This window comes from Acipenser ruthenus, chromosome 9 (genome assembly GCF_902713425.1).
Source record: "Acipenser ruthenus chromosome 9, fAciRut3.2 maternal haplotype, whole genome shotgun sequence".
Classification (NCBI taxonomy): Eukaryota; Metazoa; Chordata; class Actinopteri; order Acipenseriformes; family Acipenseridae; genus Acipenser; species Acipenser ruthenus.
This window is the reverse complement of record NC_081197.1, coordinates 44,516,949-44,661,127: the sequence shown is the minus strand read 5'-3', so window position 1 is coordinate 44,661,127 and position 144,179 is coordinate 44,516,949. Positions and strand designations below refer to the sequence as shown.

The following is a 144,179-nucleotide window of genomic DNA, read 5'->3' as shown; positions in this document are numbered from 1 at the left end:
TATGGAATAAACAATGGTGGATGCCAATTACTTTTGTCAGTTTCAAGTTATTTCAGAGAAAATTGTGCATTCTTCGTTTTTTGTGGAGGGGTACCAACAAATTTGACCACGTCTGTATATATATATATTTTAGCTCAAAGAGCCAGCTGCCCATATATATAATTATATATATATATAATTTTCCTGGCTGTAAAATAAGTAAAATTCACCTGTATTTTAAAGTGTTAGCTTTAATTTTTACATTAATCAATCAATGCTAGGAGAAATATATACTTTGATATGTTGTTCACATTAATACCTAAAGTGTAGGCTACATTACGTGAAAAGACCTCTAACCACAGACAGAAAGAGAACGTTCTCACAAACAAAATTAGCACCTACTGAAACACAATCGTGAAATGCCGTTGGTCTCAAGGTAAATCAATGTATGTTCTGCAGTATGTATACTGAACTCTATCAACCCTTAAGTCGGCGGTCTTGAAGTTGAACCAAAGAAACTCGCGTCTTTGAACTTGCGTACATACTTATTGACCGTGTTAACAATGTATATATTTCCAATCGATAGTTGCCAGTAAATGTGACCGATTATAGATCGGCATCGTACTGCTGACAGTTTCAAAGCCCTACCTCTGCGCACCCAGTATTTTGAGACCAGTTGTAAACAAGTTACCGTAACATATCTCAAGGTAGCTTTGTGCTCCCTCCTGTGTTGAGTGCGTTTTTTTTCTCTCTGCTCTGCTGCTCGCTCTCTCTCTCTCTCTCTCTCTCTCTCTCTCTCTCTCTCTCTCTCTCTCTCTCTCTCTCTCTCTTTCTCTTTTTCTTGTTTTAGTCTTGGACGGGCAGGGGGACTGTGGTTTTCCTGACATTCCTGGGAACACATCCAAACAGAGAAAAAGGGACGGAAAATACTTCACTTTCCCGAGTTTTACTTCAGCTTTGGAGACATATATAAAACCTGCAGCTCTCTCATCCGGAAACAGAAGAAAGGCAGAATTGAAGGCGATACATAGGGGCAGTATATTATTAGCAGCTCTGAATTAATTGCACAAAACAGTCACCCAGCAGAGGACAACATATTTTCATGAGGTGGATTTTTTTGTGGCCATGGATACAGAAAAAGACTGCACCTTGAATTCTGTCACTGGAATATAACTGAGTTTTGAAACAAACTTTTGGAAGCGCTGTGTTATTGGAGACAATGCAATTTTGTTTCATATTTAGAAGTTTTGCAGTATATGGAGTTTAATTCAATGCAAATTACTGTATTGAAAATGTGACACACCGTTTGGCATATAAAATAGACAAGTCTGGAATAGCTGTCTTTATTTTCTAACTGGAAGAATGATTTATTACTTTGGAGGACAGGTAACATACTGTTGCAGTTTTTGTTTGTTTAATACATAATTTAATTACTAATATTACTGGTGTTTGCATTTTATTCATACAATCTAATCACACGCATTTGCGAGATTGCTTAAAATAATTATGATTTGAACATCAAAAGAAAGGAAAGAAATGGAGATCATTTGCACTAAATATTAGACTTGTAAAATAAAAATAATATATAAAAAAAAAAAACACCTATGTCCGTTTATTGCAATCTTTTGAATATTACTTTAATCGGTTTGTGAAATGATGCGGACATTTATGCTTGGTGTAGCCGTCCTGCTAGCGCTGTGGGCAGTGTGTTGTTCTCAGAACAATTCCTCAGGCAGTCGAGGGAACCCCAGACTCAGGAAGCAGACTCTGTTGCGAGCCAGGCTCAACAAGGAAGGCCCTACCCTGCACACACAATCAGACGCTGAGATGTTGCAGCAAGATGAGAGCGCCACCCCACTAAAGAGAGGGCAGTCCAGAGGAGTGCTGCAAAATAGAAAAGTAACACAGGTGAGGAGCCCTGGCCAGCTGGCCATGGTGCAAGATGAGAGCACCTCCGGATCCCGTTCTAGATTGGCACGTGTGCCCTCAGGTTCCGGTTCACCCAATCTTTTAGCGAGTTTCGCAGGCAAGAACAGAGTCATTGTCATCTCAGCTCCCCACGCCTCTGAAGGCTACTACCGCCTGATGACCAGTCTCTTGAAGCCGGATGTCTACTGCGAGCTGGCTGACAGACACATGCAGCAGATAGTGATGTTCCACGAAGATGGAGAGGTGGGTGGGAAAGTGAGAAGAATTACCAACGAAGGTAAGATCAATGAGGAGCCTCTGGACCCAGCCCTCGTTCCCAAACTGATGAACTTTTTAAAGCTAGAGAAAGGCAAATTTGGGATGGTGCTTCTGCGTAAAACCTTGCAGGTGGAGGAGAGGTACCCATACCCGGTCAGGCTGGAGGCTATATATGAAGTTGTTGACAAGTCACCCATGCGGAAAATTGAGAAAATGAGGCAGAAGGGCTTTGTGCAGAAATGCAAAGCAGCCGGGGTGGAGGGGCAAGTGGTGGAAAGCAGTGAGTCAGGGGGGGACAGGAAAGCTAGTGAGGGAGGCCCTGAACTCCCAACCAGAACAGACACCAAGGAGGAAAGGGACCCAGTGAAAAAGGAGATTAGGAAGAATGTGATCATAAGAAGGCCAGTCCAGACCACAGCTGCCCCAACTACCACCACTACAAGAGCCACCACAACAACTACAACCAGAACTACAACCACAACTAGGCCTACTACAACCACCACAACAACCACAACGACTCCTCCCACCACTACCAGGCCCACCACCACTACCACCAAAGCCACCACCACTACCACAACTTCCCCTGCAACAACTCAGAGGCCCACAAAAGCACCCACAACTCCCCACTGGACACATGAGGTGCATCGGCCTTCAACCGAGGGAGGCTCCACTGAGCCCATCCATTACCCACCCACCAAATATGACCACCGCAAGGATAAGCAACAGCAGACCATCACCACTGCTGGCAAGCCCCCCAAAACGCCTTCGTACCCTACTACCGCCCCAGTGTACTACACCAAGGCCTACACAGGACACAATGGGGCCAACCGCATGGATAGGAAGGAGTACGGGCAAAAAGAGTTCAGTGTCACTCCGTCTCAACACAAGCCAACCAAAGCCAAGCCCCCCAAGAAGAAGACCACCACCAAGGTCCTGACCAATGAGTATGATGACAAGTACGAAGGAGGGAAGCCCACTGCCGGCCGCACGGAGGGGGTGGCAGTGGAGAACAAACCCCAGAAGAAAGGGAAAGGCAAGCATGACAAAGCCGCCAAAGCTGAAAAGAAGAAAAAGAAGACTGAGAAAGCAGAAAAGCTGTCCAAAAAGGATAAATCTGAAAAGAAGGCCAAAGACAAAAGCAACAGGAAGAACAAGAAAAAAGCACTCAAAAACCACGAGAAAGATGACTACCAGAAACCCTCCAAAAAACAACCAGAACCCAGAGGGACTTTAGCCACGTTCCTGGATTATTTTGAAAACCGTAGGCGGCTAATTGTAAGTAGAACCTTTTTTTTTGTATTACATATCATTACCCTGGGCTGCAGTAATGAATATTTAATTGCTTGTGATATGGGTCATGCCAATTTGTTATCAAATGTAAGTTGTTATCATTGTAGTTCTAGTGCTGCAAAATTGGAATTAAACTGCAGTCAATACTGTGGTAAATGTTTGTCCCTTTTTACTTCATTTCCACTGGTTTTCCATCCGTGTATACTGTTTTCTGATGAGGGAGGAGGTTAGAAAAGAAAAATGTCCTATGATCAAACAGATTAATTATCCAATCATTAGCTGCTATGTTCATTTCAATCTCTAGGTCTAAGTACTGTACTAGACACCCACATGGTTTTGTTTCTTGCTTCTGTTTAAATCCCATTTTGATGACTTCACTTCAGGGTTAGTAAGTGGCTTGGCATCTAGGATTCAGACTGTATATGAAATGGCAGTATATGACCACCAGCTAGAAAGCTCATAGCATTTGCTCCAAATATACAGTATCAGAAGTTCTTGAAATGCACATAAACATTGTTCCTGTAAGTAATAAGTACAACACAGCCACAGAGTTTTTAATCTCAGTAACAGTTTGTATATGTGCTGCTATCTGCACAAAGGGCTCTATTCATAAACTTATAGGACTGTTTTAAGAAATGTTTTGTTTTTTATACATCATTTTGATGAATTAAGTGTGCAGTTTCTGGAAATCTTTTCTTGTTTGAGAGAGGGTTGGAAGTTAATTTTCACTTTTCAAAGCAGTGTTTAATCTAAGGGATGTCTAAAGTAAGTCATTTTGTTCCTAGGGGCGGCTGTGTACCAGTGCAGTGTATTTGGATCCCCCTGTATGTGCAAAATCATCAGAAAAGAAATTATTATTTTCAAATGAAGTCTCTCTCTCTCTCTTCAGCTGATCACAGTGCCCCATGAAGAAAATGACATGTATGTACAGCAGCGAGATGAGTACCTGGAACACGTATGTGAAATGGCCATTAGGAAAATCTCCATCATTACCATCTTTGGGAGTCTGACCAATAGCACCATGAAAATCGACCATTACCAATTGGGTGAGAGATTATTTCAGCTAAAACTGAGGGTTAGGGAGATTAAAAATGTTAGATAATAAAATCATATTTGGTATTCATGAAACATTTCTACTTATCTATTACAGAACCCAACAGTGGTTTAGAACAGTTTCATGAATATCAAATAAAAAGTTGTTTTATTTTTTGTTGTTTTTTTTAATAGTGCAGCTAAATTGCATTAGCAGCCATTCATGAGCCCAAAGTAAAAACATTTTCAAATGAAAACAGTTCCTCAAGATGCAGTAACTACCAGCCCGTAATCATAAAATATGATGGACGTTTTCCCCCCTGGTTACTGTTTACCCATTAAACCTGTCAGTGGTCTTGGTCTCCTCTTCAGCTTTGTATACACAATGATTGGATTTTTGACCATGTGTTTCGAACACTGTTAATGCTGTCAAAGCAATGGCAAAAGCCTAGACTAATGGTGCCTGGTGACATCATAACCATGCCCACTCACTCTGTGGTGTTGTTGGTGATGGGGGAAGGACTCTCAAACAAGCCAACTGAAGTTTATAACCCTTTTACCAGCGGCATCCAAGACTTGATGATAGCCAGATGTTTACAGACAGAATGACTGTTTTCAATGCCAGACAGGGGTTGCTGCTTTTGTGTCCTTAAACTTGAATATTTGTTACATTTCCAAAGTAAACTGGGATAACTTCCTAGAAGGGCTTGGTCTTTTATCTGTGTTGTACATTGTTTAGTAAAGGCTGAAGAAGTATAGGGAGGCCTGGTAAAGCATTTGTGAAAAATTGTGCAATGACCACATTAAAGCATGTACATTCAATACAGTTATTCATCTATATTTATAAAACTTGGTTTTCAATGTCCATATTAAACCATGTCCATTTAATATACAATATAGTATAGTCAAAGAAGTAATGCAGATTTCCTACAAAGTTTATATAGAGTGTAAGCCAGGGTAGTTTTCTCCTAAAGACATTTATTTGACCTTGGCTGTAAATGCATTACCTCTAGATAAGAGTGCACTAAAAACATTTGTAATCTCTGGTGGAATTTTCCCCACTTTTTTACCCAATAAAACTGTCAGCGATCACATATGTTAACATATACCCAGTCTCAATCACAACCCCCCCCCCCCCCCCCACACACACACATGTTCACACAAACATACTGATGATAGCTTGAGGAATGCAGATGAGAAATGTTCTAATAAAAACATTTTCTTCTCTCAGTTTGGAGTCTCTAATGAGGTGGCTCAATGCCATGGGCTTTTAGGGAAAAATATTTATACAACAGGCATGGGCTTATTACAGTTGAGCTATCGGAAGATTCCCGTCCACTATGGTGTCAGAATTATTTTTTCAGTGATGTTCCTCGCAGATTTTATATTCCAATGTAGCATCCACTGTAGTGTCTGGCCATATAGATTGTTAAATGCAACTTAAACCAAGAGATGCGCGGAACTTTGGGCAACTCCATTCAAACTTAAAATGATAAAAACAGTCACTCTTGCTTGATTGTGTAATGTCTTTCTTGTTCCAACTTTTGAATAAGCAAATACACATAATTTATTATTGATGAAGGGCACTAGCCAAAATGTGTCTACTTGACTTATTTTTTTTTCAGTTACTGGTATGGAAAAATATGTTTTTTGCATTTCACTCCCAGCTCACCTTAAAGTGTGGGTTAAGTTGTGTTTTACAGCCAATACTGGACCTGTTTTCCAGGTTTACACAGCTTTCAGAATTTATGTGTAGAACTTCCACCAGGATTAAGTTGAAGCATGGTTCTGCTATCCTTATAGTAGCTAGTATATGATAAAAAAAATAAGCTAGGATAACTGCTTCGGTTATCTGTATCCCAGTTTTTATTTGTTTTGCTGTTTGGAACAGTTTTTAAAAGCTGCTATAAGGATAGTGGTGCCATAATTAAATCCTGGGGTTAGAATCACATTTCCAATCTCACTTATGGCTCTGCTGTGTAGTGTAGAGGAGTGAGGGAAGACCACTGAGAGATAAAGTCCACTTACTGTGGACTTTGTGGGTCAAAGTGAATCAAGTCATGTTTAACAGCATAGAATAAATAGACCTGGAATTTGAGGGAAACATTACATTAGTTTATTTATGGATTTGCTTTTTTAATTAGAAAATGAGAAGGCCATGAGGGGTTTGAAGGAGGATGACCTTCTGGATCAGGACCTCATCATTGAGCTGAGGAAGGAGTACGGCATGACCTACAATGAATTCTTCATGGTGATGACTGACTTCGACATGAAGGTCAAGGTTAGTGCTGGCTTCCCTCCATGTGTATTCAACAGACTGTACGATTAAGTGGAATAGCAAGTGTCTTCTCTTTAACAGACACATTTGATGTGTGCATGTATGTGTGTCATATATTCCAGGTTTCAGAAAGAGGAACATGATGCTGAACTGTAGCTGCATATCTTTGTTTCTGTTATTGTTTCTGTTATTTTTGCAAATCTATATCTCTAAAGTTGTTTGTCATTCTTCATTCTTTTTGGAGTAGACATCCATAGGTAGTTCATCCATAACTTTCCGAGCAAGCCTGTGCAAGACGGAATTAGTGTAATAATGCTAGAATAAAAATTACCTTTAGGGGTGCACTTGGGTATACCTGACTATTACACAAATGCCGCTTTGCTCAGGCTTGCTCAGAGACTACACCAAAGGTCAAATATGCTGGTGACTTTAATAAAACATGCTCAATATTGAGAAGTGCTGAAACAGTAATACATGATGGTTAAGAGGAACACTTACAATAGGATAACAAACAGATTCATATATATATATATGTATATATATATATATATATATATATATATATATATATAATGCAAGAAAAGTATTGCATAATGTAAAAAAGTATTGGAAAGCAATAACATGACTTCCAAATAGATGGAAACCGGAGCAGTTAGAGTTTCTTTTTTTTTTTTTGTTAATCATTCCAAGGTTCTCGTCATCAGCTAAGTAGAGGAGAACATTTGGTTTATAGCCAGATAACCCTACTGCTCTGATTCATTGACGTGAAGGGAAGCGAGAATCCCCTTGTAGTATAATATAAAAATACTTGTACCATTGTTAATAATCAGTTTGATTAAAAACCTACTATGAGTGCATTTATGTTTTTTCACTGTTAGAGGCTAAAAGGAACCATTTGACATGATGCAGATTACTAAGTTTAGAAACTATTGAGTATAAAGCCACTACTGTAATCAGATTCCTGTCTCTTGCAGTTCTATGTAAAACCTTTGAGTCAAATTGGAGTTTCACTGGCAAGATACAGTAGTAGACTATCACCTTCACTACCACCTGGCTTTTGAGACAGGTGGTCTTTGTGTACAGACTGGGCTTTATTGAAGCATTTGATACTTGGCAAATGTAGCCACTGTAGATATGTAGCTTATATGTTAACAGATGGTCTGAAACAAAGAGCTCACTGTATGGTACAGTGCGGTAGAATGATGAAAAACAGATTAAATAAATGATCTGATGGAGGTCCCTATGTAGTTTTGCCATGAGAATAGACATGCATATAGGTTTATATATAAACTCATTACTGGGTTTAAGATTATTTTTTTCTTTGCTACAAATCAAGCGGATTTTAAATGATGGACTTGCTACTCCGTGCTGGGTATTTTATGCTGAAAAGAAAATCTGTCTGGTCAACTCTGTTAAACGAGTGAAAATAACAAAAGCACAGTGATAAAGTAAGCAGCTGTAAGAATGAAATGCAATTAGAATCAGTGATGAGCAATTCGTGTAAGTTTGTCACATCTGTTTGAAATATAAATTAAGCGAAACAGAATCCAGCTCAGTTTAAATATGAAGGTAAAAACAAGTGACATTGTTTTGTAATTAACATCTTTTTCTGAGTTGAATTAGGAAAAATAATCGGCTAAAAATAAGTTTAAAGGGATGTCATATGATCAAAAATAAAACCCCAAAACGTCAAACCCTAAGTATATTTATAACCCCAAAACATGAAACCGTCAACATAAAACAACTGAAAATAGATTTGAAAAGACATCTGGCATCTGGCTAAATACTACTTTCTAGTGTTTTATGAAAGACTTCGCAGCCTGGTGGCAGTTTTCCAAGGCTTCTGCTATCTTCTGACCTATTATCTAGGGGTGTCAACCTCACTTCCTGGAGGGCCGCAGTGTCTTCTGGCTTTCGTTCCACCCGAGCTCTCAATTACTTCATTGGTCTAATTATTTGATTAACTGGACACATTTAACACTTCTCTTCAGGCCTCAAAATGTTTCATAGGTAGTGTACCTTGAATCAAGTGCATTTTTAAAACCATCACTGTAAATTTTAAAATATTAAATATGTCAAATTCAACAAATAATTAGATCAATTATGTTAATTGAGAGCTTGAATGAAAACCAGAAGACCCTGCGGCGCTCGAGGACTGGAGTTTGACACCCATGATTTCTAGGCAGATAATTGTTTAGTTTTTTTAACATACCAGGAAAATGGTGCTCAATCCCCTTTTCAAAGGCCTCAGATAGTCATTCTCCCACAACCGGCCTTTGGTCATACTCAGGGTCAATATAAAAGTGGATTTTAGGGTGTATTAATAAGTATGTTGTGGTTTCCCAGTAAGTTTTCTGGGTATAGTACTGTATTAATAGGTCTACACAAACTGTCTTTCACAAGATTAAAAATAAAACAGCACATTACATTGCAGTTTGTTTAGCTAGTTGAGCAGAGTTTGTTGGAGTGAATTCAAACAGGTGGAAGCCTACACTTTAAAAATAAATAAATAAATAAATAAATACCACAAAGTGCAAAAGAAATGTTACAGTTTTTATTTAGTTATGATAAAATTCAGCTGTACGGGGCTACACAAAATTCCCCTAGGACACATTCCTGAGAAGTGTTATTACGTCTTTATCATCTTACAATTATTTATAAATATATTGTTTTTCTTGCCTGTAGAGACGAGCCAGTCTTTTCTGAAGTTATGTATTGAAGTTACTTGACCTTCTTGGTTGATTATGAATACAATTTCAACCTTTGCCATGCTGTTCTTCGAAACTACACAGAACCTCTTGCAACATTCAGTATTTCAATTTCAGTCCCTGATGAATTTCTTAAGATATTGAAGTGTTCAGCTGAGGATGTAAAAATAAACACAGAGAAAGTCCAGGACCAGGAGAAATAAACTTTTTTGTATTATTATTTTAGTATGGCCTTTATTAAAGGAAGAGCAGGAACTTCACAGTCCTTCTTTCCTGTTTGTCCCAAACCATGCTGCCCTGTCTCTTATAGTGGCACCAGTCTTCCTTTATGAAAAAAAGTGTAGTAAATATAATTGTGAAAGCACAGTGAAGGGCTGAGAGCACTGTAGGCCCAGAGAAATATGATGTCACATGTAAAAAACATGTTGAATCATTATAAACTGTAGAAAATGCAGTGTATAAGCATGAGAAAAGTATGGAAAAAAACTAAAACATTACTGCGCACATTTTTTAAGGGTTCTCTAACCTATATTTAGGTAGAGAATCCCAACCAGGTCCTATACGGCGCCATGCTGTCAATCCCACAAGCTCAGCCTTGCCCTGGGCAGCAGTGTGGAGAAGTGGTTAGGGCTCTGGACTCTTGACTGGAGGGTTGTGGGTTCAATCCCCAGTGGGGGGACACTGCTGCTGTACCCTTGAGCAAGGTACTTTACCTAGATTGCTCCAGTAAAAACCCAACTGTATAAATGGGTAATTGTATGATAAAAATAATGTAATTGTATGTAAAAATAATGTGATATCTTGTAACAATTGTAAGTCGCCCTGGATAAGGGCGTCTGCTAAGAAATAAATAATAATAATAATAAATTTGTGGTTTGTAATGTAGTAGTAGTGTTTAGTCCTGATTCCTCTCACTACCCATGCACTGAGCATCAGCTTAAAGTAAGTGTGAGGTTAATCAGACTAAATTGAGTTTCATCAGATGTACATTAAGGAGTGGGCAGGAAACATAGGAAGTTATTTTATTTTAAGCAAGACTGATCAACTTCCTTAGAAAATACCGTTACGGCATTACGCAGGTGCCTGTATACGCAAACTGCCTTAGCAACGTTAATTCTTTTGCAGTTAATGCTATAATGGCTTTGAATGTAAATATTGGTACTGGATTTTAATGTAAAATATTTTTTACAGACAGAAATGTGCTATTACCCTGCTTTTCCATGCTTATACTAGGCATTTACTGTGGCTGTTCCATTGCTTTAACGTATATATTTGTTATTTACTTTCACTATTATTTCACTCTGCTTTACTACACTTTGCTTTGCTTTCACTGTGGAATACCACAGTCAACTTTTATAAGGGGAGATTTGCATGATGCTAAGATGATTTATTTTCATCACACAAGGAAATAGTGCCCTTTGTAAACCAAGTAAATGAAAATCAACTTCTCTAAACGTGTATATTTAGGTCCTCTGTCATTCAGATTTTCACAATAGGGCCCTGACTATTCTGTTAATACATTTCAGTGCTGTAAAACACCAGAGACATTTAACACAGTACAGTAGAGGGGAATCAACTGCTTTAGTTGCGTGTGGTACTGCAATCTGCTAGTTCAATACAGAGATTTTTTTTTCTATATTGGCTCACACATGTTTTAAGTAGGTAATGTTATATATCACAAGTCTCACAAGTCAGGCACGCAATACACCATTCATTTTCATTCATTACGTTCTGCTGACATCTAGTGGTATAAAATAGAAAATAATGGTCCCAATTTTACAACTTTTTTTATTTCTTTATATATTTGTTTCCTTCATTAGTTAAAGCTGCTCCCCCAAAAGATTACATGTTTATGACATCAAAATGTATTATACCAGGTTCTCATTCTTAAGACATGAAGAGTATAAAGCGCCAACAACTACGTCAGAAGCATTTGCCACAGGTGCTGATGGACAAGCATGTGAGGAGGTGCTTGTGTGTGAGGTCTCTGCATAGCTAAATAAAATACAGCACTCTCTTCTATTACAGTACTGCCATTTATTTCATATGTATAGGGCAGTGCACTTATGTGGAGGCCTAGACTGTATTATGGCCCACTTTTAAAGTTCTGTGTCTGTCTTCACAGCAATACTACGAAGTGCCCATTGCAATGAAGGCAGTGTTTGATTACATTGATATTTTTCAATCGCGCATCAAGGAAATGGAAAGACAGAAGAAAGAGGGGATATCGTGTAAGAAGGAAGACCGACCCCGCTCCCTGGAAAACTTTTTGTCAAGGTAGAATTGATCACGTCTTTCCATGACCAGCTTTTCCTGTTTTCAGCTGAAGGAGAGAAGAAATACAATTGTGACTAACAACATGGAAAAAGTTTCATGAATATAATCTGTATTTCATTTATAAAACAAAGATCAAATTCTTAAAAAGCTCTGTTCCATTTTTGTTTTTTGCCAGTTGAACACCTTTTCACACCATTGTCCCAATGAGAAAATGCCTTCTCTGAATTCCAGATGTCATAATAATTCTAGGCTCGGTATTCATTCTAATGGAAATGTTGTCATTTTCATTTATACATCATACCCAGTAGTTGTGCTAATTATCATTGTATGGTTAGGGCTTTGTTTATTGTTTCACATTTTCTGTGTTTTTGTTTTGGAGGTTTTCTGGCTTTTGGTAGATTCATTCTGTGTTTGTCAACAATTTTACAGTTTTTTTTTTACCCATTATTACGGCTATTGCCCAAAAGTACCGTTTTAGAGTTTTGATGCGTAGAGGAAACTTCTCACATCAAATAATAGCACAGAAAGGAACCACAGTGTGCACCAAAAACTGAACTGTGAACAAGACTAAGTGAACACAATATAAGTAGTATTCTCCACACCAGTTTCATGTGTGTTTATTTGTTAAAACCTAAAATCAGAAACCCTATTTATAATAAAAATCCCAACAACCATTTAAATGGATGCTGTGAGGTGGATAACATAACATAGTGTCTCATTGGCTGAAAATTTTGACTAAACATTGCAGGAGACTTTTAAAACACTTTAATAGTCATGTGTGTTATTGCAGACTACAGACTAGAAAATTGTTCATATGACTCATATAGGGAAAAAACACTGGTTACATCCGCTGGCCCTTGTGTTAGTCTAGATCCAGGCACTCTTTCTTAGTCTTTGCAATTCACTCCCTTCCTGGTGTCAAAACCACCCATTGCTCACCAATAGCAGATGTTCAATATTCATTCATGTAGGCTGTACAGTATAGTTAGCATTCCTATTGGAAATATGACTGTCTGGCCTCGCGGGGCCCCTGACCATTAGGGGTTGCTGTGGGAGGTTGTCAAACTCCAGTGTTGCGCTCCCTATTGGTCCCCATTCAAGACCGGCAACTCATCGCAGCTGGGATTTGAACCAGTAAGAACTCGATCACATGACTCAGCCTTTGTGTATGTGCAGCAGTCTTCTAGGCTAGCCACAGGGGACCAAATATTCCACAAACTCCTCTGAAGAATGTGTAGGACAATGTAGCAATATGTTTGTGGAAAGCCAGAGCCAGTTCAAGTATGTAGTTGAGTTAACAAGTTACGGAAATTGCAAGCCTTTGCTTACTGGTATTGCTGCATATACTGTAGTTATAACAAAATGTACTGTTGAAGGACCTTTCTATCTGTGGTCTTCTTGTGCTGTGGAGTGTAGTTGCTAATGCTGATCCCCAAGGTGATGCTGCAACCTTCATGGATGTACTTGGGAAACTATTTTTTTTATTTATTTATCTTTTGCTATAGCTACACTTTATACACCTTTACTACAGTTTATAGCTGTAAACTTTTATAAGGGCAAACCCAGCAGCCTTTTCCCTCATTCCCACATACTTACATACATCACATACCGCAGGTCCAAATTAGACATACCATACTTTTTTTATATTTGACTGGTGCCACATAATGTTTGCGGCGCCAAGTTTTGCTTGGTATACGGCACCACATCCGAACAATCGTTCACTCAGAACACAAGGAACAGTTCCACTAAGAAAGATTAGCCGATAATCTCTTGACACCTAATTGGACTTGGTCCATTGCCTGCAGGTTCCGCTGGAGACGGAGGCTGTTTCTTATATCTGCACCAAATGATGAAGAATGGGCCTACCAGCAGCAGCTTTACGCCTTGACTAGCCAGGCCTGCAACCTGGGTGAGTTCTGGGTACATATTTTGATCAATTCAGAAAAGTTAAATAAACATCCCACTGTTGTGTCTGAATAAATACAATAGGCACTCCTTTGTACATTTCAACACAAAATCTTTTACTTTTATTGTAATTTGGATTGGGTTTTCTAAGGTTTGGCTTCAGTGCAAAGCATCCACCACTCGAAAAAGGGAAAAAAAACTTGTTGGAAAAAACTCAAAAAACAATATTTTTAAGTAAAAGCAAAGAGAATACAATTATTAAAGGGCTGAAATTTAGCAGGAACAATAACTGAACGTCTCTTTCCTGTAACTAAGTTGTTTCCTGATAGTTGTATTCTGTTCCACGTGTTTTATTCCTTACTGAAAATGTTCCTTTGCACTTTTTCTTTTTGCAATTGCTCCAACATCTTATGTATCAACAACTACATTCTACATTTACAATACCTCAGTGGTTTCTTACTAGTTTTGTAGAATTAAAGGTTTTTCTTATCCATATATTTGTGTTCCTACCTTTTTCCAGAAGTAAGTCATTATAAATAGCAAGCCTGGAACAGTTCAGTGAATGGAAATTTAGCACACTATAATTCCTTCTGGCATCTATAATTACATTCAGGAGTAGCTGGCTAAAATGTAAAGAACATCATTCTCAAACCAGCCATCTTTTGTAATTTTTAGTGAACTAAACACGTTTATTAAAGCTGTACTTTTTTAGTGCTTTAGGTATTTACGAGAAACTTAAACTGTCAGAAAACAATTCCGCTTTTAACCTTAACTTATATTTTTTGACTAATATTTTTCTGGTAAACTTAACAGAGATAGGGAAAAAAAATAGATTCAGGGCTCCTTGACTAAATGACTAGTCATCTAAAATCTTTAGCACACAACCTCCACATATCCATGAGTCAGCCCTGGTTTATCATGATTATCCATTTACAGACATATGGCACCACAACCAAACCATGTTCCACCCAGAACATAGCCGTACATCACAACAAGTAATTGTTATACAATGAGTGGCCATGTAAAAATCTTACACAACAATGGTACCTTGTGTTACAGAATGTCTGGGAAATACACCCTAGATCACAATATTATAGGGTAATTGAAAGTTTGTGGAGGAACTGCAATATGGAGCATATGATTATGCATGGAAATAATGTATTAGTAAGAGCATGTTTCAGCCTCCGTTTCCCAAGTCGCTGGGGGGTTGCAGCGGTGAACTGGGATAAAAAATAATAAAAGCGATTCAGGCTTTAAGCTTGTGAGATCGAAGGACGCTCACATGCCCTCAGAACGTCCGTGCTGTCTGGCGATTTGCTGCGGTGAGGAGAAAAAAACATAATTTGACATTTCAAATTGGGGGGAAAAAAATATATAAATAATTGGTCTCTCTAAATTAAAAAAAAATAATAATAAATGAACTACAATTCCATCTGCCATATTAGATTGACTACATCTGAAAGACCAAAACAAGGAAAACCCTTATGTGAAAAAATTATCAAGAACAAATTCCGGGGTTAAACACTGGGCCCCCTCAGCTCCAGATTTCCACTTTAACCACTGCATCCAGCCATCATTATGCAGAGAGCCGAGGGGCATAATTAAAATACATTAGAAATCAGTTAATAAATGTTTCCATTAACCAGACCTGGACCTTGTTTTACTTTAATGAAAAGCATGTTTGTGAACTGAGAGCAGGCATTAAGGGGGCCCATAATTAGATATCTTGATTTGTAAGAGCGCCAATAAAACTGGGTGTATGTATGAGGTAACACAGAACTGTTTATGAGGAACACTCAGTACTGGAGGGGCAGCTTTTAGTGTGGGTAAAGAGCATTCCTCAGGGCATGGTTTTCATAGATACTGTAAACCCAGTTTTATATATTTGGACCATGAGAGTGAATACTGTAGTCTTAACGTTTGCGTCTTTTCCCTCTGTAATGGTACAGTAAGAAATATAAAATGTTACTTTTTAGGTTAACTTATATATGATTTGTTAATGACTTGGTAATAAATGCCAATCAGCACATTCATTTCTTTATTTCTAAATGTAATGTCACATCTTGTTCAAAAGAGTGGACACACAGACAGAAGGTCCTCATAATCTTGCACTATGAGCTCACGTTCTGAAGCTTCTATTGATTTTAATTGTGCAAGGGGTTAGATAACTACACTATCTCTCACTATATATCTATAGCTATATCTTTAGAACACCAAAAACAACAACATTGCATTCCAAAATATCCCTTACATTTTCACATGTGCATACAGTGGATATAGGCCTTAGTGATCTTACTTTTTCATGTTTCTGATGGCCCTTGTACTTACAGCTGTGGCGGGGGATGTATATCACTGACATACACGTGTTAAGTTTTACTACTGAATCTACTGTACATACCATACATATCATCAATGTTACATTTAAATGTTTGTTAAAACCTCCCTGTCTGTCTGAATCAACACCGTGTAAGCTGCTGCCCTGGCTGTATGACAGAATTCTGTCTGGACCTTACTATTTCCAAGGGACCAAAGCAACTGGAAGCGTCAATTGTTTTTTAGTTTATACTTCTAATTAATAATAGCCTCATTGTTAATATGAATAGTAACCTTTTTTTCCATTTTCCCAGGTCTGCGACACATAGCTGTTCTGAAGTTGGTTGGTGTGGACCTTGAGGCTGGGGGAGTTTTGGAATTATTTCCTATTAACGGTAATGTTACTGGTGCACTTCAATCAATGACCCCTCTGGAAACAAGTATTGTTAACCTGCTGCTAACAACAATTTTGGTGCACATCAATCAATGACCCCTCTGGAAACAAGTATTGTTAACCTGCTGCTAACAACAATTTTGGTGCACTTCAATCAATGACCCCTCTGGAAACAAGTATTGTTAACCTGCTGCTAACAACAATTTCACATTGTGTTGTAGATCACAGAACAACACTAGACCTGTTTAGTTTGTTACTACCAACCAAAAACCTATGTTTATAAGCTCCATTCAACATTGTTGTTGAAGACCAGACAAGCATGAGTTAAATATTGCAAGGAGGTTATTATACAGTACTATGCTGTATTTACAGTAGTTATTATAGTTCACTACAGAGTTTAACAATTTAGCACAACTTAGCATTTCTGTCATTTGTGCTGATTGTTTTAGTAAAGTAGTCACCTATCTGATTTTAACTGTGCTGATAACAACAGCATGAATGCTCATACTGTCAGCTGCTTGAAGTGACAGAATCTAAGCCTCCAAGCTCTATGGTTTTCATGAGTCACATTAGGTCAAATCATTTTTATATAAAAAAAGAAAGCTTTGGAAAAATATTTTTGTCCATGTCTAAAGAAGTAACTATTTACCCAGCTGCTGTGGAAAATAGCAAAACTCTCTTTTTTTGTATTGACACAGCTGGACTAAGGTTAACCCAACAAAACAGTCTGTAATGTAAATGTAAATGTGGTCAAACTGACATTAAAAGTTCAAGGACATTTTGTGTTATTTCTACAGAAATAAACACCAGCGGTCAATTGCAGCGTACCAGTGATTTAGTCAACAGCAAGCGTACTAATAAATCCTGCAAATCTGTACTAACTTAATCCTGATTGCAGCGTATCAAGCAGATGATCCCGGTAATTGGTTTAACTGAACGGAACAAGTGGAACAAGTTTATAGCCAGAAGCTTATTCTTTTTCATATATATATATATTTTTTTATGGTAAATTACCGTGCTTATTTATGCACTCTACGATTTGACTCGGGAATGATAACGTAGGTTTATTGGAGTTCACAAAAAAAAAAAAAAAAAAACGGTAACCTTTGCACTTCCTTTTTAGTTTAATTACTGAGCTTATTGCTTCATTTAAATTGTTTTATTTGTTAAGTATTCAGGGCATTTTGTTAATACATGTCTATTTTTGTTTTTCGCTGTTCTACATTTTTTGAATGCAGCTGTTCATTTTAACCATTTTTTAACACAACACTACTCACACATGTTTGTTCACCATCATAACTGTTGCATGAAACCATAATAATCCAGCACCTCTGCACTTAAGCATTTGTATGTCAGCTGACAACAGCTGATATCCCATCACGCCTTTCTTCTTAAAGGCGTACAGCCTCTATAAATGAACCCCCAATCTCTCACAAGCACCTGGATACATATTGTTACGATATCACAACAAAAGGAATACGCTTTTTTTTTTTGGTGCATATGTATAGCTTATGTACTATATATCACCTTGCAGTACAATAATAGACAAAAAATTGACTTAATGATAATACCCCAAAATAATATTTTTTTAATAAAGTAGCTGGCGCAAATATAGTATTAGGTGGTGGATTGCGCCGAAGTGCTTAACACAGAAAACCCGCCCCTTAAACTCTCTGACTGGTTAAATGTTGTGTCAAGACATAACACAGCTGTCATGTGGTTCCAAGATTTTTTTTTTTCACCCAGCAACATGCAAGTGATCTAGTCTGCTAGAAGCGCAATCAGTCCTTCTTCTTAAAGGCACAGTAGCATCTGCAAGACGGGCGGATCGGGTTTTTTCAGCTGGGCGGCCTGGCCACTTTGCCAGACAGCCTGCCCAGCTGAAAAGGCCTGGGGTGAACCCTGCAGATCACACTTGCATTTAAGCTGCCAACTGCTGCATAGGCACAGAAAAGTTTAATTGCGTGATAATGGACCATTAGTTGTTTATAGTTAAAGCATATCAACTGAAATTGTATTGCGTTAAATTGAAAACAGTTTTAAAGTACATGATTAAAAAGTGTTTTTTAAATGTAGATGCTATATATATATATTGTGCAAGACTTTATTCTCACGGATCTGACTGCCCGAACGTGATGGACATAAGAAATGTATGGAATAAAGTTTTCAGATGTACTAGTCATTTCAGAGGAAAAATGTCTCTGCAAAAAATGTACGCAGTAAATGCTTAGGACGAGCAAGCGTACTAAGTTAGTCATCCTTCACAGTACTAAATTAATCCACTTGAACAGGATAATCTCAAATCAGACTTGTTTAGTCTGATTTAGTGGATGATCCACCTGTGATGATTAACTTCTGGTACGCTGCAGTCAGGATTAGACGGTGTACTAACTTTAGTCCAACCAAGTTGACTAAACCTGTTTAATCCACAAGTTAGACACATCAAGTGGACTAAATTTGGTACGCTGCAATTGACCCTGGGAGTCTGTGAAATCACAAGAGCAGAGACACACAGAAAAAGTGAGATTGAGAGGGTATTCATCTACTGCAGGGCAAAGCCACTGGAATATCAGAAGACATTTTCGTTTGTACTCACACATCGGTTGGCAGGGGGTGGGATTTGGTTTCCGGCTGATGGAAATGGTATTTGCATTGATATTGTGCAATGTAGTGCATTACCATGTGTTTGAAGTTAAACCAGCCAAATAAAACATGGAATGGTATTTTTTAGAAGAAAGAAAAACCAGTTCATCCGCAGTATTGGGCTGCTCTGCAGTGTCCAAACATCACACAGGATCTTTGTTGGAATCAATATGTATGATGGACAGGGAAAAAGACGAATAAAAAGGATCATGATTTCAAGAAATATTAACGACTGAATGGATTAACATTCCTTAAGACACGTTCCAGCACCTTGTGGAGTCTATACCATGTTGTATCAAGACTGGAATCAGGGAACAGTCCAACCCCAAATTAGGTGCAAGCCGTAATACAGTTTCTAGGGAAGGAATGCGTGGTATGCATGTTAGATTTGTTTTCTGTCACTGATCTGTGTAAAACCTTGCAGGACATTGCTACTCTGCTGTACATTTTTCTGGTCAGACTGCTTTTAGGGATATTGCAGTTAAACATAACAGCATTTAAAGGGGTTTCAGTTCAGTATAGCTTTCTGTGCAATACCTGGGGTCAATTGTAATTATAATTAAAATTACAGCAGCACTGTTTGCTGAAATTTCAATTACACTATTTTGTTCTGTTAGAATTGCAGTGGCAATTATGCTGCAGTAATCACAATTATAATAAAAAATAACATAAACAGCTACACAGATTAACATGTTTAATTTATTTATTCTAGATAACCAATCAATATTCACAGGTACAAATATAGAAACATACTACAGTCATTTCTCGTGAATTTCAAGGCACCAGTAAAAAATGTGTCATCAGTAATTTGTATTATCAGGAAGCCAGATGTACTGTCAGTTTTATTTGAAGTTACATTAACACTGAAATACATTTTCAATTACAGAACAATGAAAAGTATTATACATTTAAAAGCACTGTGCATTTTATTGAAAATACGGCTTATGAACAGTTTGCTGTTCATGAGCCTGTATTATTGTATCCTGTTTGTTTTTTATAATGGTTGCCAAATTGGTCGTGGGAATATTGAAATCTACAGCATCTTTCTTTTTCTTGTACGCATGGGTAGTGCAAGTTTTTGCAGGAGCACTATGGCAACTCGAGATGCATCATAGGATAAGTAGTCCCCATACAGCACTTAAATACTGTACAGAGGCGCTAATGTGGATGCAAGTTAATACATTCCCCAATATCCTTTACACTCAGCTGTTCGAAAAAGGGTGTTTCATTTTATTCACATTTTTCTTTCCTGGAAGGGCAGCAAAATAATTTGCACTAACAGGAAATTTCTGTTAAATTATTTAGTGTTTTAAGAAGTAATTTACAATAAGCGACTGATAAATTTAGCCTGAATTCGTACTATCAGGAAATTAGTCTAATCCAAGTTTGTTTTAACGAGACTTCACTGTATATAACTTTTATTTTTTAAACAAATGGAGTTACTAAAAGTGGTTGTAAATCCGAGGATGATTGCTCTGTAAAACACAACATGGAACTGTGAATGATTAAGCTTGAAAAGGTGTGTAAATGAACTGTAATTCACGGGGTGTCCGCTGGGTTGTAAGGATAGAGCAGAGGAAACAGAAATGAGCTGTTAGTAAGACGGGCCGAGCGAGTGATGCTCGGCCAAGGATAGAGGCTTGATCCCAAGCTTAGATGGGCCAGATAGGGCCCCGGTTAAATTAGGATAGAAAGAGATCCAGACCAATGAGCTCTCCTTTTTGCTGAGGATTGAGCTTGGTCGAAGGTATTGTTCCTGAGGATCTGAAAACATATAAAAGTTGCTCTGCTCGACAGAGGCGCCTCTCGGGGTGATAGGCATAGCCCGATCGTAGGGTTGAAAGGAGAATAGAAAATGATTCCTTGACTGGTCTGGTGCTGCATGAGGTGAGGTGAGGTCCTCCAAAGCCGGGAAAAAGCTCCTGCAACAGAAAGATGGGTTAGTCTGGGACTGGGCACTGAGAGTGTAAAGCGGGCCACGTCCCTAGCGCAGGAAGGACAGCGCCTCACATGGTGAGGTAGAAAAAGCGCATGAGCTGTGAAAGAATAGTGTGGCCGGGGGTCCCCTCTGACTCACTCAGTGAGAACCCCCCTAGAGTGAGGTCAAGGTATCATAGCAACCTGAGGTCGGGGGAGTGAATCCGCATTTACCCCCCCAAAAGATGGACCCTGGCTCCCCGCAGAGACCCTCACCGTGAAATAAACAATAGTCGGACCAGTGCATAACATAAAAGAAACAGCTGGAAAAGATGGGAAAGGAAGGGACATATGAGACAAACTAGAGAGCTTAAAATAGTGTTAGTGTGGTATGGTTATATGATTACCTGCCGCTCAGTGGAGAGGAAAAAAAAACCTTCCTAGAAGGGGAAAACCTCTGGTGGCCCTGGCAGTCAGGTAGCCCCCACTCTGGGCATGCTAGCTAGTCTTTGGTGACTATTGCTAAGTTGGTAGGGGATGAACGGATGTATGAATCAACTGCTGCAGAGGACCAGCGCCCCTTGCTTCTCGATCGGACGGAGATCGATGTTGGCTCTGGCTGAGGAAGTACCTGCTTGATCTGAAATGATTGGGGAGAAAGCCGGTTTGGGGGTGAGAGTGGTGAGACCATCCTATGTGTTAGTTAATACGGGATTGATCAGCGGTTTGCTACATGGAATGGAAAAGGTGAACTCACATTCAGAGATTTGGGTTTCATTCTACTAATAGTGGAACTCTAATCAAGACAGATTTCCAGTCTCGTACCACATCTCTCACCATGTATTAATGTTTGCAGTATTTGAAAGGATGAGCGGACATATAACTAGATTGCTGAGGAAGTCAAGCAGAAATGGCTGCCACAATCTGAGTATTGGAGGCAAGCTGGAGCGTTGGAAGCTCAGGAGGAGGACAGCTGTAGATTTAAGCGGTAAACTAAAGCAACTTTTACCTGCTGCAACAGTGAGCAGATCTGAAGAGGGAGCCGAGATCTGTTGTAGTAAGGAGCGATTAAGAGTAGAGGGCAGGATCTGCAGAGCAGTGCAGAGTTCTGAGGAAGTAGATGGAGTGCTTGCTGTCAGTAGCGTGCAGTGGCCCAGCTGTAGAAAGTAGAGCTCTGCTGAAGCAGTTATATGTACTAGCGAATGGTGAACTGCCATCTGTAGTGGCCTGCTGCAGAACGCAGAGATCTGCTGAATGTGGATATTGGTCTTTGAGTGTTAAGGCATTTAGATGTCGCCGAAGATGGGGCTGGCTTCGGGCAGAGATGAAGAATGCGAAGATCTGAGGTCACTGCATAACCTGAGGATGAAGATTGCGTTGCTTTGAGGCTGCTGTGAAACCTATTGATTTGGTCAGGAGCAGACTATGAGTGTATTGTCGATTGCAGGGTAGGAGGGCGCCATAACTGAAACGTTGATAATAATATGACATGGTTTCCATATCCGACATGTGTCTCACATCAAATGAAATATTAATTTCTGAAGTAAAATTGATCCTGATTTGAAAATACATGACTTTCGCAATGAAAGAGGACCTGCTAAAATTGAGTTTCCATCGGAGAAATGAATTAGATATTGTTGAGAATCCAGCAGAGAGGTTTCCTGATCTGAACTGGAGTTGGTTCATGCTGCAAATTAAGAGTTTTAAATTTTATGCAGAGAACAGGTTGCAGCGTATGCAAGAAAGCAAAACACTAGACAGAGAAGGAGTGTGAGATTAGGGTTTAAATAGGAGGTTAACGATGATAGACGTTAATTAATTAAGCTGCCCAGCTACAACCCCCTGAATTTCACCCTAAGGCTAACATTTCATGAATTATAAGGTATAATTACATCTACAATTGTGCAGCAGTGCCACCATTCAACTACAATTATATTGTAATTGCAATTAATTACAAATGACATAATGACAACTGTAATTGACCCCAGGTCTAAATACCACCACGAGTATCATTCTGAAATCTGTTGTCCTGTCTGTGTTTATAGGTAGTGCTACTGTGGATCGAGAAGGACTTTCACTCTCCCTGGTGAAGGACATCAGGAACTACTTCCAGATAAGTCCTGAATATTTCTCAATGCTGCTAGTGGGGAAAGATGGAAATGTTAAATCCTGGTACCCGTCTCCAATGGGGTCTATGGCCATCATCTACGACCTTCTAGACTCGATGCAGCTCCGCCGTCAAGAAATGGCCATTCAGCAGTCACTGGGCATGAGGTGCCCTGAAGACGAATATGGGGGGTATGGTTACCACCACGGATACGAAGAGGGCTATCAGGATGACCACCACCACCATTACCGTTGATACTATTACTAAGTGAAAAAAATGAAACTGTTGACTCAAGTAGTCTTTTGTTTTGAATATTTACTTACTTGCAAAGTTTCATTCCAATAGTACCAGAGCTCCCCCCCCCCCCCCTATTTTAATGCCTATTTGAAGCCTAAAACAAATAAACATTTTCTTTCTTTTTTTTCTTTTTTTTTTTTTTTTTTATAAATTCCAGTACTAAAGTGAGTAAGAGTGGATAAAATGATCAGGCAACTGTGAAATTGGGGGAAAAGGGTTATTTCTAAGCCATGGACATTGTATTGTAGATCATTAAAAAGACACTTGTAGAGACATTTTAATTTTTTATGTTACATTTGTATTTATTGGATATTGACTCCTTGTTTCATATATTAAAATCAGCTACAGATCACAGCTGTATCACTGGTCAGCTACTGTACTGCTGATACAACATGAAAAAGCAAGTTCAATTTCTTTCCCCTGAAAAAGATCAGTCATTACATATTTTCTTATTTATATGCAGATGTGTGTACCATATGACAAATAAAACCCTTTATACTATCACCCATTCAAAGACCTGAGTCAATATTTGAAAACATGGAATGCGTGAGCATCTTTTTTTATGCATGGATGTGTTCTAATAAAGTTACAAGCTGACACATATGGGGTAAATTTCATATTAGGAGGGCATTGCAACAGTAAAAAGGCCTGTTTCTCCTCAGGATTTTTATAATTATGTATTTATTTATTTATATATTACAACATTGTGCCAAGAAACATTAAAGTAGTTAAAAATAAGCCACAAACTGGTTTTCAAACAATGAAATGTGACCTATTTTCACCACTTATTTCAAAATTACAAATCTGTCAGATATAAAAACTGGAGAATGCCACAAGCTGTACAACACAAAGAATACTTAGCATGTTTACACTCTTCCCACAGTTTAAATGCACATTTAATTATATAAATAAAAGCCACTCAAAATGGAAATGAAGCAATGATAGCCTTATTGCGAACACGTTTAGGCAACTTTTACCAATAATGATTCGGAAAGTCTTGTTGGAAATTGCGGCTGTGTTGTATGAAATGGGTGCATGAATCAGTATTGTTACAATGTCCATTGCCTAAGCAATGTGCAGGAATGTCCTTGCCCTCTCACATCAATTCCTTTTATAACCTCTATCTTTTTATATTTCCAGCTGTATTGCTCTCATCACAGACAAGCAAAGTTCATTTGACAACATGTCTTCACAGCACCAGCACAGGTCACTGATGCTCTTAAATAGTATCTAAAAAGAATCGTCAGTGTCAGTGTCAGTGTCAGTGTTGGGCTTGGTTAGCCGCTCCAGTTCCTCTCCATCCTAAAATGAAAAGGAAAAAAAAAATGTGTATGAAAAACATAGCGTAGGTAGCCTCACATGTGATTTTAAATTGTTTAACACTTCCCTTACTGTTTTATGGCATTTACAATCCTTCTGAATGGTTCTGTTGCTCCATTTTCTCTAGATCTGCCTTTGCCTGGCTTTGAGATGTTTGACTTCTAGAGAACCCTGCCAAGACCCCACCCCACAATTTTATACAATGTACATTCCCCACAATACTTTATTCTTGACTGTCCACCCCTTGTGCTTTAATTATGTGCCATTATTTTGGGCTAGTTCTCAGTTTAATTTGCAGCTTAACTATGGAAGTTTTGTAAACATAAAACTTAATGTTAATCTAACCCCAAACCATACAAGGGTTAGAAGTGTGGAATGTTTCTTGACCTAATGTTTTCTTTCAGCCAGTAAGTAATTAGAATACTTTAATTCCAAGGTGGTAGACTAGTAGGCACAACACTTCCCTCCATACAAAGGAGACAGATCAAATGCTGCTAATGCAAAACCTTAACCTCCTTTTCATCTTGTATAGCTGTCTGCTAAACATCCACCAGCATTTGACTTTCTGTAATGCAGCTTGCATAGATACAGAAAGAAACAATAACATACAGCTATCCGACTGAAGCCGGATCTCGAAGTGAGTTTGTGAACTCGTTATATGTGAAGCACACATATTCTAGTACATTTTCATCCTTTTGGATTTCAAAATATGTTTTTGTTAGTTGTCGGACACCCTCGCATCCAAATCGTGCCAGATTAAGTTGACGATCGAACCAGACTTTACACACCAATCCGACTGCAGTGTCAGGGGACAGTACCTCTGTTTCCCGCAGACTCGATAATTCAGGGGGTGGTGTCTGGTCTGGTCATTACCTGCTTTTCTAAGAGTTTTCCTGACTGACATGAATACATTATTGCTGTTTTTTTCGCTGTCAGCAGAGATGTTAAAATTCAATTTGTTAATGTAACATTATTCAGCAGGTTTCATTCGACTTTATGGAGCAAAATTAGTTATTCTATAGGGTGATGCAAAACTTTTGGTCATAGCTGTATACTGTATATTAAAATGAAAAAATATGGGTATGGTTTATCTAAGCAATAAAAATCTTAAGTAATCCAATATGACTAAATTGTTATTGTAGCAGGATGTCTGGTAAGATCAGTGAGAACGCATAATCTGTTTCCCTAGGAAATCTGAAATGCAGCTTTGTCAACTAAAAGAAATACAGCTGCTTTGACTGGCCTAGAAGAATCAACTGAAGTGACATACTGCCCTCTGCAGCTCTCCATAATATTTTTTACTGGTGAACATGAAACCACCTAGTTTTAGCATGACATAACGCCATTAAAGTTTTAGACAATGCTTCAACAGAAACCCACAGAAGGTAATACAACTGTATCAATTTTATGGTCATAGTTTAAACTTGATCATGTTCACTCAATTATGGTGATTTAGCCTAACTGAACACAATTTTCTTTCAATGAGAAGAACTACCCGTACAACATTCATGACTCCGAACCATGTTACATCAGCGGGGTTATAAGTGAGGCAGTATGAAGTAATACATAAGCTTCAAATAATAATCACTGCATTTCCACAAATACAGCACACAAAGCTCAAAGTGGAAATGTGACACTTTCCTACTAAGTAATTGTAGAGATAGAAATACAACTGCTATTGCATAGCAGTTTCACCCATTCCAGGTTTTAGTACAATCTTGATTAGCCACAGTGTATAGGTAACAAGCTCAGGTGTGTCTTATAAAACTGGATCAAATTGCTATGAAATCAGAGTCTTATTCCCATGTTTAAACATGCTAGTTGTTAAATAATGTCTGTGGGTCCAGAAATGCTGGATCAGAATGGTCCAGAATTGCTTTTACATGAGTTTATTTTTCTATTATGATACAGTCAGCACTCACATATCCGACCCTATAAAATGTTGACTTCAGTGACAGTTAAAATCGTGTGACGTATATCTTATTATTTCATTTTGGCCCGTTCCAACCCTTGTCCATTTTTCATGGAACACAAAAAAAATACAATATCAAAAATATATATCAGTATTCAAAACTGCAGAATATAGTACTCGATAAGGCCCTAATGTCACAGTTCACTTGCAAATGAAAATACACAAAAGCAACAAAAGATCACCGATAAAAATAAGTAAATAAATAATTACATCACAGTATCCAAAACTGTTTAATGATTAACCATTACATTACCCTAGCTTGTCTTGTTCACGTTTTGGCTGCATTTTCATCAGGTGAAACTGGAGGAAGCACTGCGTAACTGCACAATAAAAGACGGACTGATTTGGCATTAGAGAGAATTATAAAAATAAAAAAAAACACGCAGGCTGTGACTGATATTCAGATAAATTGTAACATTGAAGCGATGGGCTTTGTATGGTGACGGAGTTGGAAATCGCGTGTGACGGGTACATGCATTAATTTGTTACATATATAATGGGGATTTATTTAATTCTTAATACAAGGGTGGTAAAACGTGACTGACGCGTGTATCTGGGTAACGGATATCCGAGCACTGACTGTATTATCACAGAAGATTTTATGCATTGTTTGAGCTGGGAGCACTTTGTTAATTTAACTGTAAATACTACTATTTCAAAATATAATGCAAAGTGGACATCAATGCCGCACTTTTATCTTTACACCACAATCCAGACCAGAGGGATTTATAAAAATAACCCGATTCAGTCCACAGCAGTTCTCTAAGCAATTTGTTTATAATGTAGACAATGGTCAAAGACCCTAGTGGCCCTGTGGTGAACTTGCGTCGACCTGCACACTTACCCCTCTGGACCATTCATAGATTTCACCATTGATGACCCTCAGCTTCTCTTGCTGCAGATTATACTCAGGGTCCCGAGGCTTGCTGCCGTTGTAAATTAATATAGCCATCAGCACAACAGGGGCTTGAACAAAAAAATCCAGGGGGGGCTTGAAGTCAAATATAAAGATTGAAGCTGTGGTGATGAGGTGCTGGGCTTGGGACCGGTAGTCAGAGTTTAAAACCAATGTGAAGCCATTAAAAGCCACCCCGAAGATGTATAGCTTGCTGTTCTGTATGAAGATGCTCTCCATCAGCTGGTCAACCTCTTTCAGGATCTTCTCGTTGTAGATGCTGGCCATGGAGGACACGAAGCACTGTACTATTAGGAGGACATGCTCCAGGCCCAAGCTACTGAGCTTTTTGAAGGCCTCCCTGTTCCAAGGGAAGCTTGAGAATGTCTCCCCCGCTGTGGAGTTGCTGTTCAGGGGCTTGTCTCCCAGCTGGGTGAAATGGAGGCAGTTATTGGAGGGAAGGACAAAGGGGTTTGGGGTGGAATCCATGTGCAACGACGGTGTTCTGACTCTCTCCAGTCTTGGTCGTCAGGGCCACAATGGAGAGAAAAAGGATCACAAGAGAAGCCCACTGCACCCAAGGTAAACGTCTCCTGCACAGTGGAAGTTCAGTGAAAAGGGTGGAATCTGCGTCAACACTTTGGTCATTTCATTTATTTCTATTTTCAGAACAGTATGCTTCCCTTTAAATATGCTATTTTATAATTTTTTGGGGCAACAAAGATTTTACTGCTGCAAGACAAACCAACAATCACACCTGTTTTTGATATCTTTGCCAATTCTACCAAATTATTTTATGGCTTTGTGAATTGAATTCTGTTCAGCTGGAAGACCCTGCATATGTTCTAGGGCCAACAAGGACAGCTAAGACAGCACTGAAGTTTGTAAGGTGTTTCAAAATTTCTGGAGGAATTTGTGACCTTTCCTCAAGGATTACAACCTTATTTTTATGATGGGTCTAAATCTAGAGTTTGGCAGGCAACAGGCAAGGAGAAGTAAATGGGCAGGGAGATGCAGATTTGATATATTAGAGAAGACAAATCAAAGATGAATTAATATTGCTATATTCGTTCCTCCCCTCCCCCGCAAATTACTGTCAAACCCCCCTACATCACAAATGATCGAGTTTGCTGTACTCACTTTAGCACGATCCTAAAGAGAAGGGCTGTTTGTAATGATGACAAAATTGGAAAAACAACACTGCCATAGCCTGTATTAAGAAGAGAAAATAAAGAAACAGAAACTTCGTAATTATTATACAGTGTATAACATATATGTTGCAGGCTGCTCTAACTGAGCTCTGTTGAGACCACACCCTTAAAGATTAACTTGGTATGAGTTTTAAATATTACAGTTATCTAAACCACTGGTTTACAACCTTTTCATTTCAAGTACCAGTGTTTCCAGCAGGGACCACCTGGTGTACCAGTAACTATGTGCAATCTTAAACTGCTGTTGTAAAACTGAGACCTACCCCATTACAAACAGGTTTGTGTCTGTACTCGCTTGTTTGTTGCCTCGTTCTGCTGAATGGTTAATCTATTCATGAACTCTGTATGTTTATATTTCTAATATTTTGCAAGTGTTGTGTATGGAATTGGTGACCGCACCTTGTGTACAGTTGTACAGTAATATGGAGACAACATGCTGCAGCTGCCATGCTCAGTGTTAGTGACATCCTGATCTGACAGCATGTAACACAGACAGCTCTTATGATTTACTTACTGTTTATTCTTCAGTAAAAACAAGTTTAAATTGCAGTGTTTGTTCTGCTATATTTACAATATTATATACACCACAGCAAGCACATTGTCATATATTTTCATTAGCACAATCGTAATCATCATCACTATACAAAAGATTAGTTTCAAACCCTCCGCACAGACATTGACAGAGGCAGGTAGGTAGTCATATTTATTTTCTGTATAATAAAGAGAAACACACAAGCTGCTAAAATACCAACATGTTCATATTAAGCCTAAAGGTGATAGTAATTTATAGAGCATGTAAACGGCTATTTATTCTTACAATGCTTTAAAGCTTAGTAAGGAGCAACCTTTTCTGGCAGTTGCTTAAGCAACTAGCTTATTTTGATAGGCTCTATTTCTTAGCAAGTTAAACGTAATTGATCAAATGAAGACTCTACAAATACAGTAATTGCTTGAAAAGTTGCCTGGTGTTTGATGGGCTTTAGGCCCAAAGGGTCCCAGCTAATCAGCTGCTCGAATAGTGGAGCATTACAGTAGTTTGTCAACACAGTGCTCTAATGAAAACCCTTTTAGCAATTAGTTGCTAACTATACAAGTAAGTGCCACTAGCAATGTTTCAAGTAGTACCTAGATTCAGGCTCACCACAGGTCTTTCAACAAATACTGTAAACAAAAACGTAACAAAATGTAAGTTACTCTCTTGAAGAACTAGTCAGGCAACCTTTATATTTGCATTGTGTTGCTGCGAGACCAGTAAAATATCGGCTAACAACCAAAAACAAAAAAAAAGCTTGTGCATTATTTTATTTGCAATATTTTACTATGAGATGCCCCTGCCCCAGAAATGAGGAAGGATTTTAAGTAGGACTGCAAGAAAAGTTGTTTACCTGCATTAGCAGAAAACTTGACCAGGAGAATGCAGCTGGTGCCCAGTCACAAACCCAGCCACTAAGAGTAACGTGTATACAGAGGAGTGCAAGCAAAGCCTGCAGCGCTGGCAACACCGACAGGCCATGGCACATCACGAAGGTGACACCCTGAAGCTGACACCCTGGGATCCTTCAAGAAGCTGCTTGATGAGATTCTGGGATCAATAAGCTACTAAAAACCAAACGAGCAAGATGGGCTGAATGGCCTCCTCTCGTTTGTAAACTTTCTTATGTTCTTACGTTCTTAATTCATAAGCTAGTTCACTAGATACTCATCGATGCAAAAACATTTTAATTCATTTACAAAACTAAATGTACCTGTCCATCTGTTTTTTTTATCGTCTAACAACACATCACAACTCCAGTCACTTCTGTACCCCGTGCATCACTAAAGCGCATGTGCAGAATCAATCGATTTAATAAAAAGAGCCGCCCTCTTAAAGAGAACGTTACCATTTAAAAAAAAAAAAAAAAAAAATCTATACTCTGAAGTCGAGTATAAACTTTAAAAAAAAAAAAAAAAAAAAATGAAATTTAGAATTTTACCGTATTTTGGATTTATTAAGTATATGACTGGCCTGAACACAGCGAGAAAGTAGCTTATTTCAGTTTTCTTTAACATTGTTTTCTTTGGACTTACTTTTTATTTTGTTTGAAATGTAACACTACATTAAATAATAATAATAATAATAATAATAATAATAATAATAATAATAATAATAATAATAATAATAAATAAATAAATAAATAAATCTGTGCCGTCCAAAACAAAACCATTTCTTTTAGAACTGACTTAAAATATATCGTATAGGAAACTGTCGGTTTTGGACGGCACAGTGCACGGGATTTTGGATTGATACAGACGGAATCTGAAGACAGCTGAACGCATGTCAAGAATGGAACGACATGTTGAGTGGACAGATATGAACGTACACAAGGAAGACATTCTAGCAACTACAATTCTTATTGCAATAGCCTAGATTCCCAATTCTGACTCTTTGTAGTAATACGCACATTAGGTTTTGCAACATTCCAGTAATTTCTAACCCTGCAAAATATTCCAACCCGATCTACTGTGCATCCCGAGTTGCTTTTGCAGCTTCTGGTGCGCCTGCTCTAAATTGAGGAAGTGCATATCAGGTGACGGGGTCATGTGATCCAGTGGTGCTGTAAGCAGTAAACAGCTTTAGTTTGTAGGAAAGTAATACATTATACAGAAATTTGAGCTCGTCTCGAAGAAACGTGTGTGTGCGCGAGTGTTCGCTGGGAAAGGCACCGAGAAGAAGTCAACATGCAAAACGTCATCAATTCGGTCAAAGGGACAGCGCTAGGCGTGGCTGAGTTCCTGACGCCAGTACTGAAGGTAAATGGCAGTAGTCGGAGTGCAGGCAAAGAAGGATGTGGTGCAAACGGGCTGCTACTGACACTGTGTCCGCTTTACACAATCTGAAACACGTTTGTGATTCATAAAACGTAGTGTGTTTTGTTTTGTTTTTGTATTGTTGTGTTAAATGTTTTGCTACAGCGTGACGGTAGAATTCTCAGTAGTGAAATACATTCAACTTGAGTAGGGCTTTATTTGTTGTAAGTCCTGTACATCAGCATTTTGAGTTCTGATACGGTACTGTGTTTCTCTAATGACAAAAGCATGCTATTAATGTAACAACGTAACATTTAAAGGTGTCAGCACAACAATACATTATAAAGTAAATAAATAAATAAATACACAAACTACTTGTTATAGTATTTCCTAATCATTAAAAAAACACCTTTTTTTTCAATAGAAATAACTCGCTAACACTGGCATAAGAATACTAGACAGATAACCTCATAAAGACGATGGCTAATTTACTGTAGCATAGACTGACAGGATTTATTACACCAATAATATGGGGCACATGTTTATCTATGAAGTTGTTTCCATTACCAGTTTGAGATTAACTCGAAGAGAAAATAATGTGCTACATCGGCGTTACTTTTTGTTCAACAAACAAACCTATATTATTAAAATACTGCTGCTAAATTAAGTTTTCAGAGAAGCCTGGATTAACTTGTCACCCAAGGGGAAGTTTAATTCATGGTAGATAAAAGGAGGTTGAGGTGACCGTTAATAAAGGTTTAAACTTTGGTGTTAATAGTGTTTTTTTTAAGTTTTAATCTAATACCAATACACCAAATATAAATGTATTATGCTTTTTTTCCATTTCAATTCAGAGAATCCAATGTGTTAGGGAATGGGTATGTTTTGAAACTGATAGTGCACAACCACTGTATAAGTGGAGTGTACTGGGTATATGTTTGTACCTGGAACATCCCTACTTACACATGGTAAATGTTTGTTAAGTGCTTTGAACAAATTCAAACATGCTCCATTTGAAATGGGAGGTATTGTGGAAACTTTCAAAACATTGGGGCCACACCAGCGCTGGCAGGTGTCTTCCAAGCACTTGTGTTGTTGCAGAATTAGTTACATTTGCAATCAGGTTCCAACCTGCATTACCCTATCATAGCCTACTGCAAGCTGTTAAAATGATTGTTTTTACAGTGAAAGAAAATGACACCTGAATGTCTTGTGTTTAGTCACTTAATGCAAACAATAGGCATATTTGCCAAGGATCAGGTTTCAGAGCAGACAGCGTTGTACTTACAGAACCTAGTCTGAGCAAGGATTAAAGGCTTAAAACAATATTTTCTCTGCATCAAAAAACAGGGACTTGCAGAGTCGTTTCACTCATGATCTGACCTGATTTAAAATTGTAGTTTGTTATGTTTGTGTCAGCCTGATAACTTCACTTTTTTTTTTAAATCGCAAAATATTCTGACAATTTTATCATTTTTTCCCCCTTAGGAATCAAAATTCAAAGAAACTGGAGTGATCACCCCAGAAGAGGTAAGTCCATGCCAGCTACAATGATAACGTGTTTACTTCTTTTTAATCTTCACCTGCTTCTGGAAATATCTTAAACAGTCATAATTGACAACATTTAAGGAATCCTTACAATTTCTAAAAGCTATTGTACTAGGCAGGATCGAATGATATTCAGTGACTATTAAAAGCTGGTTATCTATTGAATTCTGCTGTATTATTGCTGAAAATGCTGTTAAGGGTAAAATAAGCTATGAATTTTATCTGAAACACCTGATCCTGTAGACTTGTACATGGTAGGTATACTAAACGCCTTGTCTCATGAGAGTTAAGCGTATTTTATAATTTCCTTCCTTTCAGTTTGTGGCTGCCGGAGATCATCTGGTCCATCACTGTCCAACTTGGCAATGGTGAGTCTCTAAACTCAAAGAAAAGGGAAGCGAAACAAAGAAAGGGGAATCAAATAGTTTTGAAATCTGAATGGCCGTAAGTTCATTCATGAGAGACTGTTGCAGTCTGTGACTAGACACCCTGTCAAATAACTGGAACTGAACAAACTGAGCAAAATATATATTTTTTAAAGAAACAGAATGATAGCCATCAGGATAGGAGAGGAAAAGACTAAAAAGTCTCATCACTATTACATCTTTGTTCTGTGTACACATGAAGGTTTAGATTGGGTATTATTCCCAGAAATCGTTCAGTAGTTAATTAATTTGTGATGTATTTTTATTTTAGGGCCTCTGGGGAAGAGGCAAAGGTAAAGCCGTATTTACCAAAGGACAAGCAATTCTTGTTGACCCGCCATGGTAAGAATAATATCATCTGCAGTAATAGGATTGCTCTGTAACTTGTGTTCTTTCAGGAAGTAATATAGCTTTCTGCAACAAGCTTCTTCTTTTTCATTTTTCCCATGCATTCCTAATTCAGTATGCATATTTCAGTAAGTAATGAACTAATACAAATGAGAGTGACTTCGCCATGGCATTGCTTCTTTCCATCAACACTCGCATGGGGAAAGCAACACAGGTCTTTTGATCAGCAGTTTCACTTGTGCTGCTGCTGCTGCTCCTCCAGGGCTCATGCTAACTCTGACTGCTTTGGCAGGGCAACTTCTCGAACTATGTAGAGTTCACACAAACTGTTTTCAAATTTCTAAAACGTTTAAAGGGTACAGCAGCACTACATGAAAGATGAACATCTGCATAATGCCACACTGCTATGTCCAAAATCACTGTTCTCGAGCCTCTCTTCTGAGCCAAAAAACATGCCTTCCGCATGTACCCTCACATGTACTCTGAAGCGTACCTCCATGTGGAAACACACTAGTCAGTGTGAGAAACATGGTCCGCCTGATTCTCCATAAGGAAGGAACTTGTACGTGCTTTCGTTTTGTGTAGTAGACATCTTTCACACTGCACATGTTTCCTTCGCATGTTGTATTTTGATTTATTTATTATGATTAATGTTGCTGAGGAAAATTAACTGTTATTGACACAACTTTGATGTTTAACAACGAAAGCGCACATGCTGCATAATTTACTCCACAGCGTACGGTTCCATTATAATCACGTTTGTGGTTCCAGTTCAGCCTATATATCCCCGCAGCTTGTGGCAGTGGAGCGGTATGTTTTTCTTTCTGTTTGTAGATTTTTGCTTGCCATCGTAACTGTGTCTGTTTGGCTGTTTTTGTTATTTCTTTGTACCCCAAGGTGTCTGATAACAAAAGCACCCAAACAGACACAGTTACAATGCCAAGCAGTGTTGCCAAGTCTCATGAGAAAAAAAAAAAAGCGGCACTGCCTTTCAAAACAAGCCCAACCCATTTCAGAGGGAGGGGAGTGGGGGTCTTTATAACATTTCTTTAATTAGTAGTTCTAGGTTTTTTTTTTTTTTTTAGTAGTAGTTTTAGTTTTTCTTAGTTGAACTGGCGGTGATAGGATGATTCTAAAATTCTGATGACGTGCATATACTTTGACACCAGTCAATCACGCAACCCGCAACTCTCAAAAAATGAAAGCGACGTTTTAATGATTTATTATAAGCGGACTTGGCAACTGTGATGGCAAGCAAAAATCTACAAACGGAAAGAAAAACATACCGTTCCACTGCCATATCAGATTGTTCAGAAATTGATAGGGAGATGGAATTTGTGGCCGAATTTGACTTTCCCACTCAACGGTGTGTAGGTGATTGTGCATGTTGTGTCAGGAAATGCAAATGAAAACCAAATACGAAGGATGAAAAAATGCAATATTTATTTTTTAGGTTGGATCATCCTCAAAGACCTCATTTTCGAAAGGAAATACATCGTTTCCGAATCTCATTTGCTAGTTTATTTGATACGTGTCCATTCTACAAACATTCTGAATCAGCTGGAGCTATATCTAAGACTTTGGGGAAGTATGTTGAAATAACACAGTGCTGCTATAATTGTGGGTGGGTCCCTTCATTAGTTGGAAATGAGAACAACTTCGTCTTGGTATTCTGTTACACAGCACAGACTTTTTAAATTTTTTTTATTGAATGCAACATTAATCATAATAATACATCAAAATACAACATTCAGAACGTTCAGAGTACATGTGAGGGTACATGCGGAAGTCATGTTTTTTGGCAGAGAAGAGATGCTTGAGAACAGTGATTTTGGACATAGCAGATAAGTGTGGCATTATGCAGATGTTTGGGCGCATACAGATTATTATACAATAACCAAATACATTCGGAACATCAAGGTGGGATAGTTTATGTTTTATCTTTCATGTAGTGCTGATGTACCCTTTAATAAAAAAATTGTAATCGAAGGGGATATTAAAAGTATGTTTAAACTTTAATTTTCATGGAATTAGTGAGTGACGAATACACTGTTTGAAAGCTCTCGTTTATACTCGGTATACTTGTTTTATTTTGCAGTATACATGAGAGTTCACCAGCAGTGTTGTGAAGCACCCTTCCATGATCCCTTCCTTTAGTCTTAAATTAAAAGCTCTTTGTTGTTCAGTCACTAATAAGATGAAAATTAAAGTTTAAAACATCTTTTGTGTGAAACTGACAATACTATAGCAGTCACTGTATATTACACACCAATGCAATGGGTTCAGATACGATAGTAAGTCAAATTAAAATGGTTTATTATAACAATCCAGGTCACAGATGAAGCCACACAATAACATGTGGTGCCTCTGACAGTGCTGCTATTAAAACTCATTGCGCTCTCTCTCTCTCTCTCTCTCTCTCTCTCTCTCTCTCTCTCTCTCTCTCTCTCTCTCTCGCAGTGCCATGCTACAAACGGTGTAAACAGATGGAGTATTCGGATGAGCAAGAGGCCATCATAGAAGAAGATGATGGAGACGGAGGTTGGGTGGACACATATCACAATTCAGGTGAGATGCTTAGCTTTTCATATTATTATTATTATTATTATTATTATTATTATTATTATTATTATTATTATTATTATTATTATTGATTTAGGACTGAGTATACTGCTTTCTAAACTATTGTTTAAAAGTTATGTTTAAGAAGTAAATATCAAAATGATTTGTAAAAACCTGGTTAACCTGATTACAGCTGTTATTTTTTCGTGATGAGGTGTTTTTCTACTAAATAAAGTTATAGATCTTATTTTTTCTTTAAACCCCCTCCCCAGGGGTAACAGGGGTGATGGAAGCAGTTCAAGAGCTCACATTGGACAGTAAGGTAAGTGGCTAGCTAGATTTGTAAATGCTTAAATATCGAGAGAAAGTGAAGTGAAATGCTTTTCCTGTAACAACTTGAATGTGTGGATCTGTGGTTCATTAAAGCAAAGATTAAACCTGTTTTCAATTTGAAAGCCTGCCTGTTTGTCGACCGTCTCATTTAGTGAAGTTGTTTATTTTAAAAGGACAATATGAATCTCAACACTCGCTCGGTAGCATGTGCAGAGGAGGATGAGGATGATGAAGAGGGAGAAGCTGCTGACATGGAAGGTGTGTGTGAGTGCGAGACAGGCACTGAGTGCTTGTATCTTTGTTTGTGTATACATGGGATTATTTATTATGTTTTGTTGTACAGTGATTGTTAGCTTACTCCCATGAATTTTCTTACAGTAGCTAAGTGCCACAGCGTGTTAACCTCTCACAGTGTAAAGTGCAGACCATACACTTTAACAAGTGTCTTTACAGGTCTTCACAACTGTTTTCTACGATTCTTTCCAACAATTTCCAGTGCCAAAGTGGTCCAGTGAAAATTAAAAGTTTCACTGCCACATTGTTATGCCCCAGGGATACTTAGTTCGTGTTCAGTTATTTCTCTTATGTATTAAATCATATGCTTGAGTCTGTTCCTTTTTTTCAGTTCCACATATTGCTTCAAGCAGTTCCTTGTTTGTTTGTGACTCAATATCAGGAGCTTATTTAACAGTTTCTTGGTCCCCCTTTGTTGCTTTTGCCCACTAGGTATCCATACTTGTTAAATGTATACCCTAGGCTTTGATGGCCACATGTTCATGAGTAGCAAGTCTTTCTTGCCTTTCATAACCAATTGTTTATGGCCATGGTACCAAATAATCATGCACAGAACATACATCCAGTCAATGCAACTGTTGTAACTTCTGCCCCCTGGTGGCTAAGGACCAATGTGCATGGTAAGTGCCCATGTTGACCAATCACCGAGACTGGTAAGCTGGTCATTATTAAAGGCTATCGTTTGCCTTAAAATGTAAATTATAAGTTTAGATTGTATTGAGTGATGGAATTGATATTTAATAAATAACTTCATGATAATAAGATTATATTATTCTTTTGCAGAATATGAAGAAAGTGGGCTGTTGGAAACAGACGAGGTAAGCGGAATGATGTTGCCTGTGTTGATCAGGTGGAAATACTGTTTGAGTCAGTAGCACAATAAAAGCTTGATTACTCTCACTCACTTTCTGCGTGAATAGTGCTCACGTGGGTTCTTTTAGACAGCATACAAAACAATTCTAAGGGTTAGGTGGTGTCCCTTTACCTGCAGGATAAACGGACCACATAAATGAAAGTAAAAACAAAGTCTGTAAAACATAAAGAACATGAAAACAGTAAGGGGCTTTAAAACTGTTGTTGAGACAAGTATCTTTAGCGTTTCTGTTCTTAAAATACCAACACATTACTGTTGTTGAGGACTGATTGTTCGTGGTTTTCTCAATAGGCAACGCTGGACACCAGTAAAGTGGTAGAAGCTAGCAAACCCAGAGCCGACGCTGGAGGGGAAGATGCCATTCTGCAGACTCGAACCTATGACCTTTATATCAACTATGACAAGTATTACCAGACTCCACGACTCTGGCTCTTTGGATATGACGAGGTAACTATTCTAGTGTGTTTAAAGTAATGGTATTAGATGCTGAATAATAGTGTTCCTAAATAACTGTATGTGGTGGGGTGCCGTGCCCCTGTGCATATTTTGTATTTTATGTTGTATGTGGGATGTTTTATATGTATGTGTGTAGTGGTGCACGAAGTGTGGGTTATGTAGCACAAGTGAATTAAAATGTATATTTGTATTTAGGCACAGGGCTTGCACAGTCACTTCACATGCAGATTAAAGTGGGTATTTGTATGTGGGCACGGGGAGTCAAAGTAGTTCACGTGCAGACTGTGCCGAGATTCAATTGAATGATTGATTAGCAATCGAGTCTTGTTCAGAGTGGAGAGAGAGTCAGGAGGTAAAAACAATAAATGTAATAACAATTGCTACTCATGCTGAAACAGCTCAGCACGGTACTTGTTTGTGTCATTGTTTTGGGTATGTCTGTTTGTTTTGGACAAAGTGCCATTTTATTTTGCAAAGTGTTTTGTTCAATCTTTTTATTTATTAATAAAACTGCTTCAACCGCATTCATTACCACAGTCCTGAGTTACTTCTTCCTGATCTAACGTCAGCACAAGCCATCGTGTCACACTGAGAGAGAGATTGAGAGACTGTTTTCTTAGTTATCATGGATGCACAGGAATTATTGATCTTCAATCATTGTATTAAGTTGTAAAAAAGTATAATATTAACTATCTCTATAACACGTCATAGCGCAAAACATCTGTATGTTTACATCGTATATAAAGGTGAACCAAAGTGCTCTTACAATACTGGAATGCAGATTTAGATTTACGGTGAAAAAAGTGAAGGGATCCCAGTAACAGACCTGAGTTTATGTAGTCAGGGCCGCTTTATCGAGACGCCTCGGGAGATGTAAAAGTATCCTCAATAAGTGCTGTCTCAATTAAACGAGAGGCATTTGAAAGGCCCTTACTCACACTTGTGTTCATAATTTGTGACATGCACAAGAGAGAAGTATTGTTTACTGTTTTTTTTATTTCTAAATGAAAAGAAAAACTAATGTAATCACATCATATTATGAATATTTTTTTTTATTCCTAAACAAAATGAATCACTGTTTTTTTATTTCTAAATTAAATGAAAAAGAATGAAATCACATCTTATCACAAGGAGAGACACAGCTTTCTTTGCCAGAGCAGCCTGAGAAACCAAAGGAGACCACCTCCTTCAAGAGTTCAACCTAGTTTACGCAAGTCACAGCGTAATCACTTATTCGCTGCGCTACGCAAACCTGTCTTGCTCTGAAAAGCAATCTCCATTCATCATTTGAAAATACTGTTTCCCAATTAAACTAAGTGACATCACAATTAAACTACATAAAGAGCACTGGGAAGAACCGTTTTCCAAAGTCCTGTCCAATTTAAGCAGATATCCTGATTAAGTGGCGCCGACTGTATATGACAAAAGATAACTAGTCATTCATAACTTTGAACACTCAAAGGCGAATCTTAAGGTAAAAGTAGACAAATGTTTCTTTCACCAGGGAATAGCTACATTTTCTTCCCCTTGGAAAAACAAATCCCCCTCTTTCCTAGCTGTTTTTGTTTGGAAACAATCATCCGTGAAAGGTCCCTCAGAATGCCTTGTTCAATTAAAGCAGCCCAGAGGAATGTAGCAATTTCCTCAGATTCCACATACCTGCTCTGTATGCAGTAACACACATGCACTTGTAGATGGCGCTCTTCATTGTCTCTAACGAAGTGTTGGGTATTTTATTTCTTTCAGGATCGACAGCCGCTGACAGTGGATCAGATGTATGAAGACATTAGCCAGGACCATGTCAAGAAAACAGTGACAATTGAGAACCACCCTCATCTCCCCCCACCAGCCATGTGTTCAGTACACCCCTGCAGGTACTTCCTGCAGGAAAAAACACTGTCTTTTTTTACAGTACCGTATTCATAATAATAATTAAAAAAAAACTCACAGTAAATCTGCTTGAAGAACAATTTTGTCTGCCATTAAACTGTTTCAAATACACCATTTTTTTTTAAACTACAGAGTTTAATAGTTTTGTTGTTAAATTTGGCATCAGAACTTTGGAATCAGCAACTAGTGTTCTACAGGCACGGATAATGCCAGTGCCATTCTCAGAATGAGACTTTCATTTTTATACTAAAGATTATTGTAAACACCACACAGTTAAGGGGATATGAAGGGTGAATAAATAAATAAAATGTCATTTGAAGCTACTTGCCATTTAAGTAATCTATTTATTTATTTTTTTTCAGACATGCAGAAGTAATGAAAAAAATCATTGAGACAGTAGCAGAAGGAGGAGGAGAGCTTGGGGTTCATATGTATCCTTGTTTTAGATTTAAATGAACCAGAACACAGGATGAAAACACACTTTAGGGTTAATTTAACTTTCTTACTACTAGATTCTTTGGCTGTTTTCTACCAAAGAAGAACAAAGCACAGACAGAATCTATAATTCTTGTCGCTTCCATTCTGGTGTGGCAGTGCTTTTATATATCAATGAAATGTAATGTGTTATTTTTAACTTTATTTTCATGGCTGAGTAATTTTCATTTTATTTAAATTTTTTTTTTCCTGAATCTTATTTTGGAATCTGTCTTGCATTCATTCAAACCCAACGGAAGAATGACGCGATGAATAGAACTGTTCCAAATTACGCTGTGTTGCCAAGGAGCTTGATCTTAGGAAAGTAGTTATCAGAATTAATTTAGCTTTAAAAACACTTTCCTGTCCATACATTGTACGTTATAAACAGAATACATTGATATTCTGTGGTTAATTTGCTCATGAGGTTGGCTATAAACAACCTATTCACATGTTATACTGTATTCCATGAACGTTACTCCTCTATCTCTAAATCTGAAGTTACCATTTATTTATTTATTTATTTATTTATTTATTTATTTTTAAATGCCAGATGTCTTCAATGGAAACCTTTGGGAATAATGCTTCTTTTTTTCTTAACTCAAGATTACCAGGTACCTTCTCATTTTCTTGAAATTTGTGCAAGCTGTCATTCCAACTATAGAATATGACTACACAAGACACTTCACCATGTAAACCTGTCTGACTCCACGGACAACCCTGCAAAACTTTCTGTCTCGGACATGGAATTGTTTGGGATTTTCATGGCTGGTGCTCCTGACGGTCACAGCAGCTGGCTGGATTTGACTCCCATGTGTTGTTAGGAATCTTTGCGAAACACTGCATAGTGTTTGATTTCAGATGCAATACTACAGTTTCTACACAGCTGTATGTGCATTACTATCTCTGCCTTCAGAAACAATAATAACACATTGCCATTCTGGGGATCACCTTCTTTGGTGCCCAATGTAGAATACACTTCCTTCACTGTGTACCTACTCCCACACACCAATATACATATACAAATACAATACTTGCATTTAGTGAACTTTAGCAATGCACAAACCTAGACAGAATTGTAAAAGGAACCACAACATAAAATTAACTCCTAACAATACTTTTTTGTTTGTTTAGTTTTTTTTTTTAATCGGCCTTATTAAAGATTTACTAAGTAAACAGTTATCTTTTTTTTTTAAACCTCTTTTCTGTAATCGTGAGGTCATTTATCAGTAAACAAAAGCATATGAGCACATAGATGTGTATCACTTATCTAAACAGTTCAGGACTGTATAGTTTGTTTGAATTTGGAAACATTTACCCAGGAGAACCCCAGTTTATTTGCATTTCAGTCTTCAGGGCACATCGTTTCATACAGATTATCAAGCTCCCCGGTGTTAAGCACCTGTATCATTTGTCAAATAAGGGATGATTTGATTTACCACGAAAGCCATAATGCAAAGAGAAAACCTAGAAGCAAAAGCAAGGATGCTATTCAACTCTTTAAAAGGGAAAAGCTGTTCAAGGAGCAGTAGGGCTCTGTAGGCCAAGCCCCCCCCAAAACAACAAAGCACTTTTTGATCCAAAGTCACAGGTCACTGCAGTCGCACTTGCAGGATTACATTGAAAAACACCTGATCCGCCAATCTTCCAGTGTCTTGGGCACTTTTAACACCTCCTTCATGTGCTTTTTGTTTAGGTTTTTATTTTTTGTTTAATGATATACACATTGGTGGCCCTAAATACAGCTGCCCTTTCTCTCTCTGTTTATCCTGATGGGAATTTTCTGCCCAGCCATGTTCTATTAACCTTTGATTAAATATAATAAAAAATAAAAAAAGAGTGTGATGGAGCTGGTGTACACATTTCAGGGTATCATCAGGAAACAGACTGCTTTTCAAACATTTATCGGTTAATCTTATAATCTTTACCGGTATATCATCAAAGAATGTATTTATTAAATTGTCAATTAACAAAATAATCATTACTGTCAAAGAATATATTTATTTCTGCATACACATATTCCATTAACAAAATAATCATTAATCAGCTTACAGTAATGCACAGTTGAGCAATTTAAACTAGTTCAGCATGGTACTGAACAATAGTGCGATCCACTTCTGTAGAACAACCAACATTCTGGTAAATTTGCATATAAAACACTTCACAATGGTGCTGAACGATATTGTACTCCAAATACACAGTAGTTTGATGAAGAATAACATTCTGTTAACATGCATATAAGCAACTCAACTCACACGTTTACAGTATTACAGTATTTACAAGTTTATTTTTTTAGTTAAATGTCCTTATGAAAAAATTGCAGCGAATGAATCAATTTTACAGTATACAGTACTGTATAAACTCGGTACAACTCGTATAGTTCGATTGAAAAAACAAAACAATCCAACAGCAAACTGGACAAACTGTTGACTATACTTTTAGGTATTGGCTTGTACTGTCTAATTTGACAGCTTAAATAGCAAAAGTCAACAAATGTACATTAAACAGAATTAACTCTGAACAATAACAAACAACTTACAGTTTCACAGAGAAATCAAACATTGTCGACTGTTTCGCATGCAAACAATAACGTCAGTCACGTGAAACAACAGTGTCGAGTTATCCACTAGTCTTTTTAATAGTTTTTATCCCTTCGGTACCGGTAATAAGTGTCGAGTTACGAGTAAAGCGTGGTGTCGAATTAAAAGAGGCAGGATGCATATATTTTATATGGAGAAAATTCGGGACCAAGACTGTCTGTCGAATTAAGCGAAGATGTTGAGTTATCCACCAGTCGAGTTAACCGAGGTTGACTGTTTACTTACTTATCGCAGCATGGTAGACTCTTACAATTCGCAAAAGCGAGACATTCGGTCAATTAGCCAAAAGCACTTGGTTATTGAGATTTACCTGATGTCCGAAGTAAAGCTTTATCATGTTTATTTTGGCCATTTACTGTTTTGCTTGGTAATTGTCGACATTTACCAGTAATCTTAAGATTTCCCAATATTCTGACATTTATAGTCCCATGTATGGCCACATCAAGGTAGAAAGATGCATTGCTTTAGTTAGTTAGGCATGTTTTTGTTAGATGTTTAGAGTTCAAACTTGACAAATATTGACACTCCTATCTTTCTCAATTCAAAATGCTCCAATTCACGTTGATAACACTCACACTTAAGAAAGGTTGATGAATATCTACTGTATATGAAATCTGCATACTCTATATGTATATGAATGTAACCTTAATTGAAAAAAAAAAATCAAATAAGGCTACAGACTAAAGGGTATTTTTAACATTTCGAATTCAGATGTTTTACACAATAGTTCTAGCGCAATTGAGAAGACTATCATATATAGTACATTGATCACCAGAGACCCCATAGTGATGATAATATCAACATGACGAGGGTGTCAATACTTTTGGGCACCACTGTATACTGCACTCTGAAATATAAAAACAAAATTGGTTCTTCAAGTAAACAACTTAATGAAGTTAAAAACACCACCAACAGAACTGTCTTTGTTGTTGTATTTTATTTCCTAATTTTAATACCTTACAGTCCTTTTCTTCAATAGTGTTGTTTTTTAATTAAGCTTTCATTCATGGAAAAAAACACACAATTAAAAACCTTATCTTAGGATACCTGAAACACTTGGTTAATGTGTGACTTCTTGTTTGTAATAAATATATGTTGAGAGGGTGTGAAGGGAACATTTACGGGTAAATTTAAAGTCCATGTTTTGTCAGTCCATTTCATAGCCCTGTTTTTATTAATTTGTGACTATGAGATGTTGTATTTAAATAAAACAATTGGTGAGCACAGGGTTTAGAAGAGGAGTGTGCTGTATGAATGTAAACAGCATTCTCAGATATATTGCAATGTCTCATTGTAATACCATACTGGAGTGTGGAATGGGGGCTGTTGCCAACAACGGAACTAGGCTGAATGTGTCGTGTTTAATGAGCACATCTGCATTGAAAAGATCAATCAGTGAGGTATTGCTGACCTTCAACTGAAACAGCTGTGATGTGTAGAACCAGAGTGGGCCGTCCAACATACAGTATTGTAGCTGGAAAGCACGAGATATCAATGTGACCCAGTAGGGAATGTTAAAATCGTACAGAAGTGGGAATCAGTAGTATTAATCCAGCTGAGACCATAACACTCCGGAAAACACCCCTTGTGAATTTGCCTGTTTTGCTGACTGGTACTGTGTGCTCTTTTACAAATGCCAAGAGTGGGTTTACAGTACAAAAGTGCTTAATATAGCAACTTGCAATGGGCCTATGTACATAGGATATTTTTGAAATTGTAAAAAATATGTGACAGTCTGTAAGTGTAGGCTGTCTGTCTGAACTGCCATTATTTATTACAATATATTCATATTTAAAGAATCTTGCAATCCATTCTCTTAATCTTACATGGATTGTAGAAACAGCTGCAAGTACTGTATTTTTGGTAGAGAGGGGCACCAGCATATCAATTTCATTATTATGTATACAAAAAAAAAATCAACATTATTTGCTAAATGTGGTTTTCTACGCATGCAAGAAAATAATTCAGTTTTCTGAAACGTCTGTTTACTTGAGAACTGTGAAAATTACTCAATCGAACATTCTGATGTGTTTTATGGACACTGTTTACAGGAGATTCCACCGAACAAAGCTCCCAGTTATCCTGTGTATTCCTGCTAATCATTTCACCTCAATAATGCAGTTTGTAATTTTACTTTCCTGGCACCACATCTCCCAGCAGTCAGGGAAACAGACAGTAAACAGCAATAAAGACAGGGAGCAGTCAAGGAAGCACAAGCTTTTAGCAGATTGTGCCACTGAGCATATTTCATTTAGACACTTCAATATTGGTCCCAGACCGCCAGAGTCCTGTGGTATCTTTTCCAATAAAACAGTGAAAACAAGTTTGAATAGTAATGTGTATTTTTTGTTCCACTTTAAAACAGTGGCCCCACATTCCTATGAATACCAAGGCATTCACTGATATTGCTGTGGTGTTCAACAGCAAAACATTTCTCATTCAGATTGTAGTCCTTTGCAATCCTATAAATTTACAGTCGTTATTTTAAAGTGTTATCCATATAACCTATAAATCCATTTATATTTCAGATTTCTAACAAAGCAGCCTACATGTTTCCCAAGGTAATGTGTTTAATATAGTTAGTCTTGTTGTTTTGGGTGTTGCTTTATTTATATGGGTGCGCACTGTAATTAAAGACATTTAATAGTAACAGATGCATGAGATGAATTGCAAAGACGTCATTGTTGTAAATGATATATTTCTGGTTTCTTCACAATGGGGTGAGTGGTATTCATCACCAATCTACCAGCCTCCCCAATTCTTCATGCATTTTTATAACTAGCAGATTTTCTAAGGAATACATGTTCTGTTTTCAAAGAGAACCAACAGGAATAAACTTAACATGATAAGAGCTGACAAGGTGACTAGCAATCCAGCCAGAGCGAGTTTTAAACAACCTGATAGCATGTTCGTTAGGATGTGTGTAAGGAGACTGGAGCTGCTTCATTAGAGATAGTATAGATTTCAGTTTGCCGAAATGAAGGACACAAAGAAAAAACCGTGATGTGTTTAATAAATGTGTCAGCTGGTAATATTAACCACTGTACAAAAAACACTGAAACATGATGGACCCTATTTAGCAACATTACATGGTCGACCATAAATACAGCTGAAACTACCTGGGAAGCAGGTAAAGAAAAGAGAGAGTGAAAAAAACAAGAAATAAAAGAAATATAGAGATCACACTATTTGCCTGCAGCACTGAGGGTTTCCGCTGCACTAACATTTTATGCCACTGGCTCGTTCCAATGTACTGCGGGTTATACTGCAGGCGTGAGCCAGTCGGCTTTATCATGTGCAGTGCGAGATGTACCTGCAGCTTTAGTAAAACGGGCAGGAGAATGAATCCATTTCCCCTGTCTCTCACAAGTTGCAACAAAATAATAAGCCTTGCACACATGTGCAGCTACACGCACCAACACAGAATAGGCACCTCTGCATAAAAAAAAACCAAAAGTGTAAGAAGAGTTTCCAACATTTCAAGATCAATGGACAGAAAAAAAAAAACATTTTGTAATTGAGAAGGGGGGCAAACCGTTCTGTCTTCTGTGCAAAGTCAATTGGAGTCATGAGAGACTATAATGTTAAACACCACTATGAAACAAAGCACACAGCATATGATCAATACATGGGTGTTCAGAGAAAAAGGCAAATGGAGAGTCTTCACAAGGAATTTTTCTAAAATAATTCCATAATTTACTCTCCAGTTGATTAGTGTTGAGGCGGTGGGTATAGCATTGTTTAGTTGTGATAACTCAATCCTAGCCAGAGACAACTTGACTGAAAATGTAGAATACCCATCACCTCAATAGTAATCGATTGATTGATTAAAGGAGCCTAAAAAACACAGTTTTATTTAGTCCACCCCACACACCGTGCATGCAGATGGTAATTGACAACATGAATAAATGCTAATGATTTAATTTTACAATTTATTGAATTGGCTGTTACTGTCATAGGCATTGTTAATAAATGCCAATATTTGTTATTTTGGTATGTATTACACTGACTAAATTGACAGTAGTAATATAGTAAATGATTTGATACTTTAAATGTATTGAATTGAGTGTTATTGTCACTGGCAACAGGAATAAATGCTAATACCATGGGTTAATGTTTTACAAGTCATTGACAGAGGGAGTAAATACTAAGAAATGTTTTACATTTATTAAGATTGTAATTTATTAAGCTGACATATTGAAATGGCTGCAACATAAATAAATGCACATGAAAAAGGTACTTGAAATTTGCAATCCATGCAATTTGGTCACATTGTGGCCCAGGGTCCCATAGTAACCTTGCTATGCGACCCTCTGCTCTGTAAACTGGGCACCCCTGCTGTAGTGTATAATATAATACTGCTATTTCTCTATGATTTCTTTTACATTTTCTTTTCTTTTCATATTACACAATACAAACATAATCGTTTCTATCTATTGAAATTAAATGACTCATAGTTATTTTGCAGTTTTTCTACAACAATAAAACTGCAACAGAGAAGTCAGTTACACAACTTCTCCCATGCTGTGTACTTATCCAAAGTCCAAAATACTTTACTTATCCAAAGTCCAAAATACTTTACTTATCCAAAGTCCAACATACTTTACTTATCCAAAGTCCAAAATACTTTACTTATCCAAAGTCCAACATACTTTACTTATCCAAAGTCCAAAATACTTTACTTATCCAAAGTCCAAAATACTTTACTTATCCAAAGTCCAAAATACTTTACTTATCCAAAGTCCAAAATACTTTACTTATCCAAAGTCCAACATACTTTACTTATCCAAAGTCCAAAATACTTCACTTATCCAAAGTCCAAAATACTTTACTTATCCAAAGTCCAACATACTTTCATTCTTCTGAAGGCTTGACAATATTGTATGAATGATGGGATTGCTTGCTTCCTTAGTTAACCATTTCCCTAAACTAGTACTCAAGTTAAATACCAATTGCAACGAACTGAAGTTAGTTCCCAGCTGCGTACTAAAAAAACGTCTCAATTGCAACGAACCCCAAAATAACTGCTGCTGCCCTCTAGAGGATACTAAGTACGGGACTAACTTAGTCTAACTCTTGGTATGGGCTAATAATTTTAGTATCGTACTGAGTGGAATAGTGGAAGACATGTGAAAGTCCCAGAATGCACTGGCAGTTTATTTTTGCTGAAATAATAATGTGTGCATATAAAGTACACACATTATATAAGTCTTTTCATTCCCTTTAATTTCAGGGTGGTTCTTAGGGGCGAGCAGGGATATTGAGGAGTAGGGACACAGTGGTTAGAATGTGCTCTTCTCAGGGTGTTTTTCGGAATACCACCCCGTTCCCTGTTTTGTACTTGTTGTGGTCCAATGAGAACGGTGTCGAAACAGCCCGTGTGTGTTGAGTGTCAAAAACCAGCTTTGCTAGTTTATTTCATGGCATTGCACTTGGTTGCGTATTTTATAGGCAGTCCGTGTGCCCTGATATGGAGAATTTTACCATGCATATATATCTTAAATAATAATATATATAAAAAAAATATTACGTTCACACATATAAATATATGTTAGAGACGAATTAATATTTATGTATAAATGTCGGCCTATTTGTAACATTGTAAAAATGATTATTATCTCATAATATCGTAAAATACATACATTACTGTTACAAATATTTCAAATGTTCTGATTCAGAGCCATCCCGCCTTGCGCCGTGTCTGGCTACCTGTAAGGATGAAACGGTTCTGAGAATGAATGAATAAAAGAATGATTCAGAACCCCCTTCAGTTCCTGTTTGGTAACAACAACAATTCTTGATCCTTAGTACCGTGCTAAAGCTGGGGACGAGCTAGTCTCCAAATTTGTTCCGCTTGTTTTTTCGATGCAATTGGTACTAACTTAGTACGCAGCTGGAGATGATCCTGAGATAGTACTGTACTAGCTAGTACGCAACTTAGTACGCAGCTCCGTACTAACTCTGCAAGTTCGTTGCAATTGACCCTGTGTGTTTAATTCCACTGTAAATAGTTAGTCAGAGCAAATGAACAATAACTGGAAAGAAAAAGAGTTAAGCTTTGCTACAGTACTGGGAACAGACTATACCATAACAACTTGCATGACTGCAAAATATACCTATTTTTTTTATCTAGAAAACATTAAACTCCATGAATGTTTGAGAAAAAGCAGTCTCCTACACAATTTGTGATTCTTCATAATGAAATGTATTCGCTTGTTATATAACTTAAGAATCCCTGCGGCAAGAATGCTGAATCTCGAATATACAGTCAGCTGCTTGCAGTTGTTTAAAATGTATTTTGTTTAACGCTGAAGCAACTGACCGTATTCGGGATTCAAAATTCTGACTGCAGGGGTTGTGGTCAATAAACTGGAAAAAGTACATTAGCACTTACAACCCTATAAAATACATTAATAAATCCATAAATAATATACGTTTTAGGTCAGAATAAAAAAAAAAAAAAACATAAACAAAAACACAGCAACAAAGACAAGCATTTAAAAACAACATATTTTTCAATTTAAGAATACGATTAAAAAAATTAAGTGATCATAAGCGTTACAAGGACCAAATCGTTAAGAGAATTATCATTTGCAACAGGTCGGTACTTCTTCATTTTTTCAGGTATCACGTGATAGGGGTGTACGCCTTCCGTGTAATTTGTCACGTGATAGGGAAGTAACGCCTACAGTGAAGACGTATTTTAAAGCTGCGCGTGCATGTGCTCCCAAAGAGATACCGTCGCAGAGCACGGCTCTGGCCTGCAGTTGTACGCTCTTGAAACAGTCAGCCAGAGAAAGAGAAAGGTTAAGAAATATTGTCGTGCCGCTAGCGATGGCAGAAGCATGGGTCTTCCCGACGTTTGTGCTGTGTCTTTGCGGATTTTTCACAAGTATGAGACCTTCAGAGCCCTTCATCACAGCATACCTTGTGGGACCTGATAAAAACTTGACACAGAAAGAGGTATGCCTGAAAAAGCAAGTTTTATTGTTGGTCGCTAGTATTTTTTAGTATTTAACTATTCTATAAATTTGAACAAAGTACTTTTTTCCACCTGCAGCTGTTTTAAGTGTATTCGTGTGGAACACACATTTAAACAGTTACAGTCTACGTCCTGGTTGGTGGGTGAAATACCGGTAAAACGCATCTTAAGTTAAGAACGTGTTTTATATATAGATAGAGAGATAGATAGAGAATGGTATTAAGAGGAAATAAAATGGTGGTTATTGATCCTTGAAGATGTATTAATTGTAATGTTTAAATCGATAATTCTACGTTAATATTTAATTACAGGATCTGCCATGCCTTTTAAAAGTGAGCAAGAATGTTACACAGAGGTCAGGCTAGGGACTGTTGGGGGAGATTGCACAGATACCGCGGAAGTTGCATCCGTGCCCATCAGGTCGCATTCCGGCAGGTAGATATGAAGTGCAGCCTCATGTTACCGTAATGTACTGTGAGCAGCAGTGTGTATTCACCTTGCTGTTGTATTAAATGAAAAGCTGTACATTGTTATCAGGAAAACCTTGTGCTCTGTGATGCAGTTATAGGGGTCTGAATAAAGTAATCTCGGCTGGAATTTTAATTATAGATTAGTCTCTGTGGCCACCAGGCTTTATATAACAACCACTTTTGTTTCTCCTGTTGGGAAGCATTTTACATACCACACCAACGGTAACTAAGATGGCAGTGGACCAGCACATTGAAGGTCACACAGTTGAAAACAGTTTTAAATCAAAGCTTTGGTTTAGATGGATGCTATTTATCAACTGGATACAGCATGACTATTACCACACAGATGGCAGCATAGAAAACAGCAGCTGTCGTGGAGGACTTGATATTGTGTGGACACGTACGGCTGGTTTCATAAACCCCTGATTAGCACTAGTCGTGGACTACCCAATATTAATTTAGGTTAGGTAGTCCAAGTTTGGTGCCGATTAGGGGTCTGTGAAACCAGCCAGGAGTCACAAATGAGATGAGAACTATCAAACAACCATTACTGCCAACACATTGCCTGGCCTTTTACTTATTTTTAATTTTAAACTAAACTTGTCTTTAAGCTGCCTGTGCTTTGTGTCTCCTTAGGTGTTTAATGAAGTCTTCCCAGTGTGGACGTACTCGTACCTCGCTCTGCTGCTTCCAGTTTTCCTGGCTACAGACTTCCTTCGCTACAAACCTGTCATCATACTGCAGGGGGCGAGTCTCATCATTACCTACCTGATGCTCATGTATGCCCAGGGACTAATGGCAACACAGTTTATGGAGTTCTTTTATGGGGTCTCCACAGCCACAGAGATTGCTTACTACTCCTACATCTACAGTGTGGTGGATTCTGCCCAGTACCAGAAGGGGACTAGTTACTGTCGTAGCATCACGCTGGTAGGGTACACTGTAGGCTCGGTCACAGGACAGGTCCTGGTGTCGCTGGCACAGGTGCCCTTGTTCTACCTGAACGCCATCACTTTGACATCTGTGACGTTGGCCTTTGTCACCTCATGGTTTCTGCCAATGCCAAATAAGAGCCTGTTTTTCCATCAAGCACATGGATGTGTGGACAAAAAGGAGCTGACAATCAAGGCTGCAGGATTGTCTCCCAGAGTGCTATCTAGGGCTGCACTGGAAGATCCAGAGTCTAAGGTTCCACTGAATGCTGAGGAAAGCCCTCCTGCTGCTCAACATGTTAGTACTTGGATCCTGCAGCCACACAGACTTAAACAAGATACTGTCTTAATCCTATACACAGTGTCCAATGTACTAGTATACTTGCGTTCTATGATTACTGTCATTTTTCATTTAAACCCTTGAAACTCAGCATTATTATTTTACGTTATTGCGTAAACTAATTTGTTGCAAGTTGAGTGTGTTTAAAATATAATAACCCCATTCTCTTTTGCTTCCTGGGCTATTACAGGCTATTTAAGTGCTCTATTTTGCATCACTCGGAAATGTGTAGTTCTGTATTTATTCATTTATTGGAAGGTTCACTGGGGAGTTGGTATGAAGTGGTATGTGTGAGAGGTAGAAAGAGTTACAATTTGAGTTATCTTCAGTGCCCCTTGTTTGTTTCAGTACTTTATTCCTGTCAATTCTCTTACTGGACTGGGGTGGTGGGTGTAAGACTCTTCAGTTGAACGCTTTGCTTGCTGCCCTGAAACCCTGCCGCTTTTATCTGTGCAGGTGAAAGAGGGGCAGGCTGTCGGCGGTGGTGGTTTATTGGAAGTACTCAGGATACTGTGGCTGGATTTGCTGCAGTGCTACTCCTCCTGGCCTCTGCTCTGCTGGTCGGTATGGTGGGCTCTGTCCACCTGCGGATACTTACAGGTGATCAACTATGCCCAGGCACTGTGGGAGGAGGTCCTGCCGTCCCAGGACTCGGACATCTACAATGGCTGTGTGGAGGCCATCTCAACTTTACTAGGTACAGGGGGAGGGGGCAAAAAACAGGAATTCTGCCAGGTGCTTTTGTGGACTGTATATCTGTACGTATATTTTGTTATATTTAATTAGGTAATCCTTTTTTTCTGGAGGCTGTTTAACAATGGCCATATGAAAATCTAAATCCGCTGGAATGTGTTTCTCATTTGCGTCTTATTTAAACTGCTGAACTGTACTTATACGTACTGTGACCCAAAAATGCTATAACCCAACAATTCGCTATACTGCCTGGAGTGCGACACATAACCACAGAACTAACTAATTACCCTTAAGAGAAATGCAATATGCTCAGGTTTACTGCTACTGCATTTTGGCTGTAAATATCCAGAAAAATAAACTGTAAATGGGTTGCTTATTAATGTGCTTATTTTAGTGCACAGCTATTGACCCAGATCTGCATGTTTTCTTTCCCAGGTGCTGTCGCAGCTTTTGGTGTGGGCTATGTGAAGATATCCTGGAAAGACTTGGGGGAGCTGGTGCTATGCAGTTTCTCAGTTGTCATTGCTGTAGCTGTGTACATTATGGACACTGTCAGAAACATTTGGGTGTGCTATGTGTCTTATGTTGTTTTCAGAAGCACACATATGTTGCTAATAACTATTGCAACGTGAGTATCTTTCCTATAATGTTTCCCATATATAAAAAACACTCTCTGATCTCTAGCTAAGTGAGTACATAACAAGTTGCTGTTGCAATGAAGTAAATATCAAGAGGAGGATGCTACAGAATCAAAGCACTAACAAAGTCTGTTTTCAACTGCATTCTTTTGACATGTGCAAGGCATTTGTTAATTTATGGTAGTTTGTGAAAATGTGAAAATAAATATTTGAAGGATCTTAAAAAAAAATAAAAAAATAAAGAATTATAATTTTAAAAAAATCTTTGCAATTCCTGGCCCTGGAGTAAAAAACAAAGACAGTGAAAAGGATTCTGTTTGCCCTCAGACATACATATTTACAGCATAGAAGTTACAAATGAAAAAATGGCGGACCCTCCACAGTTTTGGGCTTTTGAAAACTTTGTAAAATGTCAAGAATAAAAATGTCATTTTAGTTAGTAATGTACATAACCCTGTGATGTATTTTGCAGTTCAGATTTCTTCCCTGTTTTGATGACAGGTATCAGATAGGGGCTAACCTGAGCATGGAGAGGTACGCCCTGGTGTTTGGTGTAAACACTTTTGCTGCTGTCGCCTTACAAACTTTACTCACTGTCATTGTGGTCGACTCCAGTGGACTTGGACTGGACATTTTTACTCAGGTAACCCAAACACCAAGCTAAGTGGTTTACAATTCACACTAAAGCCTCTTAATTTGCAAGCATTCTGATATCCCAATAAGTATATAAAGACAGTAGTGTTACCAATGCAGAATGAGATACCTATTCATGTTGTAGGAAATTCTTTAAGCAAAGTGAGTTAAAAAGTTTGATAAAATGTAATATTTCTATATCCTATAGCCCTGATAACTGGATCTTGGTTTATATATACAGTGCCTTGCAAAAGTATTCAGACCCCTGACCAATTCTCTCATATTACTGAATTACAAATGGTACATTGAAATTTCGTTCGGTTTGATATTTTATTTTAAAACACTGAAACTTAATCAATTATTGTAAGGTGACATTGGTTTTATGTTGGGAAATATTTTTAAGAAAAATAAAAAACTGAAATATCTTGCTTGCATAAGTATGCAACACCCATACATTAATATTTGGTAGAGCCACCTTTCGCTGCAATAACAGCTTTAAGTCTTTTGGAGTAAGTATGTACCAGCTTTGCACACAGTGTTGGAGTGATTTTGGCCCATTCTTCTTGGCAGATTTGCTCCAGGTTGTTCAGGTTGGTTGGACGACGCTTGTGGACCGCAATTTTCAAATAGTGCCACAGATTCTCAATGGGATTGAGATCAGGACTTTGACTGGGCCACTGTAGGACATTCACCTTTTTGTTCTTGAGCCACTCTAATGTTGCTTTAGCCTTGTGCTTGGGATCACTGTCCTGCTGAAAGGTGAATTTCCTCCCAAGCTTCAGTTTTTTAGCAGACTGAAGCAGGTTCTCTTGCAGTATTTCCCTGTATTTTGCTCCATCCATTCTTCCTTCAATTTTAACAAGATGCCCAGTCTCTGCTGATGAGAAGCATCCCCACAGCATGATGCTGCCACCACCATACTTCACTGTAGGGATGGTGTGTCATGAGGCATGGGCAGTGTTAGGTTTGTGCCACACATAGCGCTTTGAGTTTTGGTCAAAAAGCTCTATCTTGGTCTCATCTGACCACAAAACCTTTTCCCACATCGCAGCTGGGTCACTCATGCTTTCTGGCAAACTCCAGACGTGCTTTCAGATGGTACTTTTTGAGTAATGGCTTCTTTCTTGCCACCCTCCCATACAGGCCAGTGTTATGCAGAGCTCTTGATATGGTTGACTGGTGCACCATTACTCCACTCCCAGCCACTTGAACTCTGTAGCTCCTTCAAAGTGATTGTTGGCCTCTCTGTGGCTTCTCTCACAAGTCTCCTTCTTGTTTGAGCGCTGAGTTTTGAGGGACGGCCTTTTCTTGGCAGTGCCTGGGTGGTGTGATGCAGCTCCCACTTCCTGATTATTGATCCGACTGTGCTCACTGGGATATCCAAACGCTTGGATATTATTTTGTACCCTTTCCCTAATCTATGCATTTGTATTACTTTATCTCTAACTTCTGTAGAATGCTCTTTGGTCTTCATTTTCCTTCAGATTCACAGCCTGACCAATGATCCTTCAACAGTGGGGGTTTTTATCCAGAAAATGTGACAGCAACTTTAATGGTTCACAGGTGGAGGCCAATGGTAAGGTAATTGTGTCCTCGTTAGGGCAATTTCTTTCATCGGTGTAAACTGGGAGCTTCCACAGCACAGGGGTTGAATACTTATGCAAGCAAGATATTTCAGTTTTTTATTTTTCTTAAATATTTCCCAACATAAAAACAAATGTCACCTTACAGTAATTGATTTTGAATTTCCTTGTTTTAAAATAAAATATCAAACAGAACAAAATTTCAATGTACCATTTGTAATTCAGTAATATGAGAGAATTGGTCAGGGGTCTGAATACTTTTGCAAGGCACTGTACATAATATAAAATGAGAGAACTTTTTAATCGCAAATATAAACAAAAAAATGTAATGTCTTTTATATTCTATCATGTATTTCATGAAATGATTGAAATTAAAAACATGTACTGTCCTGGCCGTAACTAGCTATGAGGACACTGAGGTTGTGCCTTTAGTTGTTTTTTTGCATCATCAATGCTGATGCTCATGTAAAGATTCTGGTGAAGTACAAAAGACTCCTTCATTTTCTCTGTTGGTTTGCCTGTAATATCAAATTGGAGATTAATTACTGTTTTGCCAGAATTTGTGTGACTTTTTCTAAAATATATCTAGCTATAAAAAAAGTCAGCTGCTCTTGATCTACTACTTAGTTTGACAGCAAGAAGTAAACACACTAGGCACACGCAAGCCAAGCTTCCATTATAGTGATCTCTACTGGAGAATCATGGTCTGTTTCTCTCTGCGATAGATGCAGGTACATCACTCCAAAAATGCCTTATGCTTTCCAACATTGGCCCAATTTGCAAGGGAATTATCTTTAGTGATCAACATGTTAGTTTTATGTTGTGATCCTATTTTCCCCTTTTACACATTTGTTGTATTTTATTTATTGTGTTTATTCAAGTTAAGTTTTCGCTTGTGTTTTCTGTCAACAGATAGAAAGGTGAATATCAGCAGTGTTATTACTTTATGATAATATCTTTGACCACTTGCAAAGAAACAGCTGTGGCAGGGATATACTGTACTTCATGTACGGTTTGTTTTACCCAAAAACATACATGTTTATCTTAAACTACTGTATTGCATCCTTTGTTTTGCAGTAAATTCAGTTGGGTAAAGTAAGGCCTTCACAATCTACACTCCTGGGATATTTTTTTTACTTTTAATAGAGTTCCATATAATGGCTTTGATTCCGTTTGACAAATGAACGAATATGCGAACACTTGTCAGAGTTTTGAACGGATGTTCCAACATGTTTGTCCCAGCACTAATTATTTCTTTCTTTCTGTCTGTCTTTCTTTTCAGTTTCTTATTTATGCAAGCTACTTTGGCATGATTGCAGCTGTTTTCCTCGCAGCTGGACTTTACAAATTAGTGGTAAGGCGGAGAAGGAGCCATACGCCTGAGACAGTCGGTGGAATAACTGAATCTGACTTTTCAGGGGACCAGGTGTCTCTGAATGACTGCAACTACCATCACTAACACATCTAGAAGCCTTCACAATGCTGGACTATTTGATGTATATTTGGACACTTGCAAAGATAGTGTTACAGTATGAGTGTTCTTTTGTGTGTGTAAGTAAGTGAGTGGAGTAGTTGGTCTCTTTACAAGGTAAAGATACAAAATACTTTTCTTGGACATCCATATTTTTGCACTCTGTTACAATCATTTCGGATGTATAAACCAGTCCAGATACAGCTGCTTTATTTCCCTTTGTATCAATGTAATGGAGACCCCCTTCACTGGAGGGGCAGAATGTTAAAACCAGCAGTACTGCTAACTTGTTTTATATTGCCTATTTATTTATTTTGAATCTAATGTAGTGTCAGACAATACACCACCATGCAGTTTGGTATGGTGGCTTCCTAGTGGATGGAAAATGTTTGCAATATGTATAATCTAAAGCTGTTGCAGAGATGACATTACCAAAAAGGATGTACTTGCATTCAGAACTGAAGAACTGTATGTGATCATGTGTAAAGAGGTAGCAGTGCAATGAGAACCATATTACAATCGTACATTTTAGTTGCAGATTTGCATATGTGCCTTTTAGATTCTTGCACTATAACTCTTATGCCACCAGCAGCTCTCCCCTATTGCAGTTTGCCTTGCTGTGATGTTTGAGTGTGAGCTGTTTATGGTTTAGCTTTTTGTTTGATCAATTTCTTGATCAAACAAATGTAAATGCAGACAGTAGTGAGTTAATTTATATTCTGAATAGTTACAAGAATGTTAATGAGTGATGTGTTCCTTGCTCATTCTAAAGGAGATAGCATCAAAAAGAAAGTTATCCTGAAGAGGTACAGTACTGATTCATTCTGATCATACAATCTGCAGTTCTGGTCTATTCCAGCAGGTGGTGATTTGCAATATATATATATATATATATATATATATATATATATATATATATATATATATATATATATATATATATATATATATATATATATATATATATATATATATATATATATATATATTGATTGAACACAGAAGTACAGGTTTTGCATTTTAACAAGGTTTAGCAATAAAACAGTACAGATGAAAAATAAGGATGAACTGTATGTGCAATATCTAAAACCACTCTTTGATATAATGTTGAAAAGTAGTTCAAAATAATGTGTGTGTATCTGAAATAATAAAAGATGAAAAATATTTGCTTTTTTCTGTTTTGTTTGATTCCGCTAATGTCTACATTATTTACTTGTTTGGTATAAGCAGAGAATGCCCTAAAGGTGTTTTAAATAAATAAAAAAGTAGCATCTGTTCCGTTTTCAGGTAGACCAGAGCAAAATAGCCATGTTTGAAATTACACATTCCGAAAGCACGTGTGTTTGAAAATAATAAAATGTCAGCTTCCTTGTTCGCTTCAAGATCTGTGGTAAAGCATGATTGGTTGGGAGATCCCCGCGTGACGGTGGTAGAAGTTGCTGCGCGAACATTTGATCTTCTTTGGTGGTCCAGAGTGCTGAAACTGGTATTCACGAAGCCAATACCAAAAAAAAAATAATAATAATAACGAGACCAACTGTATTAAAGCTTTTAAAATACTACAAAAAAATTTACAACAAGGAAGAGGGAGCCAAAAAAAACTGAATCGAATAAAAAAGTATTACGTTTTGAAGGCGTATTTATTTATTTAGCGTTGAGATAGGCGAGGTTGCGACGACCAGACCAGACCACCCACAGACTGAATGTGGTGAATTCTCGCCAGCTGCGACTGGGAAAGAGGAGTGAGAAAGAGAGAGACAGGCAGGAGAGAGGCGGCCGCCATTGCAGCCAGCGAAACTGCCTGGCTTGATTAAGAGCAGTTAATTAAAAAACTTTGGATTAAGAAAACTTTCTCTGGACTGGTCGCGAAACGTTCTACAAATCGGGTAGGACGAGAGGGATGAAAGGTCGAGACCGGCAGAGTGAAAAGAAGGTGGTGAGAGAACATTAAAAAAAAAAAAAAAAAAGTTTTGTTTTTAGAGACAAAGAAGTAACTCGTACTTGTCCCTTTCTGTCTACTGCATGGCTCTGAACAATTCTATGGATTTGGGTGGGTAGTATTGATTTGTATGTAAATGAATCAAACACAAATTTGGAAACTAAGCTTTTTTTATGAGAGAGTCCTAATTACAGAATATTTAGGCGTAGTTGGGGGTATGTTGGTATGTTGGCAAAAACGTTTTGATTCATTTTCAAGACGTTTTTGGCCAAACAAAACCAACGATGATCTGCATAGAAACCGACTAATTATTACGACGTTTCTTCGGTGTCAACGTTTTATTATTTATTTATTTATTTATTTAACTCTTGGTTGCATAAGATCTGTTTACAGTGAATATGCTGCGGAAGTGTTTTATTTTCTGAAGCAGTGTAATTAAAAAAGTTACATGTTAAAAAAATCTAAAGTGTATATCGGTAAGTTTAGATATATAAATATATATGAATCATGCATTATTGTATAACTTAAGCGACAGACTGATGCTTTGCAGACCTCTCAAATGTACTGGGAGTTAATGGCACCATTAAGTTTTGTTCTCATTTATTCCAGTTGTAGGGGAAATTAGTGGCTAGACGGAAATACCTGCCATAAGATGAGGCCCGTCGTTTTTTTTAGGGGTGGCTTGCTCGTGTTATAAATAGCGACGTGAGTATATTTATTTATTTCTCTATATATCTATATCTTGGCCAATTTGGGGAAAACAGTGTTTAGAACAAACCTGCCAGCCACTGAGCTACGTTACAATTCCCGCATGTTGTTGGTTGGATACCTGATAAAAATACTCTTTGTACCTCTCAGCGGTTTTTACAGTCACATGTACTTACTTGGTGCAATTTTGTACGAACCGTTGAAATGTTACTGTTTTTGCAGTTTGTTGTGAAGTTAACGTGTTATTTTTTCGTGTACTGGTACAGTATGCTTGATGATAAAGATGACCTTTTTTAAATTATACTCTGTTAAAACATGCACTCTATGTAAAGTTACAGTATGCGAGTTTATGTATCTATCTGCCTATCTATCCATCTCGATCTATCTAATCTAAAAAAAAGGTATTGTAGGTAACCCTGAAGTAAAGGAGTGTATACTTGTACCATGTTAAGTTTCCTATCTATGTATTATTATTATTTATTTACTAGCAGACGCACCCAGGGCGACTTACACTACAGTTGTATACAAAAATACATATCAAGAATTACAGTACAGTTAAGAGCAAGTACAAAACAGAGTGACTTAAGTCCTAATAAGAGCAAATACAAAACACAGTACAATTTGATATCGGGGCAGTTCAAGAGCAGATAACAGTGTTGATAGTTACATCATGGGTTAGATATGAGTGCAAATGAAATACAAAATACTACAGATTGGGTTAAGTGCAGGATTAAATACAGTAAAATAGGGAGCAGATAAGTGCAAGTTAAAGTGCATTAAAGGCTGAGTGCTATATTGTCCAGAAGGGAAGAGTTGAGTTTTACAGGTGTTCTCTGAAGAGGTGTGTCTTGAGGAGGCATGGAAGGTGGTCGGGGACTGGGCAGTCCTGACATCCGTAGGAAGGTCGTTCCCTCCTTGCGGGGCGAGGGTGGCAGGGGAGCGTAGAGGAGGTACAGCCAGTCTTCTAGTGCAGGCGGAGCGGAGCGGTCGGGTGGGGGTGTAGGTAGCTGGGTGCATTCTGGTCAAGGCATCGGTAGACGATACAGAAGAGAGTGTATCTATTTTATAATGTAAAATGCATTTTTCAAAGTCTTGGCTGAGCAATTTGTCAAACTCCATAGAGTTCACACAAACTGTTTTAAAATTTCTAAAAATGTAATAAACAAAACCGTGATCAGAGGGGATATAGCAATTATAAAGCCGGTAGTTAACTTTGTAATTCTGCTGTGGAGAAAAAGTTAAGAAAGAATATACATATTGTGCTGGGAAGGTGGATACAATAGGACTGAAGCCAATGTTTTGTTACACAAATTAACTGTATTATTATTATAAAAAAAGGACATACAACACTTCTTCACAGATGGCTCATTTATTTTTGTATATTTTTCCCCACAGCTGAATTGCAAAGCCATCAATTGGGGTAATGGACCAGATACTATAACCTTGGGTTTGTCTGAAAAAAGTAAACTAGCGGTTGTCAAGTGACTCATCCCAGTCACACAAGGGTGAGTCTCTGCTAGGATTTTAATGTTTGTGATTTAATGATTCTGAGGCTTCTGCTAATAGCACAGGATAACCCAGTTGCAGTGGAGGTTAATAAAACCCTAAAGGGAGAGCATCAGTTTGATATTATTGTATTGTATTTCAATCCATTTGACTGAAAGCAGACAGTGTTTGAGAAGTGATCCCGATGAACACAGTGAGTGAAAAAAGTATTCTTTCAGTCTGGCTCTTGATAATACAGCCAAGCGCATATCCATAACAGCACTGACAGTCTACTATAGGAGTTTAAAGGGTTTCATAGCTTCCTTCTGGCATGCCCCAAGCAATATATACATATACAGTACCGAAACAAAATATGGAAACAACAAATGATTTACAGAATGACTGGGTGTGGGGATTTGTTCTCATTCAGATCTCTTACTGACTATATATCTTGGCATCCCTGAATAGATAATAATCTTCTCTTTAAAATATGCAGTATATTTGAATGAGCCAGACATCTCACAAGTAAAATTGTGCCCTGAAATGATCTCCTTTTTCAAGGAAAGCAGTACAACTGGGGGTGCAGAGTTTGTTGCCAGAATATATATTTAGCAGAACGAAAGGAAAGAAACTACTTTTTACAGAGCTGGTCTTAGGTGCTAGTTGTTGTGCAGACAACTTTATAAATTCATATTTTGCAAAATTCTAAACTGGAATACTTATTGGCATTCATTGCAACTTTTTTTTTTTTTTGGAACATAACATTCATAAAGCTTTTGTGGTTAAATAAACAGTTTTTATGTTAAAACAGTTACGTTTTTCCTCATCATGCTAGAGCGAACCCTTCTGGCCAGACGCCCAGTGAGCTCAGAGTGGACACCTGCAGGGCTGGCCTTTGTCCTGCAGAGGTCGGTTGCTCGCTAACATCCATTCTCGAGGTCCTGGGTGTAAAGAGGAAGCTGGCTCGGTCGTGGGATCGGAGGACGCCCGTTGAACCTTCAGCTCTCCTGAGCTGTGTGGGGAATTACAGCGGTGAGGGAGAAAATGATTGGACAATTCAAATTGGGGAGAAAATTGGGGTAAAATAATTGGGCAAACTAAACAAATTTTTAAAAAAATTATGTATATTCTGGTGACACGTTTCCCTTGTGAATGCTTATCAAATTGTGATATTTGGTTTGGGCATTCCAGTACAAGTTATTAAGTTCATGGATGGCACTTAAAAGTATAGAATGAGATTTCCCAGTAATTTTACCAAACCGCACTCCTTCCATCATGGTGTAGCAGTGAATGCAGACAAGTCTTTATTGGTAAAAGGGCATGTATGATATGTTTTTTTTCTAAAATAACTGCAACATAATTAAGGCTCCTTTTTTTTTTCTCTCCCCAGCGATTCTCTAGCATGTCTCCTCCTTTGCCTTGTGTCAGTCTTGCACAATGACCGGCAGTGGCAATGGGACTGCCCTGGGAAATGTCACCTCAGCGGAGGACAGCGGCGTCATCGTGGTCGAGACGATCCTCATCCTAGTCATTGCTGTCCTCGTCTGCCTCGGCAACCTGGTGATCGTGGTGACGCTGTACAAGAAGCCCTACCTACTCACACCTAGCAACAAGTTTGTCTTCAGCCTCACGCTCTCCAACCTGCTGCTGTCAGTGCTGGTTCTGCCCTTTGTCATTGCCAGCTCCATACGCCGTGAATGGATCTTCGGCGTGGTGTGGTGCAACTTCACCGCCCTGCTTTACCTGCTCGTCAGCTCGGCCAGCATGCTTACTTTGGGAGCCATTGCAATTGACAGGTAAGACTGAGTGTGGGGCACCTGGTTTTTCCTCTTCTTTCAGGTACAGTCACCCGCAGTAAGAGATGGACAGTATAAATTCCCACACAATAACCTGACATTCAAAACGTCCCCCAGTCACCAGTACAGTAAACAAAACAAACATGCGTGTATGCGGTTAAAAATCTTTATTAAGACACTCATTACATTAATTTAAAAAATGTATTAAAACCTATGACTGTAATAAAAAGTACTGACTACGATGGGACCAGAGTAAAAAGGTGGATAAATGAATCCTGTTTTAAATATCATTATACACAGCTGTAAGAATTACTGTACTATATTGTTGTTGTTTTGAGATTCATCTTTTATTCATTTTTAATTTTTACCCTGTTTTTCTCCCAATTTGAAATGCCCAATTATATTTAGGCTCAGCCCACCACTACCACCCCTGCACTGACTTTTTGGCAGGTGTAACTCTGAAATGCCTAAAAGACGTGTAAATGTTTTGGAAATCGCACATAGGGATATGTCAGCTACTTTAACTAGACGTGAATAACTTAAAATATAATTTTAACCAAGTAAATGCCTGGAAGCATCTAAACATATCTACGATTTTTTAACGTACACAAGTCACCTGTCTAAATGACTAAAAACATAACATATGCATGCTTAAACCCCTTAGCCACATATGAAAATAGGGCCCATAGTGTCTAGAAAAACACAGCTATATAAACAAAGTAAAGTTTGCTTTGTTTGCTCTTTTAATTTTAATTTCACCCTTGGGTGTTTTTTCTCCCTCTCCTTCAGATACTATGCTGTGCTCTACCCTATGGTCTACCCTATGAAGATCACTGGAAACCGAGCTGTGGTGGCTATCCTCTACGTGTGGCTGCATTCTCTCATTGGCTGCCTGCCCCCGCTGTTCGGCTGGTCCACCTTCGAGTTCGATCAGTTCAAGTGGACCTGCACAGCCGCCTGGCACCGGGAAGTGGGCTACACGGCCTTCTGGATCACCTGGTGCAGCCTGCTGCCTTTCATTGCCATGCTGGTGTGCTACGGCTTCATCTTCCGGGTGGCGCGGATCAAAGCCCGCAAGATCCACTGTGGGACGGTGGTGATCACGCAGGAGGAGTCGTCGTTGCAGAAGAACGGCCGCAAGAACTCCAACACATCTACCTCTTCTAACGGCAGCCGGAAAAGTGTTGTCTACTCAGCCAACCAGTGCAAGTCCTTCATCACCATCCTGGTGGTGATAGGCGCCTTCGTGGTGACCTGGGGACCTTACATGGCTGTGATCAGCACTGAAGCCCTGTGGGGGAAGGGCAGTGTTTCCCCCAGCTTGGAGACTTTGGTGACCTGGCTCTCATTCACCAGCGCAGTGTGCCACCCCCTCATCTACGGACTGTGGAACAAGACTGTGCGCAAGGAGCTGCTGGGGATGTGTTTCGGGGACCGCTATTACAGGGAATCTTTTGTTACTCGCCACAGGACCTCCCGGCTATTCAGCATCTCCAATCGAATCACAGGTACATTAACCCTTTGCGGTCCATTTATTAATCGCGCGTCAGGCACGCCAGGAATAATTAATTTTCACACGCGCAGTTAATTTTATACGCGCTGTTTAAAAGTATTTTTTTTCACAGTCAAACGGGTTTAAATGGCCCTGCATATCAACAAAGCACACACTAGGCATCTCCAGCCCCTCCCCAGCCTTTTGTTTGCTATAGCGTTCAGCTGTGTAAGAAATAAATAATAATAATAATAATAGTCGTACATACCGATCGATCATCTCCAGATCACTCGTTTTATCACCAAACTCCTCAATAATGCGATCAAAGTCATTATTTTATTACTATAACATCTGAAAAAAGCTCTGCAAATATCCATGATAGTCTCAGTGCGCTGACGCACTTAGCCAGCTTGTTTATTATGGACGCCCATTATCTGATACCTGATACCATGTATGACTATTCATGAAATACGCCTTTTTTTTTTTTTTTTTTTTTTTTCCGACTTGTCTCGGCTCCTGTCGCTACCACTCGGCAATTGAATGGTTTTCTCGGCTTTTTCCGGAGAAAAAACGACTAAACACCCGTTTATTGCGTTGCTATAATGATGTCGGACCCAGTCCGACAAAGGACCTGTGAGGAATAATTGCAATGTCGGACCCAGTCCGACAATGGACCGCAAAGGGTTAAATGGGGTTTCTTGCTGGAGAGACATGTTTATATGCAGTTGACTACTGGGCTCACATGCTCACCGATTTTAAAAAAAGAAACACAACAAGAAGTGAAGTAGAGGTATTAAATGAGCTTGAAAATAACAAATCACCAGGCCCTGATATGATTTAACAAAGGGTGCTTATGGAAACAAGAAATAAGTAGACTACTATAGCAGTATCATGAATAGTTCTATAGAAACAAGTGCGGTCCCTGAAGACTGGAAGCTTGCAACTGTTATACCATGATTTAAAAAGGGGAATGAGACAGATGCGGGTAATTATAGACCTATTAGTTTAACTTTCATAACATGCAAAATGATGGAAGCAATATTAAGAGGTAAGCTTGAAGACTATTTATACAGCAACATATTATAGGGGATAGCCAGCATGGATTCAGAAGAGGGAGGTCGTGCTTAACTAACCTACTTGACATTTTTGAGGATGTTACAGCTAATGTAGATGATGGCAACGCTTATGATATCATTTATCTTGATTTTCAAAAGGCCTTTGACAGAGTTCCACATGAAAGATCAGCAGGAATACAGGGGAGGACATGTACTTGGATACAGAAGAGGTTAACAAACAGAAAGCAGAAAGTAATTGTAAGAGATGTCAAATTGGATTGGGGGATTGCGGTACCACAAGGGTCTATACTTGAGTCCTTACTGTTCATTGTTTATAGAAATGACTTGGACCAAGATTAGAGTTCTGCGGTATCTCATTTAGGAAGCCTCGATACGATACCATGCACAGTATCATGTTCGATAGTACCACGATTCTTTGGATCTTTCGGGGCTCGGCCACTTGTGTGCTGCCCGCTGGAAGCTCCCGTGGTGGAATGCTTGCTTTTTTTATATTATATCGGCTACATCAAGTTATATATAAGAAAGCGCACCACAGTGTAAAAGACACAATTTGTACCACCTACTTATGAAATACCAGTGTATAAGAAACACAATGTCCTGATTTGTTAGCGGGTTATTATGTTGAGCGGTAGATTGAATATGGACAATCCTACACTGCTATTTTAGTAGGTTTTTTGTTTTATTGCAGTTTTCTGATTCAAGCATTGTTTTTCTCTTCCCCACAGACTTGGGCTTGTCTCCACACTTGACAGCAATGCTGGCGGGAGGAGGACAGCTCATAGGACACAGCAGCAGCACTGTGGACACAGGGTTCAGCTTCTCTCAGGACTCAGGTAAAGAAAAGGAAGTGAGGTCCCATTAATCAAAATGATTTCAGAAAGTAGCTTGCAGTGGGTTGCGGGTTCGGGTCGGGCTCTGTTGTAGCGGGTCCAGGTCGGAAGCGGTTCGTAAAAATTAGACCCGCGCAGGACTCTAAATGAAGGTACTGCAGTTAAATAAATAAAAGTGTGTGTGTCTGTTTTCTTTCAGCCACAGATGTCATGTTGCTGGATGATTTCACTTCAGACGGTACACACCATTCTCATCACAGTGGCTGGTCACACAAGAGGCGGAGTTCTGTCACGTTTGAGGACCAGGTGGAACAACATTCCAAAGGTGCCAAAATAAATTGTAGTACAGTGTAACCCGGTTAATGTCCCCTCGGTTAATATCCCAACCCGTTTTTTATCACGTTTTTTTTTAAAACCACTTGCCACTCACCATAGGTTTCTATGTTAAATAAACTCTTTTAATATCACTAGGAACCCCGCTTATTATCCCCTCAACACCCACCAGGCAACATTGCATGACTTTTTAAAATCACAATCAAAAAATTTAAGGTAGGATCTGTTGTATTGTTTTATATGTTAAAGTACACTATGTTGCAGCGTTACCAAGCACATTGGTTTTAAATGTGTTTAATGTTAGTATGGGTTAATCATTTTCACTAGCAACAGCTAGCTAAGAAATTGAAAGAAACTAATTTTCCTAATTTTATTAGATTGTACACATAACATTGTTTGAGTTGTTAGCTACAGTAATTATGTTAGGTTACAGCAATAAACTTAAGCTTATGGTGCGGTAAGTGTCTTAGTGGACTGGTTTCCCCCTGCACTGATATAATGTCAGCTAGCTAATTAAAGTATGCAGCAATTGTTCGCGTTTTCAGCGGGTTACGCTGTATTATTGACAAATAATTTCAGAAAATAAGTATGGAAGGATGATGTATATGTTTTAAAAGGCTATTTCAAATGAACAGGGAATAAGAAGTGCAGCTGTATATGTATAGATCCTGTGTTTTTAGGGTGCTCATTCAAGAAGCATTAAAGAATGCTCACATCATGAAACACATGTGGTGTTCCAGGCCAGAGACTAGAACAGTGTATTTCCTGTGTGTGTGTGTGTGTGTGTGCGTGTGTCATTTTTGTAGGTTTTGCTTGTGCTAACAAAGGGCCCATTCACAAAGCTTTAATTCCTCAGTCATTAAAAAAAAAAAATTCATTTAATAAAATAAACTTTGCCATGAAGTTGTTGGCACAGTACATTCCACATTTATGTTTTAGTCTGTTTTTTTTTTTTTGAAAATTAACAAAACAAAAAAAACTTTGTATGCCAACATGTTCTAAAATTGTTTGAATTATTTCCTAGAAAACTCAAATTCTTCCACACTTGAAGTGACAGCAGAGATCCATAAATCACTGGACAGCTATGCCTCTTGTCTGGCTAAAGCCATAGAGACAGATGCCAAATTATTTCTGTTTGGGGATGAAAAAAGCAGTTTGTTTTCTGTCCGGCCTGTGCCAACGAGCTTAGGCAGCACACAGCGAGGACCCAGGTACCTGAATGGCCAGAGACTGAGGCTGGAGAGCATCGATGAAGGAATAGTACATGATGGCAATGAAGAGGAGGAAGACATTGAAGAAATTTGTGCTTAATTCTCATTTAGCAGTTTGAGACAGATACACTGGTCTCTGGAAGCCACATTTCCAAGAACCAATAGCCTCATCATCATTGCTGAACATTGTAGCAGTTGATTATTTTTTTCGGGGGGGGGAATCCACTACAATCATGAGACCAGAATTTATAGGAAATATTGCGTCACTGGACTCTTCATGCATTGGTTTTGTTCATCTCGCTGTTTCTTAACCAGCACCAGTAAGACTGCAAGCCTATTGAAAGCTTGATTATGTTCATCTTTATTTTCTGTGCACGTAGCAAACTTACTGTAGAAAGGACTATAAAACATTGTACATCCAGAATGTACCCGTGTGACCATAAGCATACTTTATATTCCTTTTGTGGAAATATTATACGTGCAACTTCCTAAATCATTGTCAATATGTTTTTTTTGTTGTTGTTGTTTTTGTTTTTTTTAAAAGGAGAATTACATTTTTACACAAATCCTAAAGGAGGGGTGTCACAAGCTTGTTTTGGGCCCCTAAAACTGCTGAAATATAGCAAGCTTACATGGCTTGGAGTTTTGGCATTAAGGGGCAGTAGAAGATCTGTCTGGGATGCAATATTTGACGACTCATGAGTCATAGAACCTTTACCTGATTCCCAGTCCTCATTGGCTACATACAGTACATGTGCTGTAGGACAGGGAAAGGAAAAGGGAAGTTGATTTGACAGTGGAATCCTAAGTAATGCAAAATTAGGAATTCGACACATGGGTCCTCAGCCAGTTGGTAACCAACTTGATATTGGGCACTTCTGGACTGTAAAGTATACATTTGGTTGCGCAGGGAGGAGTTTCTCAAGTTCATCGTTCACCCCAGGACACAAGCAACTGTGAAGCTAGTGTACATGGCTTTCAGGACAGTAGTAAATCATTTTACTAGTCAATGTTAACTTTTCTTCAAGTCCAAAGTATTTTAAATGTCACACTGTTTTGCATTCTAAAACGCATTAATGACACCACTTCTTTATAGTACTGTTCTCCACAGGCACAGTAATTTTATTTCCACACGACTTGAGTGATTTATATGTAAGGACATATATAATGGTACTATGCAGTGGAATATAGGACCAATTTTACATGTAACTGCTTTATTGGTACAACCTGTGAAAAGCAGTCAAAACTGGTTGTGGACTGCCATTACTTGACTTCAAATATGCAGTATCCAGCTTTTAAAAAGGCAGTCCAAATGTGCAGCAATAGACACTATTGCATTTGTTTATCAGGAATATTTTTTTTTTACACAACTTGTTTTCTCACAGTAACCATGAAAATATCCATGTTAAAAAAAAAAAAAAAATCAATGTGTTGCTGTACATACAAAATAAAAACCCACTGAATTTCTTGCTTCAACAAAGAGAAGGAGAGGTTTCAAGATCTCGGAGGTCTTTCATTTGAATAGTGAGGTATGGAAAGCCTGTGATTCATTATTGTTTATTTAGTACAATAAATCTCACATCTCCTCTTTTGTCTATCATCTCTGTACTGATACAGCTACCATTTCACCTATCAACATGCTTCTACAAGAAACTACAAAAAGTGAGTTTACAGTTCCTTGTGAAACACCAGTTATTTGTTCAGTCACTGAAGCACCTAGTAACATGTTCAGGGATACCATTTACACAGCAAATAATCAGTGATGTGAGGGGCAGTGCATTTGCACAAGTGTGTGTGACATTTTGCTGACGTTTCCGCTTTTGAAACTGAAATGGTTTTCAAAGCATCCAGTTTCAAACATGCAGTTTCATATGCATGGAAACAAAACTGGACAATCTTAATGTTGCAGACTCCCCAAGGCATGAAGAAATGTATACAACATAGGCTTTCAACAATGTACTGGCCAGTTTTGATTAAATATCACCAAAGGAAGTCCAATTGCTGGGGCAGGAACCTCTTAGGGAAGCAGGCCTGTTTACATGTTTTTTTTTTTCAGGAAACAAAACAGAAGTTAAACAGGGCTGCTCCCCGTAAACATTAAAAGTGGATACTGCATTGTAAAAAAAAAAATTAAAAAATGGATAAACTAGAGCTGCAATTAGTTAGTGTGTTTTTTGTATTAATTTTGTATCAATATATGGTATTAGTATGTTAAATACATGTATTAGACCACTGTTCTCCATTGTAGAAACAATATCATTTTTAATTATTTTGTATTTACAAAAATAAATTACTGTTAACTAGTGCTCACTTGCCCACATGAGGTGTTTTATTAAACCACTCCAGATAAAAAGTACTGCAGTTCTTTAAAAAAAAAAAAAAAGTGTGTGTATATATATATATATATATATATATATATATATATATATATATATATATATATATATATATATATATATATATATATATATATAAAAAGTTAATTATAAGCATACGTTGTTGTTATTGCCATGTAGTTAGAGAATTTTTTTTTTGTTTGTTTTACTTAATGACAATAACTGCATTTGCATGCTGGCACATGAATGATGTATCGGCGTGATGTATCCACACTATAGGCTTGCCTACTGTTTTGTAGTTTGTATTTTATCCCCAGCAATTGAAATTTGACAGGTTGCACCATGGTTACCCATTATTAAATATACATCCTTCCAGATCTATAATTATTTGTTTATTTAGCAGACGCCTTTATCCAAGGCGACTTACAGAGACTAGGGTGTGTGAACTATGCATCAGCTGCAGAGCCACTTACAACAACGTCTCACCTGAAAGACGGAGCACAAGGAGGTTAAGTGACTTGCTCAGGGTCACACAGTGAGCGAGTCAGGATTTGAACCGGGGCCCCCTTGGAAGCCCTTTTCTTTAACCGCCGGACCACACAGCCAACCATCCAGGGTGCGATTTGTCACATTTTCCAGTGCCGGGAATAAATTATAGTATTAAAAAATGTTCTGTACCTCTATAAAACAATATCATCCAACAAAGAAGGCATTACCTGAGAATAATATGGACCAATGTTAATCTGTAATACCCACTAGGAGTGCATTGCGATATCAACGGAGATGAGAAGAGCTTTCATTTAATTGCTTCATTATTTGGATATTACTTCCAGGAGCTGGTCTCAGGTGGGTTAGGGAAATCAACCAGCTTGTGATTTTACCATACATTAACATAACAAGATACACTTCTTAAGAGAACAAACAAGAAAACTAATGTATACCATGCATTGTGCACACTGGTGAGTGGTCAGTAAATCCAACCCTGGTGGAGTTTCATTGAGAGATTTAAATGGTTCATGTTACCCTAATCACCATCTCTTTTTAGCAGATGTGGTCATGTAGGGACCCCACCTTTTCTTAAAAAAAAAAAAAAAAAAAAAAAGAAAAAAAGGAAACAAGGTGAACAAAACCTTGAGAGGCTGTTTTCCTCTGACCTGATCATAGATTTAATAGGAGGCTAATAACTGAACCAGAAACTGTTTTAACAACAAAACTGTTTACTTGAAAAGCATCATTTTTCTTTGTTTACATGCATTACAGCAGGTATACACAGTTTGAGTTTTTAAACCTCGTAACTACAATAATGAAAACTCACTCTTTACACTGATCCAAGCTTTGCACTTGAAAAATAATATTGCACTTTATAACCTGAAGCACCCATCATCCATTTTCTTTAATTCCTTGTTTATTGCTGCAGTTTACATTCTCACACTTTTTTTTGTTTTGTTTTTTAAAAGCAGTTGTTCCACAAGGAAATGTTGGTAATAAAGTAAAGTAATGCTCCAAAAAAACCCTAAAAATTGCACTAATGCTGTGTAAGGAAAATATTCTACATTTTACTTGTAGAAATTTCATTAATGTTCAAGTGCTTTGTAGAAAAACAATGGCTTACTCTTCATCCTCGTTCTCATTCTCTTGGCCAGAACCTTCAGAGCGATCATCTTCCAAACGGTCTGGAAAAAATGTTTGAAATATCTTTAAAATTCTGACATCCGACACAAACTAATGATAAGCCCTTATTGCACATTGTCTGTTTACTGAAATGTATATTGTCATATATATGTGTGTGTGTGTGTGTGTAAGCAATAACCCACTACAGGGTGTGTGGTAAGACATATCTTACACACGCTTGGGTGCGTTGCGAGGCCCATTGGTAGAGTGGCTTTAAGCACCCAGAAGTGGGTTGTTGTGCTTATAAAATGGCTGTATCTTAATTTTATAAAAACAAAACATTTTAAAAAAGTAAGATTTTAAACTTTAAATTACATTTTATTGAATGATTACATTATCTTCAGAAACTACGAAATGTGCTGGGAAAAATGTATTTTTTAATTTTTTTCTACTGTAGTTTGAATGCAGAATTTTCCTGTCAAGGAAAACTGCAAAAAATACATATTATATATGTTATATAAAATGGTGAGGATAAATTAAATGGCATGGATTGTGTATAGTATTTTATATACTGTATATATACACACACACATACAGACACACACACAAATACGGACTGGAGTTGAGGCTTATAGTGGAAAACAGTGTCTGACAGGATTATATTGCCAGTTCATATATGTTTTATTAAACCTTCAAATTGGTTAAGGGACAGCAGTGCAGAGCTCTCGTAGAAGGCGAATGCTTGACAGATCTTGAATATTAAAATATTTACCATGCACACAGCCTTTACAGATCTCTCAATTAGTATTTGACAACTTTGTGATACCAACCTGCTCTTATATGATTTAATGAAGCCAGCATTCTCAGCATAAAAGACGCTGGGACTGTGATGGTGTTCCTTGTCTCTTCAAGCATCAGTTCATTTCGAGCGATAACCTACAGGGAGAGGCAACAAGGAGATTTCAGAGAGATATAGCCAGGCTATTATACAGTACTTCATATGCCACTAGCAAGTTCAATTTTACAGCTGTAAGGGTATAACTGTAGTGGGAAATAGGAAACTAACCCTTCTAAAACACCACAAGAAAATACAAAACTAGCAGGCTTACCTTAATAGAAATGATACTAATGGCTTGCACTAACCTACATATTAAAGTGTTAAGTTTTTTTTTTTATGAATACCAATTGTCTTTCTTGGCATTCAAATAACAGATGCTTTATAATACACTTGTGCACTGGATTAACAACCTAACAATATGCTATTACTGTAGATACAAGACATGGTCATGTTAGGATCATGAGTTAATGGTATGGTATCTAAGTCCTAAATCAATTTTACCTGTTAGTCAGCTGTAAAATGATTTCATAGGGAAATGTAGTGCATACCAGTCCCTGAGAAATAATAAACAATTGCATCCCAAAAGCTGTTCCAGAAGACAACTACTGATCGGTTTATGTGCAGCTGGTGAGTGGATTGAAACTGGAGAACTAGATGTGCAAGGCTTCATTTCTCAACACAATAACTACTTGTTAAACAAGGAATGAATGATTCTTCTACGGGCATTTCCAGAACATCCACCCTCATGCCAGCTTCAGCAAACACTCCTGTGGGGATTGCAATATAGCTGTGAATGAAGTCCAAAACAGCCACCCACAATAAACCAGAGGAGACTTGCTGCTGGCAGGAATTACACAGCGGAAGATCAATTAACATCAATTAGGCTGTAACATTCTCCCCCCCACTGGAAGATGTTAAACAACAGATAGTTCTGCCAAGTGAACAATTAGAATAAATTAAACTGAACAATGCTGATTGTGTCTGCCTCCAACGAAAGCCAGCGAAAGTATCCTACATTAATCACATTTCACAATACACAGCCACTAGTGATTCTCAAACACATTTTTTGGTGGCCTCCGAGTGCAGCCACCAACACTTGCTGGTGATTGCACTGCTAATTGTTCCTAAAAATACTAAGTATATCATATGAAAAAGAAAGAAAGTATAGACATATAGACATATGCACTTCTGAAATGTTTTATTTATTTCTATAATAAAACCAAACTGTTTCTCATTTAAAGAATACAGCAGCCCCTCTCAACTCTGTACTGGACCTTAATTCTCTGGCCCATCTAATAATAAACTGGAGACAAAAAGGTATTTTGCAATTTTTTTTTTAAATTACATTTTTGTATTGTTCTGACAACAGGTCAAACTTAACAGGTTAATCAATTACATAAATTTATATAATTTACTACAATACCTAAGCTAAAGTACATTACTGATGTATTTAAGTTAAATAAATACAAAAACTACTCTCACTTTCCTGTTCCAATCACAGCTAAATATAACTAAAGTAAAGCGATTTTCAATGCTGTTATATCATAAAATTATATGTAAAACTGTTGTATTCCAGAATATAAGGTTGTAAAGGCTTTACGTTGGCCACTGAATTAACTATAAAAGCAGAGGATGTCACATTTAAAATGTAACTTTTTTTCAGGCAGAAACAGTATAGATTTTTTTTTTTTAAATCCCTGTAGTTTCTTCTCAATAAACACAAAGTGGCAAAAGACACTTAATTTTTTTTTTTTTTTTTTTTAAAGCTGTACACACAAGTGAAAACTCAGATTTAACTTAAATACTCACTGCTGTGACTGCACAAAATCCTGCTGGTGGCTGCATTTGAGAAAATTGGTCCTAGAATCTATTTTTACCAACCTCAATTTTGTGCCAAATACTACTTCCACTGTACTTTATATACAGGGTGATTAGAAAGTACCACATCAATGATATGGTGCGTTGATGTGGTAAACTTACCTTCTAATCACCCTGTACAATGTAAGTTTGACCTAAATACAGGCAAACAGGTTTCTCCAGATATCCCGAGATTCTGATACTGACTCGTGCAAAAGAATGTCCAAACTACGTTTCATCACAAATGGAGCAGTTTCTCTAGATACATGGAAAATTCGATAAACGGACAGGCGCCTCCAGTGAGGGATAATAAAATGAACTGGAATGAAGGAAGACATTTAAAAAGGGACTCCCCTTAAAGGGTTAAACAAGAACTAACGGTTGGTTTCACAGACAAGGATTAGCACTAATCTTGGACTACCTTACATAAGGTAACATCAGGTAGTCCAAGACTAGTTCAAAATCAACTACATTTTCTTACTTGCTACTGCAACACAGATGGTCTAGTGTATACAGTCACATTACAGATACAGGTCGCTCAATAATAAAAAAAAATTAAAACACTGCAGTGTTTTAGCACGTACAATGTTTTGGTCTGTTTTTAAACATTCACACGTGTTAACGGCTAGTATAATAGCACAACGCCTCTAGCTCTTCAGAGCACAGCCCTCATATTCATGTTGTCGGCTGTCTGCATTCACACAAATAAAGAACTATGCCCTGCACCCACAAAACCTACTGAGAGTTTTATGAAGGAGAAAACAGTGCAGTAGTATGAACACCTTTATGAATGATGAATGTAGTGCATTGTGTGTGTTTCAGACAAGGCCAGACACCCTTTGTGCTAAGCTAATTATGTAACCATTTGAATCACCTCACCTTATTCAATTAAATATTTGCAAACATATGGGATGTAACAGCAGAATGAGCAAGCAAACCAACAGTCTGAACAATACGGTTAACCCACTACCCTCAGTTTAGTAAACAAGTTTATTTATTTTAGTGTGCTTCAAAGACTAAGAAAGTAAATGTTGTGCTTTCCCCCACTATATAATCCCTGACCATTACATTTTAAAATACCAGCCAATCAGGGATCACTAAAAGAAAGTATACCAAAAAAAAAAAAAAATCCCATTCAAATGGGAAAACTAGTTCTTACCTCTTCAGCCAATTTTCTGTTAAACGCTGTAGCCCCTTCTAGTGGTGACCAGATCTTTATATCATAGTCTATGCCGGAAGATGCAAGAACTGGAAGGAAAGGATAAGAGGAAATGTATAAAAAAAGAATAAGAATGAAAATAATTTTGACCTTCATTTCCCAGGATAAAGTAAAAACACCTACAGCAGGATAAACATATATACTAGGGAAATAACTATTGACCTGATCACAATCGTTATGTACTACAGAACAGTGAAATAGCCATGCTAATCCTAGTCAGAATTTCAATCCTAAATCAAACCATGGCAGGATTAAAACTCACTGGGATCGAAGGGGTGAGGCTGCAGGCAGTTCACCACGTGGTTGTCAGCCTCCAGCAGCATCAGGTGCTCAGCCGTGTGTCGATCCCAGATAAAGATGTGGCCGCAGTCTGAGCCACTCATCACAAAGTTGTTTCCCCAGAAACTGGATTCTTTTATCTAAAATGTCAAGCATGAGTAACTGTCAAGCCCATACAAAACTAAACTCCCTTTTGTTTCTTTAGAGGTGCATTGCAGTCTGATCAGACTGGTAAATGATTTTCTTGCTATTGTCTACAATGTTAGATATGCTTGAAGTGTTCTACAGAATCTTTTGCTCATGTATGGCTTTTTACCTTGTAAGACTAAGACTGGAAATGCCAAGTAAAATGGCAGAGGTCAAGGAAATGAATAGTAAGCAGCCAAACTCCAGGATGAAAAATCCTGGGCCTTACTTTGGAACAAGTGCAAAAGTTAAAGCAATTAAAAAATAATAAACCATAAACATAACTGGAACAATATGCACTCCAGAACGTTAAAATTGCCACACCCTGACAGAGGTGGACCACATTAATGAAACTTGGTACAGAAGTGGGGGAACATTATTCAAATTTAATCATTACAGTTTTGTGCATCTGGGTCTACCAGATGGCGTGTGGTAAACTAGTATGACTACGTGACATGTGAAAAAGGGTATAAAAAGGTGGATTTTGGTGATCACTGCATTCAGTTCTTCATGTTGGTGATCTCCTGTCATCTAGAGGACTGTATCACTGCAAGGGGTGGCCATACAACCTACTGAAGGCAGCCTATCCATGGCTCTGTAGACCTGTGCATGACATACCTTATGGCGCCACACAGAAAACCTTCCCCAACTTCTGTACCAAGTTTTGTCTAAATGTAGGGTACATTTTTGGGGATTGGTTCATTTCTGAAGTGTACTTTTTTTTATTTGAACCTGCATTGGGTAACATAATAATGATAGTTTCTACCAGTTAATGTGGACACTTAAGAGACAAGTAAAATGGTTAAATTGTGACGCTTCTTTGTTATCGTGACATCACATTTCCCCCCTTTCTTCTTCGCTTTTTATTTATTCAGAGTGGCTCAGAGTTCCATTACTCAATTACTTGGATTGAAAACCTTTTCTCTCTAAATGTCTCGATGAGCTTGTGCTTTCAATTTTTGAAAAGTGTACACTGCTGGTACTTTCGAACGATGGCATACGATGCACTACAAGATGGTGGAAGGTACTGTACCATTGTTCTGGAGTTGCGATGGCCTTTGTACACCATCTTTACGGGCGGTTTCCGTATGTTCTGCGTCTCGCTCTCCTCCAGCTCTCTTCGTTCCTTCCTCCTCCTGAAGAGCTCCTGGATCCGGGCTGCAGCAGACCGCCTGGGGACCAGATTAACAAAAATCAGATCCTCAGAAATTAACTTTTTTTGTGGGGTTAAATCCTATCCCTACAAACAAACAAACAAACAAACAATCACAGGTGTGTTCATTCCCTCATGAGGTAATTGGTGCTAACTGGGGAATGACCACCTGTATAAAAAGGGAGAAAAAAACCCTTTGAGGGGGTGGTGTTTGGACAAGGAAAGCCAGTGAAGGCATAGCTAGTAGTTCTTTATTTAAATAAACATATTAAATAATCACTCTTGTGCAAAGAAGGTAAATGTTCACAGAGGATTACAATACAACTAGAAGAAATTACTGATAATAGTAAGTTGAGTACTAGCGATTTCGCAAACGCTCAAGCTTTTCTCACAACCTTCCATTCTGCTGTGCTAATTACATATGCATAATTACATATGCCTGTAATTATGCTGGCTGTTTAACTTTACGATGGATGAAACATCTGGCAAAAAATGTTAGTGTGATCCCTAGGTTATAACTAGGGCGTCTGATTTTCGGGTGAATGCTTTTTTAAAAAATCAAGTAGAATTATTTAATGAAAAAAATCGGGTAGATTTTTTTATATGTAATCAAGAAAGAATAACAAATATTCATGTAGAAATCAGGTTTCATTTAGAAAGAAATAAACACATGCTTAAGCACAAAGTGTTGACAATAAAGTTGTCGTCAACAGTTTACTTTTGACGACACCTATCTCTCTCACACATACATACTGTATATGGAGGCATCTCTCCGTTCCAATTAAGTTTTATTTTGTAGTGGAGATGCAAGTGTAATTTCACACAGAACATACGGGAAAACTAAACAACTTTACTCCATGCTGTTTTACAAAGAAAAATGTGCAAGAAAAGTGGGAAGAAAAGTGTGCAAAATAAGCAAAAACCTTTAAGCTATATTGCTGTAATTTTGAATTATAAATATATATATACAGCTCTGGAAAAAATTAAGACCACTGCAAAATTATCAGTTTCTCTGGTTTTACTATTTATAGGTATGTGTTTGGGTAAAAGGAACATTTTTGTTTTATTCTATAAACTACTGACAACATTTCTCCCAAATTCCAAATAAAAATATTGTCATTTAGAGCATTTATTTGCAGAAAATGACAACTGGTCAAAATAACAAAAAAGATGCAGTGTTGTCAGACCTCGAATAATGCAAAGAAAATAAGTTCATATTCATTTTTAAACAACACAATACTAATGTTTTAACTTAGGAAGAGTTCAGAAATCAAAATTTGGTGGAATAATCCTGATTTTCAAGCACAGCTTTCATGCATCTTGGCATGCTCTCCACCAGTCTTTCACATTGATGTTGGGTGACTTTATGCCACTCCTGGCGCAAAAATTCAAGCAGCTCGGCTTTGTTTGATGGCTTGTGACCATCCATCTTCCTCTTGATCACATTCCAGAGGTTTTCAATGGGTGAGTCCAATTTCCAGATGAGTCCAATTTTCAGCTTTGCCCAACACCATCTAATGGTTAGATGGAGACCTGGAGAGGCCTACAAGCCACAGTGTCTCGCACCCACTGTGAAATGTGGTGGAGGATCGGTGATGATCTGGGGGTGCTTCAGCAAGGCTGGAATCGGGCAGATTTGTCTTTGTGAAGGACGCATGAATCAAGCCAAGTACAAGGTTGTCCTGGAAGAAAACTTGCTTCCTTCTGCTCTGACAATGTTCCCCAACTCTGAGGATTGGTTTTTCCAGCAGGACAATGCTCCATGCCACACAGCCAGGTCACTCAAGGTGTGGATGGAGGACCACCAGATCAAGACCCTGTCATGGCCAGCCCAATCTCCAGACCTGAACCCCATTGAAAACCTCTGGAATGTGATCAAGAGGAAGATGGATGGTCACAAGCCATCAAACAAAGCCGAGCTGCTTGAATTTTTGCACCAGGAGTGGCATAAAGTCACCCAACACCAATGTGAAAGACTGGTGGAGAGCATGCCAAGACGCATGAAAGCTGTGCTTGAAAATCAGGCTTATTCTACCAAATTTTGATTTCTGAACTCTTCCTAAGTTAAAACATTAGTATTGTGTTGTTTAAAAATGAATATGAACTTATTTTTCTTTGCATTATTCGAGGTCTGACAACACTGCTTCTTTTTTGTTATTTTGACCAGTTGTCATTTTCTGCAAATAAATGCTCTAAATGACAATATTTTTATTTGGATTTTGGGAGAAATGTTGTCAGTAGTTTATAGAATAAAACAAAAATGTTCCTTTTACCCAAACACATACCTATAAATAGTAAAACCAGAGAAACTGATAATTTTGCAGTGGTCTCTTAATTTTTTCCAGAGCTGTATATATATATATATATATATATATATATATATATATATATATATATATATATATATGTATATATATATATTATATACACACACACACACACACATACATACACTAAGAAGCCACGTTCTGCTCTGTTGCATTTGAATCACAGACAACTGTGCATGCATTTATTCATATACAGTATGTGCCTATTCAGGGAGTTTTTGGGTTTAACCCAAATGCAGAATAAAGCATTTGGGGGGGAGAAAGCGGGTAAAACCCGAGAATCAGACGCCCTAGTTATAACCATGAATTCAGCCTCCATGAATGCAACACACGATGTATGCACCTGCATGCAATGACATTCGAATGAATTATATCCAATCTAAAGAATCCAAGACGCATATGGTAAGACCAATTGGGTTAGGTCAGAATTGTTCTTTGTTCAAATTTGTTTAGCCATTTATGAACAGAATTTTGTTTATGATTTAAAAAAGTACACATATAGACAGGCTAGGTGAATTATTAAAAAATATATATATATTAGAGCCACACCAACAACTGTCTACATACATTAGAACTCTACAGGTCAGTGTGAGTGCAATTGGAAGATAATATTGTTAGACCAAGTGGATTGTAGTTATATTGGGTAATGTGTTTCTGCACAGATATTTCTGCGTAACCAATTGTACTACCTACTGCAAGCACCTGATCCATCATTAAGGCTGTCATAGCTGTCAGTACCCCTTAAGTACTAGACATTTTTGGTGTAAAGCTACACAACGTCAATCTGGAAAAAAATACTTTACGCTGGAGTGTTTTTATGGGCGGTTCACAAAGGCTGGAAAGGAGAAGATGCCTAAACTACTCAGAATACACCAAATGTATTTTTAATTTAAGCTTTAAAGTGGTTATTGCCAATTCAATAATTCCATGCATTTCACTTGCCAAGCTCTATGTAGGTCTTACATTTTTGTTTTGATAGCAAACATGGACTACAATTTTTTTTTGTAGTCCATACTTTCAGGTAGTGTGTTGCACTTGCCCTCACTGGGTAAGTTCCTTCAGACCTTTCAAAGCCTTATTTCCTGTCATTAACCATCCAACTACTTCCCTTATTGACTGACATGACTGCTCAAAGACACTGTTGGGGTAAAATAACGTAGGAAGTGAAACAGTAACTGGTTTTCTAAACATAAGGCGTGTGGAATTGAAGTGCACAGCATTTAAAGCTTATCGATTTATTTCATTAGTCCAATGGAGAAAAAAAAACTTCAACCTTATATTTTGAGTGATTGAAATGTGGCACTTGATAAAAATGTAGAGGTTTATTTAGGATCTATGCACTTATTTTATTGAAGCATGGTTCAAGATGAAGGCAAAACTTATGGTAATTTCATTAACCTAACTCTTACCAATACCTCCAACTCTTCTTGAACCAGGTTTTGATAAATATTTAAAAGAACTGCTAGTTTTTAAGCTTAATTTGAGATATAAACCACATCTGTAGTTCAATATGCAGCTTTTGTCACAGAAATCCAACTTGGAATGAAATGACTCATTTGATCACAAATCTGATTTCTAGCTGCCGCCCCAGACTGGACTTTCTGAAACTATTATTCAGCAGGATTTAGCCTCCACTTCCTTCCAAACACTTTGCTCTCCTGTAAACCAGAAATTGGATATACCACAATGTCTCAGAAATGTGATACGCAATCCCTGCATGCACTTGCAATTTAAAAAGCTAAAGCATGTGCAAAAGCCGAACAGCCACGCAGCCATCATTTTTACTGAGCAATATCATACACTATCTGTGTTGCATCAACAATTTATTATGCAAAGTGTAGAAAAAAACTCCTTTTTAAACCTATTGGCCTCAGTGTACTCTCTGTTTATTATTCTATAAACTATTTCTCTCTGAAGAATTACTTTAAAATATTTGCTGTTCTGTTAAAAAATAAATAAATAAATAAATAAATAAATAAATAATCATTGCCAAAAGTACATTTGGCTGGTACGAGGGGTTCAATTAGTCTTTGCCCAATACCAGTTCAACAGCTTATTTTGGCTTATGTACACCCAAGTTCAATTACATTATTTCTGTTCCTAAACTTCATGTTAAAATGGCAGAAACATCTGCAAACAATTACTGTTTGTATGTAGTTATTTATGAGAGTGCATCAGAACTTAAGTCATGCACACATGCAGTGCTACACAACCACATTCCACCTTCACTCCACACAAGTTGATAGCTAGTTCAAGGTTAAAGGTGTTCGATTACAGCGATTACAAGAAACGTACCATCCCGGGTTTCAAGGAAGTACACATTTATCTTACAAACCCAGGTGTTTGTAATGGTTAATACAAAGTTAGCGTTTAACCATTACTGTAATAAGAAAAGCAAAAGCATTCCAATTACCTTATCATTCTATCACCTACCGCTGTTCCTCTGAAATTAAATCTATTGGAGGGAACACAATATTTACACATTTTACTATTCATGTTAACTATAAAAAATAGGGTAATTTTGCTGTACAATAAAACTATACACAAAATTACTTACAATAGTGGAATCGTTATATATCTTAGACGCTTCATCCGATATGTTATTGGCTTAGTAGCTTGAAGACATTGAAATTGAAACACTGTAAAATCTGTAGCATTGAAAATGACCAGCTCAAGCAATATGTTGTTGCTATGACATACAGACGTGCTCAAATTTGTTGGTACCCTTACAGCTCATTGAAATAATGCTTCATTCCTCCTGAAAAGTGATGAAATTAAAAGCTATTTTATCATGTATACTTGCATGCCTTTGGTATGTCATAGAATAAAGCAAAGAAACTGTGAAAAGAGATTAATTATTGCTTATTCTACAAAGATATTCTAAAATGGCCTGGACACATTTGTTGGTACCCCTTAGAAAAGGTAATAAATAATTGGATTATAGTGATATTTCAAACTAATTAGTTTCTTTAATTTGTATCACACATGTCTCCAATCTTGTAATCAGTCATTTAAATGGAGAAAAGTAGTCACTGTGGTGTTTGGTATCATTGTGTGCACCACACTGAACATGGACCAGAGAAAGCAAAGGAGAGAGTTGTCTGAGGAGATCAGAAAGAAAATAATAGACAAGCATGGTAAAGGTAAAGGCTACAAGACCATCTCCAAGCAGCTTGATGTTCCTGTGACAACAGTTGCAAATATTATTAAGAAGTTTAAGGTCCATGGAACTGTAGCCAACCTCCCTGGGCGCGGCCGCAAGAGGAAAATCGACCCCAGATTGAACAGAAGGATAGTGCAAATGGTAGAAAAAGACCCAAGGATAACTGCCAAAGAGATACAAGCTGAACTCCAAGGTGAGGGTACGTCAGTTTCTGATCGCACCATCCGTCGCTTTTTGAGCGAAAGTGGGCTCCATGGAAGAAGACCCAGGAGGACTCCACTTTTGAAAGAAAAACATAAAAAAGCCAGACTGGAATTTGCTAAAATGCATATTGACAAGCCACAATCCTTCTGGGAGAATGTCCTTTGGACAGATGAGTCAAAACTGGAGCTTTTTGGCAAGTCACATCAGCTCTATGTTCACAGACGAAAAAATGAAGCTTTCAAAGAAAAGAACACCATACCTACAGTGAAACATGGAGGAGGCTCGGTTATGTTTTGGGGCTGCTTTGCTGCGCCTGGCACAGGGTGCCTTGAATCTGTGCAGGGCACAATGAAATCTCAAGACTATCAAGGCATTCTGGAGCGAAACGTACTGCCCAGTGGCAGAAAGCTCTGTCTCAGTCGCAGGTCATGGGTCCTCCAACAGGATAATGACCCAAAACACACAGCTAAAAGCACCCAAGAATGTATAAGAACAAAACATTGGACTATTCTGAAGTGGCCTTCTATGAGTCCTTAGCTGAATCCTATCGAACATCTATGGAAAAAGCTGAAACTTGCAGTCTGGAGAAGGCACCCATCAAACCTGAGACAGCTGGAGCAGTTTGCTCAGGAAGAGTGGGCCAAACTACCTGTTAACAGGTGCAGAAGTCTCATTGAGAGCTACAGAAAACGTTTGATTGCAGTGATTGCCTCTAAAGGTTGTGCAACAAAATATTAGGTTAGCGGTCCCATCATTTTTGTCCATGCCATTTTCATTTGTTTTATTACTTACAATATTATGTTGAATAAAAAATCAAAAGCAAAGTCTGATTTCTATAAAATATGGAATAAACAATGGTGGATGCCAATTACTTTTGTCAGTTTCAAGTTATTTCAGAGAAAATTGTGCATTCTTCGTGTTTTGTGGAGGGGTACCAACAAATTTGAGCACGTCTGTATGTCCATGGGGTGCATCACCACTCTCTGTGACTAGCTCTGTTTCCATTAAAAACATGGACCACTTAAGCACTGACAGGCTTGCGTAACATTAATCATGATGTAGAAGCTTAGACTCAATCTCCACTTTACACATTTCTAGAGGCCAAGTGTTTTACAGTTACAGTTAGAGGTGACAACCGGAACCCACTGGTACATGCCAATCTTGGTCTTCAAACATTCCCCACGTCTCTGGAAGTACTGTATACTAGTTATGGAAATTCCTTTGAATAGAAGAATTCATTTTTTACTTTGAGAAAAACAAAAACAATATATATATATATTTCATACAAAACCACACACATGTTTTACCATACCTCTCTGAGCTTTCCCATGCTTACACTGTGCTTTACTACACTTCGCAATACTTTCACAAGGGTAAACTTTTATAAGTGACTTTTTAAAAGACATATATATAATAGGCACAGCAAATACTGATGCAAACCAGTAGTTCAAAGTTTTTTTTCTCTCTTCTTTTGACATTATTCAATTTGTGTTTTTACCTTTAGTACAGCATGTACCTGCTTGATAATTGTGTAATTACACAAACTGCCACGTGGTTCACTTGCTCAAATCCCACTGGTGGTTGGACTATATTGCACTGAAGGTACGAGGATCAGGTACCACTGTACTTACACTAACCTTTTCAACAACCTTTCAAAAACAAAGACTATTGACAGTAGTGTTAGGTACAATGTAAGCACACTGTTGGTCACATACCTCTGCCCCTGTCCTCCACGATATCTTGATGAAGGTATTAAAATGGGGTCGTCGTCGCTGTCATCCGAATCCTGGTAGTTCCTGGAGGCCGTCGCTGCCCCATCATGACTGCTCTCGCCCACTGGCTCTGTTCTTCGACAGGACTCACTGGGATTGTCAGAGCTACTTCCTCGTTGTTCATCAGTCTGCAGAGTGGGGGCGCTCTCCTCTTGTTGAGAGTTCCCTGCTGGAGCCTCTGCTGCTGGGCTATCCTCATCGATGGCAGCTGCCTGCTTGGGACTCTCTTCACTAGACTCCTGTTCTGCACTGCTGGGCCCAGGCTGCTCCACCACACAAGAGGCTGAAACGGAGATAGAGGTTGTTAACATAGTCATTAAAAGGTTATTAACAAGCAACAGCGTATTAATATACTAAGTTAATATATCACAGGATGTCAATACTTTTTAGTATATTGGCTGAAATATGAGACCCACACAAAAAAACAAAGTTCTGATGTCAAGCATCCATATTAATAAGTTATACTGTTTTTCTGTATATTTGACCCACACCCTGTAATTTACAAGGACACACAGCAAGACCGCTGCAAGCCCCTAGCTTTGTCTGCTTTAAAAACACTACATTGCTAATTACGAATCTTTGTTGCCTGCAAAACCCAAAATTAATGAATAAAAAAATATAAAACAAAACACAGGTAAGGGTGCAGTGAATTGATAATCCACTTCAGGAACCACCGTATAATTAATTCTGTACAGTATTTGCAAATACAAATGTCCAAGCCCTGCCATCCCCATACATCAGAAAAAGAGACCAAAACGAAGTCATGCTGTACTTACTAGTTTCCATGCTTTCCACTGGTAGTTCCTCTTTTCTTTTTGCTTTTTGGGAGCCCTCCTGTTCGCATGGTTTGCTGTGACTTCCACTACCTCTCGAGCTGGAAGCTGTACTGCTCCTTTGGGTCCATAGTGAGAAAAGCATGGTGATCCTCAACAAACACCAACACAACAAATACAGCATTCGCCAAATGAAGGTCGACAAACAAGTGCTGCATTGACAACAAAAAGCCTAGTGGTTACACAGAAGTGAATACAAACTTGACGGTAGTAGACCTTATTCTATAGCTTATTTGTGGTGTTAGCTACACTTATTAAGTAGTTGTGTAGCTTAATAGTCTAAAGCATTGTAATTAATATTACTTAACACGAACAGCATTGCCCTTTTTGCCCACCCAAGTTCTGAGAAACTTTTTTTCACAGGGTAATTGCTTTTGCAAAAAAATAGGATTCAATTTAATGAAGGATTCAATCCTGTTTTGTTTTTTTTTGCCTGGCTTGTGAAAGGTTCTTATCAAAAAGTATAGGTTCTATTCGTTTTGTCGCATCCCCTAGCAGTTGTTCTTACCACTCGTCGGTGAAGTCCAGTTTAATAGTGCTTGTAGTCGTTCCCTGTGTGCTGTAGTGCAAACTCAAAACAGGTTCCCCAGCACTGCTCAGAGGGCTAACACTCTGTGTATTACCTGAAAGCATGTCAACAATAATCTGAGTCACAATGTGAAAAATGAGTACATATTTTGCATCAATTTTCAATGGTTTAACATACTGTTTGAAAAATGCAGCACATTACTACTTACAGTAATTCATTCATATGGAATAAAACTGCAGTAAAAAGACAACCTGTACCAGTATGCTTTCAGTCTTTGAAAGCAAGTCAACATTACATCTTAAAAATGCTTCTTAATACTTAAGCAGCCTCTAATAGCATTACTGGCATCCAAGCAGAATAGGAACAGCTTTAGCTGAATTATTTTCCTGCATTTATTTTAATTAGGAAGCAATTACTACTTCATGAGGTTTGACAGGTAAGAATAACATAATAAAGAAAAGACTCTAAATCTAAAGTAGGCTAGTATTATACAAGTCCCGTACAGTTTACATTCCTTGCAATAAGGTCTAGTTCTTGACAAATAATATGTATTTTGTATAACTCCGTGTAAGTGGAAGGATTAGACTTAATTCCGGCACATTTATACAGACTCTAGTACAGTACCTAGAATCCAAAATGTTAATGAATAAAAAATACAACACACATACTTTTAAAATGCAGGTGAGTGATTATGCTAAACATTAGGGGTACCGGGCAATTGTGCCCCTCCTTCACAGGGCTTTCAAACTTTGATAAGAGCGCTGCTTGGTTTTAGCTCTGACATTTTTGGTGACATCATCTGAGTAAATCTGAGGACAAGTAATAGGGTTACGAGTCTGAATAATAGGTTATCTGCACACCCCCACTAAACGTACACTTTTTCAGCTTGCTTGATATGCTGCACAGGATGCTTATTTCTATAGTAGACACTAAATGTCTGCATTTTCACTCAAATACATCACAGTTCATAGTGAAAAAGATGATAATAAATGTTAGCGAAATATTAGGCTTTCCTCATTTGTTACATATTGTACTGGTAAATATCTGCACGCACACACATTTCACACGTAGTCATGCTCTACTTGGCACGTGGGATAAATGAGAAGATAAACTGACAAAGGCATTCGACATTAAAAGAACAAATCTCAACGGTTTAAAAAAAAAAAAGCAAAAACTTCAAAACAAAAACAACACAATCAAATCAGTTCAAAGCAGAATAAAATCTGTTTTGAAAGTAGTTTTAAAAGGGACAGGTAATATCTGTGGCTCAAATTCCCCAATCAAGGTTCACAAAAGTTTTTTTGAAGTGATGTGGTGGAACAGGCAGGAAAAGAAAGTGAAGCAGAGTGGGATGCAAAACAGATGTGCAATGATTTCCAGCAGCAGAAAGGAACAGATTGTGTATTGCTTTACGTGAGGTTGCAAGCAGCTCAAAGGCACTGGTGATGGCTAATTCAAGAATCAATTCAAATATTATCTGGGGCAGGCTGGCTGGGTGGCTGGATAGCTGCCTGGAGGTTATATAATTGCTGCTTGATAACAAAAAAGGTACCATTGTTTGCTACCTAGTCACAAAGCTCTTATAACAAAATGCAGCTACTGTAAGCCCCTTCAGCAATTGGTACCGGTACATATATTATAGCTGATTCACCAATATTTGCACCGATGACAAAGGCTGAATGACTTTCAATGACATACAATAGGGAAATTCAGCTGGCCATTTCCTACAAGGTAGAAACCGTTTTAAAAATAGTAACGCTTGTAATTACAGATGTCAAGGGGGTGAATACTGAAGGGTGCTTGTAATTACAGATGTCAGGGGGGTGATTACTGAAGGTTTAATGGAATGGAGAGTTTACAGCTGAATTATTGTGTTATGAAATGGAGATAAAACCAGTTTATGGATTAAAAATTACCCAATATTGTTAGAAACAATGCAGATCATGTTTTTGTTAAAATGTGTTTACTCGAGGGAGTTAGTGTGGGACAGACTTTTAAATAATGTAAATGGGAGCCACACTTTGTCTTTGTGTGATTCATATTATTGATCATCATCATAATAATAATAATAATAATAATATCTTCTCCAAATGCCACAAGATAAAAATTTACAGAAATAAATGTAAGACACACTCCTAAGGGGTTACAACAAATTAAATAATTTGATTAAAAAAAAAAAATTGTCATGCATTTCTTTTTGTTAAATTTCTCTCTCGTGTACAGTGTTGAAAGAACACATAAAACAGCAAACAGATCTGTTCATTAAAAAATATGGTGTCATATTTCCTGTCATTAAACAACCAGCTAGTTCCCCTATGACGTTATCTCTTATTTATATTATATATATATATATATATATATATTATACACTCACACAGCAAACTAAAATCTGCAGAAAACAAGCGTGTCTACTTGCATGACATGGAAATGGAGAAACACAAAGCTTTGCAAATGTAAAAGGAGATCTGACAGGTTCGTATCTCTGGCTGCACGCACCCTGTTGCTCATCGAGTGACATGGATCCAAGCTGTTTGTTAACCACAGAGGAGGGAGAATCTGAAACAAAAATGAGACTTTAACTAAAAAAAAAAATTTTAAAAAAAGAAGTACGTAGGCAGGAGCAGCTTTCAAAGAAAGTCAAGTTATGATCTTTTTTCACCCAAACAAAAAGGCAGCCCTATAAGAAGGAATCACAGCAAGATGTTTGCCACTGTCTGATGTAATATATATACAGACCTAACATGTGAGATACGTAACCTTTGCTATATTTATTTATGCATACACTGGCAGTCAATTATAGGGACACCTGTACATTTTACTGAAATCCAACGAAGAATCAGCAACACAGGATGTTTTGCTGGCATTTTATTGCAAACTTTTCTCAAAATATGCCCCTGGTTGGCAATCACAGCTGCACATACTCACACAATTCTGTCACATATACTCACACAACTTCAGCAGTGCATCGCCATGTGTTTTTGTCCATTCACTATTAATCATCTCCCAGAGCACATTTATGTGGTTGCACTCTTCTTTTTCATTCTCCTGTCAAGCTCATGCCATAACATGTCAATGGGGTGAAGGTCAAATTTCAAAACCGTTTTTTCTTCTTTCAGATTTAAGTAATTTAGGTTTAGTCTGGCCGTATGCTTAGGGTGATTATCATGTTGAAAAACAAATCCTTCACCCACCAGTCACCTGCCTGAGGGTACTGCATGACGTTTACAAGTGTGTGGTCTATTTATACTATATCTCCTGTTTGTGAACCGGCAAAACAACCCCAAACCTTCACGTTACCACCTCCATGTTGTACTGTTTGCACTGCACAACATCCTGACAATCTCTCTCCTGTTTTTCTTTTCATGTACTGTTTCCTCTTGGAGCTGAAAAGTTAAAGCATTGATTCATCTGTCCAGAACACTCTTCTCCATTGATATTTTGATTATTGCCCATTCTGGGCATTTTTTGATGGTTTTCTCATCTCAACAAAGACGCCTCTTTACTGTTTCCTTTGATATGGTGACTTTTGACGTGGAATTGAAATCAGCAGCAAGTTGAGGTCTGGTTAGGAAGCGATTAGCCTTGGTCTTTCAACAACCATTCTGTCTTCTCTTTTGGTTGTTTTTCTCTTTCTGCCTCTGTCACTTTAGATTGTATAGCTCCCAGTTTTTCTGTCTGTATCTGTTGATTGTGGTCTGCACATCAGCTGCTGTCTTGTCCCAGATGTTCACATGTGTCTCTTGTCTCAATTAGTTTAGGTTTAGGTGAAAGTTGTCTGTAGCCTTCTGACTGAGAGGGCTGTACACCATTATAAGGGGTAATAGTTTCATAAGACTAAATCGAGGTAAGATGCTAGTAAAACATATCCATTGTTACACATTTTGTTTTAATTGATAACAAACTTTTGCATAAGGCAATGGTTCATGTATATGTTTCCTTTCTTAGTAGGATTTCAGTAAGAGTTACAGGTGTCCTCATAATTGTGACCGCCAGTGTATATAAATCACTATAAGTATCTCAAATGTGCATCTTCTGTAAAAAAAATAATATTTTTTCTTTTGGGTCGGTAAGCATTCTTGGTTATGCAAAGCAATTTAGTATGCTTTCCTGTAATGCTGCGCTTTAAAATCATGGTATATACAGGAATCGAAACCGAAACCTAAGATACTGAAATGTTGGACCTTATAATAAAAGGTATCTCTATTGGCCTGGGGCTTTAGTGAAATGCATTTTGATTGGAGAGTCATCCTTGAAGTAAGAATTAAATATTTCACTACAGTTAATATTTGTTAATTTATTTTTGGGTTTATAAACATTTTGGACGATTTAGTATGATTTCTAGTAAGCTTGTACTTGTGGTCGCCGAATCTGCCAACAGAAAACAAAAAACAAAAACTCACTTGTCTAGCTTTCTGTCTATCTAACTTTACTTTAGTTTTGAAAGTACATAAAACCATCCCTGATTGGATGTTGGAGATTTTGGAGATGCCAGTCATTTGGTAAGCAACAAATGGTTGTTTAAAAAGGCTTAAAATGGGCGTTTAACGTCACCATTACATCATCGTTCATATATGAACGATTTCTAGTGGCGCCGTAGAGGAAGAGTTAAATGGATTAAGCAGGACTGACACTGGTGTTAATGTTGGGCTTTACAGAAGAACTACATTTTGGTGTGAACTTGTATATTATGCAATTCAACAATACTTTGTCCTTGATTCCTCCGTCCTTGATGGCCCTGGATAATTATAATGTTAATTCTGCTTTGCATACAACAAATCATAGAAAATAAAATAAAGAATTGCATGCTCGCTGTTGTTTATTATGGTGAACACATTCTGTTTTTAAAAATACTTTTTGTGTAGCACTGAATGTAAATGAAAATACCTGAATTCCTTTACCATATTGTGTGATACTTTCATATAGGAAAGTGATACCTGTAAAGTATGGCAAAGCAATTATAGGTAAGATTTACTGGAAATATTTAACTAGTTCCATAGCCTTTAAGTCATTTGGCATCATATACACCTACAAACTAAACTACTGTAAGGCCAAACTCTTTGCCTGTTATCATCTCATCTTTGTATATTGGTCCTATATTCTTATAAAACCAGTACTATTTTTTCATGCAATGTTGTTGGTTACAATATATTTAAAAGTGAGTACTGCAGAAGCACAAACAGAACAGAGAAAGTAATACAATTAACCATGGCCATGCTCACAATACAAGCATTACCAACCCTAATGGAACCAGATGGTGGCTGAGGAACTTGCAGCAACATTGAAATTAGCATTGTGAACAGGAATGTGTTCAATTAAGATGTTCCTCGACACAAAACATCTGATGTCGTTCACTGTTGCACACACAGCCAGCATTTCAGCCACAAGCACAGGACAGAGCCCTGGCAACAGGCAGACATGACAGAAGGACTATCCCAAAAGCACCAGGAATGTGAAGCACATATGAAAGTTTTTATTTGTTCAGCAGCAAATCCAGACACCTAAAAATACATCAGACTTTAAAGTGTATTTCATTGTTGCAAATGGCTTCAACAAAAGGATCTGCTACTAATCTGCCACTCAAGGATCTCTGTGTTTATCTTGAATAAGAAATACTAAAAGAAACTAAATCAATTCAAGGACTACATTCCCAATTGGTAAGGGGTGAAGGATCTCTCAAAGGTACAATTAGGATGAATGTGCGTATGCTGACTTTACATGCATTAAGACATTAACCTTGCAGAGGTGTGAATGCTGCTAGTTACAGCAGGCCACTTAGGTTAGAAAAGTCGAAAATGACAAGTAATTTTAAATGTCAGTTTGTGACAGGTCGGCAAAAGTATTGATTATGAGATACGAGTACTAAATAAAGATCCTAATAGTTACAACACTACATAGCTCATAAACGTAGTTTCTCAGAAGCAATCCCAACGCATATTACAAGTACCTTAAAAACCAAGACTGTATTGTTGATAGAAGAAAAAAAAAGCACCAAAAAAAAAACCCCACTTTTAACCCATGGTTCTTGTGGTCTCTGGTTTAATACCATTCCACCCTTCAGCACAAAAACTAGAACCATTTACATCCAAATATTTCAGTTATCTTCTTTTCCACTGGCATCCAATCACGTCATCTACAGCTATGGCCAAAGTTTTGCATTACCTAGAAATTTAGGATTGAGACGTAATTTAAAAAATAAAGAGATAAAAAAAACTATAGGAACATAATTTAGATCTTTTATTTAACATCATGTAATCAAAGAAACTACACAATGATATTGCAGAATAGCAGAACAGTATTTCATGTTAGATTTCAAAATGTCACATTTTAAAAATGTCTCTATTTCGTAAAGTATGCCAAAAACTACAAAGCGGTATGTAATTCACTATATTAACGTAACATTATTCAGCAGGTTTCATTCGAATTTATGAAGAAAAAAATGGTTAATTCTATAGGGTGATGCAAAACATTTGGCCAAAGCTGTAGAACATTTCCGAAACAACTACAAGTTGGTCAGCCATTTAGAATCCTTAATTGCTCATTCCCTATACAGTGTAAATTCAGTTCCAGGAACAATGGGGCTGTCTAAGCATCTATAGGCAAGACACCTGGCAACCAGACTTTCTTCCACTCTGCTCTAATGTTTATAAATCCAATCCCTCTTGTAAGCAAGTTCAAGCCCACCCTGAAGATATTTCTTTTTGGAAGGTTTGAGCAATTTACTTGTTTATTTTCAAGCATATTTCAGTGCTTGTGAACAATATTTAGTTCTCATCCTATGTGAGAGACAATGGCACTGGCAATCCCTCAACAACTATGAACACACCTCCATCCTGACCTGAACCCCCCTGCCATTCATTCCTGGGTAACTGTGAAGTTATAGTGGTGTTGTACTGTGCACTGAAGTGAGGCCCCTATTGCTTGGATATACCACATGCAAAATACCAATACATTCAAAACAAACTATTGCACAGCTTATGCTTAAAACATTTCATGGAATGGAAATGGAATGGAAAAATATCACGTTGGTCAGGCCAGAAAAGGGACTGTTGCTGTGCTTCTGTGTTTACTATAATGTCAAGACATGGAAAAAGAAATAACTGAAGGCAGTTTGACTTACTGTTTTTAGCCACAGACTAGGATCTAGTTCACTGGGTGACTCTGGGGAAATGTACTCTCACTCCAAGACATTTTAAGATGAACACTTCGCTTATTCTAACACACCTCTTTGTCTGCGATACCCTGACCTCCATTTTGATAATCTATAAAATAGATCCCATACATGCTTCATGTTATTCAGGGAATAATTAACATGAATGATGGTGTAATTATCTGTAGTTGGCTATACAGTATTTCCATTCAATACCTGTTCAAATTAATTTGGTTAACGTTTGGTAGGGTTCAGGCCAGGTTTAGAGTAATAAAATATTAGTCAATATCTTACAACAATCATAATTACTGGTAACCAACTATTGTGAAGATGACAGTTTTTATGAGGAGATGTGTGTTCGTATGGCACATATTCTATATTTTATGTCTAATATTAAACTCTATTACCTTCTTCATTTTATATCAACTATATAGCCTTTCCAAGGAGCAGCAAGGCCAACAATATAGAATTGAATCTTCCACATGCAGATTTGGCAATAACTCCTCTACCCCAGGGTTCTCGCAGAATTAAAACTTCACTCAAACAAAACTAAGAAATCTGTCACATATATAGATGCATTTAATTATCCATTAAATAGATTTCAAAAGAAAATATGATGCTCTTGGATCTTGACCATCTATCTTCAATTGATAAATGTAGTAGAAGTAATGCCGGTGCTCACAATGAAGCTCTGTGGCGGTTATATACAGTACAAGGGATGTTTTTTTTGTTTTTTTTTGGCAGTGCAAAAAGCTCTAGGGGTTGCATTATCGCACAGCAAGTAAAGTACTGCATTAGGAGGTGTGCCGGGTGCTTTAGTAGAAAATACACATATACAAGTTTAACCTGCAGCGGTGGTGCCCTGACCACCCCCGGTAGTGGGAGGCTCAGGGACAGGGTGGGAGGGAGGCTCAGAGACAGGGTGGGAGGGAGGCTGCTCGTCCTGCCCCTGTCGTTCAGCCATCAGAAGCAGCCGCTGAAAACGCCTACAAACTAGACTTACCGGCAACCTCCGAAGCCGGGTCTCTGACGGGGCAGAAAATAAAGTGGAGGTGAATGAACATAAAGCAAAGCAAAGAAGAAAGAATACAGATGGAGAGGAAAAAGTGTGCAACTGTTCTGTTTGGATTTAGAGAAAAATTACTTTTAGATGCACTCTCTCATGAATGCATTTAGGGAGAGCATTTAGAAAAAAATATATAGGATTTTTTTTTTTTCAGTATTGTTGAAGGGAATTAGCAATTTTCAGTTAGGAATTAGATCACCTTTTAGGCTCATATTTAATGATATTTTCAGATACCTTGTTATATATCGTATAAAACTCAGAGAAGAGGAAGAAAAAAAAAAAAAGATCCCGATTGGATGCAATGCAAGGTTTCCCATTCAATGCTCTGTGCCGTTGACAGACTTCAGCCACTCTCTATACTGCACTACCTATATCTGATTACACCACTCCACAGGACATTGTGAAGCTGTTATTATTCAACCCTCACAACAAACACCAGCTGTAGTAATATTTTTTGAGGAATCAGAGAGTTTACTAAAAAATAAACTGGAAAACCCAGGTTTGCATTGAGTCCCTGGGAAGTCACTAGTGTTTTTACTTAAAATGTGTAATTATATACATAAAGAGATACTTGAGTAAATATATATTAATTATTTCCTGCAGCAAAGGTTCCTCTTGTTGAATTTTCGCCAACATATTTGTCCGTCACTGTTTAACATGCAGCACGTGAACAACTTTTCACTAAATATAATAAGCACTTACAGAAACGTAGGCTTGATTTACTGATGGGTGCCGTTATGTATGTCAGTACCAATTAATACTTTGGACATCTCTGTAAGGGGTGATTGGCTTACCTGGCTGAGTGGGCTCGTGTGGTGAAGCTGTGGAGGCCTGCGTCTTCTGATCGCCATCGGGGGAGGAGAGCAGGGAGGTGGTGGGGGGGCTCTCGGTCAATGAGGAGGTGGACGGGGCCAGAGCAGTCATTGTGGAGGAAGAGGAGGTAGGTTGAGGAAGCGGCTCAGCCACAGCTTCCACCTCCATTGACCCCTCTCCAGACCTCTGCTCCAGGGCAGCGGGCTCAGGGTTGGAAACTGTGCCTTCTGGTTGAGCTGCAGGACCTGCAAACATTGTGTGTGACAGGGCTGTTTTTTGGAGTTGCTTATCACTAGCGAATATGTTTCTACACTGATACGATTTCCCCCATTAGTCACCACCAGTGATAACAATGTTTTTTCATTTTTTTCTATTAATCATAACTGTAGTGGTTTAAATATAAACATACAAATTCACAGAATTCCACGTAGCCATGAATAAACTGAAGACAATATATTGTTTATTATTTGCACAAACCAACGTATTTAAACCTATGGCCTGAAAATTTCCTCTAGAAGTAAAATAAATGAAAAGCCTCTTCTTTCACACATTTATTACGTTAATAATACTACACATGATCGAGTGCTTCACCTATAACAACTACAAAGCAATTTAGTTTCTGGGGAAAAAAATGATAAGCAAAGCAATAAGAAGCATACACAAGCATATAATAATAATAATAATAATAATAATAATAATAATAATAATAATAATAATAATAATAATAATTTTTACTGAACTGAACAGCTGAAAAACATTATTTTGGAAAGACCTCTCCTGGTAGTTTAAATTAAGGCAATTTGTGGTGACGGAGTGGAAACAGCAGAAGTATACATTCATGAAGTACTAACCAAGGGTTTAAAATCTATTTTCTTACCTATTAAAAAGAGCAGCATTATTACTGGTCTCCCATTTCTTAGTTGGAGATGTTTTGGTTCTTTGTTAGTTTTTTAAAACCTCTAAAAATCAGGGATATACATATTTAAGCACAATATATAAAAATCACTTCCTGTCTGGCAGGTCACCTGATTGAATCAACACTGATGCAATATATTTGCTTTAGTCTGTCACTACATCAATATAAAATCCCTTTTTTCAGGGGTTATAAAATACTGTATAATGCAAGTCTCAAGCTAGCATTCTTTCCAGAAGAACCGAGTAAGGAGAAAGCTTTACCCCTGACACGTGATCGCGTTCGGCCCCGGCTGCTCTGGGCGACTTCACTGGCTTCTTCAAACCATCGTGACAGCATGTCTGACATCCTCTGCATTAGGGAAACATTGGGACTCTGTTCTCCTAAAAAGAGAAACATTTTCACATTAATTAATCCCTGTACAAGAGGACTACGAATGGGCTACAGCATAGAATACAGTTCCTTGCTATAGTGTCAGGAGCAGAGAAATAAAAATAAAAAAGAAGAAATCTCTGTGTGGTGTGCAGGCACAGGTGGCTGCATGTCAGCAGATGCCCAATGATTCTCTTGTACAATAATTGTGAATTGTGAGATCCTGCGTGGAGTAAAGATTCATATTCACATACAGTCTACCCCACTTAAGTGTATCTCGTTTAAGTGTGTATCCCACCTAAGTGTATTAAATTCCAAAATCTAAAACCTTCATTCTTGAAAGTAAAAGGAATGTTAAGCATTCTAAGTGTCAATAGACCACCTTGTGGAGTCAGAGCGGACCCATATGTTGATGTCCAGGCTTGAGGTATAGCCCCCCTTTCTCCCACGTAACTCACAAAATAAATGAATTTCTGCACTACAGCAGACCTTAATCTCCTTGTGCAAGAAAAGTACAATATTTCACCTCCAACAAAGAGCAAAGGCAATCAAATGCACTGGGAGACAGATGCCTCTGTCTCTCATTTATTTTGCTCTGAGAATATTTTTCAGATAGCAGTTTACTAACTCCTGAAAATGCATTTTGAAAGATTGATTAAGAGGCTTTTCATATTGAACTAATTCTGAAAATCGTACTGTGAATGCTTGCTTTCTCACAACTGTTTCTCTCAAATTGGCTGTGAATAAAGCTCTTTTTAAACTAATATCCTTGAGCAATTAGGTACTGTTTTCAGCCTTTACTACATAGTTATATTTCTGATTTCAAGGACGTAAACAGATACGATTACAATTTTCCATATATAAAAATATATATATTTATTTTTATTTTTTTTATTTTTTTGAGTAATGAATATTTATGAAGGTAATTATGATTTTATTTGAATTACTCAAGTATTTTCCTGTTTCATATAATATCATTTTAGTTCCCAGCTGCTAATGTGCCACTTCAGAACATCACAGAGTACTCTCTGCATTATTTCTCTTTAGAGATAACAGCCTGTCTATTGCTTCACCACTGTCTAGCAAGAACCACACCTGTTCTTGAGGGTGGAACTGGGGCAGCTATGGGTTCACCCACCACAGTCTGCTGTCTGTCAGTGCTTGCTTCTAGGACTGCAGCCTGCTTTGAAAAAACCTTTGAGAGGGATGTTCCTCTGTCACCAAGGAGAAGACAACCCCAAAGCAGCAATACAGATCAGGGGGGCAAAGGCTTGCAGCATTGCCAAGCACTCAAAGCACAAGAATTGAGAGGGCAAGCCTATCACTGTTGTGCAATTAAAAACATTTGAATAGAATGAATCACCATGTCCCTTTCAAACAAACTAAATTTGTGTGAGAACCAGAAATAAATAAATCCTTAAATGAATCTTCCTTAATAGACATTTTTCATAAAATGGTGGTTAAAAGGTAAAATAAAAAATAAAAAAAATTAAAAGAGATGCCGGTGTCCGAAGGGGTTGTGATTAGGTACGACTGCCAGTTGGTCTTTTGATCTTACTGAACAAAAACTGGTTTAAATGAGCAATATTTTGACGAAAACACTAGTGCACATTTTCTGAAAGAAATTAAATCAGTTTAAGTAAAACAGAATAAACCTAACCAGCTCCTATTTGTAACTAAGGCCCTGTCCACACTATGCCTTTAAACCGTATTAGTTGCATTTAAGCCGGCTTAAAAGTGCTAAATACGGTTTGCGTCCACACTACGCAGCATTTAATACAGTACTTGAAAACCGGACTCGAGACCACCTCAGGAGGTAGTCTCGAGTCCGGTTCTAATTAGATCGCATCAGGTAGTGTGGTTTGTCGGAAGTGTGGACGCTGTAATACCAAACTACATTTTTTGTGTATACTCCAATATCCCAAAATGCTTTGTGGTATGTTTTGCGAAATACTCAGAGCATGCACCTGAAGGACTTGCTATCAGTGTACACTCCGCACTAGGTATTCATTTTTATGCTTCAAAAAATCTGTCAGGACATCTCTGTTAAACTAGTGGGGAAAATAACAAAAACACAACGTTAAATTAGGCGACTGCAAAAATGAAATGCGAGTTAAAAGTAGGATCGGGGATAAACAAATTACGTAATTTGTCAGCTCTGTTTGAAATAAAATTAAGAGGACCAGAATTAGGCTCGGGCAAGATATGAAGGTAAAAACAAAGATTATTTTGTAATTAACAGCTTTTTCTGAGTTTAATTATAAAACAGAAATCAGCTCAATTTGTTTAAAGGGACTTCATCTGATTAAAAATAAAACCTAAAAACTTCAAGCCCTACTTGTGTGTGTGTGTTTGGATTTACTTTTTCCGTAATACTCGTTACATTTCATTTATGCAATATGGACCTCTGTTAATATGGGGCATAACACATTATTTTAAAATAAAATACAGTGCATGGTGGGATACTATTGTATTAATTTCCACGGTTCATTGCGCTGCTGGGAATTGTAACTGAACTATTCTAATGGTGTGTGGACGCATTAAGCCTGACTAAACATGAAACGGTACTTCAGTGTGGACGCTTTGAGCTGGATTAATTAGAGCGGTTTCGAGTACGGTTCTCGAGATCGGTTATGTAGTGTGGACATAGGCTACGTTTCTTGATGTTATTACAATGTTAAAATGGGGATATTATCTTTGCACCTGTTTCAAGACAGATGGGTTTAACAGTTAGCTGACCTCTGATAAATCCCCATGTATTGAAGCTTTATACAATATAGTGCCAAAATACTGCTGTCAAAAACTGCTTGAGAGATTTGAGTGCAGTTATAAAAAAAATCTTATTCTTCATAAAAAAAAAAAAAAATGAATCATGGTCATACTGTTCCAAGCAGCAGGAGGATACATCTATTGGAAAATACTACATAATCAACTGAAATGAAGTCCTAGTTTTCAGACCCTATTGTGGTATTTTTTGTCTGTGTTTCCTCTTCTTACCGTCTCTCTCTCTCTCGCTCTCCGGTCGTGCCCTCGGCCCAGTGTCTGACCAGTCCCCCCGAAGCCTGAGACGTTTCACTGGAGGCTGTCGCAGCTACAAAACACAAAACACATCTCCTGTCAGAGCTGATAAACAAATACCGTGCCAAGAATGCAATTCATTCTTAGGTGAATAAAACTGGCAATGTCACAATTAACATGTTTAGAGGAAGTACTCTTTCAGTTTGTCCCTGTAGTTATGATCTCAAAACATTTTTCCATCTGCCATTATAAACACTTCAGTGAAGACAAAGAGAGAATTCGCTCAAGATGTGGTTTGTTGCCAGGGCTTGTCTTACTTATACAGTGGCCTTAAGAAGAAGTTGGTTGAATGCGCGGCCTTATACTGTATATATATATATATATATTTCAGGTTCATAGTGGTATTTTAACCATGATTCAACCTGTCATGCTCACATATTTCCTATATTAAATTAGTTTGAAAATACATTGGGATTGTCAATACCTTTCCATAAAGGACACTGACCATAGCTGGCTGTTGGCATTCAGTCCCACATTAGAATAGTGGCACAGTGTCATACTATGAAATCTCACTTTAGTTATTTTTCTTTCTTATCTTTCATATTAGCTTTGTTTTTGTTTTTTTTAATCTGCAGTCTGTTACAGAAACTCAATACCTTTACATGCTCTAGTGAGTTTAATTGCTTCATGCTTCATTCCTTTGCATCTAGGCATTGTCTAAAACCCACCACACTTCCTTTTATTCGTTTGTTCAAAGCATTAAATCAAAAGCACCAGTATTCTTCAAGTTATTACAATACGTTTATTTCAAAAAATATTTTGAAACATCTTATTTGATAACCTGTATTTTTGTATTAAAATATTATGTTGTAACCAGATGGATATTAACACATGCATGGTTTTATGCCACCACTGTTTAATCAGTCCTGAGTACTAGCATGAAAAGAGACCCCTGCTGGACTTCAGAAAGCTTAACCCCATACAACCAGTGCAGATTTCCAGAGATATTCCTTTAAGCCATGGGCTCAGACTCACTGGTTCACATTCTGCTATCAGTTACTGCACTGCTATTTCTGTGAACGCACGCCTATCACATGTTCTTGTTACTGTTTTTGGAAAGGAATCCAAGATCAGTAAACAGACCGTACAGCAAACACAGTCAAGGGACACAGCATATGAGCCAGCATATTTCTCCCCCTAAGGATTTCAATAGCGCCAGCTAAAGACAAATCTACATACCCAACAAGCAAAACAAAAGCACAAGATGGACAGGACAGCACACTTGCATGAAAATGAAGATCAGTGGAGAATTACCCCATCACAGACTAGTATTACAAAGTACAGATAAGACACACAGAGGTATTCTACTTTAAACATGACAACATTTACAGGAAGATATTTAAATAATACTCATGAAGGCAACGTGTGTCTACTTGAGTTGAACAGAACGAAACATGAACATATTTTAACAGCTTTGTCAGTTACCTTGCAAATCTGCATCTCTCTTTCACATAGCTACTTCTAATGAGCGCGAGACCACAGAAACTGTTTTTGCCACACATTGATTAAAGGAATAATAACTTGATGGTTGTATTTTTCACTGGTCGCCTATCCTGTATTTTCCACAGGCACTTACTCTTAAAGAGTATTTCCTATGCATTCTTCACATCAGTGTACTGTCTCGACTTTCCAGGCACAGAGGATATTTCTGAAAGACTGATAACAGTTGAGTAATGACATGTCCTGCCATGTCCTGCCAGGGTTCAGCCTGCCTACAGAGCCACAAGATGCTACTTTTCAAACAAGGACTGCACAAGGACTGGTAGAAATATCTGTTTGGATGTCAGCAGATTTGGACCAGGACCGATACAAAGGGCCTTTTACAAGAATGGCTAATACCATAGTAAAAAACATGTTGGATATGACTTTCCAGAAAGGAAATCTGTATGGTATTAATAAGTAGGATAAAAAGACCAACGACCTTCTGAATTTGATGACATTAATAAAACACTTCTTGTTGAAACATTGATTTAACTAGGTTTCCATACAGCTTTTATTTTATTTTAAATCACACCTGCATAGTTTCCCCTTTTACAGTCTAAAAACATATTTTGAATTTCACCCGTTTCAAAACTAGAGATATGCAGGCAGAGTAGTAGCTTCTTCTGTCCTTGGCAAGTTCACTATACTGACCTCTTCCCTCCTCTCGTCTGAAGGGCCTTTCAACTCCTTGGCCTGGTCATCTTGGGGGTTAAACAGGTATATGTAATCTGACGAGTAACTAACGAGGATCTCCTGCCCGTCATTGCTGTAGCACAAAGATGTGACTCTGCAGGACTTGTTGGAGAGGTGATTGGGAACAAAGCGCACACACATCCCTGTGGTGCCTCTGCCCATGTAGTTGCCTACAATTAAAAAAAATAAAAATAAATCAGAGTTCTGTAGTTTAGCCACGCACCTCAAGTACATAAGTCTGTTAAGCCATCTATTGCATCAAGAGTCACAGTAATATTTAAAAATGTATCGGACACGGACAGCATGTGTAATTTGGTCTTGTAACATCAAAATTAGGGACAGCCTTTATTAGACCAACAGAACAAAAGTAGATCACCAGGAACCCCCATATGCCCTTAAGAAAATGTTCTAAGAAATTTCCATACTATGTTTGGCAATTATGTAAGTTACTGAACATTTTCTAATTCGATAAAGCATTAAGCTTCCCTGACATGGAGTATTGGGAGAACTATGACAAGTAGTTAATGTAAATGTGATATACGAAAGTTACAGGCTCCCACTTGGCTCTGTCATTAGGGACATGCATCGCCCACAGGGGATACTTTATCAAATCATTACAGACAATGTAAAGTGGTAGCTTATATAACCTCTCCGTTTCCCTTAATTATACATAAACATGTCTTTAAATTCTGTGCTACTGGCACTCGCTTTTGGGCCAGAAAGTCAAAGAACTTGAAAACAAAGAATGACCTGGACGTGTTCCAGATACTAACATACCAGAATAGAGTGAGGGAACACCATATCATTTAAAAGGTACTGTTCTTCAATAACACATAAATATACATCCTGTTAAAATCCTGCAGCACTCAAAGAACAGCATGGGTTTTGATACTGAATTCCCTAGCAAGTGTGCATGGCTCCTTGATAAGTAATAGGTGCCAATGCTAAAAGCACCAGTAAATGAAGAATGATGAATGCCAGTGGGTTCAGGATTTCACACTTCTACTTACCTGTAGCTCTCGTTCCCAACATTCTTCTGTCATAGATTCTAACAGAGCTATCTGAGCATCCGACTGCCAGGTAATAGGGGACCAAGGGACATATAGAGATCGAGGTAGCAGCACGGCGACAGTTAATGAGAATATCCTGTCAAAAACAGAAAAAGGGTTCAGATTGATTTAAAGGAAGGAAGAGAAAAGTGAGGAAGGAAAATTAGGTATCTAGGTTCTCAGTCTCAACGGGCAGAAGCAATGCAAATGTATACTTACGTGTAAAGAGAAACTGGCTATACAGTAGCATAGTTAACTTAATTAAGCTATCATACTTCTAGTTTATATTCACTTTTTATTTCATTAATCACATCCTGGTGGCTTTTTAAAACTCAGTAAGCACCTCTGTGCCCTCAGAGATCTCAAACACGACTTCTCTCAAAGTGCAGCTACTACACCAATGTGTAACCATTAGCCTACAGTATCAGCTTGTAACACTCTACTCCTATGGATGTATACAAATACCCAATAGGAGAAACATGATATTTGTTGAGGATCTAGTTTTTCCACATTACCGAAAAAAGCCCATATCCTAATATATAAAATGAGTCTTCCGCATCTGACTCCATAACCGCCAACCATTATGACACGATAGCTGAATTGATAACCAATTATCAAATCAATAACCTATCAATTGTATCTTACAGATTAACAGATTAGGATAAATACTAATTAACAGCAGTAAAATGTAGTTTACTGTGATGTACTGTACTGTAGTTCTATACATGTAATGTACTATACTATATAAAATTACCAAATCCATTTTGTATGACAACACATTACATTTTGAGACTACAGATGTGGACAACTGAACTAAAACAGTGCTGTATCATGCATAAATGTGTTTAACAGCCTCCATAAAATTCAATAAGTAAATCTTAAATCAGTCCCGAAATTAATATCTTCTGTAATAAACTGCTTAATCATTGCCTTGGATTGACCTCAACACTGATAATGAATACATTCACATTCATCACAAAGCGCTGAGATATTAAGCAAAGTCATTCTTACATCTTTACAATCTTCTTTTGTGCAACTGGTTTTCATTCTGACATCAAACCACCGCACTGTCCCATCCTCCCCACAGGACAGAAAGGTGTAAGGATCGTTCGGTACGGTCATGATCTGCAAAGACAGAGGAAACTGACAGTGTCAAAAGAAACACTGAACTAAGAGGTGTCCTGGAAAAAAATTGATATTCACCAATTTTCTGCTCAAATGAAAAAAGATGAAAAACAAACTTGCTAAACTGTATTAGTTTGGTATAGAAAGCAAGTATAGGTAATTGTGGGTTGTCCCAACGCGCCAAAATAATAATTGTCAAAACGAGCCATGTCTCCAACCTAGGTGCTCTCATTCTAAAACTAATCCGTTTTTTTCCATTTCCTAATAATTCAAAATGAATTAGCCAACATGAACATGCATCCTGGTCAACAACAAAAGTTCATACTGGACAGGCACTGTACAGGCAGTGAAGTCCAACCGCAGTGAAGCTGTCGCCTACTCTCTTACCTCGTAGGCTGTCCCATAGTGGCAGGTGAACTGGCACTGCCTGTTGATCTCCGTGCTCTTCTCTGTGTTGGTATAAAATATGATTCCTTCTCCGGAGCAGGAAACAATCTGTTGATCATTGGTGTGTGGCAAAAACTTGGCACTAAAAATGTTAGCCCTGTGCCCGGAGCGGATGGTTGCCTTAACCTGTAACAAGAACCAACAGATCTAAAACAAGTGTTTGATAGAGTTCACCCACATACCTTAAAAACGACATTATATCATTGAGGGTTATTATTTTTACAGCTGTTTTTTAAGTTTCTATTGTTCCCCTTTTGAAGCTGAATTCTGTCTTTCATTTAGTTTAAAAGTAAAACAACCGCAGTTCACCTTTACATTATCACAGGTTAATCTGAAACATCCCAGTGGAACAGGGAGTTCGGGCACCAACATTAATGATGGCTAACAGACACTGACAAATTGGGCTGGCATTCAGCTAACTGATTTAACTTTTACAGGCTGTTAGTCATGGCCAGGCTTCAGCAAGAAACAAGCACATAGAATAACCTTCAGATTTTTCAGATCTGGCTTACTGAATTCTAACTAAACATGGACGATGCTCAATAAGGAAGCTATACGATACATTATCTTCTCATAGCCAACTGGCAGATATTTTAGGGTTCATGTGGTTGGGGGGGGAATAAAAAAAAAAAAAAAAGGTTAGTTAACCCTATAGATGCTGAACGACGTCTTAGAAGACTGTACAAAACAAGCACTCATGGCCAGTGTACGATCTAAAGGGTTTAAGTGGCAGTGTGTAACTTTGAGATGACAACAATGCTTTACTTGTATTCTATCTGTCCTTTGGATGAGATGTTAAACGAGTTCTTGTCTGACATCATTTGTGAAAAATAGCTGGGGTGTTTACGCTGGTGTCATGGGTACATTCCAATTCTCTTAATTCCTCAATCCCGGTAACAGGCAGGATATCTCTGGAAATGAGATCTAGCATCTCAGGATACCAGCAAGCAATGTGTGTTGATTTATATTCAAGAATCATTAACTGTGTACCACCCTGTTTGAAGATTAACATTATTCATTTTGACATTGGGGGTGTACAAATGTACCAATATACAATAAATGATGAAGCTTACTGAAAAAGAAATCAATTCAATATTTTCATAAAACAGTACAGTTAAATGTTTAGTTAAATACTATGCTATTTTGGGTTTTTAATTTGGTTTTATACCTCATTGTTTGAGCCAACAGAGCTTTATTTAAACCTAAATTAAAACATCTGAATTCAGAAAATGACTGTACTTATCCACGGCATATCTTTCAAAACTTAAAATTATGATATTCAAAAATTGGGTACAATAGACTTCTGCTTTTTAGTAGAGACAAAGCACGATTCAACTATTACCTGAAGCACCATCATTTGATACATCTTATTTGTATTCAACACTATTTATCTCTCCACAACTCACCCCTCTGAGCTGTCCATAGCTAATTTCTGCATTTCTAATTTTTTTTGTATTCAACCTGGAGAGACTAAAAGCATGAACTCTTTTTGCAGTACTTATGTATTCCATCCATGTACTCCCTGTACTCACTTTGGAGGAGACAAAGCATATCAGAACGAGAATAATTGCAATTCAATCAGGCAGCAAACTGCCACTGAACAAAGCAAACATTCAGAGAAAAACACAGGCTGATGCAGGCTATTGGGTCTAGGAAACATGATGAGGCACAGAGCTTCACATTACAGGTACATGACACTGTATATAGTTAATTTCACTTTACTAGCATTTAATTAATCTAAGTACCATCATTTTCAGACCAGTAGAGATGGGTCAATTGTATAGACAGGAAACTCTCCATATACCCTCTGACTATGATACTGTTGATAACGTGTGCTAAAGAATGTCCTTGGCAAGTTTAATCCGAATTGGACAAACATTTGTCTACACTGGGATATGCAGCTGCCTGCACTATATATTCATTCCCTAGAATGCACACCCTCAGTGGGGGATAATAAAATGCATTTTGTTCAATTCCTGTAATTACTTGCTGGTATAACTCACTAGTAGAAAGTATGTAGAAAATAAAAAGATAAAGGGTGTAAGTTGTATGTACATCAGCAAATTGCCAAAACTGGTTCCAGTCTTAATATTACCCACCTGTTAATGCAGTTATATGCATACACATATTGTACTCAGGGATTGATCTAATCAACCTATAACTCTGTAACACCCTAAATGCATCACTCACCCATCCATGGTTATCCAGGTTATACCTAAAAACAATTGTTTTTGATTCCTTGGTACTGTAAAATGCTCTAAAATACCCCAGCTGTGGCTTAAAATGGTTAAAATGCTGCTGTATTCATTGTAATTTTAAAAAAGATAGAATAACCAGGCTCACTTACCTTCCTGTTGTAGGGGTTAGTTATTACTAAATTGGTATCATCAGATCCTGATAAAATATATTCTCCTGTATCATTCCAGCATATTGTATTTACCTGTTGCAAAACAGAATAAAATACTGCTCTTAGCGCTAGAAGAATCTCAAAAATGAGTCTCCAGTGATAAAGGACTGTGTTCAAATCCCAGCTCAATCACAATGAAGAGGAAAGAGAGGACAAACGTGTTTACAGTTTACAGAAGTTCTCAAAGCTTATCAAATCACTGGACATAAATCTTGTTTTAGAAATTGAAGCCATCAGTGAAATGGCTTAAAACTATAGAAATCGATTATTTCGGCTGTCAAGTTATCCACATTGATGAAGGTATTAGACAAAACTTTTGTCTGCTCGACTTACAGCACAGTAGTCTCTTATAGTTTTAGATCTGAACAACTTTTCAATGCAACATTTTTTTCTTTTAATTCCAATACTTTCATTAATACATCAGTGAATGAACTTGCCCCAACAACACTGTTTCTTTAGAGCTGCATAATTAATGCCAGGTCCAGGTGTTACAAATGTGTACTTTCTAAATTGCTCAATGGACATAATGATGAAAAGTTGGTTAATCATAGTTCTTAAGACAGCACTGTCTTGCATGTTTTATTTTCAGACACTTGTACAACTATGTTCGTAAATAACAAATACTAAAATTAGAGCAATCAGTAAATCACCATGACCTACATCCACCATACTTGCATGTCATAGTTAAGCATTAATGTCCGACACAGTGGTCATAACTGGTTGCAGACACTGTGACAGGTTCCACTTTTGTTGGTTATTTCAGGACATGGCTTATGGTTAAGTGGACATCCTGAACCAAGCACACCTTGAGCAATGTGCTTGGTTGCAAGAATGTGGACCATCCTAACTGAGGGAGACACTTTCTAATAGATGCCTGGTCTAAGCCCTCTGATGTGTTCTTAGTTGTAACAGCTATGGCACCAAATGGCCTGAAGACGGTGCAGTACAAGCATTAAAAGCAAGCAGGACAGAACATGCACAACAATTATAAACCTGGGAAGACAAATCCTCAAATAAACACCACCAGCAGCAGCATCAGCTCACTATTTCAAAGTCTTTCTGACAGCAGACCGGAAAGCAAAGGAGGTGCCGCACTGGGAGTCAAGTTCAGAAGTCATATTTCAGTTTGAAAAATGATTCTTAAGTGAGCATTAACACGCATATATATATATATATATATATATATATATATATATATATATATATATATATATATATATATATATATGCTGTTTATACGACTGTGGAACTTGCTTTATAACATCAATGTTATCAATACATTAAGAAAAAAATAATCAAATCAAAATAATCCATTAAGTTCAATGAATAGGTTGAACTGTAATAAAGAAAACTTTAAAAACAGCATGACTACCACTCAAAGGCAAACACAATCACTTAAGGTACAACCACAAAAATGCCACAGCAAGACTTCCAAGTCTTCAGTCAAATGTGATTCACTGGTGGAAATGCAGGGTAAATGCTTTTGGATACTTACACAGCCATCGTGCACAGTCAGCGTTGTTTCAAGTTTTAGTCTTTGGACAAATTCACTTCTTCCTAGGTGGATTAAACAAATAATAATTCAGACTTCAAATACTGTAAAGTGTCTTCTTGTGGTCTAAATGAAGTAATATTGGAAAGCTTTCTACAAACACTGTGTAAATACAACATACTGTGTTTCAGTTAATTGGCTCAGCAACCCATTACTGTATTAGAGGACCTCCCCAACCACACTGAAGTTACATTACAGTAAGTACCATCTAATGACTTCCAACAGCATGCTACTGTACATTCAAGTCTGTTGTTTACCCACTGCATCACAGAAAAGCAGGGCACACCATTTTAGAAGTCTGTCTAAACGGCAATTGTAATACACAATATAATACTACAGCTGTAGTATGGTCTTATTTGTCGAGTAGTCAGAAACAAAGTGGATTTCAGCTCTCGAGGCCTTGTATTTTTAAAATGTCGCTTTCATTTTTTGAGTCATGGGTTGCGTGATTGACTGGCATCAATGTATATGCACGTTAGGGATGGAAATTTTAAACGTTTAATATGCTAGACGTATAACCGGTTTGCGACAGGCGCAACACTTTAGTAAACCTACCCCCAAGTGACAAAATTCTACTTTATTCCATAAACTGGGGGTTGAGCACAAAATACTAAATACAATTTAAAACAGTCAAAAACTGCACAATGAACAAAGAGGCAGGTTATATAGGAAAGTATCTAATTTTAAATCTTCAATATAAATTGCAGTACTGTGGGGTGGAGGAGCAAGGCAATAGTGCATCATGTTGAAAGTTGTAAAGGCCTTTGGGGAAACAGTAGTTCAGAAGAAGCTTCCTCATTGTGTTTACACTGGTAATGACACAAGTAACCCATTTAATCCTCCTTGGGACCAACAGTTATATATAACTGTGGTAAAGTGGTAAGTGGTGCGTGCAGGTGAGGGGTGATGCAGTGCAGTAATGAAACACACAGATTTATAATCCGGTTTGGAACAATTTTTATTTGTATCCAGGTCTGGTGACCAGATAATAATCCCCAGCAATACACAACAATGTGTAGTGCATGGAGTATAACAACAGGGTTGCACTCCCAAATAATAACACAAATATCCATCCCACAATATACTAATACGGTCACCAGTCCTGGGTGCATGCAGTAGTGCTCGTGGCGGGTGATACAGTTTATTTTGTGACAGTGGTGAAGTGCTGTTCCGGCTTTGTGCTGGCCCAAGGCGACAGCTCCGGAATTGTGTTAGCTGTCTGGTGATTCACAAACAAGACAATTACTAACAGACAGAACAAACAAACAAAAAAACACTCACAATACTGTTTACAGTCTTTGGGGTCTCTCACCATCCTTCTAGGTTTAAAAACCACAAACCAAGCGAAGCAACAGATTGCGATTCTACGCCCCCTTTTATGCTTTCACACATGACCCCTTGGTAAACAAGTGCAACCACCTCTCCAATCTGCGGCTGCCACGTCGTTTACCTTCCGGGTCAATGCATTCTTGCAACGGAGTCTCGCCTTCATCATCACTGGCCTACTTTCCGACCCAGGGAAACAACTGTCAGACCAGCCCGTCCAAAGAACTCTGTTCTCGCTGCTTAGCGCCCTCACAGCGCCCTTAGTTTTTCACTGCAGCGCTTGCAGTCTTCCATCATCAAATTCATCTTTGTGTAACTCTTGAATCTCTCGGCACGCATGAAGTGAACAAAATTTTGGTTTGACACATGTTGCTGTCACAAATACAGCTGCTTTGAAACCTCTCACCTCTTGATTCATTAATGTTACGATCAGCTTTGGCCCTTGAAGTTTTTGTCTAATATGTTAATTTGCTCAGTGAGGTCAACAAGAAACACAATATCCAGTAGCCATTGGGAATTACTGAGCTGCACAAGATGTTTTCCTCATTCTGACATGAAATCCTGTATTATTTGATGCAAGTGAAAGAACTGCTTCAGCACTGCCCCATGACTCTGCCATCATACATGGGTAAAAATACAGTAAATCATACTACAATTCAAACTCATTTAACAAGGCATGAAATTGTAGATGTTGCAAACCCCTGCTGTGGATGAAATTCACGCACTTGATAACAATGCTCATTAAGTGTTCTAATTCTGTAACTTTTCTACATAATGCCTGTTGATGCAGAATGCAATGTAAGAAAGTTGGTACTTCTGCATTTCTTTCTTTCATTTTTTCCAGGACTCTGAAAGCCATTCCACTCTTTTGCCCAGTCATATATGGTGCACAATCTGTTGTAATCCCAGTTAGTTTCTTCCAAGGTATTTTTGCACTTGCCATGGCTTCTTGAAGTTTAAAAAAAAAAAAAGTTCCTTTCCTGTGCTTGTGTTGTTCATGCTTAAACTTAAAAGCTCTTCAATAACTTTAAAGTTAATACTACCTGCCATTTCGGCAATACGCTCAGCAACTGTGTTATGAGACAGACATTAGAAAAAAAAATTCTGGGCACACTACATCAACTGTTTTAAGCATGCACCCTTTAACAAATTCATCATCTGAAAAAGGTTTGGCAGCACATGCAATCTATCTGCTAACAATAAAACTGGCTTCCACAGCACTTTCATTTTTTCTTCTCATTTTCAGAAAAACCTTTCGTTGAGACTCCATAGTTTCTTTCATCTTTGTGACTTTGTCAGCACGAGCCAAAACGATACAGTACATCACTGCAATTTTAGAAACTAAGGGGTGGGCTGCCAAACATTTTATGTTTGACACCTCTGCATTAGATGTTTTACACCAAGAGTCTCATCAATAAAATAGGAAAGAAAGGCCATTTGAAGTACAGTAATGGAATGATTTCCCAGCAGAAATAAGCAGTCCTTTTCGAATCCACATGATAGTTTCTGTTGAGACGTTTCCATTACATTCATAACGGTGACTGCAAAACTCTGTAAGGTTTCTTGAGTCCCATTAAAAAAAAAAAGAAAAACTACTCCACATGCAATGCACAGTACATTCATTTTACATCACTCATTTGTTACTTGGGGTTTAAAATTCTTCATTGCTTTTCATACCCAAGATGACGCTTCCCCAGTTTGGGTAAATCTGGCAGATTCAGACTGTGGATCTTTACATTTAGAGACTTGCCCTATGTAAGTGAAGAGATTAAAAAAACATTTCTGTTTCAGTCACCCATGTATCTCTGCTACAATTAAACCATGGTTAAGAGCCCATAGAATTACTAGACTCAACCTGCACCCATCTCAATGCTCTCCTATTTGGCAGGTAACCCATTTGAGTTTCTCTCAGAGGCAAAAGGGTATTTCCCATCTAAACTACCTTTTTGAGAATGGGAATTTTTTTTATCATTTGAGAGGCTGCAAGAAAAATGTTGTCTTCATAAAAACTCATACATTCAATATCTTCAAATGAGGCAGTCATTAAAAATCAAACTATCCTCCAAACTGATACTTCTGCCTCCTTCACTCTGGCTCAGAATGTTTTAAAATACAGAGGCATGAATCAATTTGCTTCTAATATATACTCTTGAGATCCAATGAAGGGGAGATGGTTTCCCCCATTAATATGTGGGTGAGGGATCGATTGTCATACGATTCTGTTTTCTGGGGTAAAATATGCAGCAATTCAGTTTCTTGGAATGCTAAGAGCACAGAGCACACCTTTACAGCAGAAGGTTGTTTCTGGTGGGTCTTTCTGACATCCAAACATGCCAGTGCTGTTCAGGAGATGAGATAGACAGCTATGTCCACGCACTGTGCTACTGTCCAATAACAGAAACACTTTGGAAGAAGGTACTGATCTATCTTGTATCCTTGGCTGTGACATCCCTGCTTCACCTGCACTATGTTCACTAGGTGACTTTTCATGCTTTGACCCTTTTAAAATAATAATAATAATAATAATAATAATAATAATAATAATAATAATAATAATAATAATAATAATTTATTACTATTCTTTACAATTGCTAAAAAAAGTTTTTTACTAAACTGGAAAAACAGAACTAACGTATCAGTCCGTCAGTGGCTAAATGATAATGTTTGATCATGCATCTATGCAGAGATAAATACAATGAATTTATTGAAATTTGGGACACCTTTTTTCATATAATGCTTTTTATGTATTTATTTACATTTATTTTTACTTTCATTTATTTTTTGTACATCAGGCCTGCATTTGCGAGTACATTTCTACATGCATATGTTTGTGTTTATGTACGCGTACGTATGTGTATGCATCTATCTACATATATATATATGTGTGTGTGTGTGTATGCGTATGTGTAGGTTTATATATGTGTATTTGTTTATATGTGTGCAAATTTATACATGTGTTCATACATTTCTGTGTATACGTAAAAAAACCTTATGGTTTGTTTTCCCTTATTCCCATTTTTCCCATAATAATATTATCACTATAAACTAATACCCTGCAGTAAGGTTCCCTGTGGAGTGTATGGGTTTTGTGTGAGGGTTTTGTCTGTCTTGTTATGTCTTTACTATTAATAAAAAAAATGAATTAAAACAAATGGGCCTGTGACAGAGAGAGAAGGAAAATCCCTCCTGACCAGAAAGGGCGCTGTGTAAGGTTGGTGGTATGCTTCCCCCTAGACTGGCTGACTCGACGGTATGTGGAAACTGGAAGTCACTACCTTGGAGGAAGCGCGTAGCTGCAAGTGCACTGAATGACTCCATTGCGATCAGCTGCGGGGCAGGCAGCGATTGGATAAACCATGGTGCCTGGCTGATCACAGGAAGGAGTTTGATAGTACAAAGGGGACACGGCTACGTAAGTACGGCACCTTACGCTGAACTGAATAACAAGCTGGAGCACTCTGTGTTTGTTTTGTTTTTACCATTGTCTGTTGCAGCGTGAAGGGGTCAGGGAGCTGTCGCCTGAAAGCCAGCACAACCACCCAACACACTTGCACTCACGAGACAACAGCACTGCACAACGAGCACCACGGGAGAGCACTTGCCGTGCACCACATGGATTACAAATGGACTTCTTATTATTTTTGAGAATGCAAGCCTGTCAGATACCCCCTCCGATACCATTGTTGGTAGAGGGGGCGAACATTATTATTTAATTTAATAAATACAGACTGTTTTCTCATTGGAACTGTTGATTGGACATTTACTTATTCACCCACTCACCTCCTGACAGGGTCCTGTAAGGCCTTATTATTCTGCTTCTTCCTTTCAGCTACAGTACCAGTCTGATAACTAGTCTACTGCAGCTTTTGAACATTCTGAAGCTCCCAACTCAGGTTTTAAATTCCACAGTATCCATGTTTTCTCCAACCTGTATTTGTAATTGAACACATTTCCTGGGTTGCCAAGAAAGTAAATTACAACATTTAAAATGTCAATGATAGCAACATGATACAGGGTGTCCTGTGTTAGCAAGTACAGCAATTGCCTGTTTGCAAGCAGCGGTCCAGTTTTGGCAGAAAGAATTATGCAGATTTATGTCAAACCAAAACAGCAGTGATACCATTATTATACAGCATGAACAGGGTCTTTTCTTACAGAAATACTTCTCTGACAACGTATAAAAACAACAACATTCGATTTCGATCAAAATACATATTTTGTTATGCTGCTTTAGACCAATTCAGGACCTATAAAAATGACTTACTGCCTATATCAGAAGCTGCGAATACGAGAGGTAGGGTTAGAACCTATTGGCAATGCACTGTGCTCTGGTAATTTGAATTGCTGAAGTTTCATGTTTCTATGTGAACTGTAGCCAATGCTAAAGTGTAAAAGTAAAAGTGTAAGATATAGGTGGCTTTTAAATAATGAGATACTGTGGATGGTACTAACACAAGACAACATATTATGGTAGTAGTTGTACAACTGGCTTGGTTTTTGGGGGAAACTGAACTGTGAAGATTTTCATGCTAGAGATTACATTAACAACCACTAACTGTGAAGAATTTGTCAGGGTTTATCTCTAGCTCTCTCTGAGGTTGCTTGAAGAATCCTTGTTTGGCCATTTTCTAGGATTCCAAATTCTAGAAAAGTGATTTGACACTACTACAGTACACTGAGAAAACATTATTTAAATCGGAGTATTGGATTACTCAAACACTCTGAATGATAGCAAACCTTGTATTTATTTATTTTTAAGTTAAGAAAAATGTTGGGTGTTACTAAGTACTATGGACAATAAGAGGATAAAAGTGTCACATATTTGGGCAAGAATATTATACAGTAGTAGACAGACAGATATATATATATATATATATATATATATATATATGTTTTAATTAAGTACAGTATGTCAGCCAATTCATGTTCATCCTTACCTCAGCACAACTACAAGCCAGGTCTGTGATTGATGTGTCCTGGGAATTTAAATTAATGACATAGCCTGCAGCACATCCTCAATAATCACAAAAGTTACCTTTCACAAACCATTGGCTGGGTTAATTGGACCAAAGGATGTGTTAAAGTTAATTCCACGGCTGAGTGTACTATGAACAACAAAACACTGCTGACTGTCTTAGTTAAATCTTTTTTAACCTTCATCAGTCTTGCATACCAGAAATACTGACTCCATGCAAGTCCACATCTATATTTAGATCCCTTTGCAGTCTGTGTCTGTGCAGATCTGGTTACGGACACTTTTGTCTATATTTGCACTCTATTAACAGCAGCAACTTTAAACAATATAGTATACAGTGGCACACCAAACTCTATGAATCACATTCAGACTTAGTAAGTTCCTATGGTTAAAGGAGAAATGACTTGTTACTGGCACAAACTCCTGAGCTGTATTATGGACATTTCCATGTCACATTTTTAGTTACTGGATCTTCTATATGATAATCAAATATGAAGTTTGGGAGCCGATTGCATCATTCTCTACATGCTGTGGAATAGTGTCCCCTTGAATTTGAAGCAACACTGTAGAAGCAACAGATTTAATTATACATGTTCTAGCAACATGTAGACTGGTGTCCCCTTGGCTTAATAGGCAACTACCTCTTCACACACTGCCTTTATCTTCATGCTGTAATACAATTAGAGTCAACTAGGGGAAGTGTTATCTATAATGTACTGGCATAAGGCATCCAAAATAAAATACTCCTTAGTATTTATACTGTAGGACATGGTAGAACAACAAAAAAATAGAAAGCAAAACAAAACAAACTAGTGTATTCAGACATGGGTGTTCTTGTAAGTAAAAACAAAGCCTTAAGAGCGACATAGTCTATGGGTAATGGCACCTCGAACAGAATGGTTTGTAAACATGAAGTCAATTGGACATGTGGAAAATCTGTAGGCTATGATTGATTGGATTATTTTGATAATCAAACCTGACCATATCAAGAACACAGATATTTTAATTTGAAAGCTATATTTATTAAAGGTTTTTTTTTTTTTTTTTTAAATCATGGATGCAATGATGGCTGGGATATTATTTGCAAATTTGATTAAAAAAATATGTGGAAATCATTCTGTTAACAGAAGCTGTAAATAAACCAGAATTTGAATCAGGTTTGCACTATTAAACACCTTTTCTCACCTTGAATATTTGTAATACACTTTCTAGAAAGGAAAATTGGACTGTTGGAAAAACAAAGACCAACAGCCATCAGTTCTGGAGGCTCCCTATCAAAGGATTCTAAACACACTAAAAGCAGGTGTACTGAGCTACAGCTAATTTCATACCCTGCTTTTTGAGAAATATTTCAAGGTTGCCAATTAGCCTTTAACCTTGTTCTAATGCATTAGTTATCACCAATTACCCTGTAATTTTACATGGACCAGCACAGTAATTAAAGTGGAAACCTCTGCAAAAATCTAAGAGAATACATTAAACAAGATGCTGTATTAGTATGTGGAGGACAAATATGCTTGCCGTTTTACATTCTACTTACAAATGCACTGTGTTGCTTGCTTGTTTCCTAAACAACCCTAAAATTAAGTGTTTTTGCAGCCTTTTCATCCCACAAGGCAGTGGCTATCCAAATCAACTGCATGTAACTCAACAGAAATACTTTAGTCATCCGATATGATTACTAAAATGTCAGTACATGTATGACACAGAACATTTTTTAAAAACAGGAAATAATTGATCTATTCATTTTGCTTAAACCTTTTCTTGATTAATACCATGTGACAGTAAAACAGTAACAGGATGAATAAAATACATATCCAGAAGAGAAACCAATTGATATGGTTTTAAAGTTTATAAATTACCCGACCTTCGGTCTAGTAATTTATGATGTCACAGAAACCCTAGATGGAATTATTTTCCTGTAACTCACTGAAGCCTGTATATATATATATATATATATATATATATATATATATATATATATATATATATATATATAATTATTTAAGCCGATTTTCCTGTTTATTATGTTATTTGTGATAAGTTTGTTTTTAGGTGTTTATCTCTTTAAAGAAGACGATCCTGTTTTTTAATTAGTTGATGCGCATGATTTTTGAAAACAGGACACAGTTTCCAGTAAGGGACCGGCCGGTTAGAGAAAACAGGTGAAGAAATGGTAGTAGAGTACCAGAGAGAGGGTACACAGGTTGTGGATATGTTGTTTTTTCTTGATTTATAGCTACTGAATGTCTGAAATACATTTGTTCTTAGAAAAAGAAAAACACCAGTCAATGGAATAAAATGGTTAAATAACACTATGTGTGGTGTTTGCCAACGAGACTGACAATGATTGGTTTGCATAGGGTTTGTTGTATCTTAAAAGCCGAAAAAACCATTCAATGGCCGAGTGGGAGCCGAGACAAGCCGAAAAAAACCAAAAAAAATAGGGCGTATCTCATGAATAGTCATACTTGCCCCTGGCATCAGATAATAGCGGCCATAAGGAAACAAGCTGCCTGCTAATGCATCAGAGCTCAGAGAATATCACGGACATGTGCAGAGCTTTTTTCAGATGTTATAGTAATAAAATAATGTCTTGGATCGCATTATTGAGGCGTTTGGTGATAAAACGAGTGATCAGGAGATGATTGATCGGTATGTACGACTATTATTATTATTATTTATTTCTTAGCATATGTGAAAGCTATAGCAAACGAAAGGGTGGGGCGGGGCTGGAGATGCCTAGTGAGTGCTTTGTTGATATGCAGGGCCTTTTAAACCTGTTTGACTGTGGAAAAAAAATACTTTTAAACAGCGCGTCTAAAATTAACTGCACGTGTGAAAATAAATTGGACCTGACGCGCCTGAAACGGACTCAATAAATGGACTGCAAAGGGTTAAGTCAATGGTAGGTCCTATCAGCCTCTGCTGGAGTGGTTCATGTGACACTCAGCAGTTTTCTAACATCACCTTAGTGCCAAACTTATACTTACAGGGCCGGTATCATCGTTTAACATTCATAATGTACTTGCATGCTTTTTTAAAAAAAAATATGATTTTTTTTTTGGTTTTGGGTTCTCTTGCTTTTTCATTTCAGAGAGAGTCGCCTCCTGCAGGGTGGGTTCAGCAATCTCTTTAAATATTTTCCCATTTAAGAACCAGAAATTAAATTCACAAACTCAAGAGTACTACTAAAAAATAATGCTGACTTTTTTTCAAAAGTAGCTGTGGCAGCGGGCCTTTGCCTGCAAACTAAAGACAGCAGGAATCAAGACCTGCTCGCTATATTATAAATAACCTGTCATTCAAATACTGGCACCTTGTTTTAGCTATTTCCTATATCAATTGTGAGGATCTAATTTATTTTAATGTCATTTGAATCACATTTGTCATAAACATTCTTTTTTTTTTATTCATGTTTAATAAATTATTCATCATCTGAGGTGCATGGGGACAGGGGGACAGCTACACTACAATATTTTAATGCTGTAGCCATAGTAATAATAAAAGTACACATTTACTGGTATTTAAAAAAATGAAAGTGAAATGCTGTTCTGCTTTATTCGATGCCATAATATTCATATAGATAATTACGTTTCTCAGAGCTGGTTGATGTTTTAAGAGTTCAGACATGTCTTCGTAAATCTATTTTTCTATAACATTAATGTAGCCTAATGAACAAATGATTGAGTGCATAAATTAGGCTATACGCAAGATGCCCTCTCTCCCGGATAGCCATGATTTCCATTACACGAGAGTAGATGTTAAAACTTCACGCTGATTTGAACTCGGCTCTTGCCAAGATAAGCACCAACTAAGACATAGTTTTACAGTAAACTAATGTGATCCATCTGTGTTTCCATCCATTTGTGCTTCCTTCCATATGATGATGTAGATATCCTTCTGTCTGGTGTTGATGGCTGAAGTGTAATGCTGGCTCCAGGGATCAGCTTATTGCCTCCCTGGCGCATCAGCACACACAACGGCTGCGATGCTGGCTCCGGGGATCAACCACAGTGTGGTCTCCCCAGCGCATCAGCATGACAACCGCCTGGATTGAGCTAAGTAGGGTACATCTCTGGGGTCTTCAAGTGGGCACCTTCCATCCTCGGTGTTTCATCGACTAACCCACAACACCTCAAGAGGGCTCGACAGTGATTCTGGCGTCCCAGCATCACCCCCCTCCGTCCCCCACTCAACTCAACCCAGCTTACCTACCCATACATCAGCGTTTCTTTCTTTCTATTGTGCTTGAGATCCCCAGCCAGAATCTTTCCGTCTCAACCACAGTCAGTTGCTGCTCCTCTCTGCTGCTTCAGATAAGTTCTTCACTGTGCGACGCAACTCTTGGCCACTGAATCCGACGTCTCTGAGAAACTGGGTTGTAGAGTGTGCCACAAATCCTCGACAACCCATCTCCACTGGGTAAACCCGGACTCTCTATCTGCTGACTTTTATCAAGGTGCACCATGCTGCTACCTGAACGGATAGAATGAAGATGCCCATTCCAAAGGCAAGAATGTAACACTGCAATCATGCTTCAGGACAGACTGCAGTTGGACGAGGCTGTTCAGAGCCCTGAAAATGTGCTGAAGGTTGATAGGACACAATGCACCAAGGTCCAAAATCTCTCATAGGTATTGTTATAACTTGGATGCTGTAGGCGTGATGCTGGTTTTATTTTCAGGGTTTATCAGCTTAGACTGAAAGGCTCTAACAGGCAGCTACTGTGGGTGATGATTAGGCAGTTGATCCAGTCACGCCTCACCCAGCAGGTGTCCATATGAGGCTCTGATGCATCCTAGGACCAGGACAACTGTCGTCCTTTGATAAGATGATCAAAGAAAATGTGCCCATAATTGCTGCACCATGGAAAACAAATAGATTCCATGATGTTCTATAATAATAGAACACATGAACTGATAAAGCACAGTTGATAGCAAGGCTTTCAGCAAGACATTTTGGTTCGGTAGAAACCCATTTCAAATTTCTTGTTTTTCTGGTATATCCATCAAACCATACAAGTGGTTTATAAGATCAGTTGGACACTTCGCTGATATTGCACTTTTTAAAAAAAATAAATAAATAAACAAACATTTCTATCCAGAAGTCCTGATACTGCCTGTGAAAATTGAGTTTTAACAATGATGGATGCCCTCCTTGAGACCAATGATAGCCCACAACCCCGCTCCCCCATAACTGTATTAGGTCTAATGCCACAGTGAGTACATTATAAATTTCCAGTGGGCACAGGCAGCATCACTGGGTCAAAATTATCAGTGTCATTTTTACAATGTCATCAGTATTTGGATTTTTTCTAACAATCTCTTTGGTTGATAAAACAAGGCAGAGTGAGCAAGCAATCTAAGTTTTTTTTTTTTTTAATTTAGTAATCGCCAATTATTTTATTATTTTCTCCCAATTTGGCATAGCCAATTATTTTTAGACTCAGCTCACCGCTACCACCCCCGCTGACTCAGGAGAGGAGAAGATGAAGACACGCTGTCCCCCGAAACGTGTGCCGTCAGCCGACCGCTTTTTTTTTTTCACACTGCAGACTCACCGTGAAGCCACCTCAGAGCTACAGCATCGGAGGACAACGGAGTTCTGGGCAGCTTACAGGCAAGCCCACAGGCGCCCGGCCAGACTACAGGGTTCGCTGGTGCGTGGTGAGCCAAGGACACCCTGACCGACCTAAGCCCTCCCCCCTCAAAACGCGCAATACAAACTAATGAATAATAAAAACATCTTAAAAATCTGGGTCATTCTTTTACCACATATTTACAATCTATTGACAAGAGTTGCATTGCAAAAAAGACATAACAGGATTACTGGAAAAATAATAGCACAGTACTGCCAGCAAAATGTTTGTGTTGTAACAGAAACAGGATGCTGTTAAGGTACAGTGCGTGCAATAATAAAAAGAAAATCTTACGTGTTCCGATTGCTATAAAAAATGATATTAAAGATCAAAACTTGTAATTGACATAAATTCCCAGTGGGTCATTGACAAAAGGGGCAACATTTTTAGGAATAGTCTTTTTTACAAATCTAGATAATATTTTATTTACTAATGTTTATATTATGAAATGAAATCTACTCCTCAAATTGAATTAAAAAAAAAGCAGGTATAAAAAAGTCTCTGCTGTTTGAGAGTCCCCAACATCCAAGATAATCAGTCCATTGCAAATGGATTTTGTCTGTGTGTGATTACGACACCCAGCCCTGCTGCTGCCTTCCCGCGTGCACACTACAATATTATATTTTCGTGTAAGTGTTTCAATTTAGTTTTTGATCAAGCTAGTAGTTACTACGCCCAGCAATTGCCACAATAATCAGACTTTGATTGGCCAACATAATCAGGTGATAATGTGTTTGTGAAGTGACAGAGAACCATGTTTCAACGTTATTTGATACTCTGACGTCTAAACGTCTGCTGTATCCTAGGATGCAGTGTAGGGCTGCTTATTACAATGTCGGAGTCAAAATAAAACAGCATTTTAAACAAAATATTGTGCATTTCCTAGAAAATAGTACCTGGAAAATATTGAATAATAGACAAAAATTGGGTATAAATCAGTAAAAACCAACCGAATTTTTCGGTAAAATAAAGCCATAAATATTTGTGACCAAAATATTTGGCGAATCACACCCATAAAACCTATTTTGCTCCACAAATGTTGGCAACCTGTTGCAATATACAAAGTATGTATCGTTAGTGGAATTTGATATTCGTTCCAAAAATGTTTGCGTTTTTTTTTTTTTCATATGCAAAAAAAGCATAATAAAAGGCTCACAAATATTTATGGCTTTACAGTACTTCAAAAACATTGAGAGCGTTACTGGTTGCAGTAGAGAGCTAAATATATGAATGTATTTTTTATCAAATTTCATAATGTATAGTGATCAGGGTTCAGTATTATTATACTACTGCTATTAGGGTCCATTAGGTTTATTTTAAAATATTGTGTTATTATCATGTATATGTCCTACACATTTCAGGTTAAATATGAACATACAGTACAGGAGCTGGAATTCTCTAAGAAGCTGTGTACACAGACACATACTGCTGATCCTTTACAGCAGGCTTCCAAGGTAAGTACAAGATAGGGAGTACTGGATTAGATACATTATTCATCTACTGGAATTGGGCCACATACCCCATGAGCCAAATACAAATGGGTTATGCAGGCTGGGCTCTGGGAAGTGGATTATTTCTCATGGTCAAGTACTCTCACATACAGTAGTCTATCCTATTTATTCTGTTTACAGCAGAAGAGCAAAATCTGAAATGGGGAATGTAAAACAAATCAATATTTAATATTGGTCTGGAAACACTGATGCACTGTACAGAGATACACATCCCCCCTCACAGAAATAGACTATACTGTAGGTTTAAAGACAGAAATAAAAACTATACTCAACATTTTTTTTTTTTTTTTTTTAAATGAGCTTATAGTAAATTTAGGTGCAGCTTTGTCACACTTCGGATAACACATGGCCTGTGATGTTGTATTTTGTCATTTGGTTGGAATATTTGTATTTGATTTACTCCAAAATAGATACTGTAGCTAACAAATTAAACATTTCCTTAATTATCACAATTTTGATTACTGAGTTTGTACATACTGGTTCCATAAATAATTTATTTTTTAAAAATCCATGAAGTCCCATTATCTGTAAGCATTAGCACAGTTGTTTCAACCAATTATTAAGACCCTTGTCACTAAATGGATTCTGGATCACTAAGATTATGCATTATTATAATGTATATAGTGATCCAGGCTGAAAAATTATTAGTCCATTGGGAGCTGCGGCTAGTTAGTTAAGCAGGTACAGTAATAGACTGAGAATCATGTTACTGAGTTAGTTATTTCAGGGGGGAAAAACAGTCAGTATTACTTTACCTAATACAAATTCATGTCAGACATGATCTACAGTATGCTCTTTATTTGACTAATATTGAATCCACGAAAATGAATAACCTTTCAACTTTACTTTCAAAAAGTACTAAGGGCAATTTTTACAACATTACTACATTCAGAAAACTGTTCTTTGCTTTGCCAATTATTTCACACAGTAGTAAGCAGGTTTCTGGAGGAAAGCAGCTCCCAATAGCTGCTGTTGAACCAACTTTGAGCAACAGGGTCTGCTTTCTTTTTGACAATAAGATTACGTTAAGTCCTGTGCACAGAAAAAGAAACTATAGAGCAACATTGTAAGCATAGACAAAGGAAAAGTACATTGGAATGATGTGGGATACTGAAGCTTTTAGTTACATTACAAATAAACGTCAAACCCTCAGCCATTAGCTGAAAATCGGATTTCTAGTGGTCTACTTTGGAGCCGCCATAACAGTTAGCATGTACAGATCTTGTGTATCTCATACTGTAGACACTTTTTTTAAACCTTTTTTCTCAGTTCTCTCAGGCCTGAAGAAGGCTTTTGCATGCATGAGAAAAGGGTGTATTTATTTAATGCAGGTGCAAATAGGACTTTCCTCTGGATAACAAAGTACTCACAAAACTGCACATTCATTATTATTGTATTTATTTAACTTTTTTTAAACATGTATATGAGCTTATTTCAGGTAGCATTAGTGATGTATAGGATTTTCAGAGAAGACCTTAAAAAAAGAGCTGCAGCCAAGATCTATTCATTCACAGTGGATTTGCACTACAATTAATACCTAATTATAAGGGGATGATTCTAAGTTCTTGGTAGTCAACTTTTGTGAAATAACATTTTTCTACACATGAAAACAACACATACCACAATCCATACTGTAAAAAACAACGATATCAAAGTTAATTGAGATCCTCAACTGTACCCTTTCTTGGTTATTCAATTCGATGCACCCTCCAGGAACAATTCAAAGGTGCTTTTTTTTTCGCCACTGACATGCATTTTTATTTGCAATAACAATAAAGAAAGTGTACCAGCAACTTAAATCAATTACTGTCATAAATCACAGTGTCTGATTTTAAAGTGAATGACTGAAAGTCTAAATGTTTCACTGTTTATAAATAATGTTAATGTTATTACCATGGAAAAGAAACAGTTTCCCCTTTGGATAGTTACAACTCATACTGTGGTGTACTATATTTTCTTCTTTTTTTTATCCTATAGGGACAAATCAGGAGAGCACATCTAGCGACTGGCTGTATAAACCAACACACAAGCTCTAATTTGCAAAGCACCCAGTGCTAACACTGCTGAATTTCACACTCCCTGACGTCATCAGTTTGAAGTACCAGATACAGTAATTGCAGACTTTTCAATTGGGTTGATACACAGATAAAGACACTGCTTCCGTAGTATGCAGAGCAAATCCTATATGGCAATAGACGTATCAGTATCACACACTAGCGTTTTATTCCAATAACATACAAATATCGTGCAATGCAAGAGGACTTCATTAACTAAGACTTGTTCGATTCGACAGCTGTCACTGTGCATGAAGTCCATACCGCGAGCTCACCCGTTAATTTAGCTTCAGTAATATTTCTTACCTAAATAGTTAATCCTGACGGCATTAGGGTTATCCAGCCCTATTGAGCGCTTCCTCACGTCCCAAAGCAGGTTACTGGAGTAGGACATAGTGCTCAACTCCCTCTCCCTTTAAAAAATAACATTGAAGGAATTCAATATCCACTCGTCCGTTTATTTTTTGCTTACTGTATCGTCTCTTCTGTCCCAGTCCCCTCCTATCTACCACAGCGTGTTTATTATTAGCCCGACTCCACTTTTGCCTACATCACAGCTTTTCTCCGCTACTGTGTTTGTTATTGCCTACATCACAGCTTTCCTCCGCTACTGTTATTTACTTCTCTCCTTTCTCCAGCCCCAGCAAACCCTACAGCCAATGGTGTTCGTTTGCCCTCAACGCGAGAATACAAAACAAGAAGGGGGCGGGGCTTTATTGTGGGCTTTTTGTGTCACAGTAGGAAGGGAAAAAAGCGATCTTTTCTTTCGGCTCGTAGCGCCTTGTGAAGATTATTATCATTATAATTATTAGTACAACCTCATACGAATTTGTTACGGATTGTAACGTCACTTTCTCTTTGCCATGTTGGCTCAAACGCCTTCAGTTCACTACGCGATTTCTACTCCGAGTTGAAGCCAAAATGGCGTCAGTTGCATTTTCATACGGAGTTAGTGCGCCGCCGTGGCCATTCAATTTCGCAAAATATGTCAATGTTAAATAACCATGTGCTAAATAAGGACAATGGTTCTGAAGACATCGCGCAAATGTGAACAGGACGTGACAACTATTAGAAATCAAATTACAAGACTTTATATGGCCTTTTATCAGTGTAGCGTCAGAACTACATGCTTGCATGTACTAGCATCTTTAATCATGGGGGCGCAAAGTTATACTCGGATGCATGGGTTTGTATATGAAACGAAAGCATTAACTGCATTTTCTGATTTTAAAAATAAATCGTGTACCTCAGTATACATTGTGCGCCTATTTATTCGATTATACGGTAATGCGGCAGTTCCAATGTCGTTGCATGGAGGCAGTCTATAGTTAAATGACATCATGTAAGCCAATCAGCCGAGGGGCATTCATCACCCTTGCCCAATCAGTGCTAAAGGGTCCCTGTGGTGTTGTGTTACATACCTCCGTTCGTTGAGTTTCTCTGAATGTTGGTTTTGTTTTCTGTGCTGTGAGCTGCCTCCTGCTGGTAGAGTGGAGAAAAGAGGGCGAATAGAGGTCCAAATAAAGGGAAGGTCGAAGTAGGGCAACCAAATCAGCAAGGGAAAGAAAGCGACAGAGTGCATCGTCTTGTCACTCAGTGCATGTGGAGAGGGGAAAGATCTGCTGTATAGTTATATTTTTGTGTGTTAAATTTGTTTTCATTACATTGTTTTTAGGTTTAAAAAAATCACTTGTCAGCCGACATGGCAGCGACGGGTTTGCGAGCATCCTACCACCGGCTAATGAACAAAATCGAGTTTATTTTGCCGGTGAAGCTGAGACCCTTGTACAACCACCCGGCAGGTAAGAATAATAACAGAACGAATGGGGATGTCCTGATTGTATGCGTTTTGTGTAAACTTTTTATGTGAGGGTGGCGAGTGGTAGGATACTTTTACTGGTATACTAATCTGACACATTTTTAACAAATCTAGTTAACCAATCGTTTGATTGGTTCGTGCAAAATACTGCGGTATACTACAGTCTTACCGGTGTAACAACATTCTTAAAAACCCAAGCCTGCCATCAGAGAGATTCGTATGTATCATTTAATACAATTCAGTCAAAATGTCCTTTGCACACAATTATCCCATTGATGTTTTTAATTTCAGTGAAGATTATTTTCAAGACAGACGGTTTTGCTTACTGCACTTCTCTACACAACAGCATTTGCGAAATTATTTGAGGTATTATACCGTTTACTATTAAAACAAGTATAATAATTATGTTCTAGTGTCTGGTTCAAACGAATGTAGAGATTCTAGCTTTGTTGGTGGTAGCTAACCTTTATCTTTATGAAGTAGTACTGCTTTTGTTTTGTATCTTGATATGCCTAAAACTAGTACAAGCCCGCTGTATTAGTTACAGAAAAACGCTTTCCTACACCATCTTGTAAAATTAATTTTAAATTGGTTGATCCTGGCTGTAGTTAGAAACGGACTGAAATAAGAAACTGTCCACTCTACGGGGCTAGTAGCTCTCTTCCACTCTCCCTGCAGCCTACAGTATCTGTGTGCATGATGCATTCTTTGCACCACTGTGTGACCACTGCTGTAAACTCTTAATATACCTGTACTGTAAATATTATATAATCATTTAGGAAACCCTAGTGTAGTATGTTAGAAATCAAAATACCCACTGTCATGTTTTTGATTGCTGTTTTTAAATAGTCAGGGCTACACTGTAGGTTTGTATTTTGTTTGAATGCTTTCCTCGTTACATGAATCCATCTAGGCAACATCTTCCCATTTTAGAATAAAAAATGATGTCCACATAATCGCTGTCAGTGTTCAGCTACTATAAAACGGACATAGGAATGGGACATGCAGTGACTTTTATTTTCTTTAAGATTGATTCCTGCAGGTAGGGCACACTTGGAGAAAACTAATCTTTAAACCTACTGGTTTGACTGGGACAATTTCTGTATTGGCTAATAGGCCTATAAGTACTGACATGTTTCCCAATTGGTTGCGGTCCTTTATGTGCCAAGGTTGTGAAGCCCAAATCTGTTAACATCTGTTGCATGCACATGGATTAGGGAGTGGTTAATATGTAGAAAACAGAAAGTACTGTTAGAGGAGAAACCTCAAAATAGAGCGAGGTAACCAGTGGAGTACCACAGGGATCAGTATTAGGTCCTCTATTCCTAATCTACATTAATGACGTAGACTACTGGTATAGTAAGCAAACTTGTTCAATTTGCAGACGGCATAAAAATAGGAGGAGTGGCAAACTCTGTTGCAGCAGCAAAGGTCATTCAAAATGATCTAGACATTCAGAACTGGGCAGACACATGGCACATTACATTTAATAGAGAAAAGTGTAAGGTACTGCAAGCAGGAAATACAAATGTGCATTATAACTATCATATGGGAGATACTGAAATTGAAGAAGGAATCTATAAAAAAGACCTAGGAGATTTGTTGACTCAGAAATGTCTTCACCTAGACAATGTGGAGAAGCAAAAAAAAAAAACGGGCAACAAGGTGCTCAGATATATAGTGCAAAGTGTTGAATTTAAATCAAGAGAAGTAATGTTAGAACTTTGCAATGCATTATTAAGACCTCCTCTAGAATATTGTGTTCAGTTCTGGTCACCTCGCTACAAAAAGGATTTTGCTGCTCTAGAAAGAGTGCAAAGAAGAGCGACCAGAATTACTCCTGTTTTTTTTTTTTTTTTTTTTTATAAATTTAGTCGTTGCCAATTCGTTTTTTATTATTTTCTCCCCAATTTGAAATGCCCAATTATTTTTAGACTCGGCTCACCGCTACCACCCCTGCGCTGACTTGGGAGGGGCGAAGATGAACACACGCTGTCCTCTGAAGCGTGTGCCGTCAGTCGACCGCTTCTTTACACTCTGCAGACTCACCGTGCAGCCGCCTCAGAGCTACAGCATCGGAGGACAACGCAGCTCTGGGCAGCTTACAGACAAGCCCGCAGGCGCCCGGCCAGACTACAGGGGTCGCTAGTGCGCGGTGAGCCGAGGACACCCTGGCCGACCTAACCCTCCCTCCCCCGGGCGCCGCTCGGCCAATTGAGCGCCGCTCCCGTCCACGGTCGGCTGTGGAATAGCCTGGATTCGAACTCACAACATCCAGGCTATAGAGTGCATCCTGCACTCTAGCGAGTGCTTTTACTGGATGCGCCACTCGGGAGCCCCCTATTCTTGTTTTAAAAGGCATTTCATATGCGGTGCAGACAGGCTTAAAGAATTGAATCTTTTCAGTCTTGAACAAAGGCGGCTATGTGGCGATCTGATTCAAGCATTCAGAATCCTAAAAGGTATTGACAATGTCGTCCCAAGGGACTTTTTCAACCTGAAAAAAGAAACAAGGACCAGGGGTCACAAATGGAGATTAGATAAAGGGGCATTTAGAACAGAAAATAGGAGGCACTTTTTTACACAGAATTGTGAGGGTCTGGAACCAACTCTCCAGTAGTGTTGTTGAAGCTGACACCCTGGGATCCTTCAAGAAGCTGCTTGATGAGATTCTGGGATCAATCAGTTACTAACAACCAAACGAGCAAGATGGGCCGAATGGCCTCTTCTCGTTTGTAAACTTTCTTATGTTCTGTTGCTTAAACAGACTATTGCAGCTTGAAGTTGCATATCAGAAAGTGAAGCATAGAATATTGTTATACCTGCATTACACTAACAGGGCTCTAAACCAGCAACAAAAAGGGCAAAGCCAAAATGACCTTGTGTTCAATAACTCTGTAGAGGGCACCAAGGCCACTAAACTTAACTCAAGGCCAAAGTGTAGGATGTTGTGTAATGTTGCTTAGGATTCACATATTAAGCTAATTATTGGCAACAGAAAGAAACACAGTTGATGACTGCAATGAACTTGACATTTTATATTTGAGATATTTTGCAAGTATTGTGTATGCATATGGTGATGGCACCTCCTAATTGTGTACAGTTGTAATATGGGGAAACAGAATGCTGCAGTTCCGATGCTCCGTGTTAGTGGACTCATGGTCTGAGAGCATGTAACACAGCCAGCTCTTATGTTTTTTTTTTTTTACTGTACATGTAACCATTTATTGTTGTAGTAAAAAAAATAAGTTTCAGTGATTTCATTCTGTTATTTGCAATATTAAATACACCACAGTACAACACAATAGCATATATTTTTAGATACTTCCAAACCATTCTTTTTCATAATCACAATCTGAAAGCTAAGATTAGTGAACGGCAGTTTTTCTACTGCAATGAAGTAAGCTGCAGTACATTTCATTTTTATTCCCTAAATGAGTTTTTTTTTTCTTCTTTTAGGAGTACACTTCCTAATTACAGTCCCAAGTATTAAAATGTGTTCTGCTGTCACTGTTCTTAAAATGGTCAGTTTGAGAAATGACGCTGCTTTAGTACAAAACCCACGCTACATTTACTGTTTTTCAATATATTATCAGCTCGTCATGTAATTAATTAAGTTGCTGCCCAATTAAATCATCTTCAGACTCCTGAAGGTGAGCTTTGGAACCGAATACATCTGGAATAGATGCAGCTGCTAAAGAAGATGCAACAAACTATAAAAATCTGTTTGTGTTCATTTAACTTTATTTAGGCACCCTACGATTTGAGTGGCAAAAGACAGCATTGATTTATTGGAGTTCAAAAAGAACACTTTTTTCAGCTTGAAACGGTAATCTTTTCACTTTCTTTTTTTGTTTAATTACTGACATTTTGATGCGTTTCAGCTCTTCATTATAATTATTTTTTCTTTATTTTAAGTTTTCAAGGCATTTTGTTAATGACGTGTCGTGTGCAACACACAGACCTTGTTTTTGATTTTCGTTGTTCGTGTTCTGAATTTCTTGAATGCAATTTTAAGGTACATTTTTTGTCAACAGAATTCGCACTCCTTTGGTCACCATCACAACTGCTGCATAAAACTGGGGTAATCATATTCTGCTGGTGTTAATATAGCAGCTCTGGAATTCCAGGCATTTGTGTTCGATCAGATTGTTGTCGTCCCTCTCGCGCTTCAGTTTAAAACATATGATATGCCTGTTTTCTGACAATCTGAGCTACCCCTCAGAATGAGCTACCCCGATTGAAAAAGTATAGCAGAAGTTCATTCAAAGGCAGTAAAATATACCCTGAGAAGCTTGCAGTCTATAGTGTTTTTTTTTGTTTTTGTTTTTGTTTTTTTAAAGGATTTTTAATACTATGAATCAGGTGATGCTTTGTGATGCGTGGGTGAGAGTTAAAGTCCGTGGATCAGAGAGGGTGTACTATCTCATGGGCTGCACTTTTTCATGCTACACCGGTTTTGGATAGCTCATACATGCTTTCCTATCTATAGTTAATGGCAATAATGACCGTATTTGATACCTGTACAAAGTTATAAGCTAATATATTATAACTTACCGAAAATGGTAGCTCCTATTTATGGGTGTGTATTGAAGAGGGAAGAATTAAAGTAAAAAAAATATCAACTGTAGAAAAAAATATTTGTTTTACATTGTAAAGACCCTACATTGACCAACTGCTTAATGTTAGTTAAATTGGCATTTTATTTTAGAATAAGGCAAAGATTGTAAAACTACAAAGCGGTGTGTAATTCAATATGTTAACAACATTATTCAGCAGGCTTCATTTGACTTTATGGAGCAAAATGTGTTAAATTCTATAGGATGATGCAACACATTTGGCCTTAGCTGTACACAAACTTAGTTTTTTGCATATAAGGGGCCTTTCACACCTAGTTCGTTTGACGGTTTGATGCGGATTGAAGTGTGGTTCGGTTCGTTTGGAGCTATATGTGAAATCTCTGACAGTGATGTAATCGCACCACGATGCGAATCAAACCAAACAAACCGAGATCACTAGAAAAGGTGCTCTCGGCTCGTTTGAAAGCGAACTCGGTACATTTGCAACATTCCTCCCCCAAAACCTTTTGCATTGTGAAAGCAAACGCATTCAAGTTCACTTGGAAATGAACTGCTCCAAACAGCAAACCAAACTGTGGAAGTGACAAAGTGTCCAGCCTTTTCACTCAAACACGTTTGACAAACTACTTGGAAAATGTCTTCACGAGGGATGAGTACTGCTGAAACAGAAGCTTTGCTTGAAGTATGGGCTGATGTATACGTCCAGGAACAACTGGAAACAACACACAAACACAAAGATTTTTTCTGAGTTTTCAGAGTGCTTAAAAAGTAAGGGGTTTGAACGAAGCCCTCCACAGTGCAGAATAAAAGTGAAAAAAATGTGGCAGACCTACATTAAAACGAGAGATATACTCCGGTAAAGCGGGAGTTAATCAGAATTAAAATCAGAATAAAAAAATAAATGCCCCTATTTTGATCAGCTTGACGTAATTTTGGGACACGGCCTACAACTTATCCTGTTACCGGTCAAGTAAACGGTAATCGAGTGCGCTTGTAAAAGTGCAGTAGAATTCTGGTCCGCGTGTAGCAGCAAGTGGACTAAACAACGAACTTGAATTCATTTACAAATAAATTCAAGTTCAATTGAAGTTTCCTGGTCTGAAATGAACCGAACCTAAACTGAAAAAAATTAGTTTGTTTGCAAGTGCACCAAGATGCGAATCACTTGCAAGTGAACTAGGTGTGAAAGTGCCCTAAGTCTGCACTACTAGTCTACTACTTGATTATCATCTTATGCAAATTGAACCCTGATGTTTGTGCAATTTATCACAAGATTTACAAATGCATGATGTTTCATTAAAAATAAAAACCATATTTTGAGTGCAGCTTGCTCCCAATAAAATACTTCAAGTTCAGAAAATGTGAGTCAGTTTTCAAAAACAGCAACAGAAAAATCTTTAATTAAAAATAACATCTTCCCTGTGGGTAAAACTGGGCTTTGGACGCCAAGTACTTAAATATGACATGCTATCTAATTCTGACATGCATGACTTTATATTTTGGCAGTCACATGTTAGTTTTATTGTTTATGCGCCTGAAGGACTTGAGAGGACATTTTTTACATGTGACTGTGAATGGACGGCCCACAGCCAACTCCCCTCTCACTGATTGGCTGAGAACACTGCACTAGTTTCTCATTGTCTCACAGCACAGTTTACTGAAACATTTCCTTGAAGGGAAAGGACTTTAGACAATGTCATTGGGTTTAATGATGCTATGAACTCCAAGAGACAGCTTTCTGGCTTTAATATTAACATGTAAATAGCTATATAACAAAGTAAAAAGCACATAACATAGACAGGAGGCATCTCCACATAGGATCTAGATAATGTGTGTTTTATTACGAGTTTTGATTTAGCCTGAAATCCTAGACACGAGATGATTGTCATTTTAAACAAAAATCTGTCATCTACTATAATTAGTATAGCATTGTCTTCTTGTTTGTTTATTTCTCCATGGTAGCAGTCTGTTACTGGATGCTAAGTGATTGTGCAACACTTTAGGATATTGGTATATGAAAGGCACTATGCACAGTATATGTTGTGTTTTAATTTCCCTCGTCACAGTTTTAAGGCTAACTTGGACTGCATCAGTTAAAATGATTGGAGTTCACAGACAAATACTGTACACTAACTATACTGGCGTGCATTTTATTTTACTTACTCTAAATAACAGCAATACTGAGATCAGCCGCTGTTTAGATTAATTTTAATAGATCCAAGTCTGTGGCTGAGATGGGAACTGAACTCCAGACATCGAGGGCATATTCATTCAGAAAGACCTTTAGCCAGATCAATGAATGTTGCAGTACACATTTTCCTTGCGTTGTAGTATACAAGCAACTGACTGATCAAGCTTATGCACGATTGGTGTTCTTGACAACACCGATGGCTGAAAAGTATGACAGATTCAAGAAGAGATTCTCGTATTAAAGGTCTGGCTTCTCTGGCAAAATAGGTTGTCTGGAATGGCTTGTTGTAGTCACCCCATATCTTTCAACCTGTAATAGAAGTATGGTGAATATTATTAAAAGCATGGCAGCAGTTGTGAGCTTTAGTTCTGTAACATTGTCTGTGTCACTAACCTCAAGACAGGAAGAGGGGGGGTAGTAAAAGCAAGCTAGTGAATATTTCAAAAAGCAAATCTATGGTAGGATTGTTTTATACTGAAATAAAAAACAAAAGGCAGTTAGGGCTACTGGCCATGCAAATCAAACTTTCTTTAAAGTGGGGTATTTTAGTGATCTAATCTGAGATTGATCTAGCATTTCAGTTACAAATAGTGGGCCCTTTTTGTACCAACTAGCTCTGACAGTGAGGGACTTTCCCTTTGGTGCATTTTTATCTGTAAATTAATATACAGTAAAAAGCCAGGGTGAGACCGCAGCCGTGTAAATCTAATGCCATTCAAATTGTTAAGATGGCGTCAAAGTTTGTGTTGCATTACGATCAAAACCAACGGCAAAAAAGTTTTAGTGCATTTAAGGGACTATTAAATGTTTGTTTTGTGTTTCATATTAATGGAGGGGGAGATTCAAAATCATTTCCGTGTACATTGCACAATACTGATCATTGCTAATCCCCCCCCCTTTTTTATTTTAATTTTTTACAATTAACTAGGCCTCCACTTACTTTGTTTTTTCATTGTCGCAGACACAGGAAAGTAAACAGCTATTTAAAGAACTAGCTGTAGGCAAGTGTTTACAGTAAAGGCCGATGCAGTTACTAAATGAAGCTAAGTCGTGATTAAAAATGGACAAGATGATTATATTTTGGTTTATTTTGGCTACCACATGCCATTGCCTGAATGACAGGGGGTGCTTCTAAAGGTCATAGGGGTATGCATGAGAAAAGAACAAATAACCATTAAAGTAAAAGATGAAATAATGATCTTGAATTTTTTTTTTTTTTTTTTTTACGGTATTCTATATTATCTCTAAACCAATGCACTTAAATATTTCATTTTTGTTTAGCAGTTCAAAGTGAACCACAGATGAAGGAAAAACCTGCAGAATCTATAAGGTCTGCACTTTCCACCTGCACGCATTTTGATTCTGGGAATTTCCACTCTATATGATTATTAGGGTGGGTGCAGCGTTGTAACCAGACCTGACATTGTACCGAGGGCAAACTTAGGTTTCAAGCTATAGCTGGCAGTATTTTTTATAATAGCTTTACCGAATAGAAAGCAAATACCATTGTTTCCAAAGAGATTCCTAAATACTGCATTTTAATTCTGTGCATCCAATTAAAAGTTTTAAGAATTAAGCCGACTGTTTGGTATTCTGTTCTAAACCAGAAGTTTGTTATAAGGGAAGACAATCTAGTTAGGTGTTAAAAACGTTGTTGGGACACGTTTGAAATACATTTGGAATGTGTTCTACATCAAATCGCTAAATTGATAAACAGGAAATTAAACTAAAACCAAACAAAGTAGACGTGCACAACTGTTTCAAATTATTCACGGCGAACGATTTATTTTGAATGGAATTACATCTAGTAAGGATTACTATAAAAACCAAGGCAGGCAGCAGTGGAGATACATGTTTAATAAAGTTTGTAGTTATAGCCAATGAAAATGAAATACATATTTTAAATATCAACGTTTCTATTAACTGAATTGTGTTCATCTGGTTCAAAGAGAATGTGTCTGTTAGATCAATCTGAATTTTTTTTTTTTTTTGTATCTGATGTTTACACAATGCACGTGCTGTAACAATGGTAAGTCTTTTGAAGGACAGTCTACAAGATTTACTGTATCGAGAGAAAACAATATGTACAGTCGAATCACAGATATCACACTAGGTGTATTTAAGTTTGATAATTGCAGGTAGGCTAATGCAATTTAAGGAGACGTGGTAGAAATGCATTGGCTAGTAGGTGCATCTGTTTTTGAGAGTTGGGGTAAAAGGTCATTGATTGCTTACAGTTTACATATTGCGGAAACATTTACTCCTCTTCAATGGAAGACCACAGCGACCCCTGCTGTTGTTGTAACACTTATTTCCATATTTCATCAGTGCTACTGATTTCAAAGTTTTTCAGAAAATGCGCAATTGCTGCTGCTATGCGTCATTGTCGTAACAGGCGGCATGTTGTAATCTGTACTGTATTTTCAGAACGCACCACGTGAAATTTACTGTAAATGTAAGTCACGGTGATCTACTTTTCCAAGGTCCTGACAACTGATTGGCTGAGCTATAGAATTAAGCATACCAATCTGTGTAAATCAGTTTTGTGACAAAAGGGTGTTACTACAGGTGCAGCATTGGGTGAATGCTGTAGACTGATTTTCTGAAAGCTTTCACACAAGGCAGCTGATTTGGAGGTCACTACGGTTTGCCTGGTTTATCCTGTTTTTGCAGAGCTTTATAAGTTATGTAATGTTATCCAGAATGAGACGCCCATCCGCCTGCAGTACACTCAAATAATTGTAATTGACTGTCTTCTCAACTTTCTTCTTTTCATTACGTATTATCAAACTTGTACTGACCTGGGCTGACGCACGCTTGAGCTTATTTAAGCCCAGAGCAGTCCTCATTTTGATCCCTGTGAAATTTCAATGCTATAGACATGCACATGACCCTGTGTTAAATATAAATCTGTTGAAAGAAACAGAACATTGAACTACGTGGAATAATTACCTTTTGTATGCAGGTGTTATTACTCCAGGAGTTGATGGTTGTCAGCATTTATGTGTCTCTACCATTAAAGAAAGGCCTCATACTTTTATTTATTTATTCTCTATTTCCATTTCTAGGTCCAAGAACTGTTTTCTTCTGGGCCCCTGTAATGAAATGGGTGAGTGTGATGTTGATGTGTGTTATTTAAAAGTACCGCTGCACACACAGATTATTTCATGATTCAGATTTAGCTCTTCACAGAAATCAGATGCTGACAATCAGATGAGGGTCATTGGTGTTGATTAGGCTAATTTACCATTCAAAGTGAAACACGTGAAGAAACAGCTGCTTGGATTTGCAATCGACACAAATCCAAGCAGCTATTTCTTCACTTGATTCACTTTCAATGTTGAATGAGCCCAATCTACACCAATGACCCTCACCTGTCGAGAGTTTGAGCCAAATAATCCGTTTGTGCAGCACTACTTAAAAGCTTTTGGATCCAAAATTGCAAATGTACAGGAGTACTACATGCATTTTGTATGGGTTTTTTGAATGCATTGTTTTCATCAGTTTTGTTTTTTCATACACATAAATTGATTAATATTATTACAATGTTAAATTTAATCAACTCTGAGGTTCAGAAACATTTTGCAAGTGTGCTTTTAATTTTGTTTTATTCAGAATGTAATTTTCACCAAAAGGTTATTGTGAGAATGAACACCCAACCCATGGTTTCTTTCCTTTTTAAATGTGTGCTATTCAAATTAGTTCTCCAGACATTTATAAAAAATAAAAAGACAACAGAACAGCCCTCTTCCTGTCGGTCCACATGTATTGGAGTCCCCTGTGCAATGTTGGTCCCTTTCCATGTAGAACTCTACATAAAAGATGCCGCAGTGTTAAAGAATACCTCTGAAAGGGACACACTGTCAAGCACAGTGTAAACTTGGATACTCTATACAATAGAACCGTGGAACAACATGGAGGAGAGGGCTGTTGTACCTTCAAAAAAGGAAGACAGGACTAGAATGTGAACCATGCAAAGAGATGTTGTGGACAAACCAGTGAACGTACTGTAACACTATGTAACACAATTTTTGTTCCTGGGTAGTAAGTGTTATTTCCTAATTGCTTATGCCTCAAAAGTATAGAAAATGGCTATTATTCCCCACAAACTTTGCTTTTGTGACCAGGACAGTGATATTTTGAAATTTACCTATTTCCAATGAGAAAACGGGCGAATTTGTGTCTTTTCGTTCACATAAAGTCAGAAAAAAACAACATATGAATCCAAATTAACATGTATTTATACTAAAGTAATACAAAAATGACTACAAAAGATTTAGAAGTGAGTAGTTTTTCGAGATTTACGATTATACTGTAAATCACTTTCACGAATCAGCCCCCAAATGTAGTCTCCCATCATGTTCTCGTTATACTGTCCTTGGTAGCAGCGTTCAAAGTCCAGTATATCCTGGTGGAAGCGCTCGCCTTGCTCCTCCGAGTACGCTCCCATGTTCTCCTTGAATTTATTAAGATGAGCATCAAGGATATGGACTTTGAGGGACATCCTACAGCCCATTGTGCCGTAGTTCTTCACCAGAGTCTCAACCAGCTCCACATAGTTTTCGGCCTTGTGATTGCCCAGGAAGCCCCGAACCACTGCGACAAAGCTGTTCCAAGCCGCTTTCTCCTTACTAGTGAGCTTCTTAGGGAATTCATTGCACTCCAGGATCTTCTTTATCTGTGGTCCGATGAAGACACCGGCTTTGACCTTTGCCTCAGACAGCTTAGGGAAGAAGTCTTGAAGGTACTTGAAGGCTGCTGACTCCTTATCTAGAGCTCTGACAAATTGTTTCATAAGGCCCAATTTGATGTGCAGTGGTGGCATCAGCACCTTCCGGGGGTCCACAAGCGGCTCCCACTTGACGTTGTTCCTCCCCACAGAGAACTTGGTCCGCTGTGGCCAGTCCCGCCTGTGGTAGTGCGCCTTGGTGTCCCTGCTGTCCCAAAGGCAAAGATAGCAGGGAAACTTGGTAAAACCGCCTTGGAGACTCATCAGGAATGCCACCATTTTGAAGTCTCCTATGACCTTGATGCCATCTCAGAAAAATGCAGATATGTATCCACTTAGGCAGCTGGAACTAAACTGAACTGGTGGGCTTAAGGCCCCTGTATTTATACTACTATTTATATTACTGGAAAGTTCTAGAAAGTTCTAGAAGTTACTCCAAGTTTACTCAGCACTGAATCTATCTGGAATGTTCTGGAAAATAGGTAAATTTCAAAATATCACTGTCCTGGTCACAAAAGCAAAGTTTGTGGGGAATAATAGCCATTTTCTATACTTTTGAGGCATAAGCAATTAGGAAATAACACTTACTACCCAGGAACCAAAAAAAAATAAAAAATTTGTTACACGGTGTAATCGACCCACAGAGGAAGGTATTGGCCAAAATGTTTGTCTGCTTGGCTTTCCTCCAAAGCTTATTATAGACAAAGAGGTTGCCACGTTCTGGCTGGCTCTCCTGGATTATTTATCCCTTAGCGTGGTTCACACAATCCCTGCTGTTGAGTTGAAGGCTCAGTCTGTCGGCTGTAATACACTGTCATAGCTCATGGAAACTTTCTCTTGTCAATCACTTCAGGGCTTGGTATTTGCAGGGTTAGCAGACATGACCCGGCCGGCAGAAAAACTCAGTACCTCACAGTCAGCAGTGTTGACCGCCACAGGTATAGGGGAAAAGGGGCTGGTTCCATTTTATTTTTTTTTCTTATGTTGCTTTATTTGGTCATCATTGTCTTGAAACATAATCTGCTGCAGAAAATTGGGTGAAAGATACAGACAAACCTGTCTAACAACAGCCACCATCAACTGATGATGATGTCAGGGCAGCAGTGTGGAGTAGTGGTTAGGGCTCTGGACTCTTGACCGGAGGGTCGTGGGTTCAGTCCCCGGTGGGGGACACTGCTGCTGTACCCTTGAGCAAGGTACTTTACCTAGATTGATAAAAAGGTTCAAAGAGAGCAAATAAAGAGGAACATTCGTTTTACACAAAGTAACAAAGTGATTCTCGTTTCGCAAAACATTTTCAGTTAATCTGATCCATCCCTAAGCATAGTTCATTAGGAACAAACATAACTTCCAGTCCTGAATCCCTGTAACAGGGGCAGGCCAGCGTTGAAAATGAGGTGTTGCATCTAAGTGGATCTGCTATACTAACATTTCTTCAAATAAATAAACGGAGGACTCTATTAAACACCCAGCCATGCAGTAAATGCTCTCCTCCCCATTTTTGACTCGCAAGTCGTTCTCTGTCTTGTAATTTGTACATCCAGCCTCTCCAGCCAGCCAGACTACATCTTAAATTGTGTGAGACTATCAGTGAAAGTCTAATTTCCAAGTATCCCATGAACATGCTCTGCCTTAACCCACATACAGGTAGTGGACAAAAAAATGGAAACACCTGGGTAAAGGAGGGACACCAAGTATATTGAAAGCAAGGGCTTCCACACAGGTGTGGCTCATGCGTTAATTAAGCAAATAACATCCCAGCATGCTTAGGGTCATGTATAAAATGCTGGACAGGCCTGGTTGCCTATAATTATGGCTAGCATGGCTGCAAGAGGAGACCTCAGTGACTTAGAAAGAGGGGTGATTGTTTGGCAGGAGCTTCAGTGACCAAGACAGCTCAACTTGCTGATGTTTCACGAGCAACGGCGTCTAAGGTGATGTCGGCATGGAACTCCGAGGGAAAGACATCATCAGCAAAGGGCAACAGTGGGCGGAAGCGCATACTCCAGGATCGTGATATCCGTGCATTAATTCGAAGTCCAAGGCAAAACAGGCGAGCAACTGCAGATCAATTGACTGCAAATTTCAACCTGGGGCACGAGCAGCCAGTTTCATCAAAAACGGTCCGCCGTTAGGATACCATAGTGGCCCAACGCCCTATTAAGTGACTTTACATTGGTGTTTCATTTTTTGTCCACTACCTGTATATAAAGGAGCTCAGTCAATGTATTATTTATTTGTTGTACTTTTGTAAAATGTAGTCTTCTTTCTATGTTGTAATATGAGTTTGTTTGTTAGTAAGCAAGGGAATGCTTGTCATTATTCTGCAGCTTGCCTTTTTTACCCAATGTTTCTCTAGTGATATTTGCTCTGCCCACAGGTTTAATTTGGTCCAGATACTCTCTGGTCATTATTCCAAAAAACTGGAGCCTATTTGCTGTTAACTTCTTTCTGGGTTGTGCCGGAGGATCCCAGCTTTACCGTATCTGGCAGTAAGTGTGAATCTCCCATTGAGGAAAGTCCTGATTGCGGTCCTAGGATGCTGTCTCTTGTTGGATAATGGTGATATCTGGTACTGTACTAGATTCAAGAAGTCTGTGTTCATGTCATGCACTTCCTTGGAGATTTATAGAATCATTTTGTTAGCTACAACCACTTTAGAACAAAAGTTAAAAATATAACTGGTAAAACCTCCCTTTTTAGAAATAAAATAATTGCAGTCAATTCTCATTAATGCAGATTTCAAGGGACCCGCAAAAAATTATTTTCAGTAATTCGTATTATCAGGAGTCTAAGCTAAATGCATGCTGTCAGTTTTTATTGAAGTTACAGTAACACTGAAATCAATGGTTTCAAAAGTATAGATTGCAAATGAACTGCACTTGAAACCTGCATGTCCCATTCTGATCACGGGCATTTTTAAACCTTTTTAAAAGCATGACGTCCTGAATATCGGGTATTGAGCAAATCGGAAACACCGACGACTTGAATCCACAGGGTGTACAATAATACAGACCTGTGAACAGCAAAGTGTTCGTGGGAATGTTAAAATCTGCAGCAACATCTTTCTTTTTATTTGCACCAACAGGAAATTTGTGTTAAGTGAATTTGTATTAGAAGCAACTGCTAAATTTGGCCAGGATTATGTAGGAAATTCATCTAATTGAAGTTAGTTTTAACGAGAATTGACTGTATTTAGTAACCTGAAAAGATAATACACATACCATTAATTTTATTTGTAGGTAGCATGTTTTTGTGTGTCTCTGTAGTGGTGTCATCCTCTTTTCTCAGGCTAATGCAGAATGCCTCTTAAGAGTTACTTAGAAACATGTTAGGAGCCACTGAAGCTTGCGTGTTATTTAGTGCAGTACCTCAAAGCCGTCAGTTTCTCAGAGACATGTTAGCTCTACTATTGAAATACAGTACCTAAGCTAACATTAGGAGTCCAAGGTCTGTTTTTTTTTTTTTTTTAAACATCTGCATCCTCTTCTGGAGAGGGTTAACTATTTCCTGACAGTTTGTGTCCCATTTCTTTTTGCAGATATGACCGGGAGCTTAAAGCAAAAGAAAAACAACAAAAAGAAACAGAGTCTCTTCAGTCATGAGTGAAAATTAATCCTGATCCAGGGATTGAAAGGGAGCTAGGTTAAATATTCATTTTAAATCATCCTAAGCCTTTCTTATTAAGAGAAATGGACCTAGATAACCATTGTTATGAGGTGGAGATTACTGTTTGATTAACGCACAGTTAGAATGAAGAAAGCACTAGCTTTTTTTTAATTATATATATATATAAATATATATATATATATATATATATATATATATATATATATATATATATATATATATATATATATATATATATATATATATCAATACATGTAGTGTTTCTTTTATAAATTAATTGAAAATGTCTGGTCTTTTGATGGTCTTCTGGTCTTCTGGTCTTTTGAACAGGTTTTTTGTTTAAGATTCTACACTGATTTCCATGGCCTGTTACTGGTTTTAAACTGTATCAAGGATCGTCTCCCAATAAATATAAAAATTCTCTCATCTGCTGTTTTTATTTTATTTTTATTTAGTTATATTTTCATGGCTGAAACCTATTAGGTACATAAGTTTAACATTTGTATTTCAGTTTTATTTTAATATTTGTCTTGAATATTTAACATACTGTACATTAACGCTGACACCCTGGGATCCTTCAAGAAGCTGCTTGATGAGATTCTGGGATCAATAAGCTACTAACAACCAAACGAGCAAGATGGGCTGAATGGCCTCTTCTCGTTTGTAAACTTTCTTATGTTCTTAGATATGGCAGGTTTCACAGAACCCAATTAGCACCAATCAGGGATTATTTTACCTTAAGTACACCTTAATTTGAAGTCATTAAACTGTAATTTCCATGCAAGGAAATATTCTGCACACAATTAGTTAGTAATTAGGGTCAGTTTTTCTCAATACCGTAGCACAAGAATTTCAATACTACAGACGACGCTGCCTAATCGGGACCCTGATAATCAGGATTTCTACTTAAATGGGATACAACTGTGGGAGACGGTTCTTCCCAATGCTATTTATATCCTTTAATTAGGATGTGACTTTGTTTAATTGGGATACAGTATTTTCAAATGATGAACGGAGATTGCTTTTCAGAGCAAGACAAGTTTACGTAGCGCAGTGCCGTGATTACGCTGTGAATTGTGTAAACCACGCTGAACTCTGGAGCTGGAGTCTCAGGCTGCTGTGGCAAAGAAAGTTGGTGTGTCAACATCGCAGGTGCCTGGCCTTGTGATAAGATGGGATTTCATTATTTTTCATTTCATGTAGAAATAAAAAACAGCAATTCATTTTGTTTAGGAATAAAAAAATAAATTAAAAAAAAAAGATTGACTCATTTTAAATGATGTATTTAACATTTAGTCATAATGTGATCTAATTCCATTCTTTTTCTTTTCATTTATAAACAAAATAATGTTCATTTATAAACAAAAAAAGTGTGACTAAGGTAGGCTGAATGCCTCTTGTTTACCTGGGACAGCAGCTTATTCAACTCCAGTGATGTTGTTGAAGCTCACACCCTGGGATCCTTCAAGAAGCTGCTTGATGAGATTCTGGGACCAATAAGCTACTAACAACCAAACGAGCAAGATGGGCCGAATGGCCTCCTCTCGTTTGTAAACTTTCTTATGTTCTTATGATATTTTTACTTCTCCCGAAGCGTCCCGATAAAGCGGCGATGACTGTACTAACAGTAGTTGAAGCCAGTGCTCTTGTTTTAAATTATTTTTGATTTGATTAATTCAGTTTGAGATATATTTAAAATGCTAAATATGCCAAATTTTGCCCATGGGAATAAGGGAAAAAAATGTCAACACAGGGGTCCCCGAATGGCTAACCCTGGTAAAAGCAGATAAAAAAAAAAAAAAAAAAAAAAAAATTCAACACATGCCAAGAACCAAAAACATCAATTTCACTATCCAACCAGGGCTTTGATTAGCTGCATCACTCTTTATTTGTGTAACATGTCATACATCGGGCCCAGGAAAATTATTGGGAGAATTAGAACGACTTGATTAACCTGCAATTCAGTCCTAAACCTCAAGATGCCTGTGTTGCCACTCCAGCTAAACTGATCAAAAGAATAAGTAATCGGCCCATTGAATTCTGGCTAATTAGAAAACACCCCTAATTACGAAAGACAATTATGTCCATTCTAGAAATTGATGCGTTTAAAGAAAAAGTTTACCTTGAGACTTGCTGTATTAGAACAAATAGATGCACCAACAAACTCAAAAAGCATTTCTCTGAGAGATCAGACGCAGTGACATCCACCTGGTGTACAGCACACTGATGGGTATAAAGCCGTAACATTAGAATTCATCAAACGTATAATAAAGTTGCAAAATTAATAAACACACACTGAGCACTGGCATAATAAGAGTTGCACAGCACAGATGGCAGAATAAACAAACAGTGTGTTGTTAAAACTTTCCACTAAGTTTTTGAAAAATTACTACAACCCTGATCAATGCAGAATAAAACCACGTTTTATTCAACCAGCTCACAAGTTTCTGAAGGCAGTAAGGATTTTAGACCCACAACAAGTTTGTAGTATGGATAAAGAAACCATCCCTTTGGAGTATTTCAGTGTTTACTGAAATCAGAAATGGAGGGATATCAGCTATATGCAAAAGGAAACGGTAGTGGAATTTCTTTGACTGCATTTTGTTGAAATGCAGAATAACTATTTCCCAATTTAGCAAGAAAGGCTAAAATATATTTGTCATTCGTTACCAATTCTATGGATGTTGAAAGAAGTGTTTTTTTCATATGGACACATTTTCACAGAGCAACATTAATCCATGAAAAAAGACTGGGTTAACTAACTGATGATGCTTAAGTTTAATAGCAAAATATAATGCACAATTGATTTTTTTTGTTTGTTTTGTTTTTCATACAAACAAAAGTAACATTTATGGGCTTCTTGTGAACAACCTTTTTTTTGTACATTATATTCCAAGAACAAAACAAAACCAATAAAAAATAAAACAAAGAAAAAATAAATAAACAGCTTCCATATGTTACAGAATCTATCCAATGCCCAGATTCTAATAAAAGGTTGTATTTACACTTATGAGTTCTCTAAAATAATATTGAAAAAAACTTTTTAAAATCCTGTTATACGTATTCACAGGGATGTAAGGGGTTAAATAAATGTCAGTAGTCATCTACAGCGTTCTGTTGGTGAATCTGCTAATACGTACTTTGTAGTAATGGGATAACCTATTCAGTTGGTTAAAGTAACGTAATGGGGTGATTGTTTAATGATTTCACATTATGTGGCTTACTGTGGAGGCTACATCGACATCTTGTGGCTGTAGGACTTCATTACAGGTAAAAGACAAGTCATGTAAAACACAAGACCCTAATCATCCAACATCATATACAAACCTTCATTTACAGTGGAA

The 144,179-nt window shown here is 37.8% G+C and overlaps 6 protein-coding genes and 1 pseudogene across 24 annotated transcripts; 5 read left to right on the top strand and 2 right to left on the bottom strand.

Moving 5' to 3' along the window:
• Nucleotides 1–812: 812 nt before the first annotated feature.
• LOC117405597 (coiled-coil domain-containing protein 80-like) lies at nt 813–23,841 on the top strand. Its single transcript, XM_034008772.3, has 7 exons — nt 813–3,441; nt 4,346–4,502; nt 6,633–6,769; nt 11,600–11,751; nt 13,557–13,660; nt 16,284–16,364; nt 22,969–23,841. The coding sequence occupies exons 1-7, from the start codon at nt 1,633–1,635 to the stop codon at nt 23,283–23,285; spliced, it is 2,757 nt and encodes a 918-aa protein (XP_033864663.3). The 5' UTR covers nt 813–1,632; the 3' UTR covers nt 23,286–23,841.
• Nucleotides 23,842–23,911: 70 nt separating this feature from the next.
• Nucleotides 23,912–30,537, bottom strand: LOC117405795 (probable UDP-sugar transporter protein SLC35A5; annotated as a pseudogene).
• A 737-nt stretch (nt 30,538–31,274) lies between these two features.
• Nucleotides 31,275–42,555, top strand: LOC117405598 (ubiquitin-like-conjugating enzyme ATG3). The gene is made up of 12 exons (XM_034008773.3): nt 31,275–31,515; nt 33,001–33,042; nt 33,379–33,428; nt 33,757–33,827; nt 36,294–36,401; nt 36,668–36,717; nt 36,902–36,986; nt 37,806–37,840; nt 38,188–38,343; nt 40,099–40,226; nt 40,605–40,673; nt 41,331–42,555. Exons 1-12 carry the CDS (start codon nt 31,444–31,446, stop codon nt 41,410–41,412), a joined length of 948 nt encoding a protein of 315 aa, XP_033864664.1. The 5' UTR covers nt 31,275–31,443; the 3' UTR covers nt 41,413–42,555.
• A 7,446-nt stretch (nt 42,556–50,001) lies between these two features.
• LOC117405250 (thiamine transporter 1-like) lies at nt 50,002–57,953 on the top strand. Of its 2 annotated transcripts, XM_034008161.3 has the most exons (7): nt 50,155–50,279; nt 50,610–50,733; nt 51,405–51,998; nt 52,497–52,737; nt 53,169–53,361; nt 53,873–54,014; nt 56,870–57,953. In XM_034008161.3, exons 2-7 carry the CDS (start codon nt 50,641–50,643, stop codon nt 57,044–57,046), a joined length of 1,440 nt encoding a protein of 479 aa, XP_033864052.1. In that variant the 5' UTR covers nt 50,155–50,279; nt 50,610–50,640; the 3' UTR covers nt 57,047–57,953. The 2 variants fall into 2 exon arrangements, with proteins under 2 accessions (XP_033864051.1, XP_033864052.1); XM_034008160.3 differs by lacking the exon at nt 50,610–50,733 and having other exon boundaries at nt 50,002–50,279; nt 56,870–57,952.
• A 535-nt stretch (nt 57,954–58,488) lies between these two features.
• On the top strand, nt 58,489–70,234 carry LOC117405322 (G-protein coupled receptor 161-like). Of its 11 annotated transcripts, none has more exons than XM_059030055.1 (9): nt 58,489–58,994; nt 59,607–59,702; nt 61,101–61,210; nt 62,581–62,986; nt 63,776–64,494; nt 66,280–66,387; nt 66,584–66,709; nt 66,856–66,933; nt 67,742–67,830. In XM_059030055.1, the coding sequence occupies exons 4-8, from the start codon at nt 62,628–62,630 to the stop codon at nt 66,909–66,911; spliced, it is 1,368 nt and encodes a 455-aa protein (XP_058886038.1). In that variant the 5' UTR covers nt 58,489–58,994; nt 59,607–59,702; nt 61,101–61,210; nt 62,581–62,627; the 3' UTR covers nt 66,912–66,933; nt 67,742–67,830. The 11 variants fall into 11 exon arrangements, with proteins under 11 accessions (XP_058886038.1, XP_033864173.1, XP_033864172.1 ...); XM_034008282.3 differs by lacking the exon at nt 66,856–66,933 and adding an exon at nt 62,026–62,222 and having other exon boundaries at nt 58,495–58,994; nt 67,742–70,234; XM_034008281.3 differs by lacking the exon at nt 66,856–66,933 and having other exon boundaries at nt 58,495–58,991; nt 67,742–70,234.
• Nucleotides 70,235–71,463: 1,229 nt separating this feature from the next.
• Nucleotides 71,464–124,536, bottom strand: LOC117405920 (DDB1- and CUL4-associated factor 6-like). Of its 8 annotated transcripts, none has more exons than XM_034009443.3 (21): nt 124,193–124,536; nt 108,323–108,384; nt 106,768–106,860; nt 104,361–104,546; nt 103,860–103,973; nt 102,810–102,945; nt 101,758–101,969; nt 99,544–99,637; nt 96,438–96,557; nt 95,243–95,506; nt 94,229–94,408; nt 88,732–88,791; nt 86,215–86,329; nt 85,650–85,798; nt 84,817–85,156; nt 82,148–82,189; nt 77,288–77,426; nt 76,052–76,208; nt 75,730–75,818; nt 72,706–72,811; nt 71,464–71,937 (listed from the first exon to the last, which is right to left on the bottom strand). In XM_034009443.3, exons 1-21 carry the CDS (start codon nt 124,278–124,280, stop codon nt 71,873–71,875), a joined length of 2,811 nt encoding a protein of 936 aa, XP_033865334.1. In that variant the 5' UTR covers nt 124,281–124,536; the 3' UTR covers nt 71,464–71,872. The 8 variants fall into 8 exon arrangements, with proteins under 8 accessions (XP_033865334.1, XP_033865335.1, XP_033865336.1 ...); XM_034009444.3 differs by having other exon boundaries at nt 82,148–82,177; XM_034009445.3 differs by having other exon boundaries at nt 85,650–85,765; nt 124,193–124,535.
• A 757-nt stretch (nt 124,537–125,293) lies between these two features.
• On the top strand, nt 125,294–141,261 carry LOC117405286 (mitochondrial pyruvate carrier 2-like). Its single transcript, XM_034923325.2, has 5 exons — nt 125,294–125,688; nt 135,545–135,585; nt 138,059–138,143; nt 139,586–139,697; nt 140,747–141,261. Exons 1-5 carry the CDS (start codon nt 125,589–125,591, stop codon nt 140,808–140,810), a joined length of 402 nt encoding a protein of 133 aa, XP_034779216.1. The 5' UTR covers nt 125,294–125,588; the 3' UTR covers nt 140,811–141,261.
• Nucleotides 141,262–144,179: the final 2,918 nt, after the last annotated feature.

Coding starts and splice junctions, on each gene's coding strand:
- LOC117405597 (XM_034008772.3), top strand. CDS start 1,633: ATGATGCGGACATTTATGCTTGGTGTAGCCGTCCTGCTAGCGCTGTGG. Junction 6,770..11,599: donor ACTTCGACATGAAGGTCAAG/GTTAGTGCTGGC, acceptor CTGTCTTCACAG/CAATACTACGAAGTGCCCAT. Junction 16,365..22,968: donor GGAATTATTTCCTATTAACG/GTAATGTTACTG, acceptor CTGTGTTTATAG/GTAGTGCTACTGTGGATCGA.
- LOC117405598 (XM_034008773.3), top strand. CDS start 31,444: ATGCAAAACGTCATCAATTCGGTCAAAGGGACAGCGCTAGGCGTGGCT. Junction 33,828..36,293: donor ATTCTTGTTGACCCGCCATG/GTAAGAATAATA, acceptor TCTCTCTCGCAG/TGCCATGCTACAAACGGTGT. Junction 36,402..36,667: donor GGACACATATCACAATTCAG/GTGAGATGCTTA, acceptor CCCCCTCCCCAG/GGGTAACAGGGGTGATGGAA.
- LOC117405250 (XM_034008160.3), top strand. CDS start 50,151: ATGGCAGAAGCATGGGTCTTCCCGACGTTTGTGCTGTGTCTTTGCGGA. Junction 50,280..51,404: donor AAAACTTGACACAGAAAGAG/GTATGCCTGAAA, acceptor GTGTCTCCTTAG/GTGTTTAATGAAGTCTTCCC. Junction 54,015..56,869: donor GACTGGACATTTTTACTCAG/GTAACCCAAACA, acceptor CTTTCTTTTCAG/TTTCTTATTTATGCAAGCTA.
- LOC117405322 (XM_059030054.1), top strand. CDS start 62,628: ATGACCGGCAGTGGCAATGGGACTGCCCTGGGAAATGTCACCTCAGCG. Junction 64,495..66,279: donor CATCTCCAATCGAATCACAG/GTACATTAACCC, acceptor TCTTCCCCACAG/ACTTGGGCTTGTCTCCACAC. Junction 66,388..66,583: donor CAGCTTCTCTCAGGACTCAG/GTAAAGAAAAGG, acceptor GTTTTCTTTCAG/CCACAGATGTCATGTTGCTG.
- LOC117405920 (XM_034009443.3), bottom strand. CDS start 124,280: ATGTCCTACTCCAGTAACCTGCTTTGGGACGTGAGGAAGCGCTCAATA. Junction 95,507..96,437: donor AACGCGATCACGTGTCAGGG/GTAAAGCTTTCT, acceptor CAATGTTTGCAG/GTCCTGCAGCTCAACCAGAA. Junction 94,409..95,242: donor ACACGAGCCCACTCAGCCAG/GTAAGCCAATCA, acceptor CTGCCCCGTCAG/AGACCCGGCTTCGGAGGTTG.
- LOC117405286 (XM_034923325.2), top strand. CDS start 125,589: ATGGCAGCGACGGGTTTGCGAGCATCCTACCACCGGCTAATGAACAAA. Junction 125,689..135,544: donor CTTGTACAACCACCCGGCAG/GTAAGAATAATA, acceptor TTCCATTTCTAG/GTCCAAGAACTGTTTTCTTC. Junction 135,586..138,058: donor GGGCCCCTGTAATGAAATGG/GTGAGTGTGATG, acceptor CAATCACTTCAG/GGCTTGGTATTTGCAGGGTT.